The 142809-nt window shown below is 39.2% G+C and overlaps 13 protein-coding genes and 1 long non-coding RNA gene across 18 annotated transcripts in view; 4 read left to right on the top strand and 10 right to left on the bottom strand.

Annotated features, from left to right (window-relative positions):
• The window catches only part of LOC141641999 (26S proteasome regulatory subunit 7), a 4770-nt gene extending 889 nt beyond the window's left edge, over positions 1–3881 (bottom strand). Inside the window, exons 1-8 of the mRNA XM_074450656.1 lie at positions 3611–3881; positions 2600–2681; positions 1486–1577; positions 1317–1394; positions 1085–1146; positions 629–773; positions 207–425; positions 1–116 (exon numbers count right to left, since the gene is read on the bottom strand). The exon at positions 1–116 is cut by the window's left edge and continues 66 nt beyond it. Of these exons, the coding sequence (XP_074306757.1) occupies positions 1–116; positions 207–425; positions 629–773; positions 1085–1146; positions 1317–1394; positions 1486–1577; positions 2600–2681; positions 3611–3697 (881 nt within the window). The 5' untranslated portion in view covers positions 3698–3881. The remainder of the gene's footprint in view (positions 117–206; positions 426–628; positions 774–1084; positions 1147–1316; positions 1395–1485; positions 1578–2599; positions 2682–3610) is intronic.
• A 1401-nt stretch (positions 3882–5282) lies between these two features.
• Positions 5283–9914, bottom strand: LOC141641998 (uncharacterized). Its single transcript, XM_074450655.1, has 6 exons — positions 9430–9914; positions 9074–9180; positions 6606–6714; positions 6287–6448; positions 5888–6061; positions 5283–5527 (listed from the first exon to the last, which is right to left on the bottom strand). The coding sequence occupies exons 1-6, from the start codon at positions 9721–9723 to the stop codon at positions 5498–5500; spliced, it is 876 nt and encodes a 291-aa protein (XP_074306756.1). The 5' UTR covers positions 9724–9914; the 3' UTR covers positions 5283–5497.
• A 3129-nt stretch (positions 9915–13043) lies between these two features.
• LOC141641997 (protein STRICTOSIDINE SYNTHASE-LIKE 10-like) lies at positions 13044–23537 on the bottom strand. The gene is made up of 3 exons (XM_074450654.1): positions 23137–23537; positions 16576–16842; positions 13044–13676 (listed from the first exon to the last, which is right to left on the bottom strand). Exons 1-3 carry the CDS (start codon positions 23415–23417, stop codon positions 13097–13099), a joined length of 1128 nt encoding a protein of 375 aa, XP_074306755.1. The 5' UTR covers positions 23418–23537; the 3' UTR covers positions 13044–13096.
• Positions 23538–66492: 42955 nt separating this feature from the next.
• On the top strand, positions 66493–73404 carry LOC141641995 (uncharacterized). Of its 3 annotated transcripts, XM_074450652.1 has the most exons (9): positions 66559–66676; positions 67677–67786; positions 69047–69249; positions 69811–69916; positions 70823–71005; positions 71568–72044; positions 72244–72321; positions 72394–72476; positions 72963–73404. In XM_074450652.1, exons 3-8 carry the CDS (start codon positions 69226–69228, stop codon positions 72453–72455), a joined length of 930 nt encoding a protein of 309 aa, XP_074306753.1. In that variant the 5' UTR covers positions 66559–66676; positions 67677–67786; positions 69047–69225; the 3' UTR covers positions 72456–72476; positions 72963–73404. The 3 variants fall into 3 exon arrangements, with proteins under 3 accessions (XP_074306752.1, XP_074306753.1, XP_074306751.1); XM_074450651.1 differs by lacking the exon at positions 69047–69249 and having other exon boundaries at positions 66493–66676; XM_074450650.1 differs by lacking the exon at positions 66559–66676 and having other exon boundaries at positions 67675–67786; positions 69047–69217.
• A 302-nt stretch (positions 73405–73706) lies between these two features.
• LOC141641994 (cystathionine beta-lyase, chloroplastic) lies at positions 73707–78801 on the bottom strand. 2 transcript variants are annotated; one of them, XM_074450648.1, is made up of 13 exons: positions 78499–78801; positions 78104–78263; positions 77674–77786; positions 77149–77219; positions 76933–77024; positions 76526–76613; positions 76327–76438; positions 75618–75714; positions 75431–75512; positions 74611–74728; positions 74378–74485; positions 74153–74255; positions 73707–74025 (listed from the first exon to the last, which is right to left on the bottom strand). In XM_074450648.1, exons 1-13 carry the CDS (start codon positions 78565–78567, stop codon positions 73850–73852), a joined length of 1389 nt encoding a protein of 462 aa, XP_074306749.1. In that variant the 5' UTR covers positions 78568–78801; the 3' UTR covers positions 73707–73849. The 2 variants fall into 2 exon arrangements, with proteins under 2 accessions (XP_074306749.1, XP_074306750.1); XM_074450649.1 differs by having other exon boundaries at positions 78164–78263; positions 78499–78777.
• An 862-nt stretch (positions 78802–79663) lies between these two features.
• On the bottom strand, positions 79664–88469 carry LOC141641992 (condensin-1 complex subunit CAP-D2). 2 transcript variants are annotated; one of them, XM_074450645.1, is made up of 18 exons: positions 88063–88469; positions 87615–87967; positions 86174–86334; positions 84859–86089; positions 84580–84771; positions 83781–84440; positions 83455–83631; positions 83092–83159; positions 82763–82985; positions 82569–82668; positions 82343–82458; positions 82178–82235; positions 81776–81927; positions 81479–81680; positions 80549–80779; positions 80379–80471; positions 80205–80301; positions 79664–79971 (listed from the first exon to the last, which is right to left on the bottom strand). In XM_074450645.1, the coding sequence occupies exons 1-18, from the start codon at positions 88208–88210 to the stop codon at positions 79968–79970; spliced, it is 4266 nt and encodes a 1421-aa protein (XP_074306746.1). In that variant the 5' UTR covers positions 88211–88469; the 3' UTR covers positions 79664–79967. The 2 variants fall into 2 exon arrangements, with proteins under 2 accessions (XP_074306746.1, XP_074306747.1); XM_074450646.1 differs by lacking the exon at positions 80379–80471 and having other exon boundaries at positions 88063–88398.
• A 2946-nt stretch (positions 88470–91415) lies between these two features.
• On the top strand, positions 91416–93514 carry LOC141641990 (uncharacterized). Its single transcript, XM_074450643.1, has one exon. The coding sequence runs from the start codon at positions 91696–91698 to the stop codon at positions 93256–93258; it is 1563 nt and encodes a 520-aa protein (XP_074306744.1). The 5' UTR covers positions 91416–91695; the 3' UTR covers positions 93259–93514.
• A 1694-nt stretch (positions 93515–95208) lies between these two features.
• LOC141641991 (mitochondrial fission 1 protein A-like) lies at positions 95209–97257 on the bottom strand. The gene is made up of 5 exons (XM_074450644.1): positions 97061–97257; positions 96412–96553; positions 95943–96067; positions 95652–95715; positions 95209–95545 (listed from the first exon to the last, which is right to left on the bottom strand). Exons 1-5 carry the CDS (start codon positions 97151–97153, stop codon positions 95460–95462), a joined length of 510 nt encoding a protein of 169 aa, XP_074306745.1. The 5' UTR covers positions 97154–97257; the 3' UTR covers positions 95209–95459.
• Positions 97258–110162: 12905 nt separating this feature from the next.
• LOC141641989 (uncharacterized) lies at positions 110163–112029 on the bottom strand. Its single transcript, XM_074450642.1, has 2 exons — positions 111663–112029; positions 110163–110940 (listed from the first exon to the last, which is right to left on the bottom strand). Exons 1-2 carry the CDS (start codon positions 111810–111812, stop codon positions 110281–110283), a joined length of 810 nt encoding a protein of 269 aa, XP_074306743.1. The 5' UTR covers positions 111813–112029; the 3' UTR covers positions 110163–110280.
• Positions 112030–113303: 1274 nt separating this feature from the next.
• On the top strand, positions 113304–116866 carry LOC141641996 (pyrroline-5-carboxylate reductase-like). The gene is made up of 7 exons (XM_074450653.1): positions 113304–113701; positions 114275–114323; positions 114512–114603; positions 114887–114959; positions 115634–115754; positions 115905–116010; positions 116300–116866. The coding sequence occupies exons 1-7, from the start codon at positions 113501–113503 to the stop codon at positions 116486–116488; spliced, it is 831 nt and encodes a 276-aa protein (XP_074306754.1). The 5' UTR covers positions 113304–113500; the 3' UTR covers positions 116489–116866.
• Positions 116867–117033: 167 nt separating this feature from the next.
• On the bottom strand, positions 117034–119065 carry LOC141641993 (lycopene beta cyclase, chloroplastic/chromoplastic). Its single transcript, XM_074450647.1, has 2 exons — positions 118892–119065; positions 117034–118777 (listed from the first exon to the last, which is right to left on the bottom strand). The coding sequence occupies exon 2, from the start codon at positions 118708–118710 to the stop codon at positions 117190–117192; it is 1521 nt and encodes a 506-aa protein (XP_074306748.1). The 5' UTR covers positions 118711–118777; positions 118892–119065; the 3' UTR covers positions 117034–117189.
• Positions 119066–124525: 5460 nt separating this feature from the next.
• Positions 124526–126819, top strand: LOC141641988 (uncharacterized). The gene is made up of 3 exons (XM_074450641.1): positions 124526–124933; positions 125893–126157; positions 126322–126819. Exons 1-3 carry the CDS (start codon positions 124660–124662, stop codon positions 126554–126556), a joined length of 774 nt encoding a protein of 257 aa, XP_074306742.1. The 5' UTR covers positions 124526–124659; the 3' UTR covers positions 126557–126819.
• A 651-nt stretch (positions 126820–127470) lies between these two features.
• Positions 127471–128593, bottom strand: LOC141641987 (uncharacterized). The gene is made up of 3 exons (XR_012543148.1): positions 128351–128593; positions 128116–128212; positions 127471–127762 (listed from the first exon to the last, which is right to left on the bottom strand). It is a non-coding gene; the product is annotated as an uncharacterized LOC141641987 (long non-coding RNA).
• Positions 128594–130458: 1865 nt separating this feature from the next.
• LOC141627015 (putative FBD-associated F-box protein At5g53635) lies at positions 130459–131694 on the bottom strand. The gene has a single exon (XM_074440536.1). It carries the CDS (start codon positions 131692–131694, stop codon positions 130459–130461), a length of 1236 nt encoding a protein of 411 aa, XP_074296637.1.
• Between the last annotated feature and the right edge of the window lie 11115 nt (positions 131695–142809).

Genomic DNA, 142809 nt, shown 5'->3' with positions numbered 1-142809 from the left:
TCGAGCATAGTACGTTGCACCTCATTGTCTCCACCCACACCATCATCGAAACGAGCACCTCCAATTGCATCAACTTCATCAAAGAAAACAATGCATGCTTTTTTTGACCTTGCCATCTACAAACAACAGAAATATTATTTCAAAATGACAAAAATAAAAGAACAAAAGAAGTAAAAATAATACAAAAAATCCAACTAAAAGCTTACCTGAAATAATTCGCGAACCATTCGAGCACCCTCTCCAACATACTTCTGAACTAGCTCACTTCCAATGACACGAATAAAGCAAGCATCGGTTCGGTTGGCAACAGCTCTGGCCAACAGAGTTTTACCTGTTCCTGGTGGGCCATAGCATAATACACCCTTTGGAGGATCGATACCAAGCTTCACAAATTTTTCTGGGTGTAACATGGGCAATTCAACAACCTGCAACATTGATGAAATTAGATATCGTGAAGATTCTGGCCCCCACTTTCAAGATAAATCCTTTAAAAGCATTTTTTTTTTCTGTGAAATGAGCCAAAGAGACAGTACAACTAAAGGCTAAGACCTTGGTTAGGGGCTACTTTTACTGAGCGAGTAAAAACAAGATAAGAAGCACACATTTGAAAAGAATCAAGGACACTCACCTCCCGCATCTTTTCAATCTGTTCTTTGCACCCACCAACGTCATTATATGTGACATCGGGTTTCTCCTCCACTGTCATCATTGTCACACTCGGATCAATTTTGGGAGGTAAGGGTATCTGAATCTGGTACTTGGTTCGATCAACCCTGTAAAATAGAAGCACAATATTAGAAAACAAAGGAACTGAGATGTCGAGGAATAAAGAGTCAGGAGGAGACTGCCATACTTAAAACGTTTGATAGAAGGTTATATTAGCAGAAAGAATTAGACATGTACGGTGAATAGATAAAAATAAGCTGTTTCACACCAGTTAATAAGTGATAAAATCACTCATGGAGCACTGTTACTTCATTCAAATTACGAGAACCATTATAGTTTTTGAAACATCTAGATTAGTAGGTTATGCGTACATATTCAACAAATGTAATTAATAGCAGTCATGAAGCAAGCAACATACCCAATACGCATTCCTTCTTCAATATCTGTTGGAGAAACTTTATCACCCAGCCCAACTACAAACTGAAAAGGCGGAACAAAATGAAAGTTGAGTTCATTGTAGTGATGAATGACATATATCAATATTTAATAAAAACATATATTCCTGCGATGAGGCGGACCGTAGCTGGAAACACATAAATTGAGAAATAACAAATCATTCATTGACATTCTTGACAGGGAAAGTCAAATACCTTCGCAATCTGCTTAACATTAATCATATACTTAGCATCCTCTGTGTTCGGGTTGATAATCTTGGTGCATCTTGCAACCTGAAATCAGTTGGCAACAATCATCTACAGCTTCAGAAATAATTTGAGGGGATTAGACAAGAGGCAAAGAAAAACATCACTTAAAGCAAACCTGCAGTGGTTGTTCCTCCTGCATCATCTGCTTGTCAGCAACAAGATCCCATTGACTAGGAGGTGCTAATCCAGTGTCAGACTCCTTGACACCTAAAAAATAAAAACACTATTTCAAATCAAACTAGAAAAGATAAATGAACATCAAATCACCAGAGCCAGAAATACAGACACAGATGGTATCAAATTCCTGCTCTCAATGGGAGCTAATCAAACAATCTGGAATTTCTGGACAATTTAACGCTAGGGCTTTGAAGTTCAGAATTTTAGATATAAGGCCCCGTTTCATGTTGAGCTTTCGGGTCAGGATAGAAGATAAAATAATCATGAATGCTATTCCAACCAGGTTTTCAAAAAGAGTAACCCTTTTGTTTTAATACGCAATGAGGAGAGGGGAGATGCAGGGATGGAAGAGGGAGAAACTGATAAAGAGGGAGAAACTGATAAAGAGGGAAGAAGAGGAAAGAGAAAGGGAGGGGGAATATACCAACGTCGGATAATTTGCCTAACAAAAGTGAAACTGGATCCCTCTAGGTCCCTCCCCTTCATTTCAACTTGCTAACCAAAAAAGAAAATATATTCATCTCATCCTACCCCACCGCTCCCCTCCCTTTAACACCAAAAATCTCCTTCCAAACGAAGCGTTAGGTCACAGGATCTTGCACATCTTACACCCAACAGGACAAAATCTCCTCATACAGCTCTGGCTTGCTCTTCTCCTAAACATTAAAATAGAAATAAGGTGCTAAGGAATCTATATAAGATGCTCAACCATCTCATGCTTTCATCTACCATATAGTTTGACTAAGATATCTCCTTTTGCTAAGTCTGGATGATGCCATACAGCTCATGTTTAGCTGATGGCGTTTTATTACAGAGACATCACTAACACTAGTAAATATTCTGCATACGTAAGTTAAACCGATAAGCAAAAAGAGTAAACCATATTCAGCCGAATGAATACATTTCATGGGAAGTCAATATAATTCAAAGATATATGTTTAATTAGCAATCTAACATTGCTGAGAGGCATAGCTTATTTTTTCGTAGATATTTCAGTGACAAAGATTCACAAAGATTTCTCATGTGAATTAATATAGTTAAAGCACACATACCACGCAAGTCATTTACTTTCTTGGACAATTCCTTGAGTTCCTTTTCCACTTGTTTGATAACAGAAGAGTAAGGTCCTAGTCCCTGCAAAAAGGGCCAGATAAAGATTCAGATATTAACAAAACCACATGTAGAGTAAGGTTGAACCCAATACCACGACTGATTCACCACACCTAAGATAGACTAGGGACACGGGTGATGGGGCCACAAATGGACAAATAGTTTCAACTTTCAAACATTCAACAACAAAACCAACTCAACAATTTTGTGCCTTAAACCTAAGGGTATTTGACCAACGAGAAACGTACACAATCAGCAACAATAATTTTTGTAACTTGAAAGATTAAAATGTACTTCCATCGTTCTATCCAATTAACTACATTTTCCATTTCAACTTACGTCACCGATTGTGCCATACATTAGTTTACAGAATCCCTCTGTCCGAATCATTTTGTTTACCTCATGATTAAAATATCCCTCACAATGAATATGAAAGGTAAACAAATGACTGAAACGGCAAGAGTAGTTTCCAACACCACCAAGTGTCAACAGTCACAAACTCACAATCATTCTTTAAAACAACCCTATTATTCCTCGAACCAAATCACACAGATCTCAAATATCAATTGCCACAAGCAATCCAATGCTAGAAGTCTAAAACCCTAGTCGGTTCAATATTCTGGATCAAAAACTCAAAAAGGTCCCATCTTTTCAATCCATAAGAGCGAAGAATTCAAACTAGAACAATCAATGAACTACATTAAAATTCCAATTAGCATTAAATCCCATCCAATCAAAATTCTAACCAAATCATCATCGATATCTAGCTACAGTATATAACCCTAATTTATCAAATTCGCCGCAAAAATTAATCGAAACAGCAAAAAGGAGACATCTTTACACTCAAAACAACAACGATAAATCAATCACAAACAAATTAATTAGATACAGAAGTAATCAGGGATGAAAAGCATCAATCTTTACAATTAAGGACAGAAAGAATTGTAGCTTACATAGGTTTTCATAACAGCGATGTCGTCTTCATCGAGAGGAGGAGGATTCTTCTCGTTCTTGAGTTCATGTTCGTCGTATTCCCCCATTCTTGTCGAAGATTGTAGCTTTCTCTCTCTAGAGTTTTGGATTCTCTCACTAGAAAGCTATACCAAAAGTTTCTTGAGCAACAAGTGTGTCTTTGGGACTTGGTTACTCGGTTTTTATTTTATTTTTTTTGGTCAAGAGGGTTACTCGGTTTTTATAGAAAGGTAATCCTCCCGTTTCCTTTAACAACAAAACTCCGAAAAGACGGTCTCTCTCATATGATTAGGGATGTTAATGGATCGGGTTCGGGTCGGGCGAAGTCTCATCCGTCATCCATCCGTCCTTTTAAAATCTCATCCAACCCGTCCGTCATCCGTGAAACCTATCATCCGTCATCCATCCATCAATCATCCATGGATGAAACGGGTGGATCGGGTGATAAACCTATCATCTGTGTATTTATATATTTCAAGTTAAAAAAAATGATGATTTTTTTTCTCTACAAAAATAAAGTTAGATAATTAGTTAGTTGAACTTTTTAGTGGGTAGGTTCACAAAAATATCTATATTGAGAGTAGACAAATATGAAAATTTAAATATTTTATATCTTAATAATGTGTTATATGTAAAAAAAATTAAATAAAAAGTAATAAAATCGGGTGATGGATGAATGGCGGGTGGATGGCGGGTGGAATTTCTTCATCCAACCCATCCGTCATCCATCATCCGTTTCATCCGTCATCCATCCAACATCCATTTAAGTCGGGTTTTCATCCATCTTTTAGGATCGGGTGGATCGGGTTTTGATGGATGCGGGTGAAATTGACATCCCTACATATGATGGGGTGAGGGATCCATTGAATTCTTCTGTTCCTTTAAATATACAAAGATTGATTGTCAAAAAAAAAAAAAAAAAAAAATATATATACAAAGATTAGGGAAAAACACACGATCCTAAATATGATTAAATTTAAAATAGAAATAAAAAAACCTACTTGAATTGACTAAAAGAAAATAGGGAAGTTTCCCTAAAAATAAAAAAAAATAAGGAAGTTTATTAAGAATAGAAAAGAGTATGACTTATGAGTAGAGTCGCAAATTGATGTAGAACGTTTTTTTAAGGGCAACATCGTAATTAGATTATTTATTTTTATTTTTTTATAAAACGGGTAAATACGTCTTTGTTTTAGTAAGGGCGTTAGTAACTTTAAATTAAGCTCATTCAGCGTCACTATCGTATCCATTTCAAATTCTCAGGTACACCACCGTTGTTAGCTAATATACACTTACTTTTAATAATGTTAACAAAGATGCAAAAAACAAGCGACTTTTTAACCGAAATTTGATTACAAAAGTTACAAAACATCCCATTAAAAGCAAATCTTAATTCAAATCGAAAATATTTAGAAAAGTTACACAGTGAATCGGTAGTGATGGTCGGTCAAACCAATATGAAAGTCACATGGCTGAAAATGGTTTGCTTGTATTAGCTAACTATAGCTCCTGTTGTAATCAAGAATCAAACCCACATCGTAGTAAAGGACGAGAGTTTGTAAATTATCATCGATAGTTGAGAGTTGAGGCGTATCATTCTTTCTCAGTTACTCTTCTTTTTCCGTTAATATGAGATGTCAGAATGACATGAAGTGCGGAACAACAATAAGACTATATCTTCAAAACGCCATAAACATCGATAAGAGCATTAAGCAACACTTGATAGTCTTAACACTCGTTACATACAAGCCAAACTAGCCTCGCTTTAACAGCTTATTTATAACGGAAGGCCTTCTACACTCTTGCTACAAGAAACAGTAACAAAATATGTACAACCTCAGATATCCCCTGGAATATGATCTTACAATCTAGACATGGACGCCGATTCTTTGTGCAACCTGAAATTATATGCAGTAAAACCAACGTCAGTAAACACTTCACAATTCATTCTACTACAGTGTCGCATGTTACATGAAATATGAACCCTGTCTTGAATGCAAAAGGCAATCATGGTATATTACTATCGCGCACAGAATTTTTACTAGCTGTTTTATTCATGTTCTATGCTCCGTACTGTACAGAGGTAAAACACTCACAAAAACCTGCAGCAATTGGCAGTGACCTAATTTGTCCCGCTAACTTTTCCAAAAGAATTACAGAGTACAAAGAAAAGTGATTAATGCACAATTTGAAAACATCGTGTGGATCAACTGACAATGTGTAAATGCTAGAAGGAGATCAAGTGAAATTGTGAATACCTCCTTAAAAGAGTGCACATCGCTACCCCAAAGCCAAGCATCACAACCTGCATCTCTTGCACCCCATATGTCATTTCTACGATCATCCCCAACGTGAACAGCATCTTCTGGTTTTACCTCCAAAAGATCACATGCCTTCAGAAATATTGTTGGGTTTGGCTTCTCTGCAGCAACCTGTTCAATTTTTATAACACAATAACGTTTCAGTAAGTCTTGCATGAGACGATCTCACTGTGAGACTAACTAAAAGCCTCACTAACATTTCACAGTTCATGTTAATTATATGAGTATCTAGGTTGGTCTCGCTATGATACCGCCTTTTACAGAAATTTGCGATAATGCTATTAAAGAGTCAATTACAATAACATAAGCGGAAATTAGAGTAATCAGAAATCTTACTTCAGCTGAGACAGCCAAAGCATCAAACCAGTGCTCACAGTTCAGAGCCTTAAGTAGAGGTCTTAATCGAGTATCAAAGTTGGAGACTACAGCGACCTTTACACCAGCGTTTCTCAGAGCCTGAAAGACTTTCTCTGCATTTGGATCACAAAGCTCCCAGGCCTTTTAATAGAAACAACGGCATCACATCAGTACAGACTTTTAGTGAAAGAAAGAACAATTTAATACAGATTTTCACTGAAAGAACGAACAATTCAGTAGTACATAATTAAAGTGAATGAAAGAACAATATCAAAACTCGTTAAGGGCATTTGCTCACCTTGTCAGTAATGTAGTAGTTGTATAGCTCTTCGAAGTACTGAGCATCTGCGCAACCCGTTGAAGAAGAAACAATGTACTGCCAGAAAGGTCTACCATCATCAACGTATCTGCATACAAAAGATTCACCATTTTTAATCCTCGTGCCCAAATGGAAATCACTGGAATCCATATCTTATAAATGAATAATCCTTCCATCTCATTAAGATTGTCCATGTTGGCCACATGATGTAAACTTTGACGGATACTGTCCCATTTATCGATTCATATGATACGGAGTAATATGAAAATAGTTTTGATAAATCAAACGTGACAAACTGACAAAGGTTAGACAGCATCTCGACATATATTAGGACAATTAATGGTCAATGTTGCCAGCGGTTGACCATCGAAGTCAAAAGAAGACAGAACAATTAGAATGGACTATGGAGATGGTACAATTTATAGTCTGAAACGTCTTCTCGACATCAATTGTCAATTGAGCACTCTGTCGATTTTTCATTCAACCTCATTCATCAACTAAGATTAGTCTGATCAGGGGAAGGATATTTTTACTTGAAATGTATGAGTTAAAAGGCTAAGACAGTAATCCAAATTATGTACGGGAATAAAGCAAAAGACTTGAGCATCTTCTGTTCACCCTAACAAGGCAAATGAGGCTCACTTGCTTGGATGGTAAGAAAGTTCCTATTTTATCTCGATATGCTTCGTCATTCAACTACCAGAAGTGTTAAATTGTAATGATAACTAAAAGTCTGAAATTGGAATCAATTCTACTGAGGCTTTCCTCAAAGTATAAGGTCTTTAATCATATGCAGGTCCTTCTCTTCTTTTGTGTAATAAAGAAGAGATTCAATTCAATAATAAAAGACCACCACAAATTTCGATGACCCACTTGAGTAAAACAGATTACGACATGTCGATTGTCATCCACAATTCCACATAGGACCTCACAAGTTAGTGGTGACTGACTTTAGAAGTTCAATAGGGTCACCGAAAATTTAGATTTTGAGTAGAGGGAAATTGAGAGACGTTAGTCGACAACCACATCTTACGAGTCCCACACAGCCCCACCCTGCCTTAAAGTCTCAAATTTTCTTGTGACTGATAACTTATCACTCTTCATAAGATCATATCTATGGTCACCATATCAAATGCATACACTGTTTAAATTGAATCGGCCTCCACAGATGTTTAATTTGGGGCCGACTATCATGACTAAGATAAGTGGCAAATCGTAAACTCTTAGATTTGGCATATCGACTTAAACTTCATATTTTTGGCAAAATGGAGAATCATAGCAACAACAACAACAAAGCCTTATTATTCTCCACAGATGTTTAACTTGGGGTCGACTATTCATGCCTAAGATCAGTAGCGAATCGCAAACTCTTAGACAAGACTTACCAGATAACTGACCAAATCATACCTAAAAACTTTTTGATACAATCACATGTATCTTGCAACAAAGCTTTCAAAAGACGGATCAAAATAAAGTAGATGCCCATTAGCGAAAAGTAACTATAATAATAATCTAATCTAACGGCGATAGCTAATAATAGAGCAAATGGAAAACTCACACTAATGCACATGGGTAAACAATATTAAACTAACACTAGTTACACTGCCATTGGCACTACGCCGCGAATCTTGCAGAAGATTAATTGTGTAAGTACTCGTATTAGCTCAATTATCATACCATTTAGCATCATACATATTTTAATTAAAATCTTGATAATGACTAATGAAGTGGCATAATCATCTCAATAAAGTAAATCAGTAAACTAATAAGTTAAACAATCATTATTGTGTTTACATAGTGGATTTAATCTTATCTAATTCGGCATTTAACAGCGACATAAAACATTAGAAACAAAAACCATCTTTAAATTGACAAGGTAACAAAAAAAAATAGAATATGGACCACATTCAACGAAAAAATCGATTATCCACAATAAATTGAATAAGTACATGAAACTCAGAGCCGTCAAGAATTTGTGCATGAATTGGAGAGGCTCGCTTTCAAAAGACCAATTCAGGCTCCATATAATAGAACAACTTAATTTTTTTTAGTAGAAGTTAGAAAAAGTGGATCAATACATTACCTTAAATAATATTAAGGCATAAATATAATAATACAAATAATAAATTAAATAACAATAATTAATATAATTACTCAAATATTAAAACTCATTAAATAATTCTTAAATCACTAAAATATTTCCCAACAGTAGATGGTACTCGAATGTGGACATATCAGTTATAGGCTTATAGCTAGCAAATTACACTCTAAAAAGTTTGTGGTATGATGTCGGGCTCCGAGAACCTTTTGAACTTGCTATTAAACGACCCTAATAAAACTATAGACATTTACCAGTTGTCACCAATTCTTATTGTCAGAGCTCTAACATTATGTTAATACGAGTATGAGACAGTCTGTCACGAGATTAAAAGACGGGTATAAAATACCTGAGACGGGACCTTCCCCAAGGTTGTTCATAAGCCCATCTATATCTGTGTAATATCTCGTCTTCTGAATACTTTACACCATATTTCTCACCAATTTGTCTATATATCTGCACCCAATTACCCAAACAAACATTATATTGTACTCTACATTATTAAATTAACAATTTCGCAATACTAACAATTTAATCAATGTTCGCCCCTAAACGAAATTCTTATGCTAATCACGGTCCCATGTGTTATGAGACCGTGATTGTTATGCTAACTACCGTTCACAATATATATCGTGCACGGTAGTTAGCATAACGGGCAGAATGAAACACGTCTGCCCAAAAAAAAAAGGTTATTAGGTGACGAACCTGAGCCATGGGTTGGGCAGGGACAACAAGAGTACCAACGGCATCAACAAAAAGCGCTTTGTGCGTAATGGTTCCGCCATAGAGCGACTTTCGGTAATCCTGGTAGTCTTTAAGCCATAACCCGACGTCCGATTCGGGCGAGACTAACGCAGTGGCGGAGGCGGAATACGGGCGGGTACGGGTAGAGGAGAAACGGGTCAAGTAGGAAGTGGGGTTGGGTGTGGGGGTGATCATAGTAGTCATGTTGGTTAGTATTTTGGAAATTAAGGTTTTTTTGTTGATGAGAGTTGCCATTTTAATTAATTTATTTAATTAAATTGGATTGGAGAAGGTGAGAATATTTGGTGTATTTTGATTTTGATTTATTTTGATTATTGAGGGAATTAGTGAGGTATTTGTAGGGAAATGATGGAAGGAGGGGTTGGGATTGTTTTGAGGAAGAAGTTGAGGTGTGATTTAAGAGTGGCAAGTTCTGAAATTTAGAGGAATGTAAATGTGATTGTTTGGATAAATATCAATTTATTACACGTGGCGTTTCACTAATTTGTTTTTGGTACAATCTCGTAATTCAAGGGTTTCAGATTCAAATCTAACTAAAGACGATTTATTGGGGTTATTTATGCTTTTAGACCTGGTAAATGGGTCCAACCTGGTCAGGTTAGTTTCGTGTTAGCAATATTTTGAGTCGGGTCAATTTCACGATAACAATAGTTTGAGTCCGATCTTTTCGGGTTTCGGTCATTATTTTAAGGTCAAGTAATACCAAGTTATATAATCAACTTACAACAATAAATATCTGAGTCGGGTTTGGGTAATTTTCGGATCAACTAATATCAAGTTTTTATGTGTGGAGATGATAATAAACTTGCAACAATAAATATCTGGGTCGGATTTGGGTCATTTTCGTTTCAACTAATATCAAGTTATATATGAATGATAATCAACTTGCAACAATAAATATTTAGGAAGGTGTGAGTCATTTTCAGGTCAACAAATATCAAGTTATATATGGATGATAATCAACTTGCAAAAATAAATATTTGGGTCGGGTCAATTTGGGTTGAGTCAAACTCGTGTCTTGAGTTTGGGTATCAGGTCGGATACGGGTCAAGTTATTCAGATCGGATTAATTTTACCAGGTTTACTTGATGGCTGAAGTTATGCCTTCTAAACTTAGTATACTTAGCATCTAGGTAGCACGGTCCATAATTTCGGGCATTCCGGGTCAAACCGGTCCAGAAAATACCGGTCCCGGACCGGACCGGACCAGAAACCGGAATCTTGGAAAATGGTGGACCGGACCGGAATTTTTAATTCCGGTTCCGCTCCACTCGATTCCGGTCCGGACCGGATTATGCCCACCCCTAAGCACGGACACTCCTCCTTACCAGTCGTCTCGTGTCCGACATGGCACTCGTCAAGCACACGCGGACACGCCTAAATGACTCGAATACTTATAAACGAGGAATAAGACGTCGAAAGACTGATTAGAAGATGGATTTGAGTGAGAAATGAGAATAAGTTATAGTCAAAGTCAAATTTACCTTCAATTATTTAAATTTAATATCAAATACATTTACAAAAATAAAATGGTAAGTTAATTGTAAGTTGTAACTATAAAATATATATGTATTTTATTAAATTTAAATAACATGTCTCGTATCCTAAATTTCATGAGATACCGTATCACGTGTCCGTGTTAGTGCTACCTAGCTTGGCATGGGGGGGAATGTGTATTACTTGTTGATAGACGATGAGACGTATTCATAGTCATATTAGCTTATTGTTATGTAAAAATAAAAACTATTTTTTCGATTTATTTTCTATTTTGATCAATTTAGTTGATTTCTTCCCATATGCATTAGTTACGTTTATGAAAATATCTATTTGCATCTATTTGTTAATTAAGAACTCAAACTATTACAGTCTTGGGTAGGGTTGTTTTCATCCATGTTCCATCTACATCATTTTATTATTGCTCCAAATTAATTATGTGTAAGATTGTAAGAGTATAATGTGCATATATATTATGTGTAAGATTATAGTGTATTGTGTGTGCATATATACATAAGATTTTATTAAAATCATCATAATCGATGTTTAAAGATTATAGTTGTTACGAGTATGAATTATGATCGATTGTGTGTATATACTCCATATCTTAGTCAAAGTCATTGCGTAAATCATTATGCATACGTTAGACTACCCAATGATTATATATTTTTATATTCGAGTTAATTAGTATTAAGCATATCAATATTGATTCATTGAACTAATCATGAACACAAATATGTACTCTGGCAGTCTTGGCTTACTACGTTTCATTAAATAAATCATACTTACAAGGGTGTCTAAACACATTTATTATATTAAATCATTTCAGGTGTCAATCTACAACTTTACTACTAACTTAGTTTAATATGTAGACCATATATGTTGACCAATTGGTCTCCCTTGTGACGGGTTACCATTTATGCCGGATATTTTGTGAGTTAAAATGGTAACAAAATGGGTTAGTGGAGAAAGGGGACCACATGAATAGTGTTGCAGAGAGAGAAAAAGTAGGTACTTTGTGAGGTAAAATGGTATCCGTCACTCAAGAGTGACGGATATATGCCGTCACAAACAAGAATTTGTGTATGTTGACATTGGTATTATTGTACTGACCTCATATTTTGTGGTTCCAGCGAGTCGAAACTAGTGTATATTTGACTCGATCTGAATTTGTTTGGTATTTGGATGTGTTCTGTAACAGGTTAGACAAAGTCGATGCTAGTATCATCATGAACGTAAATTTCCTTGCGTAGTTGTTACATAATTTAAGTGATGAAGTTGTGATAAAAGCACTTGTAAAATTAAAGGTTAAAGAAAAAAGTAAATTGATGATTGGTGATATAGTACGTTGTATAAATTACAAGGACAAACTTCACTAGTCGGCCATACTACTGCCAGAAGTTTCAAGTACTTAACTCCGGACCCGTTTGTGAATAAAAGCTTTACTTTTTTTTTTTTATTGTGGCTCATATTAGCCCGTTAAAGACTTGTGGTACAAAAGCAATTGGTCGACCAATTATTTGCATTATTAGTTCACTATAGTGTAAATGTGAAATTTAAAAGTTGTTCTTAAGATAATTGATTTGAATGTTTGATCGTTTGAATGTCTATTTTGACTAAGCATTATAAATTTAACTAACGATCGCAAGCGACAGATCTTGATAATAAATAAGATGGCTTAAGATTTGAACATCTATTTTATGAGTGGAATTCTGAAACTTAACCATCAAATTGAGACAGTCGAATGACAATTTATTTAGACTTTGATGTTTCTGGCTTAATTTAGTTCAATTCAGTTTAATTCAGCTTAATTATTCAACTCGGCTATCGGTTTAACCCAACTCTATTCAGTTTAGTTTCTTTCATTCAGCCAAAAAGAACAAATAGGTTCTTATTAAAATACATTTAAATTTGTCATAAGGAACCAGGGCCGCTCAAATCGTAACTATAATCCTTCATAGGTAATATACTCCCACTCTTTATGAATATTGTTTCTACTTACTTGAGAAATCAAATAATGTCAACTTTAATAAACATCTACTATCGAAACACATTAGGTATACTTGTGTAGTAAAAAAGTTTAAAAAAAAAAAAAGTTCCTCAAAGTTGTGAATCATACATAATTCATAGTCTTGTACAAACTTGCAAAGGGCAAAATAACAGACCCAAACCACAAATTCCCATCTTTCTCCAACACTTCACTAACAAACTTCAATTTACCACTTTTATCCTCCAAAACTTTAACAATTTTACCCTCTTCATCCAATTTTACAGCTAAACCTACTGATTTTAACCTAGCAAAAACTGAAGCCAATTTTACACCATTAAATGGAAGATTAACTATGGTATTTCCAACCCAAGGAAACGAAAGAGCCCACTTCAAAAATTTCTCTCGTTTCGAATAAATTCCAACCCAATACTCTCCTTTAGAGTTCATCTTTATGTTGTCTGGAAACCCTGGGAGTTCACTAAACACTTCTGTTTCTCCGGCTTTCGACGAAGTTTCTAACCAATATCTTAGGATTTTGCATGTTGTAGTTTCCGCTAGTAGAAGGAAATCTTTGTTTTTGCTTAAGGTTACTCCATTTGGGAATGATAGGTTATTAAGAAGGTTCGTTGCTTGTTTTGTTTGAGGATTGTATTGAAGTAGCCTTCCTGATTTGTCATTGCTTAGGATTACTGACATGTAGTTCCTGCATGACAAGAATAATTAATGTGAGTTTGTATTAGTATTTGATAAGAATTCAAGGTGAAGTTGCGAATATTTAACCCCTTATATATTCTGTCGGTTCAGAACTTCAGATAGTTTAGTTTTATTTTAAAAGAGGTGAAGGGCTCGAATGTAAGCCATCTTTTAATTTTCAGATAGGAAGACTCCACATTAGTAACATTGGTCTATAATGAAAAATGTTACTCCCTCCGTCCCATTTATTTCTTTACTTTTTCAAAAAAAAATTATGAGGGCTTTAATTAAAGGTAAACAAATGATTGGAACGGAGAGTATTAAGAATCGTGTCAATGACAATTAATTCAGGGATTAAGAGTAGTGAAACTAGGATACTATCAAAGAAAAATTGCTACTTGATCATGTAACTTACCTGAATTGCTTCAATGGACTAATAATTCAAAATACAAAGTATTTTTTATTGATCATATTCTAAAGTTATGGACTAGTAAATTTTTTGAGACAATTGTAAATGAACTTGCTCATGTTAGTTAGTGCAGTATATATATAGTTTGTCTACTTCAAAGGCTTATTTCTTCTTACATTATTAAGTCAGTTAGTCTTGTTGAAAACGGGTCGGAGGAAGTGACGGATAATACCACTCACAAAACGGATAGGGGGACAAGGTGGAGACACCCCATGTGCTTCCCTCTCTCCTCTATTTGGGTCATTTGTGAGAGAAAATGGTATCCGTCACTCCAAAGTGACGGATACGTGCCGTCTTCAATGTGATTTTGTCTTATTAAGTAGGTAAAACAATAATGGAAGAATATAAATTCTTATTTAAGACGGTTGTTAGCGGGAATCACATCTACAGTGACCTATGATCCTGATTAGTAATGAGCATTAGTTAGTGCTAGAGTTATGTTATGAGATCATTTCACACTTAGGACGACCTTAAAAGTTAAGAGATATATATTCCTTCTCATTCATCAAATTCTTTACGCTTTCTATTTTGGTATGTTTTGTCTATATGACTATATGTAATATGTATTGTTAAGATAACATAATGTACCCTTAAAAGTCACGTGTATGCGAGATCCTAAAATTCCACACCAAGTAAAGGAATCTAGTGAATGAAAGTGAGTATTCATGGAAGAAATGAGAAATGATAATATAATCAAAGGATAAGGACAATCTCTCTCTAACTTTCTTCTCTCTGTAACTTTCCCCAAAAAAACCCTAAATCGTTTTCTTGTTTGCGCCGCCGCCTCCCCGACCACACACCGCCCTCCCGTCTCCCCCTTCTAATCGCCGGAGATGAGGCCGTCTCAAGGCCCATCTCCGGCGATTGAACGCATCTCGTCGCTGTTTCCTTCCCTTCTGTTTAGACCTCGACTTTCGTCCTCTTGACGCCGTTCCGTTCTGATTGGACCGTCCGATGGTCGTTGGCTGTCTACCTGGTTTGTTCTCCTGTCTTTTCCGCCCCTACGATCCTCTTGAAAGCCTCACATGCAACCCAGGGACGGCTCCTCTTCCCCTCGCCCCTTCCCCCGTCCCTAGCAGAAATCAACTTTTGGTTTGGTGTTTTGTCGAGTGGTTGGCTCTTCTTGTAGGTTTCTGCGTTTTTTGAGTGTTGCGTTTTGGGTCGTTTCGGTGCTCCACCTTCCCTTTCCCTTCCGGATGGTCCAGGTCCGTGTTGTGTTGGTCCCTTGTCCGGGTGGTGTTCGTGTTAGTTGCAGTGTCCTTTATGGTTGATCTAGTTGCATGTAGGCCAATGGTCTTGGGGAGTTTTGTGTGGTGTCGGGTCTTGTTTTTTCTGGTGTATTTTGGTGACAGTTTGATCGATTTTGTCGGATTGGGGTTCGGTTAGTCCGTTGGGTTCGTCTCTGTCTTCGGTCTGTGGTCTTGGGTGGGGTTGGTTGGTTTGTGATGGGTGTGGTATGATGGTGTGGGGCTGATGGTTTTTTGGGGCAGTGTTGTTGGTTCGGATCGGATGCGGTGGGTTTCTTTTTCATGTTGAAGTCGTGTTTGTGGAGTTGTTTTGTTTTGTTGTTCCTGTTAATAAACACCTGGAGGTTTGGGGTGTCCTGTCTCCTTCCCCACTGGTTAGTTTCTACGACTAGTGTATTGTATCGGGTCTGTGTTGAGCCTAGATCTATGCGGTCTCCAGAGATGTTTTTGGTTAGAGGGATGTCCAAGTGGTATGTTCATGTTGTACCCACCTTTCTACTCGATTTTCTTGGAAACGAGGTTCTTGTCAGCGGGGGTTGTGTTCCAAAGTGTAGGAGATTACTCTCCTTTGGAGTCAGATTTCACTGGTCTGTGTTCCGTCTTTTCTTTCTACGTCCCTGTGGCGTAAGTGCACTTTGTTCTCTCACGTTGGGTCAAGGGTCTCGTGGTTTTCAAGATAACGTGTATCATAGTGAAGGAGATGAATCTCCAAGACGCTTTATTGAGTCTTGTCGTAGGTATTTCTCTGAAGCTGTATTGATTAAGCCGAGTAAGGATAGATTTATGGGGATTCGTTGGTTCTCAGAGGAAGATTATCATAGCCAAGGAGATGAATCTCCGAGACTCTTTTTTGGGCCTTGTTGCAGGTATTTCTCCGAAGCTTCATCAATCAAGACTAACAAAGATGGGTGTTTTCCTATGGCCAGCGCTACTCGTCCATTAAAGATTGTTGTGTATGTTGAGATTGAAGTTCATGTTCCGACATCCGTCGTACGCCATCAACACGTTATAGATAGCCGATGCAATTACCTTGTTGTTTTAGTTTATGTTATTAGTAGTACTTTGGGGTTTTATGTTGTAGTTATAGGTATGGCATAGTGGGCTGTACCACTAGAATGTAAAACACTTTTTTTACTGCCGTCCAAAAAAAAAAAAAAAAAAAAAGATATGTAATGGGCCGTGTATGGGCCTACCTTCTTGGATACCGAGTGCTACTAGAAGTGAAGTAGACGACCCCACTATGCTGATCAATATTCAGCCCATTAGTGAACCCAAGAGGAATTCCATCAACTTCTGTTACAACTTGACGGGCCAGTCCACCATCTTGGCCCACGACAAGCAGGCCCATATAAGAATCAGCTATGTAGAGTTCCCCTGTTTTTTCACTAAAACATAGCCCTAATGGCCTTCCACATTTATGCTCTTTTTCTTCATGATTTTGATCCTTTCCACATTCTTCCCTGCCAAAAACCCGACAACAACGCTTAATCATCGTGTTCTCGTTAGTCTTGTATAAAACCGTTGCATTCATAAGATACAATCACAAAAGATGAAGTATAAATAAAATGAAATGAGACTCTTGTATATATGCATGAAACCGTTTTATCTGAGACTGTTATATGCATGCAACCGTTTATGCATGAAACCGTTTTATCTGAGACTGTTATATGCATGCAACCGTTTCTGTTTCGTGTAAAAGTTGTTAACATTTTATTTTAAAACATTTTTTTTTCGCTATAGGCGCAGAGGTCGTTGTTTTGATCATTAAGAAATTTGTTGTTTTTTCTAAGTTCACATGTATGATGTATGGAACATACATGCATAGTGAACCAAATTAGTTGAACATTACAATCATGCAATTTCAATGAAATTAGACATCTGTTTCTATTAGTAAATATCCTTTAGATATTTGGTGTATCTTTTGTTTATTATGTACACATTATAGTAGTTAGCTTTTCCTTATTTGTAGCCTAGAATATATTAGTGGTTACCATAATATTAGGGATGTATCTTGTGTATCTTGTGTATATAAGAAGATTAATGAGAATCATCCCAGGGAAGGGGATTTCATCACTTACAAGATGGCGTTAAAGTATCCTACGCGTCTTGGGTGAACCTTTTTACTCTTCACGCTCGTGGATATAAGGTTTTACACCACATTGACGACACGCCCGCCCCTGCTAAAACCGATCCATTATATGACGCGTGGTATGAAATCGATGCCCACGTCCTACAATGGATCTACGGCACCATGTCCGACGAACTGTTGCCGCGTGTTCTTGAACCCGACTCTACTGCTCAAGCGGCATGGAATCGCGTCAAAAACATCTTTCTCAATAACAAGGGTGTTCGTGCCGCTAGTCTCGAGAATGAATTTCATACTCTCCAACTCGGAAAATTCCCGTCTTTTGATGCCTATTGTCAGCGACTTCGAGAGTTATCTGGCCAATTGAAAGACGTTGGAGCGGCTATTACTGATCAACGCCTGGTTCTCCAACTTGTGCGTGGCCTACCCAAAGAATATGATACGGTGGCGGCCTATATCAATCAGACGCTTCCGAACTTTGAAACAGCCCGTAGCATGATCGAATTGGAGAATCACCGACAGTCCAGCCGAGAGGAGGCCACGGCTCTCCTTACTCCATCTGCTCCCCCCACCGACAATGATACCCCTCCGTCATCTCGCCAAAACAAACGCAACACCGGCGGTAAGCGAGGTAACAACAAGGGTAACTACAACGGTGGTGGCTCTCGAAATCAGTCCAAAAATCAATCTCCTACTGCAACAGGAATTAATCCAAACCAGTGGGGTCCTATGCCAGGGTGGCCTGCACCATGGACGCCGCCTCCCTGCCCATACCCTACTTATCCCGGTTGGACCACCCCGTGGCAGCCGTGGCCTGCCCATATGTCGTCCTCCTCTGCTTCTCGCTCTGCCTCTGGTCGTGGTAATTCTCGACAGTCAGCACCGAACTTTGGTCAAGCTCATGTAGCAACCAATGACGGTCAACCACAGATGCAGCCCACCGACCTAGCCCAGGCTTTTGCCGCACTCCAGCTACAGCCGTTCAATCAAGGGCAATTTTATATGGATACAGGAGCCTCTTCGCACTTAAGTGCCGATGCAGGTATTTTTAATTCCCCTGTTAATTCTAGTTCGATACAATCTATTTACGTTGGTAATGGTGCTAGCATTCCCGTTCTTGGGTCCGGAACTACCTCTCTAGCAACCCCAAATAGAACCCTTCACCTACGTAATGTGTTATATACCCCAAAAATAATTAAGAATCTTATTTCGGTTCGACAATTTACCACCGATAACAATGTTTCAGTCGAATTTGACCCGTGTGGTTTTTCTGTGAAGGATTTAGCGACTGGGAATCTGATTCTGAGGAGCAATAGTGATGGTGATCTCTATCCCGTGTCAGCTGAGTCCAACACGACGCCTTCCACGTCCCACCAGAATTTTTTAGTCTCTTCTTTTGATGTCTGGCATTCCCGTCTAGGTCATCCGGGTGCTAATATTTTGAGTTTTCTTAGGTCAAATTCACGTATTGATTGTAGCAACAAATCCGATTCATCTTTATGTCATTCTTGTCAAATAAGCAAACATAAGCGTCTGCCATTTAATGATTCATCTTCGTCTACGCTTGCACCTTTTGACATAGTTCATAGCGATTTGTGGACATCACCTATTCCGAGTAAAGCCGGTTATAAATATTACCTCATTTTAATTGACAATTTTACTCAATTCGTGTGGGTATATCCGCTTAAATTCAAATCCGAAACCTTCACTAAATTTCTTAATTTTCAAAAATATGTCCTCACACAATTTCATCGAAATATCAAGGCTTTCCAATGCGATTTAGGTCGAGAATTCGATAATCATGAGCTTCGAAATAATGCTACTAAAAATGGCCTCACATTCCGGTTTTCGTGTCCCCAAACTTCTTCCCAAAATGGTAAGGCCGAGCGAATGATCCGTCGCATTAATGAAATTCTACTCGCTTTACTTCAGCACTCCTCCACGCCCTCTGATTTTTGGGTTGATGCACTTCACACGGCCGTACACCTACATAACATTTTACCCACAAAAATCCTCCACTTTCACTCACCAACTTCCGCTCTTTTCCACAAACAACCGTCCTATTCCCACCTCCGTGTGTTCGGGTGTGCGTGTTATCCAAACTTGTCATCCAAACGACCCCATAAACTTGCACCTCGTTCCACCAAATGTGTCTTCCTCGGTTATCCGCAAGAATTCCGAGGGTACAAGTGTTTTGATCTTAGCAGTGGCAAGCTCATCATCTCGCGTCACGTCACCTTCGACGAATCAGATTTCCCATTTGCTTACTCCTCATCACCGGGCTCTCCTACCCCTCGTTCAACCACCTCTGGTAGCCTCTCTCCTGCCCTCCTTGACGCCCTGACCCAGCCACCTTCACCACCTGACCCTACCCTCCCTAACTCCCCACGCAACCCGACTACACCTATCAACCCCTCCCCTGCCTCCCCTGCCTCCCCTAACCCCACTGCTACCCAGCCGCCACATACGCCCTCCCCTATCCCCACTCCCACACCTGAAACAGCATACACAACGCCTCCCCCACCACCCCCTCCTCCCCCACCACGTACCCATAACATGAATACCCGAGCCATGCACGGGATCTTCAAACCCCGTGTCCCCATTGACCTCATTGCCACCGTACCCCCTACCATTTCTCCTCTTCCCAAATCACCCAAACTCGCCCTTCAGGACCCAAACTGGCATGCTGCCATGACCGATGAGTATCGAGCTTTAATTGACAATAAAACTTGGGAATTGGTACCACGCCCACACACAGCTAAGGTTATTCGTTGTCTTTGGCTTTTTCGTCATAAATATAAATCTGACGGAACTTTGCAGCGCTACAAGGCACGCCTTGTGGTCAATGGAAAATGTCAACAGGTCGGTATTGACTGCGATGAAACTTTCAGTCCGGTGGTCAAACCCACCACTATTCGAACAGTGCTCAGTCTCGCCACATCTCGTTCATGGCCTATTCATCAACTGGACGTTAAGAACGCATTTTTACACGGTGATCTTGTTGAAACAGTTTATATGCATCAACCTCCTGGGTTTGTCGATCCCTCTGCTCCACATCATGTATGTCGCCTCCGAAAATCTTTATATGGCCTAAAACAAGCCCCTCGGGCTTGGTATCATCGATTTGCGACCTTTATTCAATCTCGGGGATTCAAAAGTAGTGTCTGTGATCAATCGTTATTTATTTATCGGGATGGTGTTCACATGGCTTACTTGCTTTTATATGTCGACGACATCATTCTTACCGCCTCAAGCACTACCCTACTTCGACAAATTATCACCGCACTCTCCTCTGAATTTGCCATGACGGACCTTGGGAAGCTTCACCATTTCCTCGGGATACAGGTAACTCGCTCTCACACGGGTTTATTTCTCTCGCAAACTCAATATGCTCGTGACATTCTTCACCGTGCTTCCATGGCCAATTGTAATCCCGTCTCAACACCTGTTGAACCTGGTTCCAAACTCTCATCTACGGCTGGTCCACTTATAGCCGACTCCTCGTTGTATCGTACTCTCGCCGGAGCTCTCCAATATCTCACCATTACGCGACCCGATATCACTTATGCTGTCCAACAGGTTTGTTTGTTTATGCACGCACCCCGTGAACCGCATTTCCAATTTCTGAAGCGTATTTTACGGTACATTAAGGGCACTCTAACCCACGGTTTGACAATCTCCCGTTCCGCCACTCATAATCTCACTGCTTATTCAGATGCTGATTGGGCGGGGTGTCCTGACTCACGACGATCCACTTCCGGCTATTGTGTTTTCCTTGGTGATAACTTAGTGTCTTGGTCGTCTAAACGCCAACCCACTATTTCAAAGTCTAGCACGGAAGCTGAGTATCGGGGTGTAGCTAATGCGGTAGCCGAAACAAGCTGGCTTCGAAATTTACTTTTTGAACTTCACGTCCCTATTTCACGAGCCAGCCTTATTTATTGCGATAATGTGTCCACTGTGTATCTTTCCGGCAATCCCGTACAACATCAACGGACCAAACATATAGAAATTGATATTCATTTTGTTCGCGAGAAAGTCCGTCTTGGTCTCGTTAAGGTCTTGCATGTTCCGTCTGAACACCAATACGCGGACATTTTTACTAAAGGTCTTCCCAGATATTTGTTCAATCGTTTTCGAGACAGTCTGAGCGTTCGTCCTACTCCCGTTCCGACTGCGGGGGTGTATTAGTAAATATCCTTTAGATATTTGGTGTATCTTTTGTTTATTATGTACACATTATAGTAGTTAGCTTTTCCTTATTTGTAGCCTAGAATATATTAGTGGTTACCATAATATTAGGGATGTATCTTGTGTATCTTGTGTATATAAGAAGATTAATGAGAATCATCCCAGGGAAGGGGATTTCATCACTTACAGTTTCTTCTCTTTAGTCACTTAATTTAGCTGATAATATTGATGACGTTTCTAGTAGTCTACATTTCACACGTCTTAAATTCATAGAAACAAACTAACTACTCCGTACTTTAGAAAGCCGTGTATCGAATATACTTTCTCTCATCCAAATCAAAGGTAACACTTGCTTTTTGGCACTATTTATGATCGTAGAGAATCTTTGATGTTATTCTTAATCTATAAGACAAAATATAGTCATATGGGATCTTGTTTGATTTATCGTCATTAATGTTATAAGAATATCAAATATTTACAATTTCTAATAATGTGTAACTAAAGATGTTCACGTTGCAAAACGTGCCTCGGTAAGTGTGATAAAGCAAGTGTTACATTTGGTTTGGATGGGAGGAAGTATTTCAAACTTAAATCGAGTTAGATAAATAAATGTCAAAAGCAAAATGTGTGAGGAGTAATAAAAAGTGTATTTATCAATGTAAATGAGTGCAACCTAACCGTTTTCAGTTGGTCTTGCTTCAGACAGGTTATTTTGGTCTCAAGCAATAAGACGGAATTTTGTAATCATTTTATAGTCAAAAGTGATCACTATTGAAACAGGTTACTATAAGCTGTAACACTGGTTGTACCATTGTGTTTACATTTAACCATAAAATGGTCACATATTCTCTAAAGCTTCAAACGAGAAGTGGTCATTTGAAACAAGAATTTGCGAACCGTTTTAAGTTTAAATCGGAATTGAAGTACAAAACAAATATGACCATATTAAAAGAGACTAATTGATGATTATTAGTTGGTAGGGACCTAATAAGGTCCTTAGGGTTGCCACTCATAGTAGATTAGTAGCAATATATAGTCTCCTAAAATCTACCAACTTCGCCACATGATAATATTTTGTCTTCACCTACCACAACTAGACATATTTTACGTTTCTTTTAGGAAAAAATCTTGCCCGATGAATTTTTAATTATTCCCTTTTTATTGGTGTTAGCAATTTGTAATTTCAATAAAGTTTAAGTCTTCAAATTCATTAGTAATTTAGAATTATAATCAAGAACATACCTTGTATCCCCGTTACGAACAAATGTCAGCTAACTTAATCGATACAAAATGCCACAATGGTATATGCAACATGAATATAACCCTAGGTTCATTTTATGCAATTTAACAAGGGGAAACAAAGCGAATCTTAATAACGTGCATGACAAACAACCAAAAAATTTCAATAATTGATTTAAATAATGAAATTAATCGTAATATAGAATGATTGCAAAAGAAAGGTAAAATAATAGTGCACCTATTAGGAGACGTGAAGGCAAAGTCGACCCAACGCCGTTGATGAGGAACCCACTTGATAATCCGGCCGTCCGATACACCGGCATACGGTCCGTCTCCCTTAGGATCGAACGTGAGACTTTCCGGACCAAAAGCATCATCAATTGGAATAACTTCTAGTAATTCTGAAAATTTATTTGTATTATTTTGTTGGTGCGACAATTTATTTGGAAAATATTTTATGATAAAGAGGGCAAAAATGAGGATAAGTGTACAAGATGTTATAAGCCTTATTGAAAGCATTATTTTTTAGCAATTAGCGTCGTCTTGTAGTGTATGTTGATTGCATGTATGAGTTGTGTTTGTAAATGAATGGTTGAAACTTTGAAGGAGTAAAATTATAAAGGTTGAGGATGTGGGGTGTTAGGGGTGCACGTTTTATTTGGTTGATAGCGATTATTGTCAAGGGTTTATTTATTTATATAAAGAGTCCAATACTAATCAAATTTGAGTTTAGTGGTCAAGGTTGATAGAGGTTCTGTCACAAATACTATTATACCTCCAGTAATAAGTATTGTATAATTACTATACATTTATTCGAGCATATGTGTAATTTTTCCGAGCTTTTTTAAAATTTATTTCTTTTATGTTTAAGTGTGTGAATTTAAAAACTTTAACAGTGTAGTTCGAATTCTTTAAAACAAAACTCGAAAACTCTAGTGCAGAACTCGAGTTCTACACCATACAACTGGTGGTATAGTCTATTAATTCATTTAATTGAGGTACTGTAAATACTAGATAATAGGTTTGGAGTTCAAATTTGTAGGCTATTTGTGTTGCATTGTCTTGTGATGGGTCTTTTTGTCAAAAAAAATAAAAAATTATGAGTCAATTTGTACGACCGACGACCTTATGATAGATCGACTTACATATTCGATATGTACTGTTATGTCTCATTTGAACTTATATTAATGGATGATAGTTTAAAAGATTAAAGGATGGGATAGAAGATGAGATGGACATAAATCGGAATATACGAAGTAATAATGTATTCTTATCTTATACTCCGTATTACGGTATTAGTGAAATAAAAATTAAAAGTAGTTATCTCAAATAACATAACAGCATAAAAATAAAATGTTTAGTTAAGACTCCCATCATTGTCTTTACTTGAACCAAAGTCCGATCCTTATAGAAATGCGCAACAATTTGCAAAGAAAATAAACAATGGACAATGAACAAAATAATCGTAGATTTATTTGATACTTATTTCAAAGTCATAAAATTGTTTAAGGAGTCATAATTATATCTATAAATATTATTAAAAGGGTAAACCTTAAAAGACACGTAGACAATGTCACCTCGCATTACTAAATGCCACCTTGCATAACCAAAATTCCACGTCATCAATTATAGAAAGCCACATCATTATTCTTATTTAAAAAGAAAAAAAATTGAACCATTAAATGCAAATAGCATAACAAACATTAACTTTGGCTTTTATAATTTTTAGATAAATTAACAACCATTAAAAATAAATTCATACTAAATTTAAAATTTTTACGTTTATTGTTAGAATATTTTAAGCAACAAATAAATATCACATAATTATAATTTTACACCATTTATAAAATAATAAATAATTTCTAAATATTAAGAGCAAATAGTAACATACTTAACATTAAACATTAATATTTTAATTTTTAAAACTAGATTAGGTTAAATGAAAAATTAAAAATTTACATCACTCTAATTTTAAACTATTTATATGTGCAACTCCCTCTTAAATCTTAATGAAATAAATTTACTCAGTTTTGTTAAATTTGATAAATAAATAAATCTATAAATATAATTTATAAATAAAGGCAAGGCAAAATATCCACCTCTTTTAGTTTCGTAAGATAACTCCCTAAACAATTCTCATGTAGTGTGAATTTTGTAAAAAAAAAAAAAAAAATAGAAAAAAAAACTTTTACATTGCTTTTTATTACTCTATATTTATGTCTATAATAAATATGCTAATAATGAAAACGAATACTCAAAAGTCATGAAAACTTTCTACATATTTATGTATATATTAACTTTGATAATAATAATAAAAAAAGTCTAAAAGTCATAACATGCATCCTCATTTGGCTATATAAATGTTTTATGGAAGGCACATTTGTGAGCCAAAGTTGAAATCAAAATTTTTTTTTACTCCTATTGTCAAAAGAATTGTATGTATGTGTCAATAATTTTTTTTTATCATTGTATCAACATCAAGGGAAGTGTATTAAGGTTTTTAAATTAATAATTTATTTATTTATTTTTAAGTTCGATTGGTTTGAAGTAATCTTCACATTTTTAACCTTAATGTGTGTGTGTGTGTGTGTGTGTGTGTGTGTGTGTGTGTGTGTGTGTGTGTGTGTGTGTGTGTGTGTGTGTGTGTGTGTGTGTGTGTGTGTGTGTGTGTGTGTGTGTGTGTGTGTGTGTGTGTGTGTGTGTGTGTGTGTGTGTGTGTGTGTGTGTGTGTGTGTGTGTGTGTAATTTTGTTTTCATTTAGAGACTATCGAGATTGTGGAGTTGAACTATTCAAAGGTAATATACTTATATCTTTATAATTCAATACCTATTTCTCACCTTATTTAAGAGAAAACTTAAATTAATAACGATAAGGTTAATATTACATAAATCAAATTCCGCCATTTATTTGTTATTAATCACTAAGTGGATTTTTTTTTTGTATGGATAGTTAATTGGAGAAAGAGGACTATATGAAGAAGAATGGTAAGAGAAAACTTCAATTAATAACCATAAGGTTAATATTATATAAATTAAATTCCACCATTTTATTTGTTATTAATCACTAAATGGATTTTTTTTGTATGGATAGTTAATTGGAGAAAGAAGACTATATGAAGAAGAGTGGTAAGAGAAAACTTAAATTAATAACGATAAGGTTAATATTACTTAAATCAAATTCCAACATTTTATTTGTTATAAATCACTCAATGAATTTTTTTTTTTATGGATAGTTAATTGGAGAAAGAAGACTATATAAAGAAGAGAACTATTATAATTGCTTAAACAAATACTCCCCCCCATTACTCTCAATACTATGTTATAAACTAACTAGAAGATTGACAACATGAATGTGAATGAGTAATTGTTTTTAGGTTCATAATTTTTATTTTTTTTAATTTCAGAAATTTTCATCTATATGTTTATTTGGGTATGTGTTATTTTTTTATTCATCATTTTTTCTTTGAAAAATAGCTCTCATAGAATGAAATTGGAGTAACGAGGATCTCAATCTTATTAACAAGTTGGACAAAAAAATCTCTTTTGGTATTGATAATAGCTAACTGTAAATTATTGTCTAATACTTATGCATACATGTCATATAATCTTGTGTGTATGTCTTATAACGCAAATGAGATTGCAATGAGATTTGTAGTAGCTACCATTTAACTCATTTTATCTTTTATGCAAAATTTTAAAATTTAGGATTTTTGATAAATTGATATAAACGATATATATATATATATATATATATATATATATATATATATATATATATATATATATATATATATATAGAAGTAGGATCATATGAGTTTGGTTTTTTTGGTGAGTTACCCCTCTGAATCTAGACCATTGATCTTGATGGGGCATATTCTGCACCGCTGACCAAGTCAACACACTGAGCAAGGTCAAAGATATCCACAGCAAGTCAACGACTTAGATAGCCTAGCCGATGCATCCCATCGGCTCGCCACCGGGTCTCGGCGTGACAACCGCGCCCGGGACACACATCCGCGTACTCATATCCAAGACCCCTCGGCGGCGAGTCAACATTGTCCGCCGGCCTGCCATAGGTCCCTCGGCCGAGGGGTAGATCAGTCTTTCCACCTGCTAGCCACTTGGCCACTTGGCCACTACGTGACAAAAGGTGAAAGTCTATAAATACTCCTCAACCTTCATTGAGGAAAGGATCTCACAATTATAACCTAAATACACTATTCATCTGGTAATATCTCCCTTATCTCTCTACAATACGCATCTAGCCAAGTAACACAGCTTAATCCTTTAAGTTTACTGACTTGAGCGTCGGAGTGAGTACGCTTGGCACACAGCCAAGCCCTCAGTTCGTTCATTGTTGCAGGAGAGGCCGAGTGGGACGATAGGAGCAAGAAGGATTCAGCTCAAGACATTATTCTACGAGCCACGGGTGGTAACTAATCACTGCTCTGGAATTATACCCGGAACAATTGGCGCCGTCTGTGGGGAAGACACTAGAAGCTAGTCACATTCATTCCCAAACAAAAACAAAACTCAAAACAAAAACCCACCCAAAAAGCCGAGAAAATGTCGAAACAGCAAGACGCAGTCGTGACCGACGAAACCGCGTTCTACCAAGATGACGCTTTCAACAACTCCGGAGTCATGCAGCCCTCCACCGGCGGAGTAATCCAACCGGAGTTCGGGATGCCAATAATACCCGACGCGCCGGTGCCAACCAACCAGGTCACCATCATGGGGCATGTGGTTGACGTAGCAAAGCTAAAAATGCTCCCGGACCTAATCAAAGAACACGCCCGCTCACATGTCACACCGACAAGAGCGGCGGAAACCGTCCGGGGATAACGGGGCCCAAAACGTGACTCGAGAAATCGAACGGAGCACTAGGAGAAGTTGACCCAGTCAAGACGCCGGGGGAGCCCAAAGTGGGCGCGGTAGACCTAAGTCCTTCCCGCACTCACGGAAGGACAGCGTCCCCGCCACACGAACGAGGCATACCCCAAAGGAGCCAGAGGAGTCCGACTCAGCAGAGTTGGAGAAGGAGTCATAGTCGAAGAAGGAGCCCCTCCCGCTACGAGGGGAGAAGCCAGGATAGGGATGCGAGGAGCCGATCGCCACGTGTCATTCAACACGTGGTCAGGCAACCCCTCAACGCCTACGTCCTAGAAGTCCCGGTGCCAAACAAGCTAAAACTGCCACCCCTATCATACAAGGGGGATAGCGATCCGGCCGACCACGCTGAGGCTTTCGAGTCTTACATGTCGGTATGGGAGCAGCCCGACGAGGTCCAGTGCCGAATTTTCCCAACAACTCGCATGGGATGGCTCGAGCTGGTACAAAGGGCTTCCCGATGGCTCGGTGTACTACTACGCCGACCTGAAGGGCGCTTTCCTAACCCAAAGACTCGCAATAAGAGAAGGGCCGTAGAGACCTCCGACCTCCTAACTATCGCAGGCGGGGGGGCGAGTCTCTCCGAAGCTACGTGAAGAGGTTTGATGGAAAGGTCCAGCAGATTCGAGAAATTAATCCCGAGTGGCAGCCTTCGCGCGATGAAGGGCCTCCCGAGGGGAGCCTTAAAAACGAGCTCATCAAGAGCGGAGGCTTAGGCTGGGACGCCGCCGGGGCCGGCCGACCAGGCCATCAAGGTAGAAGACTATCACAAGACTGGGTAGATCCCGCCAAGCCGAGCACTCGAAAAAGAGGAGTCACCATCGGGACGGCCCCCAGACGAAGAACGCCGCGACAACAACGGTTCGCGGTCCGATGGAAAACGCCGTGAGAATAATAGATCACGGTCGGACAGATCCGACCGGAGGCAAGACTCGGTGGGCGCCGGGTGGAATTCGGGAACGTACCACCAGAGGCGGTATAGTGAAAAAACCCCCCTCGTCGTATCGCCGCCGAGGTCTTCGCCCGAGCAAAACGAGGGCGAAGTGGGAGAGACCCCCAAGCCAAAAAGTGACGGTGACACGAGCCGATCGTGAGTACCACGGCCACACCGGCCATTTAACCAACGACTGTCGCCATCTGAAGAATGCCATAGAGGAACTGATCCGGAAGGGAAGCCTCGGCAAGTACGTCGCAAAAGGCCAAAAGACTGACGCCGGCAGTTCAGATAAAAAGTCCGTTTTCGAACGGATAGGAGTGATTCACGTTGTCATCGGGGGCAACGAGAACGGAGGGTCCGCTCATGGGCACAAACGACACCTAAACGAGCTATATCAGGCCATCAACTTTGTGCCCAACTCAGGGATCCCCTCCGCAAGCATCCCCGACATGACTATTGGAAGAAAGGACTACGAAGGGGTCATCGCCCCTCACAGCGACCCGCTCGTAGTCAATTTAGACATATCCAACCACCTGGTCAAGAGGTGCCTGATTGACACAGGCGCATACACGAACATCATGTTTAGAGAATGCTTCCTCGGCCTCGGCCTGAAGATCAAAGACTTAAGCCCTCGCACCAACCCGCTATACTGACTTTTTCGGGGCCGGCCCGGTACCACCGGGGTCAATTAGGCTCCCGGTGAGATTCGGCGAAAAGACGTCAGCCAAGAACGTCCTAGCCGAGTTTGTGGTCATCGACGGCTCGTCCGCATACAACGTCCTCATAGGCCGGGTCACCCTAAGCGAGGCCGACGCAGTGATGTCCATCCGGGCCCTAACACTGATGTACGTCTCGGACCGGGGGGAAGCGCATAAGCTCGTCTCCAAAGACGAGAAGGATGAGGTGATCAACGTCCGATATAGCTGCCCGAGGATGCAACATGCGGTCCCTCAAAGAGGCGAGAAAGTCCGAAAAAGGGAAGAGTCCGTCCTTGCGCAGCAGAGGGCGACCAAATGGATACAACTAGGGGCCGACCGAGGAAGTGTGCTCGTAATGAGCCGATAGGGCATCGGTAATCTCGCAAGAATTTATGTAGCCGCGGAGGTGTCCAAAATATCTGTGGACACCCCAACGCATGTTTTCACCTAATGAGAAACCGTCAAGCCTTCGATCAAAGCAAAATTTTCCCATCGATTTATCTATCAAGAAACCGACGCCGCTCACACCGTCATACCGACAAGAGCGGCAGTCGTTGCGAAGAAATACAGCGCCGTCGCAGTCACCCCAAGTAGTAGACGCCACGGCAGTCACCCCAAGAGGTAGACTCCGTCGCAGTCACTCCAAGTGGTAGACGCCACGTAACACGCTATCAAGAAACCGACGCCGCTCACACTGTCATACCGACAAGAGCGGCATCGTTGCGAAGAAATACAGCGCCATTGTCGCATCACCCCAAGTAGTAGACGCCACGGCAGTCACCCCAAGAGGTAGACGTCGTCGCAGTCACTCCAAGTGGTAGACGCCACGTAACACGCTATCAAGAAACCGACGCGCTCACACCTTTGTCATACCGACAAGAGCGGCATCGTTGCGAAGAAATATAGCCTGTCGCAGTCACCCCAAGTAGTAGACGCCACGGCAGTCACCCCAAGAGGTAGACGCGTCGCAGCTCACTCCAAGTGGTAGACGCCACGTAACACGCTATCAAGAAACCGACGCCGCTCACACCGTCATACCGACAAGAGCGGCGATCGTTGCGAAGAAATCTGGGCATTGTCGCAGTCACCCCAAGTAGTAGACGCCACGTTATCACCCCAAGAGGTAGACGCCGTCGCAGATCACTCCAAGTGGTAGACGCCACGTAACACGCTATCAAGAAACCGACGCCGCTCACACTTTGTCATACCGACAAGAGCGGCAGTCTGCTCAAGAAAATACTGCGCCGTCGCAGTCACCCCAAGTAGTAGACGCCACGGCAGTCACCCCAAGAGGTAGACGCCGTCGCAGTCACTCCAAGTGGTAGACGCCACGTAACACGCTATCAAGAAACCGACGCCGGCTCACACTGTCATACCGACAAGAGCGGCAGTCGTTGCGAAGAAATACAGCGCCGTCGCAGTCACCCCAAGTAGTAGACGCCACGGCAGTCACCCCAAGAGGTAGACGCCGTCGCAGTCACTCCAAGTGGTAGACGCCACGTAACACGCTATCAAGAAACCGACGCCGGCTCACACTGTCATACCGACAAGAGCGGCAGTCGTTGCGAAGAAATACAGCGCCGTCGCAGTCACCCCAAGTAGTAGACGCCACGGCAGTCACCCCAAGAGGTAGACGCCGTCGCAGTCACTCCAAGTGGTAGACGCCACGTAACACGCTATTAAGAACCAACGCCGGCTTCCCCGGTCAATCCAACAAGAGCCATCGCACATTACACTCGCAAAAACATTCACAGTGTCTTGGAAGCGTTGAAACACAGTTGAGATACGCACTCAAAAACGGCCCCGGCCAAGCCGAGGCGAAAACAAAAAAGGGCGCTCAATTAAGAATACAGGAAGACAACTCTGACAGAGATGAGATAAAGACCACGGCCAGGCCGCAGTCCAGCAGCTTCGCAGCTTCGGTCGCCGCAGCCTCGGCCTTAGCTCTCTCAGCAAGGACCCCCTTTTCGGCGTCCTCCCGGAGCTTTCGCTCAGCCAAGAGCGCCTTCTCAGCATCTCCCCTGAGCTTCTGCTCATTAAGGAGACTCAGCTTCGCCGACGTAGCCACCTGCTTAGTGGCATTACACTCGGAAACAGCTCGAGCAATGACCCTCTCCTGCTCCTTGAGGCGAGCCCCGGTAGCCACGTTCCACCTCGCCAGCTCCCTAATCAGCTTCGTGCCTTCCTCTATAAGCTGGGAGACGGAAGCCTTCTGGGGGGGAGGAACGGCGGTGGTACTTTGGCCACCAGCCTGCGGCTGGGAGAAGGAAACCTTCTGGGATGAAGAATTGACGGTGGCGCCCTGATCGCGAGCCTGCGCAGAGAAGCCCACCGCCTGCCGCCCAACGTGAGCGATGGCCGACTGCGGCTGATCTGCAAAAATTCAATTAAAGCATCAGTATCAACTGACTTATCAGGAACACCTAATGGCACGGCTAAGTTTAAGCCACAGGATAGACGGATACCATGTCTGGCCTTCTTGGCCGGAGAAGGCACTTCCTTGCCAGCAGCAGAAGCCGTCCTTTTCCTCCTACAGATAAGGGGAGATCCCCTCGCATCGAGTCCCCCTCATCAGGAATATCAACAATCTCCACCTTCTTAGGGGAGAGGACGGGAGTTGAAACCGGTTTCGACGCCGTTTTCCGCGTCCGACACACTACGCCGCTAACCACCCGGGCCTGCGCCTCCTCCTTGCTCAAGCCCTTGCCATTGTTCCATAAGGTCATTCGGCGACGCCCCTGCGATCATGGGCGAGCCTTGGGATGCAAGTTAGCAACGGTTTTGTCTTTATGCAGCCCCATTCTCCGAAGAAGATCCTCAGATAGGTCCGGTCCAAAGTGGTCTGCAAAAGAAACAAAGAATCAAGAAGAGGAAATAAATCGAAACCCGAGAAAAAAGGAGCATTGAGAGCGGTGACGGGCCTCACACCGACCCCACTCACCCGCGCCAGGGGGCCGGTATGAGGCCGACATAGCAAAGCGGCTCATCACGAAGAATGATCTGCGTCGGGGAATCCATCTTCTCGGCACCCCACTCTTGTCCACCTCGAAGAGCCTCATCGCCAACCTCTCATCCTCCTTCGGATGGACCCCGCTGGCATCCATTTTCGATGTTTCCGGGTGACCCATCCGTCATGCTCCGCCCTAGTCTCACACCGCAAATTAACTGGTCTTTGGAAAGGAGGGGGCGGATAGTCGTCCAAGCACCTTAACGTACACCCACCGACCCCGCCGGTCCTTGCAAGAAGAGAGCTTGTCAACAGAGACGTAACCTTGCTCCGTTTGCACGCTGTACCATCCGACACGGCCAGAGATTGATGGTTTCAGATAATGAAGTCGACGGAATAAATTCACCGTCGGAGCCTCTCCCTTGAAGAGACAAAGCCAGACGAAACCGATTATGGTTCTCATGGCCAACGGGTGCAGTTGGGCAACGGCAACGTTCATAGCCTTAATTATGGCCATAACATACCCGTTCAGAGGAAACCGGAGACCATACTCCAAATGCCGCATGTACACACCGGTGTGGCCTGGCGGAGGACAACAGACGGACTGACCCTCCCCAGGGATGACAATTTCGTATCCACTACCGAAGAAAAAATGGCCCTCGAAAAGTTTCTCACCAGAACAACTGGCAAGCTTATGGGACCAAACACGGTCAAGGCGAACCTTACAGGCATCACCGTGATCCATGACGTACTGCCTCTCATTAGGACGAGGCCTTTCCTCCTCCTCACCAAAATCATCACCAAAATCACCACAAGAATCTTCATCCTCCCATTCCTCCAGAATCTGAGGATCAACCTCTGGAGAAGGAGACCTAGGACCCTCCAACACAGGCCCACTAGGTCCAGCATCGGCAGAAGACATGTTCACAACAAATTACTAGCAAAGAAAAGAAAAATTCGTTTGTTTACCTTCAAAGGAAAAAGTGCTAGCCGGATCAAAAACTCAAGATTGGAAAAAAAGAAGCCCTTCAGTTTAGCAAGACGAAAATTTTGAAGAAAATTTGAGAAAATGAAATTAGTGACCAAAATCACGGAAAAACTGCCCTATTTATAGGAAAAAAGCCCACAATGAAGGGCCAATCAGAGCACAGCCCATGAAGCAACAGCCAATCAACGAGCAAACACGTGTCGAGCATGCAACAACGGAATATCAATCGTCGCAACAGTTAAACGTCAATCAATGCAACAGTGACCAAGCGTCTTCAACACGCCCGTTCACATCCCTTCAACTATTCATTTTCCTCAACAAATTCCTAGGTATCCGGTCTCCGCGGCCACCCGATCAACCAAGCTAGGAAGCACGGCCGGGGCAATCAAAATCAACGGCACTCTCGGCCTTGGTCACGGCCAGCGTCATATTCTTTTCCACATCGAGTGCCCTTTACGCATCCATGTGGAGGGGGGATATGGTATACGGCACGGCCTAGGATATGGTATACGGCACGGCCTAGCAAGAGCCACGCCGATGCACAAGAATTACTTGTGCAGAATACATGCTCAACGTACATCGGAGCCCATACCACGGCATAGACTACGCTGGGGGCAAATTGATGGGGCATATTCTGCACCGCTGACCAAGTCAACACACTGAGCAAGGTCAAAGATATCCACAAAGAAGTCAACGACTTAGATAGCCTAGCCGATGCATCCCATCGGCTCGCCACCGGGTCTCGGCGTGACAACCCGCCGGCCCGGGACACACATCCGCGTACTCATATCCAAGACCCCTCGGCGGCGAGTCAACATTGTCCGCCGGCCTGCCATAGGTCCCTCGGCCGAGGGGTAGATCAGTCTTTCCACCTGCTAGCCACTTGGCCACTTGGCCACTACGTGACAAAAGGTGAAAGTCTATAAATACTCCTCAACCTTCATTGAGGAAAGGATCTCACAATTATAACCTAAATACACTATTCATCTGGTAATATCTCCCTTATCTCTCTACAATACGCATCTAGCCAAGTAACACAGCTTAATCCTTTAAGTTTACTGACTTGAGCGTCGGAGTGAGTACGCTTGGCACACAGCCAAGCCCTCAGTTCGTTCATTGTTGCAGGAGAGGCCGAGTGGGACGATAGGAGCAAGAAGGATTCAGCTCAAGACATTATTCTACGAGCCACGGGTGGTAACTAATCACTGCTCTGGAATTATACCCGGAACAGATCTAATCTAAGATGGATGGCTAAGATTAAATCTTACTCAACCTATAAAAACCCACTTTTCTCTCAATCTCCCTCATTATTAGAAAAAATCACTCTCTCTCCTCTTTTTCCTCCCTAAAAAGCCAGAAATAAAAAAAAAAAAAAAAAAAAAAAAAGAACGACGACATGTTCAACTGTGTCAAATTCAATCTTCATCAAATTTCTTCAAATTGCAGGCTACAAACTCAATCTTCATCCTCAATCTTCATGATCCTCGTTCAAATTTGTCATCAATTAAGGAGATTCGTTGTCGCTTTCGCTTCATCTTAGTATTTCTCTTCAATTTTACTATATGTAAGTACTAATTTTGTTTTCTAGATCTGATTGGTGCGTTTTCATTATCGTTCTTATCTAATATCCTTTTCATTTTTGTTGATTCGTTGTATGTCCGTCTGCACTTATGTTTTGTTGTTAAATTGCTTGTTTTCTCATTATTTTCTCAATAATATATAGGGTTTTGAGTTTAATATGAGAATTCTAAACGATCTTGTGCATTTTCATGTTGTTTGTAAGTTGTTTCATAAGTTTTTTCTTATTCAGTTGTGTTATTTTGTATCTTTAATAATTTTTAGGGTTTTTGATTTAGATGTGTTACCACCACGAACTTTGTCTGCTGGTGTTAGTTATTGTATTGCTTTAACCGAATTATTGTATTATTCAAACTCAGTTATTGTATTTTTGGTACATTATTATTTCTCTGAAATAACCAGTTATTGTATTGTGTTGTTTCAGTTATTTCAATGCATTAGTTGGATTATTGTATTTCATTTTGCTTAGTTACTTCATTCTGACAAAATATGATTTTATTTCTCTAAAAGATCCAATTATTTTAGAGTGTTTTTATGGTTATTTCAATACTTATGGGTCGTTATTGTATTTCGATTTGCATAGTAATTTTCAACTTACGTCCTTCTTTGTTTTTATTTCTTTCAAATGAGCTTTCACTTTTTGCTAGTTCAACCCTCATCACTAGACATGGTTCTCATTGGGATGAATGGGGAAAAGACACCATCAAGACAACTTCTTGTTAATGTTTAACTTCAGGGATGAAGTATGAGACAAAGTACACAAGTTCAACACGTAAGTTGAGTTTTTTTGGTACATTATTATTTCTCTGAAATAACCAGTTATTGTATTGTGTTGTTTGATTATTTCAATGCATTAGTTGGATTATTGTATTTCATTTTGCTTAGTTACTTCATTCTGACAAAATATGCTTTTATTTCTCTAAAAGATCCAATTATTTTAGACTGTTTTTATGGTTATTTCAATACTTATGGGTCGTTATTGTATTTCGATTTGCATAGTAATTTTCAACTCACGCCGTTCTTTGTTTTTATTTCTTTCAATGAGCTTTCACTTTTGCTAGTTCAACCCTCATCGCCTAGACATGGTTCTCATTGGGATGAATGGGGAAAAGACACCATCAAGACAACTTCTTGTTAATGTTTAACTTCAGGGATGAAGTATGAGACAAAGTACACAAGTTCAATCATGGCCGATTATTGTAAAGTTCAATCACAGTTATTGTAAAGTTCAGTCACGGTTATTGTAATAATTTACGGAAATTATTATACGACGCTGATGTAATTACTCTATTTTTATGCTGTAAAAAAGTGTTGCTTATGTCAAATTCAGATTGCAATTCATCTTCTTCCGCTTTTTATCATCCAGCTTCTTATTCATCTTCCTCGCCTTCTTCTTCTAAAGCACGCTCAACAAATCGGGAATGGCTATATTAACTCGACGATACAATAACGGTGTTTTAATAATACAATAACTGGGTTAAAGTAATACAATAATTGAGATGTAATGTTACAACAATCGTATATGAATGTTTGAATATTTTTGAGTTTTACAATAACACAATTTATTCATTATAATAATTGAGTTTCTACATTACAATAACTATAATTACCGATTTATACAAAGACAATATCTCGAGTTTCTACATTACAATAATTACATATATCGTAGTTTTACATTACAATAACTGAGTTTGTACATTACAATAACCGAGTTTGTACATTACAATAACTGAGGTTCTGAATTTGAATAACTATTAAATAACCACGTTTCTTCATTACAATAACGGAGTTTCTAAACAACTGGGTTAACTATTAAATGACCAAATATATACATCGATTATTCCACTGAACGTCTGTCCGTGTTCAACGTGATTTAACCTGTAAATCACCAAAAATAATGAATTATTTCATTGAATATATTTTATACATCCAAGAAGTAACTCGACGATACAATAACTGTGTTTTAATAATACAATAACTGGGTTAAAGTAATACAATAATTGAGATGTAATGTTACAACAACTGCATATGAATGTTTGAATATTTTTGAGTTTTACAATAACACAATTTATTCATTACAATAATTGAGTTTCTACATTACAATAACTATAATTACCAGATTTATACAAAGATAATATCTCGAGTTTCTACATTACAATAATTACATATATCGAGTTTTACATTACAATAATCGAGTTTGTACATTACAATAACCGAGTTTGTACATTACAATAATCGAGGTTCGAATTTGAATAACTATTAAATAACCACGTTTCTTCATTACAATAACGGAGTTTCTAAACAACTGGGTTAACTATTAAATGACCAAATATATACATCGATTATTCCATCGAACGCCTGTCGTGTTCAACGTGATTTAACCGTAAATCACCAAAAATAATGAATTATTTCATTGAATATATTTTATACATCCAAGAAGTAACTCGACGATACAATAACTGTGTTTTAATAATACAATAACTGGGTTAAAGTAATACAATAATTGAGATGTAATGTTACAACAACTGCATATGAATGTTTGAATATTTTTGAGTTTTACAATTGATGGGGCATATTCTGCACCGCTGACCAAGTCAACACACTGAGCAAGGTCAAAGATATCCACAGCAAGTCAACGACTTAGATAGCCTAGCCGATGCATCCCATCGCTCGCCTGCCCGGGTCTCGGCGTGACAACCTGCCAGCCGGGACACACATCCGCGTACTCATATCCAAGACCCCTCGGCGGCGAGTCAACATTGTCCGCCGGCCTGCCATAGGTCCCTCGGCCGAGGGGTAGATCAGTCTTTCCACCTGCTAAGCCACTTGGCCACTTGGCCACTACGTGACAAAAGGTGAAAGTCTATAAATACTCCTCAACCTTCATTGAGGAAAGGATCTCACAATTATAACCTAAATACACTATTCATCTGGTAATATCTCCCTTATCTCTCTACAATATATACCTAGCCAAGTTACACAGCTTGATCCTTTAAGTTTACTGACTTGAGCGTCGGAGTGAGTACGCTTGGCACACAGCCAAGCCCTCAGTTCGTTCATTGTTGCAGGGAAGGCCGCGAGGGACGATAGAAGCAAGAAGGATTCAACTCAAGACATCATACTACAAGCCACGGGTGGTGACTAATCACTGCTCTGGAATTATACCCGGAACAATTGGCGCCGTCTGTGGGGAAAAGACACTAGAAGCTAGTCACATTCATTCCCAAAACAAAAAAAAAAAAACACAAAAACCCACCCAAAAAGCTAAGAAAATGTCGAAACAAAGAAGAGGTGTTCAGAATCGACGAGCCCCTCCACCCGGATGATACCTTCAACAATTCTCGAGTCGAGCAGCCCCTCCACGGCGGAGTAATCCAACCGGAGTTCGGGATGCCGATAATACCAGATACGCCGCTGCCAGCCAACCAGGTCACCATCATGGGACATGTGGTTGACATAGCAAAACTGAAAATGGTCCTGGACCTAATTAGCAATGCGTCTGCTCACACTGTCACACCGACAAGAGCGGCGGAAACCACCCAGGAAACCAGGGCCCAAAACGTGACTCCGAGAAATCTGAACGGAGCACTAGGAGAAGTTGACCCAGTCAAGACGCCGGGGGAGCCCAAAGTGGGCGCGGTGGACCTAAGTCCTTCCCGCACTCGCGGAAGGACAGCGTCCCCGCCACACGAACGAGGCATACCCCAAAGGAGCCAGAGGAGTCCGACTCAGCAGAGTTGGAGAAGGAGTCATAGTCGAAGAAGGAGCCCCTCCCGCTACGAGGGGAGAAGCCAGGATAGGGATGCGAGGAGCCGATCGCCACGTGTCATTCAACACGTGGTCAGGCAACCCCTCAACGCCTACGTCCTAGAAGTCCCGGTGCCAAACAAGCTAAAAGCGCCACCCCTATCATACAAGGGGGATAGCGATCCACCGACCACGCCGAGGCTTTCGAGTCTTACATGTCGGTATGGGAGCGCCTGCCCGACGAGGTCCGGTGCCGAATTTTCCCAACAACTCGCATGGGATGGCTCGAGCCGGTACAAAGGGCTTCCCGATGGCTCGGTGTACTACTACGCCGACCTAAAGGGCGCTTTCCTAACCCAAGACTCCGCAATAAGAGAAGGGCCGTAGAGACCTCCGACCTCCTAACTATCAGACAGGAGGGGGGCGAGTCTCTCCGAAGCTACGTGAAGAGGTTTGATGGAAAGGTCCAGCAGATTCGAGAAATTAATCCCGAGCTGGCGGCCTTCGCGCTGATGAAGGGCCTCCCGAGGGGAGCCTTAAAGAACGAGCTCATCAAGAGCGGAGGCCTAGGCTGGGACGCCGCCAGAAGCGGCCGACCAGGCCATCAAGGTAGAAGACTATCACAAGACTCCGGGTAGATCCCTGGCCAAGCCGAGCACTCGAAAAGAGGAGTCACCGGCAGATGCCCAGACGAAGAACGCCGCGACAACAACGGTTCGCGGTCCGACGGAAAACGCCGTGAGAATAACAGATCACGGTCGGACAGATCCGACCGGAGGCAAGACTCGGTGGGCGCCGGGTGGAATTCGGGAACGTACCACCAGAGGCGGTATAGTGAAAAAACCCCCCTCGTCGTATCGCCCGCCGAGGTCTTCGCCCGAGCAAAAACGAGGGCCGAAGTGGGAGAGACCCCCAAGCCAAAAAGTGACGGTGACACGAGCCAAGATCGTGAGTACCACGGCCACACCGGCCATTTAACCAACGACCGCCGCCATCCGAAGAATGCCATAGAGGAACCGATCCGGAAGGAAGCCTCGGCAAGTACGTCGCAAAAGGCCGAAGACCGACGCGGCGATTCAGATAAAAAGTCCGTTTTCGAACGGATAGAGTGATTCACGTTGTCATCGGGGCAACGAGAACGGAGGGTCCGCTCATGGGCACAAACGACACCTAAACGAGCTATATCAGGCCATCAACTTTGTGCCCAACTCAGGGATCCCCTCCGCAAGCATCCCCGACATGACTATTGGAAGAAAGGACTACGAATGGGTCATCGCCCCTCACAGCGACCCGCTCGTAGTCAATTTAGACATATCCAACCACTTGGTCAAGAGGTGCCACGATTGACACAGCGCATACACGAACATCATGTTTAGAGAATGCTTCCTCGGCCTCGGCTTTGAAGATCAAAGACTTAAGCCCCCGCACCAACCCGCTATACTGACTTTTCGGGGCGGCCTGGTACCACCGGGGTCAATTAGGCTCCCGGTGAGATTCGGCGAAAAGACGTCGCCCAAGAACGCCCTAGCCGAGTTTGTGGTCATCGACGGCTCGTCCGCGCATAACAACGTCCTCATAGGCCGGGTCACCTAAGCGAGGCCGACGCAGTGATGTCCATCGGGCCCTAACACCGATGTACGTCTCGGACGGGGAAGCGCATAAGCTCGTCTCCAAAGACGAGAAGGATGAGGTGATCAACGTCCAGATAGCTGCCCGAGGATGCAACATGCAGTCCCTCAAAGAGGCGAGAAAGTCCGAAAAAGGGAAGAGTCCGTCCTGCAGCAGAGGACGACCAAATGGATACAACTAGGGGCCGACCGAGGAAGTGCGCCTGTAATGAGCCAGTAGGGCATCGGTAATCTCGTAAGAATTTATGTAGCCGCGGAGGTGTCCAAATATCTGTGGACACCCAAACGCATGTTTTCACCTAATGAGAAACCATCAAGCCTTCGATCAAAGCGAAATTTTCCCATCGATTATCTATCAAGATACCGACGCCGCTCACATCGTCATACCGACAAGAGCGGCATCGTTGCGAAGACATTAGCGCCGTCGCAGATCACCCCAAGTAGTAGACGCCACTAGCAGTCACCCCAAGAGGTAGACTCCGTCGCAGTCACTCCAAGTGGTAGACGCCACGTAACACGCTATCAAGATACCGACGCCGGCTCACACTGTCATACCGACAAGAGCGGCAGTCGTTGCGAAGAAATACAGCGCCGTCGCAGTCACCCCAAGTAGTAGACGCCACGGCAGCCACCCCAAGAGGTAGACTCCGTCGCAGCCTACCCAAGTGGTAGACGCCACGTAACACGCTATCAAGATACCGACGCCGGCTCACACTGTCATACCGACAAGAGCTAAATCGTTGCGAAGACATTAGCGCGTCGCAATCACCCCAAGTAGTAGACGCCACTAATCACCCCAAGAGGTAGACTCGTCGCAGTCACCCAAGTGGTAGACGCCACGTAACACGCTATCAAGATACCGACGCCGACTCACACTGTCATACCGACAAGAGCGGCAGTCGTTGCGAAGACATTAGCGCCGTCGCAGTCACCCCAAGTAGTAGACGCCACTAGCCACCCCAAGAGGTAGACTCCGTCGCAGCTCACCCAAGTGGTAGACGCCACGTAACACGCTATCAAGATACCGACGCCGCCACACGTCATACCGACAAGAGCGGGGCCGTTGCGAAGACATTAGCGCCGTCGCATCACCCCAAGTAGTAGACGCCACTAGCAGTCACCCCAAGAGGTAGACTCGTCGCGCATCACTCCAAGTGGTAGACGCCACGTAACACGCTATCAAGATACCGACGCCGGCTCACACTGTCATACCGACAAGAGCGGCAGTCATTGCGAAGACATTAGCGCCGTCGCAGTCACCCCAAGTAGTAGACGCCACGGCAGTCACCCCAAGAGGTAGACTCCGTCGCAGTCACTCCGAGTGGTAGACGCCACGTAACACGCTATCAAAATACCAACGCCGGCTTCCCCGGTCAATCCAACAAGAGCCATCGCACATTACACTCGCAAAAACATTCAAAGTGTCGTGGAAGCGTTGAAACACAGTTGAGATACGTATTAAAACGGCCCCGCAAAGCCGAGGCGAAAACAAGAAGGGCGCTCAATTAAGAATACAGAAGACAACTCGATAGAGATGAGATGAAGACCACGGCCAAGGCCGCGCAGCGAAAGAAACGAATTATTTATTAGAAGATAAGTTACAAGATTTACAAGTGAGAAGAATACAGACGACGGTCGTCCCCGCGGGGATAATACGAGACACAACCTACTAAAAGTTGTACAAAAAGCAAAGGCTACAGTTATACCAAAAGATAGCGGGAAGGAAGAGCTGAGTAATTGGCCCACGGACAAATTGAAATCGATCACCAGTAAACTTGTTCTCATCAAGCAAAGACATGTTAGTGAGGAGCTAAAACAGATCTCTGTGAACTTGCTCTCTTAGGCCTCGCACGCCGCCGCCATCGCATCGGCGCCGCATCTTCCCAAGAGGGCAACCCAAAGCAGCTTTCTCTAGCCTCGGCCTTGGCCTCGGCATCCTCACCGCCCTCATCCTTTCGGCCTCCTCCTTAGCCACTCTAGCCCTCTCAAGAAGAGCCGCTTTCTCCGCGGCCGCCTCCCTCTCCATCTTCGCTTCGCCGCCTCTTTGGCCGCCTCCACGCGGCTTTCTCCTTAGCCGCGACTCGTCATCAAGCAAAGACGTCGAACCCGTCCCACGGGAAGGAGCCATCAAGAGGGAAAAGCTCCCCGATAACTTCCCTGGCAAAGCATCTTGGCCAAGTCCGGAACTCGGCGCACGTTTGGGGAGCATGACGGTTTGGAGCATATCGACGTCCGCCTCCTTTTGCTTGATGATGGCCTCTTTGCCACGAATCGCTCACTGGGCCTTAAACATGCCCCCGTATTGATCCTTCGCTGGAGACAGAGGTCAAGCACGCTTCGAGCAAGGCTACATTCCTCAAAGCAGCCTTCGCAGCCTTCGGTTGCCGCAGCCTCGGCCTTAGCTCTCTCAAAGAAGGACCTCCTTTTCGGCGTCCTCCGGAGCTTTCGCTCAGCCAAGAGCGCCTTCTCAAAGCATCTCCCGAGCTTCGCTCATTATGGAGACTCGCCGCCGACGCAGCCACCGCTTAGTGGCATTACACTCGGAAACAGCTCGAGCAATGACCCTCTCCCGCTCCGAGGCGAGCCCCGTAGCCACGTTCCACCTCGCCAGCCTCCCTAATCGCCTTTGTGCCTTCCTCTATAAGTGGGAGACGGAAGCCTTCTGCGGGGGGGGAGGAACGGCAGTGGTATTTTTGGCCACCGACTGGGCCGGGAGAAGGAAACCTTCTCGGGATGAAGAAGTGACGGTGGCGCCCGATCGCGAGCTCGCGCAGAGAAGCCCACCGCCCGCCGCCCAACGTGAGCGATGGCCGATGCGGCCGATCTCGCAAAAATTCAATTAAAGCATCGTATCAACCGACTTATCAGAACACCTAATGGCACGGCTAAGTTTAAACCACGGGATAGACGGATACCATGTCCGGCCTTCTTGGCCGGAGAAGGCACTTCCTTGCCGGCCAGCAGGCCGTCCTTTTCCTCCTACGAGATAAGGGGAGATCCCTCCGCATCGAGTCCCCCTCATCGGGAATATCAACAATCTCCACCTTCTTAGGGGAGAGGACGGGAGTTGAAACCGGTTTCGACGCCGTCTTCCGCGTCCGACGCACTACGCCGTAATCACCCGGCCTCGCGCCTCCTCCTTGCTCAAGCCCTTCACCGCTGTTCCATGAGGTCATTCGGCGACGTCCTGCGATAATGGGCCAGAGCCTTGGGATGCAAGTTAGCAACGGTTTTGTCTTTATGCAGCCCCATTCTCCGAAGAAGATCCTCAGATAGGTCCGGTCCGAAGTGGTCTACAAAAGAAACAAAGAATCAAGAAGAGGAAATAAATCGAAGCCCGAGAAAACAGGAGCATTGAGAGCGGTGACAGGCCTCACACCGACCCCACTCACCCTGCGCCAGGGCCGGTATGAGGCCGACGTAGCAAAGTGGCTCATCCCGGAGAATGATCGCGTCGGGGGAATCCATCTTTTCGGCACCCCACTCTTGTCCACCTCGAAGAGCCTCATCGCCAACCTCTCATCCTCCTTCGATGGACCCCGCTGGCATCCATTTTCGATGTTTCCGGGTGACCCATCCGTCATGCTCCGCCCTAGTCTCACACCGCAAGTTAACCGGTCTTTGGAAGGAGCGGGGCAGCGGATAGTCGTCCGGTACCTTAACGTACACCCACCGACCCCGCCATTCCTTGCTAGAAGAGAGCTTGTCAACAGAGACGTAACCTTGCTCCGTTTGCACGCTGTACCACCCGACACGGCCAGAGATTGATGGTTTCAGATAATGAAGTCGACGGAATAAATTCACCGTCGGAGCCTCTCCCTTGAAGAGACAAAGCCAGACGAAACCGATTATGGTTCTCATGGCCAACGGGTGCAGTTGGGCAACGGCAACGTTCATAGCCTTAATTATGGCCATAACATACCCATTCAGAGGAAACCGGAGACCATACTCCAAATGCCGCATGTACAAACCGGTGTGGCCTGGCGGAGGACAACAGACGGACTGACCCTCCCCAGGGATGACAATTTCGTATCCACTACCGAAGAAAAAATGGCCCTCGAAAAGTTTCTCACCAGAACAACTGGCAAGCTTATGGGACCAAACACGGTCAAGGCGAACCTTACAGGCATCACCGTGATCCATGACGTACTGCCTCTCATTAGGACGAGGCCTTTCCTCCTCCTCACCAAAATCATCACCAAAATCACCGCAAGAATCTTCATCCTCCCATTCCTCCGAATCCGAGGATCAACCTCCGGAGAAGGAGACCTAGGACCCTCCGACACAGGCCCACTAGGTCCAGCATCGGCAGAAGACATGTTCACAACAAATTACTAGCAAAGAAAAGAAAAATTCGTTTGTTTACCTTCAAAGGAAAAAGTGCTAGCCGGATCAAAAACTCTGAAGATTGGAAGAAAAAAGAAGCCCTTCAGTTTAGCAAGACGAAAATTTTGAAGAAAATTTGAGAAAATGAAATTAGTGACCAAAATCACGGAAAAACTGCCCTATTTATAGGGAAAAAGCCCATAATAAAGGGCCAATCGAGCACGACCCATGAAGCAACGGCCAATCAACGAGCAAACACGTGTCGAGCATGCAACCACGGAATGTCAATCGTCGCAACAGTTAAACGTCAATCAATGCAAATGGTGACCAAGCGTCTTCAACACGCCCGTTCACATCCCTTCAACTATTCATCTTCCTCAACAAATTCCTAGGTATCGGTCTCCGCCGCCACCGATCAACCAAGCCAGGAAGCACGGCCGGGGCAATCAAAATCAACCAAGCACTCTCGGCCTTGGTCACGGCCAGCGTCATATTCTTTTCCACATCGAGTGCCCTTTACGCATCCATGTGGAGGGGGGATATGGTATACGGCACGGCCTAGCAAGAGCCACGCCGATGCACAAGAAGAAGCCGATGTAGAAAATTTCTAGAAATTACTTGTGCAGAATACATGCTCAACGTACATCGGAGCCCATACCACGGCATAGACTACGCTGGGGGCAAATTGATGGGGCATATTCTGCACCGCTGACCAAGTCAACACACTGAGCAAGGTCAAAGATATCCACAAGAAGTCAACGACTTAGATAGCCTAGCCGATGCATCCCATCGGCTCGCCACCGGGTCTCGGCGTGACAACCTCGCGCCCGGGACACACATCCGCGTACTCATATCCAAGACCCCTCGGCGGCGAGTCAACATTGTCCGCCGGCCTGCCATAGGTCCCTCGGCCGAGGGGTAGATCAGTCTTTCCACCTGCTAAGCCACTTGGCCACTTGGCCACTACGTGACAAAAGGTGAAAGTCTATAAATACTCCTCAACCTTCATTGAGGAAAGGATCTCACAATTATAACCTAAATACACTATTCATCTGGTAATATCTCCCTTATCTCTCTACAATATATACCTAGCCAAGTTACACAGCTTGATCCTTTAAGTTTACTGACTTGAGCGTCGGAGTGAGTACGCTTGGCACACAGCCAAGCCCTCAGTTCGTTCATTGTTGCAGGGAAGGCCGCGAGGGACGATAGAAGCAAGAAGGATTCAACTCAAGACATCATACTACAAGCCACGGGTGGTGACTAATCACTGCTCTGGAATTATACCCGGAACAACAATAACACAATTTATTCATTACAATAATTGAGTTTCTACATTACAATAACTATAATTACCAGATTTATACAGTACAATATCTGAGTTTCTACATTACAATAATTACATATATCGAGTTTTACATTACAATAAATCGAGTTTGTACATTACAATAACCGAGTTTGTACATTACAATAACTGAGGTTCTGAATTTGAATAACTATTAAATAACCACGTTTCTTCATTACAATAACGGAGTTTCTAAAGTCAACTAGACATTTTAACAAACAGTTGATGTGCTAATCTAGATTACAAACAATTTTCCAGGATTATGATAATAAATCATCAATCAAATGTCAACGGTAGGATAAACAAGCATACTAACGGAGTAAAATCAGAACACATAAGTTATTCTATTACATTGCGTCAGTTATTCTATTACATTGCGTCAGTTATTCTATTGAACACCAGTTATATTTGCTCATCATGATTCAAATTGCTGCAAATCACAAAAAATATCGAAATCTTTTCAAAAGTTGTTGTAAATGAACAAATTTTCTATTAAATTTGTTGTTTCCTAATGTTATTAGTCACAAAATTTAAAAAATTATGCTTACCTTCTTTTCATAGTCTTACATTAGGGTTTCTCCATATTTGGGGCTAAATTTGACGGATATTGCTTGATGCAATCGAATTAATCGTAAGATAATCGATTTAATTTTATGCTTTTCGTTTTGAATTATTCCAATTTTGTGAAGAATTAGTTGAATTGTGACATGAATTTGAAGAATATAGAAAATTGTGGAGAAGAATGAAGAACACAGTGAACAAAAAAAAAGAAATAAACGCACAGGAGGATTGATTTTAGGAGAGAGAAAGATAGAATTATTTTATGAGTGTTTGTGTGGGTTAATCTCAGCCCTTGATCTTGTTAAATCCAATGGTATATAAATGCGGGGGTAACTCACGAAAAGTGGCAAACTCACCGGATCTTGCCTATATATATATATATATATATATATATATATATATATATATATATATAGGAATGAGATCATGTGAGGATACACTATCTTTTTGAGGATTGAGGATTGTGTTACAATATCAGAGTTTCTTCAATACAATATCACAGGTTATTCGATAAAATATCACACAAAAAAACACCTGTCCAAAAAAAAAAAAAAATTTTCAAAAAAAAAAAAAATTTTTTGACAAAGGTCTGATTTTTCGTGATATTTTATTGAAGAACTTGTGATATTGTATTCACAAATCCTCAATCCTCAAATATTTAGGAGTTCTCACCGGATCTTGACTCTATATATATATATATATATATATATATATATAGTAATAAGATCATCTAAGTCTACCTCTTACATTTGAGTCCATAAGTTCCCTTTAGAGCCATTGGATGAGGAAGATGGAGGGTTGAGATTGAAAGCAAAAAAGGAGGGATTAAAGCTCATTAAACCCACTCTCTCACTACCTATACTAATTAATCACTAACTCTTCCTAATTAACTACTAATTTAATATATATACTTTTCCAAAACACCACTTCTCTCTCATATCTCATAATTTCACCCATTTTTTATCTCTCAAAAACCTCTCCTCTCTAAAAAACCAAACAAATTCAAAAACAAAAAAATCCCAAAATTCCCCCCCTTTTTCTCCCACCCCGCTGCCACTGTGCCACCCCACCACCACCACCCCACGCACCACCTACGCCCACCCACCACCACCCGCATCTCACCTCCACTGCCGTCCGACCCCGACACCTTATCTCCCACCACCACAACCCACCACAACCCACCACCTTACGACATCAACAACAACAACACCACTGCCTCACGTCACCCCTACACTTACCGACCATCACGACAACCCAACAACCACCATCGTCGATCTCACTCCCGCGCCCTCAACCACCTTCCTTTTTCTCGGCCACCAACCCAGAACCGCACCTCCCACCAACAGCCTCCTCCACCTCCCGCCAACAGCTTCCCCCAATACCGCAACCACCACCAACAACAAGCATTAAACACCTCCCCTGCCGACAACCACACCTCCCCTGCCGACACCACCGTACCTCAGCCGTCCTCTTCTCCTTCATTTTTTTTTTCCTTTTTTCTTGGTTTGTTCTCAGTTTTTAGATCCACTTTTTTTTCAATTTTTTTTTCTTGCTGTGTGTGTGTCGTCCTCTTCTCCTTTTCTCCCTCATTTTTTTTTTCCTTTTTTGTTGGTTTGTTCTCAGTTTTGTATTTCTTGGTTTCTTGGTTTGTTCTCCCTCGTGTGTCGTCAAATTTTGTATTTTTTCTTTTTTTTTTTTCTTTTTTTTGTGTATTTATTCCACATTAGTCTTGTTGTACCAAATCTTGTCTTTTTTCTTTTTTTTTTTCTTTTTTTTGTGTATTTACTCCACATTAGTCTTGTTGTACATATTTCTTTCAAATTTCCTTTATATTTTTTCCTAGATCTTATTTATATTTTGTGAGATCTCATTTTTTAACTCTTTTCACTAAATTTTTTAGTCTTGTAACTTTTTTCCGGCTAGAATAACATTTTTTTCGGCTAAAATTACACTTTTTGTTGTTAGAATTACACTTTTTTCTGTTAGAATTACACTTTTTTTTTCTGTTAAAATTACACTTTTCTTCATTAAAATTACACTTTGTTCTGTTAAAATTATACCTTTTTCTGTTAAAATCACACTTTCCTCCATTAAAATTACACTTTTGTATGTTAAAATTATACTTTTTTTTGCTAGAATAACACTTTTTTCGGCTAAAATTACACTTTTTGTTGTTAGAATTACACTTTTTTCTGTTAAAATTACACTTTTTTTTGCTAGAATAACACTTTTTTCGGCTAAAATTACACTTTTTGTTGTTAGAATTACACTTTTTTCTGTTAAAATTACACTTTTTTTTGCTAGAATAACACTTTTTTCGGCTAAAATTACACTTTTTGTTGTTAGAATTACACTTTTTTCTGATACAATTTCACTTTTTTTGCTAGAATAACACTTTTTTCGGCTAAAATTACACTTTTTGTTGTTAGAATTACACTTTTTTTTGCTAAAATTACACTTTTTTTTGCTAGAATAACACTTTTTTCAGCTAAAATTACACTTTTTGTTGCTAGAATTACACTTTTTTTTGCTAGAATTACACTTTTTTCGGCTAAACTTATTTTTTGTTGTTGTTAGAATTACACTTTTTGTTGTTAGAATTACACTATTTTCTGTTAGAATTACACTTACCTCTATTGGACTAATGTTACACTCTCAATGGACTTGGTCATATTCTCATATTCTCATTGGACTAATGTTACATTCTCAATGGACTTAAATTACATTCTCAAAGTGGACCGAAATTATACTTCTCTCGGACTAAAATTACACTTTTCTCGGACTAAAATTACATTCTCTTTGACTAAAAATAACAATCTCATTGGACTGAAATTACACTTAACTGGACTAAAATAACACTTTTTGTCATTAAAATAACACTCGTAAAATGCTAAATTACAATAACTTGTGATAAAATGACAAAAATTCAAAATATTATTCGTTAAAATCACTCGAAAAAAATTGAAGTTAAACGCTAAATTCTCGAAAATATTTCTTAAAATTACACTTTTTGCTGTTAGAATTACACTCGCAAAATCCTAAAATGTCGAAAACTTGTCTCGAAAAAAAAAAAAAAAAAAAAAAAACAAACGAAAACTTGTCTCAAAAAAAAAAAAAAAAAAAAAAAAAACGAAACAGGAAAAATGTTAACAAAATTTTCATAAACTTTGAAATATAAGACAAAATATGGTGTTAATTGTGAATGATAATGAATTAGTGAATGTATTATTAAAACTAGAGAGAGAAGTGAACTAATTAGTGTTAAGTGTGTTTTTTTGCTTTCAATCTCAACCTTCCACCATGCATGATCCAAGGGTTGTGGGAGGGACTTATGGACTCAAAAAAAAAGGGACTTAGAAGAACTTGACACTATATATATATATATATATATATATATATATAGATTTAGGATCCGGTGAGAACGATCACTCGGTGAGAACGGTGAGAACGCACTATATACATTAGAATATATATATATATACACAAAAACACTTTTTTTTTTTTTTTTTTTTTTTTTACCAAATCTCAGATACACTTTTGACTATCGTAGATACACTTTTTACGAGAATTTCTAGATACACTTTTTAATAACCTAGATACATTTTTTTTTTTTTTAATAAATCTCAGATACACTTTTGACTTATCGTAGATACAATTTTTACCCGAATTTCTAGATACACCTTTTAATAACCTAGATACACTTTTTTTTTTACCAAATCTCAGATACACTTTTAACTATCGTAGATACACTTTTTACCAAATTTTTATATACACTTTTTAATAACCCAGATACACTTTTTTTTTTTTTTTAACAAATCTCAGATACGCTTTTGACTATCGTAGATACACTTTTACCAGAATTCTATACACTTTTTAATAACGTAGATACACTTTTTTTTTGTTTTATCAAATCTCTAATACATTTTTAACTATCATAGATACATTTTTTAATAACGTAAATAAGTACCCTAAAGACGGCTCGAAACAAAACGTAAATAAGCGGTAGTGGCCTAGAGATTAGTACTTTCAGTACCCATTTTTGTGAGATTGCTTTGTTTTATTAGACACCTACACAGTATAACTTTAGTGAATATATAATTCAGCACACCCCTACCATTTGACCAGCTCGCTCGGTTAACTGTTTGCACACAAACTTTCAACTGTTTGCACACAAACTTTCATTTGTACAATGGTGCTCTTCAAGTAAGACAAAGTCAGGTAATTAAAATACTGTTCAAGTAAGACAAACTTTCATTTGCACATCCCGTTGACTACGATTTCCGGCAAATACCGACGCAACTTCAGTACAATCATTCGTAATTGAACCAAGCTCGCAAAATCAACCCATCAATCGAATTGAGACATAAATGGCTCGACTCCCAACTCAGTCTCAGCCATCCATGGTCGTCGTCGTCATCTCGGTGGTCTGAGAAATAGGCGACGGCTGCAGTAGACTAAGTGGAACTCGAAATCAGAGGAAGAAAATTGAGATCTGGACTCGCAAATTAGTAATGTTGAATATTTGTGGTGTTCAAAGATGTCGCCGGCGGGATGTTGACTGTGGTTCACTTGCCTTGATGGTGGTTGATGTCGACGGCGACGACAGGTGCTGGGTGGTGATGGGGAATATGACAGGTGCTTGGGGTTTGAGGAGGGAGGGAAATTTGCGACGGTTTGTCGGTGTAGTTGGTGGTCGTCGCCGGCGACGACTCTAGGTGAATAGGTGGCGACGGCTGATGAGTGTGATGGAGGAATTTGAGGGGTGGTTAGGATTTGAGGGGAGAGATGATTTGGGAGAAATGAATTTTGGCTGTGAGGGAATATGGCGCGTGTTAGTTTATAAGTCTCGTTCTCACCGTTCTCACCGAGAAATGCTCTCACCTAGGATCTCGCCTATATATATATATATATATATATATATATATATATATATATATATATATATATATTAAGATTAACATTTATTAAACTTCATAATTATGCTACTATTAGAAAATATGATTTATGAGAATTAAAAGATTAATAAGATAAAAATTCCTGTAATTCTATATCTTCTTAACTCATTACATTTCGAGATTTATTATTCTCAAAAAAAAGAAGAAGAAAAAAGATCAATAATTTAATATTATGGATTAATTTACTCTTTCGTCTTCACGTACTAACTTTATTGGCCTAAATGACAAAGGGACATTCAAGGTTTCACATAGAAAATTTAGTACATAGCCTATACAATCTAATTAAAAGTTAATCTTAAGCAATTATGATGAATTATTGGATTTATTAAAGGTAATTTTTTTAAAAAAAAAACCACATGTTATTAGTATATTAATCAAAATAAATAATTAAAGTACAATATATAGTTTTGAAAATGAACCAAAGTTGTCAAAGAAATAAGACATTAACCGACTAACTTTTATGTATTGCAAGACTATATTTTTTTAATGGATCAACTAATTACTCAGACAAGTATAAATAAAAAGATAAAAATAATAAAATTAAAACAGATAAACCCGTGAATTTCACGGGTCACAAACCTAGTTGTAACCTAAAATGAACTATTCAGTGGAAGAAAATATGACACAAAAATGAAATTGACCGTGCAAATTTTGTGGAAGAGTCAATTTCTAACGTCGAAATCAGTCCACTACCCATCATTAGGCGAAAGGCGATCCATCCATAGTTCCATACAAGCATTAGCTTAAAATTTGCTATCACATATCAATAAATCAATACTATATATTAAATCCAGAAACCAATGGATTTCAATGTAATTAAAGAAAGTTATACAAATTAATTATACTATATAGTTTTAAATCACTAGCACCGTGTGATGGACCCGATTAAGGGATCTCAATGCAAATATTATATAGTTTGGGTTAAAATTAAATTATATAGAAGCTTGATAATTTTCCTAAACATTTGTAAGAGGCTAAAACATTGTCAATTTCCTTAAAATAAAATAATTAATTAAGATGGTCAATTTCCTTAAAATAAAATAATTAATTAAGATGGTCAATTTCAAGGAGACTAAAAGAAAGAAGATACTTGGTAATTTTCCTAAATATTTATAGAAGACTAGAAGATGGTCAATTTCCTTAAAATAAAATAATTAATTAGTATAAACATGCACACTTATGGTAATAATTATTATCATCATAAAATTATATATTAAATTTAAAATATACACAATTTTATTAAACTTTATAGTTTATTAGATGTATAGATATATTAATTATTTAACATACAAAAATATAGTATAAGTATGTTATAAATAATTCAAGTTAGATTCCATAATATATAACATTGCATACTTTTGATTTGATTTAATGCATATATGTAATATATTTATATAAATATATAATCCTCTTAAAATTGTATGCCTAGGTAGTAAAAGTAATTTCGTCGGTAAAGAAAAGAATTGTAGTACCATTGAATATAGTTATATGATAGTAATCACTCATTTGAATAGTAAAAGTAATAATATTATCACCGAGATTAGTGAAAGTGGTAGAAACAATAATGGGAGTAGTGAAATAATCAATATTAATGCGGTAATAGTGAAAATAACAATAATTACGGCGGGAATAGTGAAATTATCAATATTAATGCGGCAGTAGTGACAGTAACAATAATTACGGCTGGAGTAGTGAAAGTAACAATGATTATGGGCAAGTAGTGAAATGTTATTACTATTGTTTCATTAATAAGAGTAAAATATTAATAGTGGGAGTAGTGAATTTGTCTCAAAATTTATATCATCGTAATTTAGGATATGTCATAGAAAAATAAATTAATGATAAATTGATGGGTTATGCAACTTTAAGTAATTTTATTTAATGAAAAAAATAATAATGGTAAGTAAATGTAGCCCGGGCGAAGCCGGGCACCAATACTAGTATTATTAAAAGGGTAAACCTTAAAAGCCACGTAGACAATGCGACCTCATATTACTAAATGTCACCTTGCATTACCAAAATTCCACGTCACCAATCCTCCATGTAGTATGACGTGTTTAATTAAGAAGATAATTCATGTTCGTATAATGATCCATTTAAAACGATACACAAATTAAAATATATTTACATAAAAAATAAATTAGCATAACAAACATTAAATTTTGGCCTTTTTTAATTTCTAGATAAATTAAAAAATAATTAAGAATCAAAATTCATAATAAATTTTAAATTTCTACGTTACTCTTAGAATATTTTAATAACAAATAAATATCACATAATTCTAATTGGTTAAACAAAAAATTATTTCAATAAACTACCATTTTTAAATATTGCAATAAAAATAATCATAATAAAGAATTTGTAAATATTAAGGGTAAATAATAACATACTTAACATTAAACATTGACATTTTAATTTTTAAAACTATAATTGGTTAAACGAAAAATAAAAATATTAGTTGCAAACACAAAAAAAAAACAAATTAATACAAACTCTTTATTTTCCTCTCATAAATTTGTATCAGTCTACCTATTCAGTTAATTTTTATTTATTTTATTTAATAAATGGTCTTTTGGTTTTTCCTCACAATTATTATACTTTGTATTTATTTCACCATAATTATTTTATCTTCCCCTTAGTTCACAAAACATTCTTCTTCTCTCAAATAAATTCTTGAAATTAATTAGATAAATTTTCTTACATAAATATTACAACAATACTCTTTTTTATTTTATCCAAAAAGTTGGTAGGTAATGTATGCATATATAACCAATTGAATTATTTAAATTTTTTATTCTTATTATGTTTTGAATTAATTAAGAGTTAGAATCATATTTAAATATTATTTTTGTGTAATTTTTCTATTAGTTAATAATAATTCAATTATATTAATTACTTGATTATCTAACTAAAAGTAATCTCTAAATACCATGTGTTACATATAAAATAGAAACAAAATAACAAATATTAGTTACAAACACAAAAAATAAATTAATACAAACTCTTTATTTTCCTCTCATAAATTTGGTATCAATCTACCTACTCATTTAATTTTTATTTTTTCTATTTAATAGATGGTCTTTTGGTTCTTTCAAATAAATTCTTGAAATTAATTACAAAAATTTTCTTATATAAATATTTCAATAATCCTATTTTTCATTTTCATCCAAAAAGTTGGTGGGTAAAGTATGCATATATAACCAATTGAATTATTTAACTTTTTTATTCTTATTATGTTTTGAATTACTTAAGAGTTAGAATCATATTTAATTATTATTGCTGTGTTTGTATTAAAATTGCAGGGGGATGATATACTCACATATAAAAAACATTACATGAAATCTGGAAATAATGGTTATGTAACTTCTTTGCAATTATCTTTTGTCTTGAATATATTTTTCATTTTTATTGAGTTTTCCTTTCTTTTTTTTATTATTATTATGGTGTATGCGCATTTGCGCAATATCAAATTTTATTATGAATATCTAATTATTGGTGACATGTTACATTATACATTTCAACCCTTGGAATATTAATTGACAAATTTAATAAATTGTACTAAACTATCTTACATCCTTTCGTGCACTTGATTAGTTTTCCGTGTACTCTTCAACTTGTTTTGTCAATCAGGTTATAAATAAAATATCTTAGTACACAAACAAATTATAAATCAAATGTCTTAATGGAAGTGTTGAAGTTATATGCTCTAAGTATATAAATTGGATCTTTTAATGTGTAACAAGGTGAATATTTTGCATGATTTTTGATTGGAATCCGATGATCATTCTCTAATCCATTGTTTCAACTTTAAATGTTTTCAAGACTTTAAATCATTTTTTGTTTTCCATCAAATATTTTCTTCTAGCACTCCCAATATTTCTTCGAGAAATGTTTTTTTTTAATGATTTTTATATATTTTTCTTTTCTCATAATCAATTGTTACGAATATTTGTTAATTATCACCTCACTTCTCTTTTTTGTCTATTTTTATATTATCACTCTTTTTTCTTTAATTTCTACTTTGGGACGTGCTTTTTACCAAATGCTTCTTCTAACTTTTTTAAAAATTACAAAATAAATGTCATCTTCTAACTCTTAATTAATTCAAAACATAATAAGAATAAAAAATTTAAATAATTCAATTGGTTATATATGCATACTTTACCTACCAACTTTTTGGATAAAAATAAAAAAGAGGATTGTTGTAATATTTATGTAAGAAAATTTATATAATTAATTATCTAATTAATTTCAAGAATTTATTTGAGAGAAGAAGAATGTTTTGTGAACTAAGGGGGAGATAAAAAAAAATATGGTGAAATAAATACAAAGTATGATAATTGTGAGGAAAAACCGAAACACCATTTATTAAATAAAATAAATAAAAATTAAATGAATAGGTAGATTGATACAAATTTATGAGACGAAAATAAAGAGTTTGTATTAATTTGTTTTTTGTGTTTGCAACTAATATTTTTTATTTTGTTTGTATTTTATAAGTATGTAACACATGGTATTTAGAGATTACTTTTAGTTAGATAATTAAGTAATTAATATAATTGAATTATTATTAACCAATAGAAAAATTACATGTGGATTAAAATTAAATGCTTTAAGTAGGCTTTTAACTATATTGTATAGATTGTGCATCCTTATTTCTTTGTAATTCATTGGGATAGGCGTTAAAGCTTCTCACATAAAAATTCACCAACAACAAAAGATATAGAGATGACTCTAATTGACAAGAGATATAGAAATGAAATTAGAATGATGTAATTGTTGAACAGATACATTTTCTCGTGTATTCTCCAAAAAATTGCTCATTATTTTAAAAAATATTGAATGCGTATTTATTCTAAAATTTTATTTGTATAAGTCATATGTCAGCAACTCCTTGCTAATAATTTAAGTATATCACTTAGGTCTTTCTTTATAAAAAAATCATTTCAATAATATTTTTTCCAATACGTTGGAAATCAATTAATTTACATGGACGATGTTGCAAGACCGACAAATCGACAAGAATTATAAATGTATTATTTGCTGAAAAAAGTTTAATAAACTCCTTTGCATTTAAGAAAATAAGCTTGTAATTTTAGCCTAATTAGTAAGATAAACATAAGTTGTATTTTAACAGAACGCTTTCTACGCATTATTCATAACGTCTCTAATTGACTAAAGACAATATGTAAAACTCAGTTATAAAATATCATTATTTTCCATTCATTTATATATTTTACATGTTTACTTTATTTTACATTTTTTTTTCATTAGAATATGTTAAGTAATAAGGAATAGAATTAGATGTTCAAGTGTCCAACCTTTTGTTTCTTTGCCAATAAAAATGGGACCAAGGTTCTTAGAACGCACTAAAACAACATTAAAAACAATATATCAAGTACTGGAATACCAAAAGCCATCAATGTTGAGTGAACTGAATAACCATTGTGACAAAGTCAAACGCCCTCGAAATTCAGATTTAATCTAAACACCGTAAAAAAAAGCAGGGAACATAAATAGAAAGGGGACCGACAGTGATTAACACAATAAGACAACAATCGGTAAAAAGACAAAGACAATGAGGGCTATAGCAAAATAAGAGTAGTTTGCAAACTTAATATTCCACTGTTTGAATGTAATTTTACGTTTTTCCATAATTTGTGTTGACTTTTGCTTCTAGGCTTTGAGAATAAGTTGTTTAAAGTGCTATGATGAAACACAAGACAATACAATTTCTCATTTAATCTATATGCAATGCCAGCCTTCAAAATTAGAGAGGGACATTCATATGTTCTTTAAAATGAGGGATTCATGGGTTTTGGTGTAATTTTTCAATAAAGAGTTTGTGATTTCCAACAAGTTCCAACTATTCTAATATAATAAATTCTCAAACCCCCTTAGATATAATATATCTCATCCTCAGGACCTGTGACAGGACCGTCTTTATTGTCTTGCTTTGGTATCCTACCAACATATCTCCAAGATAATAAGCAAGAAGACAAACAAGCCGAATAACGCATTCATGAACGATACCGCAAAAATAAAAGAACAAAAACAATCAAACCCGTGATTTTCACGGGTTACAAAACTAGTTCAAATACAAATGTCAAGCATCAATCTTTGTTGACAAACTCATAAAAAATGGTACTCAATTACACATGGCCTGATTTTAAATTCCTTTAACATTAAAATTCCCCTTATAACTTCCTATAAAAAAAAAGGATTTACATATAGAAGTATATCACATATGAGTTATGACTCTATTAGTGCATATACTATGATACACCAGCCAATACACGCAAAAAAGCGAATCGTGTGATTTTGAGCAACCAACCATTTTGTCAAATCATGAGAATCTTCAGTCTACTGAAATTTTTAGTGACAACTAAATAACCAAAGAGTACTCTCCCTCTGTACTAGTCATTTGTTAATTTGTTTACTCTTTTATATTAGGAATACTTACACAGGTGATTAATAAGTAATTTGATTTTACATATGCATTATTGACCACTTGTAATGCATTAACAAGCACTACAAATAGTTAGAGGTGATTAATAAGTAATTTGATTCTACACATGCAGTATTGACCACTTGTCATGCATTAACAAGCATTACAAATAGTTAGGGATGACAATTGTGGTCCAAACCGAAACCGAAGGAGAAAATTCGATCCAAACCCAACTTTTTAAATCCATCTATATATATACATAAAAGAGAGTTTTTTCGAGCGATCTAAGAGCGTCCACATCATCAAAAAATAATTTTGGAAAGTATCAAAAATTAGGTGGGAAATATTTTAATTACTATAATATATATTTCCTATAATTTTCCTATTTTATAATAGAATTGTCCCACATCGAAAGATTAGCATACGATGACTGATCCTATGATTATAAATAGGAGAAATTCTTGGAATTTATGTATCAACCCAAAATCTTTTGAGTCTCTACTCTTTAGAGTTTGTATTAATAGGAGTAAGTCTCCTGAGAGACGGTCTCTCCTCTCTCAAGTTTTAGTGAAAAAATAGAGTGGAGAGCTTTTAATTATTTCCTATATTAAATAATAAAAATTAATACACCAAACAAATAAAACGTAAATACAATTGTAACTTTGTAAGAAGATGAAGAAAATTGTATGAGGTATTGTCACACGAGTCATGGATAAATAAAACGTAAATACAGTTATAAATAAAACGTAAATAAAATTGTAAATAAAACGTACTCGGTAGTTAAGTTTGGAGTATATGGTTCATGCTCTTTGAATAAGAAGAGTCATGGAGCTATAAGTTTAACGTCGTCATAAAATAAGTAGTGATGGACGAGTTACTTCTTGGTTTGTAAATAAGTGATCATCACATATGCGAAAGAGATAGCGTTCATCACATATGCGAAAGAGATAGCGTACTTTTTAGTATGTTATTTGTCTTACAAAGAAAAAAAATGTAGGTATAGTAAATAACTATATACTACATATAAATACTAGAATTGTCCCACATTGAAATATTACTATAAAGGTGGGGTGATGGTATGAGTCTATGACTATAAATAGGAGTTATCATTGGAACTTATGAATCAACCCAAAATCTTTTGAATCTCTCAACTATTGTATAATTAGATTAGATTCATGGTAAAAATTATGTGAAATCTACAAGTTTTTATAATAAAGTATACAATCTCTCGAGTATTGTATAATTAAATAGGAGTTAATTATGTGAAATCTATACTCTAATAGTTAAGAGATTATATACTTTATTTTTCACATTCAAAAATATTATTTATGATATTTTCCTAAATTAATTTTTAGGAAACTCCACCTTGATAATCATCTGATGTGGGACAATTCGACTATTTATATATAGTATATTCACCACACTTACATTATTTTTCAAGGTGAGATAAATAACATACTTAGGAAAACATCATATATATAAAAGTATAGAAAAATCGTACGAACATAGTATAGTATTTTCTCATTATTAATTGGGTTGGATGTCAAACTAGGTGCGAAAAAAGATTGTGTACTTCTTACAATGTTATTTGTCCCACATCGGAAAATCAGAATAAGGTGGGGAGAACTTATGATTATAAATAGGTGTCATCTTTGGAACTATTTTTGAGTCTTTTAATTACTGTCTTATTAGAGTTTCTATTATCTCCTTAATAACAAAATTTATTTATTTATTAATTATTTTTCTCGCATAATCAATAAACAGTAGGTGTCTATGTATTTATCATTTGTTTTTTTTTTTGAAAGAGATATTTTAATCATATGTAAACAAATGATTAGATCTAAACATTAAAATTTTAAAATATTTTTTTCATTATAACCAAGTTAATTACCCCGTTGCAACGCACGGGCATTCAACCTAGTAACCGACTATTTAAAAACTCATATCCAAATCCACTATTGGAGAACCCAAACCATACCCAAACCCGATCCAATCAAATATTTTTCAAAGTTTAGGCTTTACTAAGCTCGAAATTTCAAAATTTTCATATCAGATTAATTTTGAGAGTTGATTTTCGCAATACGAATTTTACTCAATGTAGTACACTTTGACCATTCTACCCCTCGCATTTCTCCCACCCACCAAATTTCTTTCCCTCTCAATCTTTTCTATCCTTCCCTCCGTTCCACACTTCCACTATCTTTGACAACTTTGTCTCCGAAATCAGTCCCGGTCCAAAATACGCAATCACACGCGTGCCATGTCACCGCACCAACATAGGGAGCGTACTGTGAGGTCGTGACGGAATTTTGGTTCATGATTTAAGTGGTGTTTTCGATGTATTGTCTGAACCCTAAAGATAATAAAATTAAGAAGTTAATGCGTATGAAAATGAAATTGGATTTTATGCTTTTGTTAAGCAAATAAATTATGCAGCATATTGATTCATGCTCTCGTAAAACAATTGGATTATGCGGCATATTGGTGCAGTGAGTTTAAGAATGTTATTATCAATTATATTGATTCAGGATTTCAATAATAGCGGTTATGGGGTCAATTGTCGATATGATTTCAGAGTATATTGCTAAGGAATGTTCGGCGGAGGGGGCGTGGCTGGCCAGTCCTGATTAGAAAGTGATTCGACGGTGGGAGTGTACGGTGGTGGTGGTTTGAATTGGGTGGGTGGATGTTGAGTGATGTAGTACGTGTACTGCAAATCCTTTGTCTTGTCTATTTTTTCAATTAGGGGTAGATAAATGGAAAGTAATAGCCAAAAAGTACTGTAATGAGTAAAATTTGTACTGCGAAAATAAACTACGTTAATTTTTTTTATGTAAATCAAGTTTCGAATTGGATTTTGGATTATATGGTAGATCGGGTATAGATATGAAGTGGGTATGGATTTGAAAAAAGTATAATGGATCGGGTATGAATTTTAAGATTTTGGATATGGATCGAGTTTGGATATGGTGATCCAATAAGTAAGTGGATCGGGTTTGGATCTTGCAAAACCCGATCCAACCCGACCTATTGCCATCTCTACAAATAGTCTCTTACTCGTTCCTTGATTTTTGTGTCAGAAGTTAAGGTAAACAAATAATCGGGATGGAGGAAATAAAATTTTAGAGCAAATGACAACAACTAGCATGTTGTTTTCCCTCACCAAAACACATGAATTAATTACAAATCACATGAATTGCAGAAATAGTTCGTTATTTGATTATTCAAAATCACTTAAAAATCAAAATTGATAACATTAAAATTCTAATTTCTCTACGGTAAGTTTAATAAGTTGCTTACATAGGCTTCCTTAGCCAAGCGAGACTTCCGAACCAAACGATCACTAAGTGCACACCAATGTGCGTTTCCTACACAAATTTTATTCTCTTGAGTACCCAAATTTTATTCTCCCATTTTTGGGATTGTCCTTTTATAGATTAGATAGATATATATCTATTAAAACATGATACAATGTATTTTGATAAATAACAAGTAACATATTATCACATATAGTATATAAAATTTCTTTCTAAGTTTAATGTTTATAAGTTGTTATATACATTATTGTTTAGTATAGATGATAAGTAAAATCGTGTTACTTTGTGCTTAAAAGATGTAACAAAATAAGAATATTCTATAATATCTCTAAGCAAATGAAAAAATATTATCCCTTTTTAAATAATATAAAATTATATATTTATCATATAAAATGGAACAATATGGCATAATTATAGATATTATGTATGGCATAATGAAGTCTAATTATAGGGTAATTCATTTAGGCGGGGAAATATTGGACACCTCTTAGAATAAGAAGAGTTCTTACTCAAATGATAGTCCTTTGACAACTTGAGTAACTAAAAGTCACCTTCGTTCTATTATTTAACTAGATTTCATGCCCGTGCGTTGCACGGTATGTAAAAATGTCCTATTTTAATATGAAGCTATTTATTTTAATGTGTCAAGTTGTTTTAGTACCATCAAATACCTGATTTGTAAAATTACATTTTAATTGAAATAAACAATTTTTTGATGAACATTCATTAATTTGCCTTCAATACTATTGGAGGGAGCTTTTCAATCTTGCCGTACTCGTACCGTGTTGTCATTAGTTCATTCTTGTCTAGAGTTGTCCTACGAAGGAAAGAGTTGCGGTAGAGTTAGGATTAGGATTGTTTAATATTGTTTTAACTATACATAAACTTTATCTATATTTGTATTTTTGATTAATTATTATTGAAACAACTCCTTTTTAATCTATAAATTTTATCATTTTAATTTCTCTTTTATGTATTTATTTATTTTGAAGTTTTCTACAAAAGTGTGAATTTCTTATTATACTTTGACGAATTAATGTCGAAATTGTGAAATATGTGTTTGGATATGTGTTAAATTTTTAAGTGTTCTATAAAAGTGTGAATTACTTAATTATTATACTTATAATGACGTATTAATGTCAAAATTGTGAAATATAACATAAATATTAATACACATATTGTTCACTGCGTAAGAGTACAACTCATGGTGTCTTAAAGTAGGATCGAGAAACACTGTTATTATTCTCAGCAACAAGATTAAACCCATTCTAAAGTGCATAGTACAGCGGAGTACAATGGTGCAGCTCGCAGGCTTGACGAGACCATATTTGTCCTAGTAGGACGCATTCATTTGTTTCATAAGCCCTGCTTCCCCATCCCCTGCCCATTTATGAACTATTTTGAAACCATTGCCATCGATCTTGTTCAACCAATCGCCACATTTCTCGAACAACAACCTCAATACAACCTCTGTTTTTCACAGCCATCAGCAAGTAAGACAAAGCAGAGGAAAACATGAAAAATACATTTTCCTTTGGAAACTTATTTTATCTGATGAAATTGCCCAATATTTAGACATTCGCTCAGTTTTATCCTTCTATCTATTCCTAAATTACCCACTTCATCCTTTTACCCCAATTTTCCCCCAAATTTGACCTAAATTACTTTTGATTGTATCTATCTAAATTGAAGAGTGCTTGTTAATCCTGATCACTAACACTATTGATAGCTGTAGGTTTTCTACTATACTATCTGTTATAACTTGCAAATCAATTGACTTAAATTTTATATTCCAATCAGTTTAATTATGTGTTGACCCTAATTTCTAGGTTTTAACTTTAATTTATGGGTTCTAATTGATTAGGGGTTCGACATTTGCAATATTTGTACGTCTCTCAATTTTTTATTTATCTTTAATTAAGATACTTATCACAAAAAATATAAAAGTAAACAAATGATCGATACGAAAAGAGTGAGCATTGAGAATTAAGATTTCAGTTTCATTCATGATTTAGAATGTGTCATGAGTCAATATAAAATTACCTTGAAAGAAATTTATAGAAGCTCGTAATAACGCTTTCAATCGAGCAGTCCACTTCTCTGCACCAATATAATATAAGTAGTTCATCATTTTTTTTTTGGAAAATAAAGTTGTTGACGAAAGATAAATTTATACATAAAACCCATAAATACTACATTGTTATACAAACATGATATCACAATAAACTTATTTAACATGCTAAAATATATACTCCAATATATACATATAACTATTTCATGAAGATTGAAGAACATATTGCACATGTATGCAAACAATAAACTATGCAAGACTCCCTGGAGGAGTTAATTAGAGAAAGAAAAGCAACAAAACTTAATTAATAATAATAACATGCGAAGTTGAGTCCCTATCCTCCATGATGAAGTTGAGTAGTATCTTAAGGTGGTTCCATAACGTTACCTGCCAACATATGAATACTCATTAGAAAAAATCGAATACAAATTATATTGCAAAATTAGATCTAAGAATAAGCAAAATAAGGAGAACTAAATCATCATAAAACAGAAAAAAAAAATGCATCATGAGCGTAACAATGCATGCAATTAAAATATGACATCCATAAGGAAAAAAAAATACGGAGTAGACAAATATAGAATTCAACAATGTGACGTTAGATTTTTGAGGGCACCAAGTGTATAAATAATGGATGGTTGTTTGGTTTAGATTTAGTTGTATATATACTTTTCTTTAATTGAGTATTCATCCTATTAAAACTCAATTATAATGATATTATTTTGCATCTATCTTTTTTAATGTTTTAGATTTAATTTTGCATTATCTTCTATTAAAAAACGATTTTAATATAGTTTAGTGTTTTGTAAAAACTGGAGACTACCACGTGTTTTGAAAAAAGCTTCTTTTATATATATATATTGATATATTGATGATTACATTTTTCATTCTTTATAAGCGATATTTTACTCCAATGCAAACAAATAATCGTGACGAATGTCGATTCTTTCCCTCAAATATGGAAAATCTTACCAAAGATTTAGCTAATGGGCCATGATGACCATACAAAAGTAGTCATGTCCAAACAAAATACAACAAAATCCAGCCCAAATTCTCTTAACCATTGGGCCCCACTCCCACGCTAACAAAAGAAAGTGGAATCACCTCACGTCCTCACCTCACCCCAGTCCTTCATGAAAAGATAAGCCTTTTGTAGTCTTAACAAACAAGAATAATTCCCAAAACCAACAAAATTACAAGCCACCAAAAAAAAGTAAAAATAAAACCGATCTAAAATCATTCTTTAATACTAAAAATACTCCGTAATCGTTTAACCGTCACAAATATCAGTCTTAAACCGTAAAACCGGCCAAATATTCGTTAATATTCTCTCTTATCCTCAATTTTCTTCTCTATTTCTTAAAACGGATTATTTAGATTTTCTTCACTATTTCCTTTTCTGGAATATTTGTTTGGTCCAAATTCATGTGCATGTGGGATAATGTGTTTTGTGTGATCCGAATTCATTTCCTTATTTCTTGTGCAAAAAGGAAAAAAAAAAGAAATAGAGGATAAGAGGGAATACTAAATACTCCATACTCATTTAACCGTCACAAATATCTGTCTTAACTCTTAAGCACTAAAATCGGCCAAATAAACACAAAAAATACTTCCTCCGTTCAACTCCACTCTACCACTTTACTTTTTCACGTTCACCAACGCGTATTTTATGCAGTAAATATCGTTAGCTACGTATTTGCAAAAATTATAAAAGTTAAATATTTTTAATGTACTCGTAAAGACGAATCAAACAAGATGTCACATGAATATATTTTCACTTATGTATTGAGAGAAAATCAAGATTGAACATACACTTGTGAATAGTATAGAAAATGAAAATAGGTAGAGTGGAGTTGAACGGAGGAGGTAGACAATAAGCAGAATCTTGAGGAATGAGAAACTTTTTTTTGCAGTCAACCTATATGAAGTAAATATTTGATACAGTACATCAGTACGTTTTAATCCGGATTCGTTAATATCGACGACGTTTTAGTAAACGTCGACGACGTTTTTCATAAAAAAGACGCTCACTGCCCCTCATCTCTCACTAGCCATTCTCCCTATTCTCTCTATTCTCTCTACTCAACCTCCAACTTCCACCAACACTCAACACCACCACCACACTGCCACCACAACCACACCGCCACCACACTGCTGCCACCACCACGCCGACCTTGCCGCTCCACCGCCACCACACCGCCGCCTTCCCACGTTGCCAAGTAAGTGTGTTTTTTTTTTTTTTTTTTTGTTAAATTAGTTTAGAAATTGAAACTAATTGAATTAAACTATGAAATTAAATAGTTTTATTTCCTTTATTGTTATTGTTGATTGATTAAATTGATTGGATTTTGTTTTAGAATTGAATTAGTTAGTAAATTAGGTTATGTGTTAGCTTTTTATTTAAATTAATTGAATTAGTGTAGAATTTGTTAGTTTTTCGATTAAAATTCATGTTAATTAGTTGTTATTATGTAAATTTTGGTATTGTTATATGTTGTTTGCGAAATATAGTTGATTGGGATTGATTTTTGAGTCGAAATTTGTTGTTGTTAATTGGATTGGGAGTGAATTTGTACGGTTTTTTAGGCGAAACCGCTGCCAAACGTTGGAAATGGTTGTTGGTAGTGGGTGTAACGTTGGAATGCAACGTTCATCCGTGGTGAACGTGGGAATTGGTTGTTTGGCCACGGAGAATTTTTTTTTTTTTTTTTTTTTTTTTTTTTTTTTTTTTTTTTTTAAAAAAAAAAAAAAAAAAAAAAATTCTCCGTGACAAACGGGATTCCAACGCGTTTGGACCACGCTAACGCGTTGGTTTCCCACGTTTTGGACCGCAAACGTTGATTTCCAACGTTTGGTCCATGGTTGAACGTTAGATCTCAAAGTTTGGTCCATGGTTCAATCTTGGGGTAAAAATTTGATTTACGCAAACAATTAACAATATGTTATTTACAAAATTAATGTCATGAACTAATTAGGCTGACATATTGTTAATTGTTGTTGTTGTTTTTTGTTTTTAATTTAGTTGAGTTTGAGAGAAATTTTTTTAGAGAGAGAAAGTCAAAAGGGCAGTCATCGTCTTTTTTATGAAAAACGTCGTCGATATTTACTAAAACGTCGTCGATATATATGATTTTTTGAGTAATTATTGCAACCGTCTCAAATAAGAATTCAGAAAATAGAAGCGGAAAAAGGAAAAAAAAAAAAAAAAAAAAAAGGTAGCAATCATTCTCTGTATTATCTCTCTAGAAAATATTCTTTCTCTCTCTAAAGTAGCCATCAAATCTGTCTTCGTCTCTTTCCTCCGCCATACTTGTAATCAACGCTACCTTTGTCCTCTCTCAGGTTTTCACTCTCTCTTCACTCTCCATATTTCTTTGGTTTACTTTAGTAGCCATCAAATTCGTGATTATTGATTATGTTTTTGTTGATATGATTTCTTGTTGTTGTGATTATTATCAGATTATGTGATTTCGTTAGTTTATGATCTCGATTTCAGAAGTTCATGTTGTTTTGTGTTGTGATTCGTCAATTTGATCGATTTTAATTGTGCGAATTGTGGTTCATGAGGTTTTTGTTTATGTGATTCATGTTTTTGAGGTTTGAAGTTCGAATTATTTGGTTGATTAGTTAATTAGAGAGGTTTTTTAATTGTTTAGTTAATTAGAGAGGTTTTTTTAATTGTTTAGAGAGGTTTTTTAATTGTTTTTGATAGAGTAATTAAGGAGATGTACTGATTTTCGACGCGATCTCGAATATAAGCTGGAATGTTTGGGGCAATACATGATTTCGTTGAGCAGTCTGAAAAAATTATCTCACACGTAAAAGTAACATATTCGAAGGTTAAGAAAGACTGTTTTGGTTGATGAGGAAGTTGTTGCTAAAGATTTGATCTTGTAGTTGTTTTCGAGTCGGTTATGTCGGTTTGTTTTTTTTGTTCGTGATTAGAGGACATCTTTTTAGTCGAAAGTCTAAAGTTTTCTTTAATGATAGTGAATGTGATTTCGAATCTAATGTCAACGTTTGCTGAACGCTGTCGTTGGAATTTATTTGTGTGTGGTGGAATCCGGTAAGGTTATAGATTGGCTTAAGCTCCAGGGTGACTAATATTTTAATATTAAGATGCATTTCCTCTGTCTCATCCATTTTTTATGTCTCAAGATTGGCCTGAGAAAGGCTAGCGTAAAGAGATGGATGAGACAGAAGGAGTACCTGATAAGAAGGTTGTAACGTATTTCAGCATATTTCTCGTGTCGGTTTACAGTTTTTGAGGACTCTCTTCTACGGAGTTTTAATTATCGACGTATTTTTTTTGTGGACGTTTTTTTTATCATGTTATATACAGGGTATTAGCTCCAATATTGAAATTGTTGTAAGGCTGTAATCAGGGATTGGCCAACCTCAAGTATGTCGGAAGGAGAGGTTAGACACCTCTCTGGCGAACATCTTCAAGTGGTGAGTTACTTTTGATTTTTGTAATTCTTGTTATTTCATTCAATATTGTTTGTGCTTTAGAAAGTAATTGCTCTTCTGGTCTTTTGTCTCACCATTAATCCGAGATTTTCAACTATTAATACGTTTAGTTAGAAGTTCTCAATAGTCCACCTTATTTGTAGAAACTACATCAGATTTATGCCATTCCTTTTAGTGAATCACGAGTAATATTAAATAATTTAGGTCACCAAGTTACTGGATTCGCTCTGCCTCTAGGATAGAGTAAGTTAGTTCGCCATGCCATGTCCTGGTGTTTGCCTAAAATCTGCTATATCAAGACATTACATTAAGAGTGTAACCTCTCAAATATTGAATGCAACATATTTATAAAGTATTGAATGCTATTACCTGATTGTATAATCACACTCATTAACTGTTAAGAAATTGGACTCTTCACTACCCTACCATTTTAAAGCGACATTACCACCCTTTCCAACACCTATTTCATTTTGAATACTTCCTCCTTCCATCCTCTTTGAGGTCTCCCCTTTAACAATGTCTCAAAATGATTCCACTCTTATTTGTACCTTGCCATTGAGAAAAATAGATATTATCCATATACAAATTATTTTACGATAAGGTATTCCCCCATTCCACTTTTACTGTCCCCTTTCTATTTTAGGATGATTTAAGAAAAAGCTGTAGACTACCAACTATGCCCCTTGAATTAAAGGAGAATGTGGACAATGTAATTGGACTGGAGATGATAGTAGTTAGTTATTTAAGAGTAATATTGGGGGTTTACAATTTTTCCTTAACAAGTTTAGCAAGCGGACAATTTTTTGGAATGAGTTTAGAGGGAAAAGGGCACAATAAAAGTGGAATGGAAGGAGACTAGGAGAGTACTAACTTATTAAAGAATCTAGCTTAATACACATGCAAAACAGTTGTAGACTAAAATTGTACATTTCCACCATCTTTATATGGAGTATCTTTTTGGCTTTTCCCAAAAATGAAGATATCAAGGCTGAGGCCTGAGAGTGAAGAAGCAATCTAGGGGTGAGGTGTTAGATAATGATGATACATTATGTGCAGGGTAGATACCATTCTGGTTAATTTAATCAAATTTGCAGAGAAATTTATAAAGAGAAATTTGCTACAGTATAATTTTATTGCAGCTTGTCGATTCTCTGCACGTTTTGATTTCTGCTGTACCAGAATTTTGTGAAGAAATTACTGTCTATCGATAATTGGGTTCAACTATCTTATTAATGATGATAGGGTCATAGGGGATGGGTGATATTCTATTGAGCAGAAGAGAAACAGAGAGAGAATGGAAGAAGCGTTTGCCCCCAAGCTCATATGGCTGGTGGCCATAGGAGTTGGGGAAGTGCTGAGAAAGTAAAGGGGATGATGGATCTGATGAGGGTGGAAAAGGAGAGTAAATTGGAGGTAGACTCATGTGCAGGGTAGATACCATTCTGGTTAGTTTAATCAAATTTGCAGAGAAATTTATAAAGAGAAATTTGCTACAGTATAATTTTATTGCAGCTTGTCGATTCTCTGCACGTTTTTGATTTCTGCTGTACCAGAATTTTGTGAAGAAAATGCCAATAATGCATTACTGTCTATCGATAATTGGGTTCAACTATCTTATTAAGGTTGTAAACTTTTTTATTTAAGGGTCTTAAGAGTTGCACTGTCGCTGCCTTTGGCTGGGTATCAGATAAAAATCATAAAACAGGAGGTTTAAAAGCTGTATCAAATTATTGTGTGATTCTTGGGCTATGTATTGGACTATTGGGTCAAATTTAAGCTGTGAGATAAAAAATTACTTTAATCTCGATAAGCTGCCAACTTGAGTGAAACAGTTAGACAATGGAAAGTATTTTTATTCTGAGAGCTGGTTCTTTGTGCTACATGCTCATTAAGTTTGACATTTCTTTCCTTTTAAACACTTTTGGAAGATTTAAGTTCTGTGCTTAACTTTCACCCAATTTTAGAATCTCTCAATTGATTGAGTGTATTTTTATTTTCAATGCTAGGTACAAAATCTTATAGAGCGCTGCATTCAACTGCACATGAGCAAGATAGAAGCTGTTAGTGTGCTCTCAAGAAACGCAAATGTAGTGCCTGCCATTACTGAACTCGGTAAACCGTCCTACTCTAGATTTTCTTATGTGATTACCCTCTTCAATTCAGGTTCTACATAACAAGTTGTTTGGTTTTATTGTCTTGTTCATCATTGGTTTCTGCTGTTATGGGTCCTTACCTTGCTTAAGAGGTTCCCTTTGGTGTGCATTGTACCCAGATTTGCATTACTTACGAAAGTAGTTTGGTTTTGTGCTGATTGGTTTCGTATGTAGTCACTATTGTTCTAATAAGTGCACATCTAGCATAGTAGCTACGTGTAAGACTTATTCCTAAGGAGTAATTATTGATTGCTTTCCAAATGTTCATTGAGCCGTTTATTGGTTATTTCACTATGGTCTTAAAACTTCATATCTGTGAATCTGTGATAGCATGGTATTATATATTCGCTGTGGCACCGAGGTACGATTGAGTTGTCAAGGTTTTGAAGGTTGCCACATCTGCATTTTGAGGCCATATCGACCACATTTATAGCGCAATGACCAAGATTAGGTCGCAATGACCGATTCCAAGATCAAGTCTCAAACCAGAGTTTAATGGCGTGTAGCCCTGTAGGGGTTCGGATGTATGCAACATTTCCCTTTTGTTTTCAATGGAAAGGTTGTTTCCTGATGACTGAAACATGGCATTACCCACTGCCACTTCTGTACTTCACAATGTAATAAGCTCAAACATATTACGTAGCCATTTTGCTCGATTTCATCATACTGCTAAGTCAATGAGTAATAATTTTTGACTTCATCGCCTTTCTATAGCTGTAATGAGTCTGAATAGCTTCATACACGGATGTTAGGTTGAATAGTATTACTGCGTTATTTATGTCAAAATAATTGATGCATGAATGTATCTTGATGTCGGTGAGACTTTCATTTCAGATTTCTAAATTTTAATTCTATGATCTTGCAGTTTGGCAGCGGCTTGAAGAAGAAAATCGGGAATTTTTTCAGTTTTATTATATTCGATTGGCACTTAAAGAACAAATAAATCGTTTCAACGAACTGTTGAAGGAGCAGGCAAAGCTGATGGAGCGGATCCAGTCTACTGGAGTTTCTCCCGTGACAGTTTCAAATGGATCTCGCATGCCACAATGTAAGATTTATTCTAAGGGAATGTCACTATTAGTCCATTTCAAAATATGTTATTTGTGACATGGATTCTTAGCATTACCTATTGGCAAGTATTAACTGCTTTTACGTTATCACAAATTGGCAATTTTGGTGACTTGAAGTTGAAGGAACCGAATCCGTTTTGCTTGGTGAAATGTCTATCATATTATCTCTTCATGGTGACATGTCCATCATATTATCTCTTCATGGTGACATGTCCATCATATTATCTCTTGATGCTATACGCGTATTTCAAACCTGGGATCTGGTGTCTCAAGCTCAACCATCAAATTAAGTTAATTGTAAAATACATTCCTAGTAATAGCCAGTATGGTATAATTGGAGGGGGAAAGATAATTCAAACCTTTGACCAATCATCCAAGGACCTTTATATTCCCCATTATGCCAATTGCCAAGATCTCACTGGTATTAGTTCCATTGCTTGTGCTCATTGTTACTGTGATATAAACTTTTTATTTCTTGATGCCGCTTTACTTTGCTTCAGTCGAGCAGTAATTACCTATTAATGTGTGTCCTTGCAACAGTTCAACAGAGTGCTGGCCGCTATCCTATTGATCAGACGGGTGCATCATTACAGCCAGAGAACTTACAACCTGCGATTCCTCCCAGTCTACCAACATCATTTTCTAATGGCGTTTCGTCATTGCAAACCCACTCTGCTTATGATATGTCTAGCCAGTCCCGTAGAATAGATTTTCTCCCTGACACCCTTCATGGTCAAAGTTCTAATTCCATGAGATTGATGCAAGGATTGAATGGTGGGATCATCAAATCTGAAAGTGGTCATCCTTCGGACTCACGAATTATCTTTGATGCGGATACTAACATTGGGGAACCTCAAGGCCTTCTGGATGATGCATCTGTTGCATCTTTTAGTGGCATGGAGTCAAGCTCACAACCAATGCATGATACGCTCTTGGACATCAACGGCTCTTGTTCTTCATTTGGACAGTTACAAATTCCTAAGAACTTTAGTTTTCCGGAATTGTCAGCTTTTCCTCGTATGTTTTTTTTCTCTCTGACCACTTTTTTCCCTTTCTTTAATGATAATATGATCCTTTTGACACTATAGAGCTGGGCGGCTGTTGGCTCAATCGGCCCTATTTTTTCAAGTCATAGTTGAAGCCTCATGTATGTGCTTGGGACGATTTCAGACACACCGTCTCGTTTTTCTGAACTTATTTTTATTTGTATGAACAGATGTACTAGATAACTATCAAAATTCAGACTTCATAATAACAAATACGGACAACTTTCTTGATAGAGGTGAAACTCAAGGTGAGATGCTTCCCTTCCTTTCATGTTATGGAACTTCTTAAAAGGAGACTTGATGTTTGTTATGGGTAACAGATGAAAGCAAGGGAGCAATATCAGAAAGCTATAATACTTACGAAGATTTTGGAAGTGATTAAGTGGACAACTTTATTTTAGTGGTATGTTCCTCGCTAAAGGTTTACTGGACTTATCTTCCCTTAATTTTTTAAATATGATTTTACAATGATCATTCCCGCTTTAGACTTTAGTCTTCAGTCTCTCCACTTTCAGTCCCTTTCTCAGACTGGAAGCTAGTAGTGTGTTACTTAACTAACTCACACGATGCTGAGGATCTGCAAAAGTTGGCACAAAATACAACTTTATACCTTGTGGATATCTTCTCAGGATATGCTGCTCTTGAGCTGAGCTGAACCACAATTGCACACGACTTGCACGAATGTTATGAACCACTCATTGATCATGAACTTCGGCTCCAAGTCTGGGCTGAGGTGCATGTGTCATACATGTCTCTTACAAACAAATCATTAATAGGGAACTCTGAACACGATTCTCATGGACGCGTTCGACATTTTAATTTATTTAATTAACTAATCTGGTCAATAAAAAATATGAATGTTGATAATCGGTATTTCTTGTTTTGACAGGGTAGTACTGGTGGCTCAATCAACAACCATTAATCTGTACATAGTATTTTAGGGATGAGACTTTGGAGATTTTAATACTTTATTTGGCAGAAATACATAGATTGTGTGAAAATATCCATGTTGAAGCTGATGCTGCTTTAATGGAAAGGCCTTGTGCGGCAGTCTCAATAACGGAAATGGTCTTGTCGCTTTGGAGATGATGGTGAAAAATTTCGTTTAACCTTATTACTGATTACCATGCAGCAGTAGTGATTAGCGTCACGCTGCAATCTTCGACAGTGTATTGTAGGAAGCATATATGTGTTCGACATGTTCTGGTTCAATAACTGGTTCGAGTTTTGTTTTTTTTACCATTATAACATTGTTCTGTAATTACTTATTAATATACACCCAGTAATTTTGATGTATTAAATCTTTGTTTGATTTTGAGTTTTGATTGAAATTCGTCTCTTTTTTTTTTTTTTTGGGTGCAAAGAGGTTCTACAAGGAAAATTTAAAAGTTGATTTGAACCTGGGCTATGACTGAGTACCCGGCTTTACCAATTACGCTAGTAAGCATTTGCAATTCACATCATTTTGAACTGATGAATTACATACGTCTCAGCGTGCAGAAAAGACCCGAACCTTGTTTGGTCGCGAGCAAGGGAGGGAGAGAAACGGAATACAAATCTCTCACAAATTCTATCCTTTCCATCCAAACACACGACAGATACAGTAGCAAGCTGCAAACTCATAAAGCCGTGATGGTAGCAAACTCGAAGATAACTCAGGGGCTGATTTAATGCAAGAACGGTTTGGAAAATGCGAAAAATCTAAGAGACCGAGCAATCATTGCAAGGCTTACATAAAACGAAGATCCATAAAAATGTAAATAAAATGTAATTACATTATACAGGGCCTGTGCTAAGAGCACGATCCAAATCAGCAATTAAATCATTTACATCCTCAATGCCTACAGAAATGCGAACCAAATCTTCAGTCAAACCTCTGGCCTCCCTGTCTGCAGTCGGTATAGAAGCATGAGACATGAAGCATGGCATACTTATTAGTGACTTCACGCTCCCTGAAACCAATAAAGCATCGAGATTTAGTCCTAAAAAGCTGGCATTTCAATTTCACAAATACAGAACGGTTTTACAATAATTTACAGAAATGCTGGATTATTTGGCTGCGATAAGAGAAATTATTACCAAAACTGACGGTTATGCTGAAATATTTGGTTGTCTCCACAACATGTTTTGAAAGTGGGATGGAACCTGTCACAAAACTAAGCACAGATCCTGCACCTTTTGCCTGCAAAGAAGTAAACACAGACGCCAAGTGCGATAAGTTCTAGAACATGCAAAATCTTGTATCAGAGGAACTCAAAATATTATACAGACAGAGGTATTCAGAAGTGAGTGGGTTATAAGCACCTGAGAATAATGCAACGATCGTCCAGGATGGTCAGGAAGTCCAGCATAGTTAACCCTCTTAACTCGTGGATGTGAGGAGAGAAATTCAGCAATTTTCTGGGCATTATCCTATACAAAATACAAACAAAAGTACAAAGAGTATGCCTTTTAGGGTACATTCATTCATATTATATTCATCTACACATCAATGTCGCTCGCTCAGTATGTAAAAAACTAAAAAAAATTGTATGCACCTGTTGCTTTTCAACTCGGAGAACCATAGTCTTGATACCACGTAAACAAAGCCAACAGTCAAAAGGTGCCAACCCAGAGCCTTCAGCATTTTGTAGGAAATACAGTTCTTTTGCCAAACTGATCAATACAGCATAATAACAATCATTTTTTAACTCAAAACTATTAGAATACGAACATAAGCTCAGTAAGATGAAATATACGAACAAAATTAGATTTCCGTTTCCCGGGATTGCATGATTTTAGCATCTTTTTTGGATGAAAATATGGGATCGGGTGTGGACTGGAGTAATGTAACCCAGACTTGATTAGAGGTATCCGACATGGGTGTATACCCAAGACTTTGCTATTTAAGGAAAATCCTCATGTCCAGGTTAAGTGTCATACTCGTGTTCCGGTTAAAAGGGTCGGTGTAACATAATTAGGGAGAGGGATACTCTCCTGTGCATACCAAATGAAGTACCAAACAAAATCTTTCGACAACATATCTCTGAGAGACCTAAAGAGAGTACATTTTGGATCCCAGAAAATGGGTACATAAGCCTTCAAAAGATAATGAACGATAACAGAAATTTCAAAAATGTGCATGTATCGCAAACGATCTTAACCAGAAAGCCAAGCATTCCTGAACATAAAAGGACTAGAAGTACTAAGAAGCACAAGGGAGATCTATTTCCATCTTCCCCAACAGTGATTTCTGTATCGAGAGAAATCCCCCAAATTTAAAATTGCAAATAGAAGACGGTGAATCATAAATTCGAGAGTTGTAGTTAAAAAATAAAAGGGATCGGAATCAAAAGGGGGGAAAAGGCTCACTGCTACCTTTCTCCTTTCACAGCGAGAACACCAGCCATCAGATCACTATGCCCAGATATAAATTTAGTAGCAGAATGCATCACAATATCTGTCCACCATTCATGAAGTAAGAAAGAGCAAGAGCAAAAGCTCAATGAGTAACTGAAGAATATAGAATGAAAATTAATAAAAGCTACAGGTAATAAGCGGCTACCTGCACCAAGTTCTAGTGGTCGCGATAAAACTGGAGACATAATACTGTTGTCCACTAATACAAGAGCACCATGAGCATGAGCCATCTCCGAAATTTTCTGAAGTACCAATTAATCAAACTCAGATATTTAGCTATCACAATCAAGGTACCCAGGAAAAGCTAATTTCCTTTTATGAAGAACAAAATCTTATGTTCAATCATTAGTTATTTATTAATCTTCGTAGTATTACTTCGGAACCAACAGAAGAGCAACAAAGAGAGCATGACGTTTAGGGTAGAATTGGTTCTATGGTTTTCAAGCAGTAAGAGATAATTATGAAGGGTGCTCGTGACCCACTAGTAGACAATTTGATAGTCTCTAATTCCTTTCTCCTCCATTTTCATAGTTTCATGTAAGGCTATTTCATGCTCGAGGACTAAAATACAATAAGTAACACATATTGTCGATAACAGAAACAAATTATATCACTGACAAGAGCAAAGTAGAATAAAACATGTACGGTAGCAACTGATTACAAGGAAGTAGCAACTGATTTTCTGTATGAAAACATGCATCTAAATCAAGATAATGCCTTGACACCTTACCCAGATCCCTAAGCCATCTACTTCTTATCTAAGAAATAGAGTTGAATGTTGCTCAAAGAAGCGTCTTATCAATTACGAGGAAGTAGCAACTGATTTTCTGTACAGGGTGTGACACTTGACTTACACGAATATCACAGATCATTTGTCGAGGATTGGTAGGACTCTCTAGCCAAACAAGCTTTGTCCAAGGACTAATAGCAGCTGCAACTTCTTCCAAGTTAGTAGCGTCCACACGTCTACATAATTACCGACAATTGGATCAGTCAGATCAAATCAAGCCATAGCTGATACATGAGACTTGAGAGGAAAGCAAAAAAACTAACTTCACAACAACTCCTGTCTTTGGGAGAACGCGTGACAATAATCGATCAGATCCGCCATAGATATCATCTCCAGCAACAATTTCTTGGCCTAGAACACAGAAGAACGAAGCTAAGAACAGGACCGCATTACCACTACAAATAAAATTAAAACTATTATTCAAGACAAAATAGAGTAACTAGAGAACATGTATTCTCACAATGACCGCTAGATGCTACATACTGGTTCTTTAGAGCATCACAAATCGCCTAGTTAACTTAAGTAATTTACAAAGTACAATAATGGAACATTTAAGATTGTATTTTCATTCCTTTTTAACTATATATATGTATCACCTACTTGCACTTCAACATAGTGCGGTAAACTCATTAGTAAATTTGCATCATATGTTAATGACGGAAAAGAATACCAGTGCCGACCAGATGAGCAACAGCAGCAAGTGCCGCCATTCCACTAGTAAAGCATAATGCTCGGTCAGCCTTATCTAGTTGTGCCAGGAGCCTGCAACATAGAGAGTCTAATTGTCTTTAATGGCCTTTGATAGTGATAAAGATTACATCTTGTACACAAAACAAAAAGATAATAATAAACATGCTAGGAAAAGTAAAATAAGTAAATGAGTTACCTTTCCAGAACATCACGTGTAGGATTACCGCTCCTTGTATAATCATAAGGACCCATTTCTAGTGCTGATGGCTAGTTATGGGTAATTGAAGTTGATAAATACAAAATAGAAAACTGTTAGAGAAGGAAGAGGATCCATGAGCAAAAGAGATGTCTAACAGGGACTCTAATCTCAGTTATCCAACATCATAAGTGAAAAAATAGAAGATTGTTGATTTCAAGGGGCAACGGTATAAAAAAAGCATTGAATATGAAACTCCCAAAACCAAAAAAAAAGTGTCTAATATGAAAGGATTATAGCAATACAAAGACACCCATCTCCAACTCAAAATGGTATCCGTGATTCACAAACTGACATCAAAACTTGACTGAAGTAATGCTATGACAATGTGAAGAAAAACTATTCAGAACTTTAATTTTCGTAATAAGCGATAGAGACCTATTATGTTAAGGGTAAAGAAGAGGAAAGGATCAAAATGACCATGCTGTAAATAATGTAGTTGTAATGGCAACAATAAAAGCCTACCTGCTTAAATGTGGCTGTCTGATAAAGAGGTGTACTCATTGCACCAAAAGGATCAATGTTGCTTTCAAAATTCATCAACAATGTCGAAACACTTGGCTCTGTATTCTCCAATTCTAAATCATTTCCAAAAAATTCCCAGTAAATACTAAATCATACTCCGTACATTTAGCACAAGAAGCACAAACCTTCATACACAAATGGAACTCATAAACACAAAAGGATCAATAACCCAGAGAGAATTTCAGCTAGGCACGTCGAGGGAAGTCCAAATTTACACAGGGAAGTCCAAATTCACACAGGAAACCCATAAATTACTCCCTCTGTCCCAATCATTTGTTTACCTTTGATTAAAATACGTCTAACGAAGAATAGAAAAGGTAAATAAATGATTGAGACGGAAAAAGATATAAACTTTGACTAAAAAACACACCATTAAAACAATCAGCAACAGTATCCACCAATGCAGCAGCTTTTACATCCATTCCTTTACCTTTCTCACCTAAACAATTCACCTCAACTGCCCTTTTCTTATCAGCAAAAATTGGGGAATTGAAGCCTACTCTAGTGGGATAAATCCCAGATGAAAAACCCTGAAACAATAAAACAGCATCATATGAAAACTTCTGAAATGGCACAAATTCTTGGTTAAGACAGCACTCGCAAATGATTTAAATAAGGTAAAAATTAAGACCGTCTTAAGCAAGACCTACTGAATGGAATGAAGGGACCATACAATTCTACCCAAATTGGAGATGTAATGATTCAAAATGATCACTAATAAACTAATGAAACAAATAGGGGATAAAAAGACAGGTGAAAGCTTACATTTGAGGTAAAGTCAGAAGAGAGAGAAGGAAAGGAAGGTTTGAGAGATAGAGAAGCTGCCATTTTCATTAGGGTTTATGGTACAATTGATGATTGTGATGTCACAATTTTATGGGTATTAATCAAAGATCAAAACTTTTTTACTTTCAAAAGAAAAAGATGAAAACTTTGATGGGTAAAAGTATAAGCAAAGCATGTATGTGGAGGATAACAGATTCTGCAGATTTTCTGCGAATTAACAGCACCTTGACTGTAAAGTGTTGTTTAGAAAGATTCTGCAAAATTTAGTCTGCCTTGTGATGGGTTAGATTTAATGGTATGACAAAGGAATTTAGTACACTACTTTTTCACAAATTCTTGTTTGTGACGGACGCTATCCGTCACAAACTAGAGACGGGTACCATTTTACCTCATAATATACCCACTTTTTCTCTCTCTGCAACACTATTCATGTGGTCCCCTTTCTCCACTAACCCATTTTGTTACCATTTTATCTCACAAAATATCCGTCACAAATGGTAACCCGTCACAAGGGAGACCAATTGCTACTTTTTTTGGCCCTAAAGAGTGAGAAGTTTAAAGTGTCATGTATTAGGACTATATATGCTTTATGGTTCATTCTCTTTTTCTTTTGAGCAAGTCTCACCTAAGACGGTTACACGGACCATTTTTGTCTGAAATCATGACGGGGTTTTGAGACACTTTACAGCTAAATGTAATCACTTTTAGAAAAAGAAAAAAAAAAGTCACTATTGTCAAACCATAAGACGGGGTTTTGAGACACTTTACAGCGGTAAACAATAGCTTGACCATTATGGTCACATTTGACCATTGAATGATCTCAAAACATCATCTTATTATTTCAGACAAAAATGGCCCATATGAAACAAGAACAAGAATTTGCGTTTTTTTATTACAACATTTGATACTACAATCAAGTTTTCAGCTAAGTCATAATATCAAGATAATCTACTCTGTAATTGTCCAATAAAGGCCAGTAATGATCCACCTAAATAATCAAAAGAAATGCTACAAATGGCTACAAATGAAGCCGATTCTGAAATCTGGTTATTGTGGACAGGTTACGAAGAAGCTCTTCAACATCGGTTGTAACAAAAACTTATACAGGTCGTTGTATCGACATAAGTACACAACAATCAGCCTATTTCATGTTCTAATATTCATTTAACAATAAGATGTCCTAACAGAATCACTGTATGTTCATTGTTCATTACAACATTCTCCCAAAAACTAACTTGAACTTCAAAGTCAATCTTAGTTCTTAATTATGGAACATACTATGTACATTGCTGACTCAGGCCAGCAGGAAATCGTTAGCCTTGAGACGAGGCTATTCTACACTACAAGCAAAGCAGGTTACTACAAGTCTACAACAGACATGCTAACTAAGCTAGCTTCAGAGACGCGTCATTTCTTCCATACGGGTAGCTTGTAAATTACTCCTGGTGTTACCTGCAGCCAACATTAACTTTGTTCATGAGTCGAACTGCTAACCAAAATTTAAAGAGGGGGGAAGATAGTGTATTATCCAAACACACAACTTTCTAATTCACTCATTTGGAGGAATGCAATTGGACAAAACATTCAGAAATGCAACAAATAATCTGAAGCTTAAAAAGAGGCAATATTAGACAAAAGAGAGGTGAAAATTGAAACAGAAAAATCAAATGAAATGGAATGCTGACCTTCGTTTCGACCTTGTAATTCTAGTCGTGACAGATGCTGAGCTAACACCATTTTGATCTTTCCGTCTCAGTTTACTGGCTCTGGATTTTGACTTATCTGGACAAAACAAGGAAGTGTTAGCCATGCAAGGAGCGGTATGGTGATATGACTCGTAAGATTGTAGTACAAATTACCAGCTCTTGGGATAACTGCTGGTGACTGGACTTCTTCACCGCTAGGTCGCTCCTGTGTCACTTCACTTGATAAAGTGGAATGATCCGACTTATCTGGACAAAACAAGGAAGTGTTAGCCATGCAAGAAGCGGTATGGTGATAGAATTCATAAGATTGTAATACAAATTACCAGCTCTTGGGTTGACTGCTGGTGGCTGGACTTCATCACCACTAGCTCCCTCCTGTGTCACTTCACTTGATAAAGTGGAAGGATCCTCCGTCTCGTCACCACTAGCTCGCTCCTGTGTCTTTTCACTTGATAAGGTGGAATGATCCTCCGTCGCATCACCTTTTGATTCAGTAACATCTTTCACACAAGACTCTTGAGTAGAAAGATCGCTCGACTCGCCATCTATTTCGTCTAAAAGAAAAGATATGTTAGGAAATTTTCCAAATTACTAATACTATGAGCACCGAAGTATAGGGCATGCAGTGTGATTCACAGCAGAAAATTAAAGAACCGGATCCATATTTCGTTATGGTGTATACTCAGTAGTGAGGCAGGGTGGGAAGAAATCAGGGATAATGATGCAACAAATATGGTTCCAATACCCTTGAATCCTGTGCTCGTCAAATTAAGAGTACTTTACTTGAACTGATATTAGAGCATGGACAAGGAAATGACAGATTTAATAAATTCAGCACTGCCATGTACAAATATAATCATAGAATAACAAGCACATGCCATTGATCAAAACCTATGTTACTCCGACACTTCACTTAACTGCCGTGTCGAGTGTCAAACACGTGTCGGTGTCCGACACGACACGACACTTCGACACTTCAATTTAGACCACAAAACAGGAAAATTCACCCCAAATAGCCGTGTCCGACACGCCGACACGTGTCGGACACCGACACGTGTCGGCGTGTCTGAGTAACACAGATCAAAACAGCATAGCATGAATATGCAAAAGGCACATCCATCTTTGGGATGGAAATGGCGAATATTCTAACGAGGCTTATATGATCACAATAATATGAAAAGAGGTGTTGAAATTACAGAAAGGGATGTGCAAAAAAGCAGTGTAATGCAATGCTTACAGCTGCGAAAGAATACCTTCAGTTATTGAATCAACTGTTTTTTCTTTCTTATTCTTGTCAGCAACTAGAAATCCTTCTAAGCTGCCAATTTTGTTTCTGTGAGCTTGTGCATTTCTTGCTGTGACTTCCTGCTCCTTTTTCTCCAAGTGAAACTTGTTGAGTTTTTCCTCAAATTCTTCAATGGATGATTTCAGATCAGGCTTTGCAAACTTCTTAGCCTGATTTAAGTCCATTTAATGTCATATGCATCAAGAATACAGAAAATAGTTGAATAAAAAATCCAGCACACAAGCATTTGACACACTAGCTGTACCTTGTTTATTATATTTCTGAAATGGTCCATCACAGAATCCTCACATAAGGCATGTTCATAAGCTTTAAATGACTCTATAAGCTTTTTCATTCCTTTATCAGTGAAGGCCAACTGAGAAAGGCAATATGCGAGACATTCCCACTGACTGCAATCTGCAGCAAAAGTGTTCCATCATGAAAACCATGGCAAGCGGTAAAGGAGAACTACGATTATAAACTAATCTCAATCGGACAGAATTCACATATAATGATCAACTACATGGTGAACCTTTCAAAGAAAATTGTGACTGTTAAAATGCTGTTTTAAAGTAACAAAAAGATTAAGTGCAACAAATCAGAATCTATTTAATACAGAATGCAAGACAAAGAGACCGGAATTTAAGGATATCTAAGTGTAACATACCAGTGACCCCATTGAACCGGTTGCAAAGCTTTTCAACTAAGCCTTCCATTTGCTTATCCTAACAAAGATTGGAAAGAGAGCATCAAATATGTGTATCATACATATACTGATTCACAAGATGCAGACAAAAAAATGTAACAGCCAAATTAAAGGGAAAGGTTGTACCTTCTTAATGGAACCAATCAAGAATTGCATAATGTTGCAGAATGAGTCCTTGCCCAAGTTCTGACTGGAAAGCTTGCCAAGAATATCAGGAAGTAGATTGTATATAGGATTTGATCCTGAAAAAATTGCAAAAACCATCTTTTAGTTCAAGTAATACCTTTTCCTATTCAGCTTCTACATAAACCCAAGGAATTGCTTGATTTTATCAACAAGAATCATAAATTACCCTTCTTAGATAACTCGGTAAAGAAGAGTTTTGCTAGGTTTGCGATTCTTTCATCTTCATCCTCTATTCTTGCAGCCATTTCGTTTATGTGACCCTTGACCTGTTTCACAGATGACCCATCAGAGTATCAGACATTTGCGTTAGCCTTTGAGATATGAATACAAACTAAGTAGTTTATTATTTATAGTCCATACCTTCATCATGTCATTCAATATCAGATGAGAAAGCACCAAAACAGCATTTTTTCTCACGGATGCTGAAGGATCGTGCAATCTAGCATACATATTCTCTGTCCAAGGTTCCACCAAATTGGGAAAGCGAACTGCCAGATCTCCAAGAGCAATTGTGCAATTTGATCGAACAGTTTCTGATGATGCACTCTCCACAACTGTAAAGAGTAGCTGGAGATTGGCTTCACTGTTTACGCCAAACAAATCGAAGTTTCAGTGAAGTTGTCTATTGCATAGTAAACAAACAACGACATAAAGCATATGCACACTGCACTCATGCACCCAGTTCTTACCAAAAAGCCGCATCAACAATCATAAAACGACATAAAGCAAGCATAGCTGCTGCCTGTAGTTCCGGATTCTACAAAAACGAGAAACTAAAAACATCAGCAAGAAGATTTTGAATTGATAGAAAGCTACACTACCCTCTTTATTAGAGGGAAACGAGATAATAATGTGTTTATCAATTTGACACAATTTTAATATAACAAAAAACCTTGACATGGAGACGTAACATTCTGCCAACCTAATGTTTAAACAAAAGAACATCACTTGCAAATATTGTTGTCCACTCTTTCCCTTACTTTATCATGGTCTTAAATTATAGTAGCAACTACATAATAGAAAGTTAGAAACTACAGAGAAATCGGACTTGCCTTTTGCATCAAACTAAAGTTTCTACAAATCTTTGAGAGAAAAGGTGCACAATATCCAAGCAAGTTCTTTTCGTGTGAACCACCAGATAATATCTCCTTCTCTGCCCTGTCTGCTAGTGAATCAAGTATTGCATCTTCTGAGGCAGCAACACCTAGTTCAGCATTTATACCACCATCCTGTAAATTAGCATTGGTCAACTGTAAATTAGCAATGATAAACAGAAGACTTGAAGAATTAGAAGTATATATTTACTCAAACAATGTTATTCATAAAACACATTCCAAGGCACTAAGTATCTTACAAATCCACAATGTCTAAACCTCACCTTTTCTGCATTAAGTGTTGAACCAGTACCATCAACAACGGTAGAGTCAGATTCCTGTCTATCCTTCTTTGCCTTCTGCTTCTGAATCTTTCTAACACAAGATTCAATATATACTAACTGATGCATGGCAACATGGCTTATAAGGAAGAGATATCTCCCTAGTTTTCCAACTTGAACAGTAGTGGGACCCTGACCAGTTCCATCGTCCATTTCATGCTCTAAATCGCCGGATTCACTACGATGGAAAACAGAACTTTGATATTTCTTTACTATCCTGGCAGCAAAACTTTCTGGCGCTGGATGAAGAGTATAGATAGCACCTACTGCTTTATCCGCAGCAGTATACCAGATGATATCCGGCAACCAAGAACCAGCAATTAGACTCTCTAGCGTACTGAAAATACGGCTCCCATTGCTAGCTAGAAGCTTTTTCCTATCTTCTTCAGATAACCTCTGAAGAGCAACACATGCTGTCCTTGCCAGAAGAGGGTCTACTTTGGCCCATCGACCAAACCCAATATCAATTATGTCCTGTAGATGAGAGCTCAGAATTCCACTTGATGACTTCGCCGCCATACAAAGAACAGCTAAGGCGCCACGGCACTGCTCTGCTGTTGTTTTTGGGACGTTAAAGCAAAAAAAGTCCCACAAAGCTGAAATCTGAAAGTAAACATGTACATGGGATTTTGATTAGAATCCGAACATGTGGATCAGCCCCGTAGTTGTGAGCATGATGGTAAGGTTCTAATTTAACATCATTTTGTGTAACAAATTATTCAAAGATAAACAGAAAAAGTACCATTCCAGAAGATATATCCCCTTTGAACACTAAGGCAGCAATTACAGATTCCAGGGCTGCAAGATCTCCGATGTTTGAATCTATGGCAAGTGTCAACAGATTTTTAGCAGTTTCCAGTGAGTTTCTGGTAATGTATATTGTAATGAAAGCATTCTCTACAGCTTCATAGATGGACTTATCCTGAGAAAATACCTGAAAAACAGAAAAACAACAATTGGATTGCTTAAACTATGAGCTAAGACATGTTGTATTACTATGTGGTATAATATAAAAACGTACTAGCGGCAGCATTTTACGTAGACAGGATTCTGATCCATCAATCTGAAACTGTCTGCACCTCATAAGTAACAGTATCGTGTTTTCCACATCTGCAGCTGAAGACGAAGCCATTAGTTGAACCAGGGTCGGCATGGTACCTGATATGCACTTGGAAAAGGTCAAGCCAGCTTCAAGAGAAGCAACTAGAGCCCTGGTTTGCTCCAGATTGCCAACATCTGGAACAGAATCATCCTTATCTTTCTCAACCTGAGACAAGTAGCTATCAGTTAAGCTATTAGGCTGGTCTTCAGCTCTGACTTCAGAAATTGCTTGATCAATTTCCCCATCCCCATCAGAGGTTTGATTCTCAGAATTTATCTGATCAATTTCCCCGTCTACATTAGAAGTGCCATTCTCAGGATTTAAATGATCAACTTCCCCATTTTCTGCTTGTACTTCTGGCTGAAAAGAGTTCAACTTCTTCTTGTACTGGTCCAGTGTTGCTTCAAAAGATGCTACCCGTAGTTGAGGCCCAAAAGGATTATGCTGCAACATTACAATAAGCAGATTTAAAGCAGCTTTTCTGACAATAGTAGCCTTGTCTTCCAACCTCCCAGCAGCAACTGCTGCCAATTCATTCCACAGACCAATTGAAACTAAATGCTCTTCACACAGCTCAGACCACACCTGAAGCACCTTACTTCTTGTATAAGCAGACACGTCACGACAACGCTCCATCAATATTTCCAGCATAGCCTGCTTTGTTCTCAACCGAGAAGACTTTGAGCTCCCGTCAACATTTTCGTCTTTAAATGCCTTAGAAACCAATTTCCCTAGCACTGCCACAAGTGAGTTCCTAATCTTGTAAGATTCCCCGCCAAAATGTGGGACTAGAACGCCAATATTGGTTGATACTAACTTAGGCAACCTCTCAGAGAGCTCGACTAGAAAGCGCCCTATGTTTTCAGCACCTGCAGTGTCCTTGGTGTAGTCCTTTGGATTCGTTCTTCCAATCTCTCTTATAAGCGATATTGCTAAGCTACCATCAGCAAATTTCTTCTCAGCCCCAGCCACTGCATCAGCCATCGAAGTGACAACAAAATCATACTTGTGGAGCATATGCATGATTGAGGCAGATGATTGTGCTAAGTAGTGATACTTGGTAGCACAAGTCCCAATAATGCGACATAAAGCATCCTTTGCATCAGAATCTTTCAATACTGCGGCATTCTCAAACAACAGAAATGCATTCCTAAACATGAGAAATTAGATAGTGTCATAGAGATGCTAAGATAGAACTGCAAAATGAAATTATTTACTGTCATAAATAACTCACTTGGTAAGGAAAGACAAGTAATTCTCATCCGGATCTGAGGATCCAAATAGCAATGACAGGTTGATCTCTAGTGAATTCGCAATCAAATTCAGGATCCGACCTCGTTGTCCTTCCCAATTCCATGCATTTACCGTTATTTTCTTGCGACTGTTAGCTGCCGGCTAAGTCACACGAGAACATTGAAATCATTCATCACGAAATGCAAAGGCCGCATTACCATGACCATAAACTACAAAATACATATTCCTAGATTCAAGGGCATAGTAATCTATTCTAAATATTGTAGGCACATTTCCCAAGTAATTGCTTCTAGCTAGTATCCTAAGCTCTAGCCACAGGCCAAATGACTTCTTATGGTCCAATTGAATAGGCCTAAGTGCCTAACTACTATGAATCCAATTGTAATTTCTAAAACTGACCATAACCTACATGTTAACTAGGAGCCATAATTCTTGTACAATAGAAAACACTCACAATTCAAGAGCTTGATTCCAGCATACAAAATTACAAACACAAACTATCGCATATGCCAAAAGCATCGATGTGCATTACAAAAGTCACCACTACTCGGAAATTACACCCATTTAAAGCTTCAAAGTTTGCCCTATTAGAATGAACCATAGCACACACAAGATGGTATAAAATATGAGACTCAGTTGGTCAAATTTATAAAATCTAACAATTCATGTGCTTAGTTCCTGGATTGCAACTTGTGACCGACTAAAACTCTGAATTTCCTAGAAAAAAAAGTTCTATGTAGACCATAAAAAAAGAGCCACAACTTTTGCAGCATATCTAAGATTACAACTCAATTTCAACATGAATGAGGAAGATTTGCAAAGAATCTAGCTAAAGGTACATAATACGCTAACTACACGATAAGAATACTAAGTTTCGAAATGATTTGGGTTTGCCACCATGAATCATACTTGTGTTATCAACCATCAATGGAGAAAACCTGATAGACAACTAAATATATACTCCCTCCTATTCCGAATAAGTGTCTCATTTGGACATTGGCACGAAAATTAAGGAATATAGTTAAAATAATGAAAATTATTGTATAGGGGTAATAATAAATGAGTTAAATAATAAAAAGTATTGAATATGATGGGTTATGAGTGGTTGGGGTGGTAAATAAAGAAAAGAGCTAAGGATAGGAAAGTAAAAAACCATGTCTAAATATGGCAAATGGGACAGTTATGTGAATAGACGGAAATGGCAAATGGGACAGTTATTTAGAATAGGAGGGAGTATGAGATAGCAATTTCAAACATTTAAAGCTCATATTTTGCATCACTACGTCAACAGGCTAGATTTTGATATAGTAAAATTCTTAAAAGAATCTAGATTTTTACATAGACTACTAAAATCAGCATTTTGCAAGTTAAATAAACGTGTAAAGCTTAAAATCTTAACAAACATCGAAAAAGGAGCTTACTTTAGCAGCATTGCTGGAACTATTACTGGATTCCTCCGTGAGCACGACATGAATGAGGAAAAACGAATAGATTTTAAAAGCATTACGATGCGAAGCCACCCGTTCAAGCACCGCAGAATTATGATTACCATCACCGTCACCATCATCATCATCATGAGGAGAATGTGACGAACGAGAGAGCGAATCAACATTCGGAAGAAGAACACTGAAATTCGATCGCAGACTTTCGACAAGATTAAACTTACAGGCCGGGGTAAGAGAAGAAAAACACTTGACTAAAGAATAAACTCGATCGAAAACCTCTTGTTCTTCGATGCAGAACAATTCCTTATCAGATAAATCGAACGACACACCTGAAAATTAGCCGAATTGGCGAAAATTGAGTTGACAAACGCGAAATTAGGGTTTCGAAATTGGGGATTGGGGGAGGAGGAGGGAGATTTATTACCTTTAACGAATTCTTCGAGATCGGAAGGGCGGAGGGAGGAGACGGCGGAAGGATGCAGAACGGTGAGACGGTTATCGGTGTCGTTATCGTTATCGATATTTTGTTCGAGAGAGGAGAAGGTTGGAGGGAAGACGAACTGAGGTGCCATTTTTTGCAGTATGTTGTTCAGAGAGAGAGAGAGAAATGATTTAGCCGTTCAAAGTGTGGAGTTCAATTGATTTGTGTGAATTTGAAATTTGGGGGAGTGAGATTAGGCGGGAATTTAACGGATCTTTTTGTCCGATTTGGGGTTTGGGCTTTTGGGAGGATCCGGTATCGGAATCGATATCTTCGGATTGGAGGAATGGTAATGAGTCGGGTTTATAACGGATAAATGTTTGCCTCTAATTCGTTCAGTATTTTGTATTATTTAAAGTTCATTCTACATTTGTTATTCGCGACCACTATAAAAGAAATGGTTCAAGACACTTCAGCAAAAAAGAAAGCAACACACATTTCAAAAAGAGCAATCATTATGTTACTTTGTATCCCTATAAATAAGCGTATTCTTTATTATACGCAGTATACTCCATCCGATTCTTAAAAATGTCCGGTTACTTTCAGGGACGATTCTAGTGGGGGTTCGTGGGGTGCAATTGAACCCCCGTTAGTTTAGAACTTGTAAAATATAGTGCAGTATGTTTCAGAATTTATCTCTTGGTTCAGTGGTAGAGATGATGCGATTAGTGTGTTTACACCCTGGAGATGAGAGCATCCACATTGAAGAGGATGGTGCATCATCTTAGCACCTTCTCTCATCTAAGAGAATGTCCTCTTCAATGTGAGATCAATTTAGACATCCTCTTTGAAAGAGGAAGAGGAAGACTTCCACTATTTTCAGAGGAAGTACAACCTAGGCCCTTGTGCCAATTAGTCATGCATTTCCACCATGTGGCATATAATTTGTTTCTTTTTTATTTTTTGGTCATTAAAAATTTAAGAGAGGATAAATAAGAGGATCCTCTTTGATGTGGGAAAAAAATAGAATAAAACTTAGGAGGAGGATGGAGATAGTGGGAAATGAGGTGTCAAAAATATAGAAAGAAAGAGAAAAAATAAGAGGAAGATGACATACTCTTCAATGTGTATGCTCTGAGGAGTTTGAACTTCCATGCTATCATATTTTTTTATCCACTGTCCTTTTTTGCTCGAGTTGTCATCTCATTTCTCCCTCTTTTCCCTATCTTTCATTTTTGTATGTTGCATATTTGCATCTCGTATTGCGTACTTTCTTTTGTGATTATTTTATTATCGCAACCGATCGTTCGTTTATTAAATATTCATTTTTGGGTTTTTGTACATATAATTTATTGGTCATTTACACTGAATTTTTCTCTAGAAAAAATATCAAGTACAATAAAATATTAGTATATGTTTTTTCGAACCCACATTCCCGAGATCCTAGAAACGCCCCTGGTTACTGTATGCACAAATGCACAAGGATAAACGTTGTCATTGGTTTACGGCATCAGTTTTTTAATACGAAAGATATTCAAGAGCAGCTAGAGTGAACTTACGAGTGAAATTTAGTAATGCGATTCTATTTAGTGATTAGAGTGATTTCCTAATGCGCTTTAACAAGTTTTCAATGTAGTCTCAAAACATTTATACTGAAGTTTGCAAGTTTTCAATTAACTTTCTTTGTAATTTAAATTATTAAATACATTGAATTTCAATATTTGTCACTGATCTTATTTAGATTAAATCACACCTCTATAAGTGTCTTTAAACCAATGACAACGTTCCTCCTTCCCAGTAAATATATCTTAAAATTGTTTTAGTGTAAAACAATTTTAAAAAACATATTTATTGCACTAACGTTGCTCCTCGTGGCGAGATATTTGTGATTTTGTGGTATTTATTTTTTCCTTACAAGCAATCTTACTGAATAAGAAGTTGTAAAATCAAAAAATGTCATTTATTTTAATGTATGTTTTCAACAGATTATCAACCAGGAAATGCTATAATAAAATGATGGAAAACCGACTAAGATGGTTTGGCCATGTGAGAAGGAGACCTATGGACACACCAGTTAGGAGGCTGGAGACTTGGAGAACAGAAAAGGTCCCTAGAGGTAGAGGAAGACTGAGACATACATGGTTGAGAGTGATAGAGCATGATATGAGAGTTTTGGGGCTTGAGGAGAGTATGGGTGACGGAGAGGGCACAATGGAGGGAAATGATACATGTGGATTTTTAGTATTTGATGTTTTTGACATATTTAGTGTTTTTTTTATTTAATTTCAAGAAATTAAATTATTTATTCTTCTCTTCTTTATTGCACTTTTTTACCAACCACTTTCTTATAGATTTTACTTGGTTCATTCCGGATAATTCTATTTCCGTTTTTAAAAATCGTTCTAATCTTTTCTCTCGATTTAAATTTTAAGTTTTTATAAAAGAAATCCGGAATTCAAGTTTAAAACCCCTAAGTTTACCTTGACTTTCCATTACATTTTCGTTCTTCCCTTTTGTTTTTCATCTTTTCTTTTTATTCGCATTTTGAGGCGTGCGTTCACCCATGGATGGTTCGAAAGGATGATTCATGTCAGCCGACCCCAAATCATTTTGGGATTAAGGCTCTTATGCTGTTGTTGTTGTAAAGGCTATAATAAAATACAGCAAACTCTTACTTATTACAGTCAGAAGCTATAGTGACACTTACAATTGATTTAAATAATGTTAGATGAAAACGAAAGGAGATTGTGACTTTTAATACGTCACAAGTTTGTTACTTCACTTACTTGTAACCGTTTCAAGTAAAACTTGCAAAAACAATGCACCATGTTGGGACCGCCGCCTCCACCACTTCGCACATTAGTATGGTACTGCCCGCTTTGGCCATGCCCGCTCAATTTTGTATTTAGCCTCCTTCTCAAAAGGCGCCGCGCTAATGTAGTGGTGAGTCTCTTATAAATTAGGTCTGACTCGTATTCTTTTTTCCAATGTAGGACTTCAGTTGCTACCTCCAACAATCCATCCTACACCGCCGTTATCACCCAACGAGACTCGTCATCTGATCACCACATTATCAGGAAGACTTTTGAAACAAGGCATCCACAAATCTACAATCGCGAGGACACACCGAAGGCGCTCATCCACATTAGCAAAGGCGGTCCACTATCTTTTAGGCTCCATCACACACTGGAACTAGACACCCAGTCAAACCGTCGCTTTGATACACTTGTTGAAACTGCTAACTCCATAATTCCACCACATTAAAATAATATTGTCCGCCTTGGGTTTTTACCGCACACATTTGTTTTCGGGACCATATTAAATTCCCACGCCAAAATTTCAAAAACTCCAAAGAAAACACACCATAATTACCCTTAGATTCTGTCTAATCAAAAGTTTCCGTTGAAATCAAGCATACAAAACCCCAACTTACACAAATTAATTTCACCTCTCCATAATCACATTTCCTTCACACTTGACATTCATTACTTCATTAAATTCCCCTCTCACTTTCACCATCTTCATCCTCTCGTTCTTCACCCATTCACAAAGTTCCACCATTTTCAATCCAAAAACATAAAAAAGATCAAAACTTTGCATAAAAAATCCCAACTTTTTTACAGTTTTGAAATTTCAATGGGGTGTTCAGCATCACGATTAGATACCCTAATTGCAAAAGCCATTGAAGATCCTTTATCAACAACAATGGTGCCAAAGACTCGATCTTTATCATCTGCATTAGTTCATCATCCTGCTACTAAAAAGGGTGATACTCATCATCTTGTATGTTTAACTTCTACTACTTATGGTTCTCTTCTTAATGTTGATAATATTAGTAATAATAATAGCAATAATAGTAATAATAATGAGTGTTCTTTAGTTGAAGATGATGATTGTTTAGATAAAGCATCACCTGATTCTGTGATTAATGCTTGGGAATTAATGGAAGGGTTAGAAGATGAAGAAATTGAAGTTAAAGTTCATAAATTTGATTATGGTAATGATTTCATGCCAAAGAATTTATCTTTATGTGATTTTAATGATGCCCATGAATTGCCCGTTTCGAAATTTGGGTTAAATTTGGTTGATTCTGGTAGTGATTTTGATGATTCCCATAAATTTCCGGCTTCGAAATCAGGCAAGAATTTTGTTGATTCTGATGGTGAGTTTAAGGCCCAGTCTTCAAATTTATGTGATTTTAATGGTGAAGAAAAAGTCCCATCTTCGAAATTCGGCATGGGTTTGGTTGGTTGTGGAGAGGATTATATGGTGAAGAGATCAGATGGATGTAGTTTTGAAGATGCCCAAAAATCGCCTTCTTCGAAATTGGGGTTAAACTTGGTTGATTGTAGTAGTGATTTTAAGTTCATGTCTTCAAATTCATGTTATTTTAAAGATGAACAGAAAACACCTCCTTACAGTTTGGGTTTCCATTTGTCTGATTCTTCCATGAAATTGAATGATTCATATGTTTTTGTTGAAATACCGAGTGAAATAGTTGAGGAGAATATGGGTTTTGCACTGAGTCCTAGTACTAAGCCTCTATGGGAACATTTATCAGAGGAGTCTCTTCTTGCTAAGATGGACCCTTATGTGAGCAATGCTTATGAAAGTGCATTGTCACCTGAAAAATTGCGGTATGATGTCGAATCTAGAAATGGGAGTTCTACAACAGGTTCTAGCCCATGGAATTTTAAGAGTAGCTATATGTATTCGAACTCTCCAATGAGGTCGAAATTTCTGCCTAGTGATGATAAAATTGTGTTGTACTTCACTACTTTGAGGGGAATTAGAAAAACCTATGAAGATTGTTCCACTGTTCGAGCAATACTTGGGGGTTTTCGAGTGGTGGTAGACGAGAGGGATATCTCGATGGATTCAAGTTATAGGCAGGAATTACAAAGTAAACTTGTCGGAAAGGCTATGAGCTTGCCACAACTATTTATCAGAGGGAAGCATATAGGGGGTGCTGATGATGTCAAGTTACTGCATGAAACTGGGGAATTGGAGAGTATTCTAGAAGGTTGTCCGACAAAGGATAACGAGTCCGTATGTGAGAGTTGTGGTGATGCGAGGTTTGTTCCTTGTTCGAACTGTTATGGCAGCCGGAAGGTATATCATGAAGAGGAGGGACGGACAAGGAAATGCCCCAAATGCAATGAGAATGGATTACTTCGCTGCCCGGCTTGTTGCTCGTGAATGGTGATGCATCATCGAAATTCAGTAACAATTTCTTCCTATATCCGAATGCTAAGGTCTTAATTACATTATCTGTTCTTACCTACCTGCCATCTCTTTTGTACTATTAGAATTAGATGCATAAATTATATGGTTCATTAACTCTTTGAACTAATGAATGAACTTATAAAACTTGCATTTCTTTGTTAGTATCTGATTAGTAAAAGCCTGTAAAAAAACGTTTACCGGATTTAGTAAAATTATGAGCATCTTATATTAGAATCAAAATCTTTGGTAAATCCCGGTATCTCATATGAGTAGCTGTATTTCTGAACGTTTACCAAAGTCGCGTACTGGTTTTCTAATTTCGTGGTAGATGTGAGATTAACATTATTAATATGCCTAATTTTCTCAGATTAGCATTAAATATATTAATGCTGTGATGTTTACTGCATGATTTGGCTGTCCCATTTGATGTATAAGCATACCATCATGTAACCATCAGTCCTATCTGCTAGGGTGTTTTTTTTCCTCTGAATTAACTCTCAACAATAATTTCGAGAAGTCGACTTTTTTGCCAGCTTTGTCTTTACATTTTTGCATTATTTTGCGTTTTATTTCTCCCATTCGTTTTTCCCCATTCCCCTTCGGTTATTTAGGGATGTGATATTGCCACGGTCATCTGTAATCTACCACAAGAGTTCATGCATAAGTTTTATTAGGATTAATGACGCGCTAACATATTTTTGATGGAATAAGCTGAACCGTTCTTTTGGGATTGTTGTCGTTATCTTAACATTTTTACCGAGTTGTTCTTGTGAAATTTGATCATTATTATCTAGGTGAGCATATATGAGTTCCTACCCTTTGGTGCATGCCTGCATGACAGCACAGCCCTTTCCATAGACAGCGAGGTTTAAAGCCATGGTTTTGACTGATGAACCATTAATTTTGGCTTATGGCTGGTTAGCCGAAAGCCTTATAGGAGTATTAAGAAGGCGAGTCATGAATAGTTTAAAGTACGCCTTCTATCGTCTAAATCACCTGAGTGCAATCCTGCATAAGTTTGAAAGGCTAGCAATCCTTCGTCCTCCTCCTCCTATGTTACTCCAAGTTTCTAACACGGTTGCAAGTGTCGAACAAGATGCGGTAGTTTGGAAGGGAAACAGAGTTGCTCCATCTGCATCATCCTTGATGTGATATCATGTGCATGGGGTAGTTGGTAGTTGAGATTGTCTTGTCATATTTAGAATGTGATGGAGATACATGAGTTAGCTAGTGTGATTTAGCTTTAATTAGCCTCACTTGTGATCTTGAATGCACATGTTTGACAAGTCGTGGGTCTCAAAGGACACTAAATGATAGGGGTATAATCTTTAATACTCTCTCCGTCCCCGTCAATTATTGTCCTATTCTATTTTGAGATGTCTCAGTCAATTGTTGTCCTTTCTATTTTAGGATTGCATTTGATGAGCAATTTGATCCTTCACACTCAATTTGGTCCACTTGTCAACTTATAATTGCCCCCATCCTCTTTCCTTGGTTTTTGTGCCAAAACCAAAGGACAACAATTGACCAGGACGGAGGAAGTATGGTCTCAACTCTCTAAGGTAATCTGTCAATTCCATTCCAAACCTAAAAAAAGGTTAGGGCATGTGGCCTCGTATGCCTTGACTTGAGTAGGGAACTAACAGCCAGTACAGTTGCAGTTGCATCTTTTATTTTTATTTTTATATTTTCTCATCCGAAATCACCCGATCCACCTGAATCACTTGCGGATGACGGATCGGTTGGATTCGGGTGGAGGGTTAATCGGGTGACGGGTGAGTCCGGTGGAGTCGGGTGGGGCTCCACCCTATCGGAAACCGACCTGTTGACATCCCTATATCTCCAACCAAAATCAATTCATCATATATGCACACTTACAACACAACGAGCACTGTGAGCACTGAGCAGCACCATTACAAAACCTGGTTAGTAATTTCAACGAGTATATAAATGTTTATTGTATGTAATATATGTAGCCAACAAAAACTTACTGTTGCCAAACAGCATTACAGGATAGATGACCAATTTACATCAAGTCACCTATGCGACAATGACCGCAAAGCTAATATAGCAATCAATTGCCTCGACAAACAAATATGATAGATGACCAATTCCGCTAAAATCTACTAGTCAAAACATTTAAGTTGTATTATATGACAAAAATGATGCTTCATTCAGTTATTACGAGCCACAGCTGCAGCGATTCCTCCAACTAAAAGTCCCAATGCAGTAGCTGTAATGCCGATTCCAATGACGCCATCTGCATTCAGGAATTTGAGTTTTAGACAGCAGCCTCCTAGCAGTTAGTATGATAAAATGTTTTTGGAGTTTTGAAACGACATAATTGACGTTTATATATTTCTTACCTTTGGCAATGCGATCTTCCACATTTTTCTTCAGGGTTAGAGCTTGTCGCCAGTCTGGTGCAATCTAAGAAAAGCAACCCAGAAAAAAGTTTTGTAAGATTACATGATTTTGCAAAGTTTTAGTGTTGCACCGTTATTAAACCATTGATATTCGATTTATGAAAGCCCTCGGAGTAGAAATCAAAGGATTTACTGCATCCGAAACTGAGAACCACAGATCACGAGATATAATCGGGATATGGTGAAACAACACTTTTGTATCATACATAGATCACAGAGTCAGGAATCTACCTCCAGACATTGTTCTACCAGTAGCCTACTCCTTGCGTAATCACCGCTCCTAAAATATCCCACAGCAAGCAGATAAATCTTCTCTCTTCTTTGCACAGAGCTACTTGTAGTATTGGCAAGTGATACTGTCTTATAAAAACATAGTAAATAAATGTCACAACTGACAATGTTTATGGATGAACCAAAAGCTTTGCGGGATGGGCATGTCAATGTATGCAGTTTTACCCATGTGGTAACTCGACAATGTTTATGGATGAACCAAAATGAATGTGTGTCGAATGTTGCATGCGATAACTGCTACATCACAAACGAGTAAATGACCAATGAAAGGAAGATTGAACATAAGCTGATAAGCAAATGTCTGTCTATCAGCATTTTACTTATTTCTCTTAGATGGAAAGTGGCAGCAATAGTTCCGTATAAAAAATGAAAATTGCGTCAAGAAATGCAGCAAAGACAATTGACGTACCTTCAACCATAGCTATCCCGCGCTGCACATCCTGGTTACGCTTAGAATGGACGAGGGCCCATGATAGTCTTGTGAGACAGTCACCTTTTTCTTCTTCTGAAACATCATTTGCAGCTGCAGCAGCCACCTCTTCTTCAATGCTCTGCCAAGTTTCAATAATTTCACAGATTTTCTAAGCTATTTTTACTTTCCTCTTTCGATCAGCTAGAAGAGAGCTTGGATTTCCCAGCACCAAGGAAAAACACGTACATATACAATGCCACATACAGCAAGATTCGATAATTCATCAAATTCGACTGATGTTTTTCTTAATTGTGCACCGCGTTTAAGTTAAAAAGTCCGCATAAAAATCAATGCCATGACCTTATTGATTAATGATTATCTCCATTAATTTGGTCCGTATACTATTATTCCACAATTCAAACGAAATTCGGCATTATATCAGCTAAGCAACATTCATCAGCCTCAAATACTGGCATTAAAACCAAACACTGTTATGCACATATATCCAATTCACAATCATCGTGACCGCGAAATTATCAAAAATGAAAATCAACAAATTGTTAAGCGAAACGACAACATAGAGCTTGGAAGAATGCGGGAAAGTAAGGAAAATTTAAATATAGAGAGGGTGAGATAGAAAGCATACGGCGATGACACTGGGCTCGCACCAAGGGATTTGATCGCCGCCAGCGAAGAAATTGCCGATCGTGTCGAAGAATTGGCCTATCTTAGCTTCCATTATTTGTGCCCTAATTTAAAGAAAATTGGGAAATTGTTGGTGATGAACTATTACGATTTCAAAGGTAGAAGAAATGGGAGGGAGCTCGTTGGTTTATATAGGTTTTGGTGGTTTGGACTAATTGCATATATTTACAAATTTGGTATCTTCCATATTTGGTATTAAGTTAGGCATTCAAGACCAAATTATGCACAATCCAATGTAATTAATGCATATATTTACAAATTCTTTCCATATTTAGTTCCTTAAATACAACCCAATGGGTTGTATATATCAAAACCCTTCTTTATATTACGGGGTATTTTTTTTAGTAAGGGGATCCATCTCGTCTTCTCGACGAGATTTAAACTCGGGTCATAAGTAGTTGAGTATCATCTCCCATTATTTTGTCGGTTGAACTAATTAATATCTGTGTTTTTAGTACTCCCTATATCTTGGTGAATAGTTTACACTTATTTTATTTTACATGTTTTTATTTTGTGAAGGAAAATAAAGCAAATGTAAACTATTGACTGGAAGAGAGGAATCGGAGTATCATTTAATGAATATAGATGTGTTCCGGGTGTAATTACGGAGCAGTGTTGTTACCACGTGAGCTAACTGAATGATGACTTTGCTTGACTCTTCCTTTCGGCCTCTCCTGAAACAATGAACAAACTGAGGGCTCGGCTTGGCACCGAGCGTACTCACTCCGACGCTCAAGTCAGTAAACTTAAAGGGATTAAGTTGTGTGTAACTTGGCAAAGTATGTTGTAGAGATATAAATGAGTTTATACCAGATTATGAGTGGTTTAGGTTATATTTCAGATCCTTTTCTCGTTGAGAGAAGTGGAGTATTTATAGACTTTCACCTTTTGTCACGTAGTGGCCAAGTGGCCAAGTGGCTAGCAGGTGGAAAGACCGTTCTACCCTCGGCCGATGGACCCATGGCAGGCCGGCCGAGGGGTCTTGGATATGAGTACGCGGATATGTATCCCGGCTGGCTAGTTGTCCTAGCCGGGACCCAAGTGACAGGTCGATGGGCCGCATCGGCTAGGCTGTCCAATACGTCGACTTGCTGTCTTTTATCTTTGACCTTACTCAAGATGTTGACTCGGTCAGCGGGTGCAGAATATGCCCCATCAATTTGCCCCCAGCGTAGTCTATGCCGTGGTATGGGCTCCGATGTGTGTTGAGCGTATATTCTGCGCATGTTGAATTGTTCCGTCGGCTTCTTCTTCCTCGGTTTGGTTCTGCTTAGGCCGTATCATATCCCCCCTCCACATGGATGTGTAATGGACATCAGATGTGGAAAAGAAAATAGTGCTGGCTGAGACCGAGGTTGTGAGTGCCGTGTGCTTTTGATTGCCCCCAGCCGGTGCTGCCAAGCTTGGTTGAGTCAGCGGGCCGTTTTGGCAAGTAGATACCAAGGAGCGCGTTTGAAGAAGATACGTCGATTGGCATTCTGTCAAGGAGCGTGTTGAAGAAGCTTTGTAACTGTTTGTCGATTGACATTCCCTTGCTGCATGCTTGACACGTGGCTCGGCGTTGATTGGTTGACGCTTCATGGGCTTTGCCCTGATTGGTCCGTTTCACGGGCTTTGCTCTATAAATAGAGCAGTTAGCCAGGGATTTTGGTTACCAAAATTTCATTTTCTCAAAAAATTTCTTCGTTCTAGCCTTCTCTTTCGCAGAGTTCCTTTTTTTCTTTCTAATTTCTCGAAGCGTTACTCGGTGTAACATTTTCTTCCAAGGTAATCAAACAAATTCTTCGACCCTTTTTTCTTGTCAATTTTTTGTTGTCATGTCTTCTGCTGATGCCGGACCTAGCAACCCTGCGCCAGGGGGCTCCCCGTCGCGTCTTGATGAAGAGGAGGCGCTGGCCGCCATCCCGATAAGGTCCGGGGGCCCTAGGTCTCCTTCTCCTGAGATTGACGATCAGTATTTGGAGGATTTCTCGGATGATGATGATGATGTTGACGATGATGGTGATGATGTTGAAAGGACTCATCCTAATGAGGGGAGGCCGCATCTCTTGGACCACGGCGACGCCTGTAAGATCGGCCCTGATCGTGCTTGGACCAACAAGTTTGCCAGTTGTTCTGGTTCTGAATTTTTCGAACATCATTTCTCCTTTGGCAGGGAGTATAGGATTGTTATTCCTGAGGAAGGTTAGGCGGTCTGCTGCCCTCCCAAGGGCTGTATCGGCGTATACATCAGACACCTGGAGTATGGGCTCCGGTTTCCTCTGAATGAATACGTCATGGCCATAATTAAAGCCATGAACGTCGCCGTGGCCCAACTACATCCGTTGGCCATTAGGACCATAGTTGGGTTTGTGTGGCTCTGTCTTTTCAAGGGGGAGGCCCCAACGGTTAACTTATTCCGCCGGCTTCATCACCTTCGGCCGTCAGCCCCCGGTCGCGTTGGGTGGTACAGCGTGCAGACGGAGCCGGGTTACGTCTCCGTATCCAAACTTACATCTTGTAAGGACTGGAAGGCGCGGTGGGTGTACGTTGAGGTTCCGAAGGATTATCCACTGCCCCGGTCCTTCCAGCATCGCGTCAATTTGCGGTGTGAGAGTCGGGGGGAGCGTGATAAATATGTCTGCCGGAGTAAGCTGAAGATGGATGCCTCTATGGTCCATCTCAGTGAGGACGATAAACGGGCAATGAAGCTGTTTGAGGCAGAGAAGAATGGGATGCCGAAGGGATGGATGCCCCCGACGCAGATCATTCTTCAGGATGAGCCGCTCTGCCATGTCGGCCTCATACCGGCCCTCGAACAGGGTGAGTGGGGTCGGCGTGAGGCCCATCTCTGCTTTTAATGTTTCTGTTTTTGAACTTTGATTTATTTCTTCTACTTAACTCTTGCTTCGTTTCCTTTGCAGACCGTTTTGGCCCGGATTTGTCTGAGGATATCCTGAAGAGAATGGGACTTGCCAAGGACAAGAAAGTTGTTGATATGCATCCTAAGGCTCAGACCCGTGATCGCAGACCGGCGCCAAATGACCTCATGGATCAGCAGTTGAAGGCCCTAGATGTCACAGCGGCCCAGGCGAAGGTTGCTGGTAACGTGCCGCGCCGGACGCGAAAAACGTCTTCGGCGGCGACGGCGTCGACTTCAGTTCAACCTCCAATCCCTGCAGTCCAAAAGGAGACGGTGGTGGTCGTCGATATTACTGATGAGGAGGCCACCGTTGCAGAGGAATCTCCTCTTTTTCGTAAGAGGAAAGAGACTGCTTCTGCCGCTGCCGCTGCTACTGCTGCCGAGGCCGGCAAAGAAATGGGGTCAGCCGACCCTCTGTCTAAGAGGCCCAGGACTGGTACGGATCTAACATGTGGCTCAGACTTAGCTGGTTCATTAGGCATTCCTGATGATAGGCTCTCTGACGTGTCAATGACTGTTGACATGGACGCTCTGTTTAAATTTTTTTGTAGATCAACCGCCGCCGTCGATCAGTCCTACTGAACGGCTTATTGAGAAGCGACCTGCGCAGGCGGGTGATAAAGATGCCGCCGTCGTCTCCGCCTCCCCGAAGCCTTCCCCCGCCCAGATTAGGAAGATGCTGGCGAAGTGGGCTGACGTGGCCGGTGCTCATATTATGGAGCAAGAAAGGGTCATGGTCGAAGCTGCCCCACAACTTGAGCGGCTCAAGCTTGAGCTCGCTGCTGCGAAGGAGGAAGCTGAGAGGGCCAAGGTCGATGCTGAAAAGGCGGTCCTTGCTGAGCAAAAACTTAGGGAGGACGCTGAAAAGGCGGTCCTCGCTGAGAGAGCTAAGGTTGAGGCCGCGGATGCTGGTGCCGCTAAGCTGCTGGAGGAGCGTGACAATCTCCAGGCTGCCGTCGACTTCACTGCCAAGAAGAGGGAGGAATGGAAGTCCCTGTATGTGGCCCAGTCGAAGTCACACAGGAACACAAAGGCAATCCTCGACCAGAGGGAGGAGGACATCGAGACGCTTCAAAGCGTCGTCCTCCCTAAAATGTGCGCCCAATACCGGGACCTGGCCGAAGAAGCTGCCAGGGAAGTGATCGGGGAGCTCTTTCCTGAAGGCTCCTTCCCGTGGCAAAAATTTGACGAGCTGTTTGATGATAAGCTCGATGCTAAGGCGAAGGCTGCGGAGGAGAAGGCTGCGGAGGAGGCCAAGGTGAAGAAGGAGAAAGAGGAGGGCGCGGAGAAGGCGGCCCATGCCGAAGAGGTGAAGGCGGCTAGGGAGGAAGCCGAGAGGTCAAAGGCGGCTGAGGCTGAAGCTGCCAAGTCGGCTTCTGGGTCGCCCACTGAAGACGATGCTGCTGATGTCGCCGGTGGCGAGCAGCAACAGGCATAGGGAGACGGGCGGTCGTTACCAGATTCACCTAAGCATCTCGGATAGCCACTGTTCGGGGCCAATTATTAAGCCTTTCCTCCCTGCCATCTTTTGGCACTTCATGTCTTATGTCTGTACCCTTTTGCTGTTCCTTCTTTTGTAAACCTTGGTAGGTAGAGTTTGGGCTACCCCTTGTGGGGACGGCCGTCGTCTTCTTTCTTGCACTACCTGTAAACATTTTAATAAGAGTTTGTTTGTTTTGCCTCCGGCTTGGCCGAGGTCTTTATCTCATTTTTATCTGAGTTGTCTTCTTGCGTTATTAGTTGAGACTTTCGGCTTGGCCGAGGCAATTAGAATGCGTATCTCAACTGTACTTAACGTCTTTTTTAAACATGTTGGCATGTTGGTCGCTTCCTCCTACGCGCACGGTCTTAGCCGAGGCGGTCAGATTTGCCATCCCAACCACCGTTGTGAACATGTTACGTATCAGCCGTTGTGTCCCCGTCATTCTTCGGGGTAACGACCGAGGTGTTCGTATCTGTAGACGTGTTGATCGCTTCCTCTTTCGCTCTCGGTCTGGCCGAGGCGTCCGATTTGCGTTTCAACAGTGCTTATACGTTCCTAAGCAAGCTGGTCGTTGTGGCGAGTAACAACTTGCTGTTGGCAAGTCGTGTTTCCTAATAAGGATGGACTGCACGGTTTTGTGCATGTTGGCATGTTGGTCGCTTCCTCTTACGCGCACGGTCTTAGCCGAGGCGGTCAGATTTGATATCCCAACCACCGTTGTGAACATGTCTGTTTTGACTGCCCGGCTTAATTTGCGGCGTCTACTCTGGCATGACTATGGAGGGGACGAGTATTTTGATGGAAAACTTGGATCACTTTTTATAAGGAATAATCATGCGTTGGGGTGCCCACAATGGTTTTGGACACCTCCACCGCCATACAAAGTATTTCCTTAGAAACTCCGTGTTCCAATGGTACCCTCCATGTCTCTTGTGCTCCCCCCTGGTCCGAGATGTTCATTAGAGTCAGGGGCCGGATGGGCGTTACTGGATTACTCCCATCCGTTGAAAAACGGATTTTCTATCCGTCCCGTCGGAGCTTTGCCTGGGTCTCCAGCTACATACTTGCTGAGGCTCCCCTTTCGGATTAGCTCCTCGATGACGTTCTTCAGATGCCGACAGTCGCCGGTCTTATGGCCGGGCTGGCCGTGGTAATCGCAAAATTGGCTTGTGTCGCCTTCCGCTTTTGTCCTGGGGGGTCTTGCCCACTTCTGCCCTTCATTTTTGCTCAGGGCGAAGACCTCGGCCGCTGATTTAACCAGGGGGGTGAGATCGTTTGTACCGCCTCGCGGTGTATGGTCCCGAACTCCCCGCGCCCGCCGAGTTCTCGCTTTCTATTATCTTTCTCGGCCGTGACCTATTATTGTCACGACGTCCTTCATCTCTCGTTATCTCGCGATGCTCCTCTCGGGTGGCCGGCTTACGTGTCCTACCCAGGTCTTATGGTAATCTTCCACCTTTACGGTTTGGTCGGCCATCCTTCTGGCGGAGTCCAGGTTGAGATCCACGCACTTGATCAGCTCATTTTTGAGCTCGCCTTTCGGGAGGCCCTTCCTCAGTGCGAAGGCCGCTAGTTCGGTGTTCAGCTCACGGATCTGCTGAGATTTTGCGTCGAACCTCTTCACATAGCTTCGTAGAGACTCGTCCTCCCCCTGTCGGATAGTGAGGAGATCCGAGGTCTCCACGGCCCTCCTCTTGTTGCAGGCGTACTGGGCTACGAAGTTATCCCTTAGGTCGGCGTAGCAGTATACCGAACCATTAGGCAGCCCCTTGTACCAACTCTGGGCCATCTCATGCAGGGTTGTCGGGAAGACTCGGCACCATACCTCATCAGGCTGCTCCCACACCGACATGTAAGACTCGAAAGCCTCGGCATGGTCGGTGGGGTCGCTATCCCCTTTGTATGATATGGCCGGCAACTTCAGTTTAGTTGGCACCGGGACGTCGAGGACATAGGCGCTGAGGGGCTGTCTGACCACGTGTCGAATGACACGTGGCGACCGGCTCCTCACAGCCCTAGTCCGGCTCCTCTCCCCGTGGCGGGAAGGGCTTCTTGCTCCCCGACTTTGGAAAGTCGGGCTTCTCTCTTCAGTTCTTCGGGGGTGGCCTCGATGGTGCCACGGCGACACTGTCCTCCCGCGTATGTTGGAAGGACTTTGGTCGGACACTGACAACACGGGCACCGCTGGCGTTTTAGTACGCCCAACCTCTTGCAACGCTCCGGCTAGGTTGTTCGGAGTCACCTTGGGGACCTTTGGGTGCGCTGCTGTAACCGTCGTTACGACGGGCGTTAGCGGCGTGCTATCCATCAGGTCCAGGAATAGCTTCAGTTTCGCTGCATCGACCACATGTCCCAGGACAGTGACTTGGCCGGCAAGCAGCGGTGTTTCTGGGAGTATCGGCATCCCGTACGCCGGTTGAATTACTCGGCCGGTGGGGGACTGCCCGATCCCCGCATTAGGGACTGCATCGTCTTGGTAGAATTCGGTTTCGTCACTCACAATCATTTCTGGCTGTTTTGACATCTTCGTAGCTTTTTGGGTGGGTTTTGTTTTGTGTTTTTAAGGGATTTGACTAACTTTTAGTATCTCCCCCACAGACGGCGCCAATTGTTCCGGGTGTAATTACGGAGCAGTGTTGTTACCACGTGAGCTAACTGAATGATGACTTTGCTTGACTTTTCCTTTCGGCCTCTCCTGAAACAATGAACAAACTGAGGGCTCGGCTTGGCACCGAGCGTACTCACTCTGACGCTCAAGTCAGTAAACTTAAAGGGATTAAGTTGTGTGTAACTTGGCAAAGTATGTTGTAGAGAGATAAATGAGTTTATACCAGATTATGAGTGGTTTAGGTTATATTTCAGATCCTTTTCTCGTTGAGAGAAGTGGAGTATTTATAGACTTTCACCTTTTGTCACGTAGTGGCCAAGTGGCCAAATGGCTAGCAGGTGGAAAGACCGTTCTACCCTCGGCCGATGGACCCATGGCAGGCCGGCCGAGGGGTCTTGGATATGAGTACGCGGATATGTATCCCGGCTGGCTAGTTGTCCTAGCCGGGACCCAAGTGACAGGCCGATGGGCCGCATCGGCTAGGCTGTCCAATACGTTGACTTGCTGTCTTTTATCTTTGACCTTACTCAAGATGTTGACTCGGTCAGCGGGTGCAGAATATGCCCCATCAAGATGTACTTGCAAATTACAAAATGTAACTATCTTAACGATAATATCACACCAATGTCTTGAGATATATGATACGTTATCATATAACATTGATTCGGATTGAAAATTGCATCGAGAACTATAGCAAATGAGTGAAATACTCTTAAGAGCTAAAGTTTATCAAAGTAATACTCCATCCATTTTTCTGTTTTCTGCCCATTTCATTAAAATACTCGACAATGTTGTCAATAATCAAACTATATATTTAATCTCTTTTAAGGTAATGAAACTTCAAGTTTTTTCAACATATTCAAGAACTTAAAGAATTTCTTCTCCTCGTTCATTACTTTAACTTTATTAGAAAAAGGGAGTAAAGGGATATAAGCCTTGTTAGAAGATGAGGCTTGCTCGTTCAGTTTCCCTTTTAAGGTAATGAAACTTCAACGGTGTCAATATTCTAACTCTTTGGTTTCCTTGTCTTTTTCCTTCTTGTCAACTTTCTCCATTACAATTTCTTCTTAACACAAAGTGTTCATCACCCTTAGGTTAATCGTTCACTTTCCCTTTCTTGAAGGCCAGGTTTCACCCCTACTTGCTGATGAAGGAGGTGGACTCTCAATCCCTCCCCTCATCGCATCTCTCTTCCTCTTTGGATATGGTCGTAGTCCTTATATGAGTCTTCCAACTCTTTTTCACTCCTTAAGACGATCACATGAGCTTGTTGATGATGTGGAGGTCCATCCTTAAGGTACTGGAAGAGAATGTGGCTCTTTTGGGGGATTAAAAGTCCATTGATTGGCCATATAAGAGTCAAACGTCCTTTGGTGAGCTTGGAAATTGGTGAGATCGGATCTAAGAGTTGTTCCACTTCTTTGGACCGCCTTATTCTCCATGTTTTTCAAGATTTTCTCAATGGAAGAGTTTCGGTTTGGTGGTTCAATGAAGGGAGGAGGTTGATTTTGGTGTTATTGAACTTGGTAGTTTTGTTGAGGTTGGAAATTTTGGTTGCTTGGTGGATTCTGATTGTTGTTTCTTTGGTCCCTTTGATGGGATGAGACATAAGATTGGTTGCCTTGTTGTGAAAATCTTCAAAAATCAGAACTTTGGCCTTGATTTTGGTTGTATGACCTTGAATGATCGGGCTTGGTAGGTAGGTATTATGGAGCTTGGTATTTCGGGTTCAAAGGTTGGCCCTCATACGAAAGTCTTGGATCTTGGTTTGGGAAAGCACGATAGAAGGTTTCTTGGCGTTAGTAAGAGTATCTTGGTTGTAGGCCTTGTAAATCATAACACTCTTGTGGGTATAGATCATCTTGTCGAAAAGATGGGCACATGTCATATGTAAGGCCAACACCACCACAAGTGTCACAAAATGGTTGTTGAGGGTAGTTCCTTGGTGGAGACTTTGGTTCTTGGACATAGTAAATCCTAAAATGACTTGGCCTCTCCTCTTGGACTTGGTTAACTTACCCTTGCTTCTTGTCCAAACCCAAGCTATCAAACTTCTTAGACAATTCATCTAACTTGAGTTTTTATTTGTCTCCATGTCTAGCCTAGAAGGCCCTTCTCCTTTGTGGTCACCTTCTGTTCCTCCATAACTAGTTCTCCATTTCGGAAATATTTTGAATCATCTCCGTGATCTCTGCGTTGTTCATTTTGTCAAAATTTTCACTGGAAGCCACCACTATCATGTCCCTAAACCTTTGCTTGAAAGTTTTCAGTGGTCATCCATTTGGGAATGCCATGATGTGGACAAGAAGTAGGTCTCTAAATCGCTCCAAAGTTTCACTTAAGGTTTCAAGATCCTTTTGCTTGGAAGTTTGAATTTCATGCAGATGGTGGTGCCACTAAGTATGGTGAACAGATGGTGGTGTAATGAGGGTGGATGGGTGGTTGATTACCTTTGTTGATTAGCTTTTGTTGCTCCAATGGTGAAAAGGAAATATTTCAATGGCGGAAAATCAGGAAAAAAAATTAGGAGTTAAAAGCAGGTTAATCTAAGAAGGAAATTGTGAGTTTAAAGTTCCATGTCATCATCTAATCACCGCCATGTATTTTAGTATTGCCAAATACGCAGCTATGTCAGCATTTAACGGACCAACTTGACGGAATTTGACGAAACAAAAACTTAGGGCTACGCTTTGTCGTTTTAACAAAAGTTAGGGGTACCACTGATATTTTAAAAAGAGGGGGTATCATGTAGAAAATGAAAAAACAGAAGGGTATTATATAAAAAAAACCCTTCAATTTGTATACTTTATTTTTTTATCTTATGAATTAAGAACAAATAATAAAGTATATTGATTAAACTAGATGAAAATCGAGAAAATAATAAAGATACGTAAACAATGAACACACGCGATTTTTAACGTGGGTCGGCTCAATTGAAAAGCCTGCGTCCACCCCTTTTTATTAATTATTTATTATGAGCGCCTAATCGGTCTAGCATACAATAAATAACTAAGCCTCACGACTAGCCCTAATCGTGTTATTGAGAGATGTTAAGCTCTTGGTGGAAAGGGATGTTAAGCCCTCGTGGTGTAGGATGCATGTTAAGTGTTAACCCTACGGTGTGGTGAGATGTTAAGCTTGTGTGAAGAAGGATGTTAAAGCCTTTGGTGTGAGAGATGTAAAGCTCTCGGTGCGTAAGATGTTAAGCTCAGAAGTTTTCAATTCTAAAATACAATCGACTCTAAAAATTAAATACAATTCAATTGTCTAGAGAGGATTGATTAAAACTATACACTTTTGAAAATAGAACTTTAACATGAAAAGCATACGTTTTAAAGACACGACTTTCGAAAATATTTTGCAATAAAAAATGTTAAGAACACGAGTAAATATGCAGCACTTTTGCAAAAATTAGATTTAATCAATTGGAAAGTCTTTTCTAATCATAAAATGTCTAGTTGTATATAAAGAGAAACACAATTAGGGCAAAACACTCTAGATCTCTTGACCTAGGGTTTACACGCCTTAAAGGAGCCTTGCTACACACTCCACAATTAGGTTTTCGATCCTAAAATAATAAAAGATAATCTTTTTTAAATATTTCGGCCAAAAAAAGGAAAAAAAGATAATAATTGTTTGATATTTTATGAAAGTAGAGATATCAAACATATTTTGGCTATAAATAAGATAAAAAAAAACAATATATTTTTTAAGTTTTGTAAGGATATAAATATCTCAAAAGATAAAGAATCATAATTGAGAAAGGAAACTAACTATTCCATCTCTTAATAAAAGATATCCTATATTAGGTAAAACAAGATAATAAGAAATCGTTTCCTAAAACATGTACAAGCTAGATTTTCAAATCTAATTAAAATTTGAATTTATAAAACAAGATATTATAGTTTTTGAATATATATTTCCGAAAAAGCTACGGTTACACTCGGTGTATATAATCTTCTATACACTACGAGTGAAGTAATGACATGTGGCAATAGTGAGATATAAAATAGAATATCTTCTTACATGAATTTTATTATATATGGAATGTAAAAATTTGAAGATAAATTTTAACATTTAAATATTTTATCTTTTAATATCATCGAAAATATGAATTTAAGTCCCTTCTACAAAATTATTTAGAAATTTAGTACTGTAATATTTACTCCTAATAATTTCCTTTTGTTACTCACATTAAAACTTAATATGTTTTATCTTTATTATTACTCAGTTCACCCAAAGTCCCAAACCACTTCTCCTTCCAACACCATAGACTCTCCGTTAGGCATCATGCACCGACGACCATCACGCTGACCTTAACTCCCATAACGTCCTCGTATTTGCCGCCTTATCTATTTTGATAACGTCGACGACGAAGGCGCAACCGTTCCACCATCACCAAACAAACCATGGTCACCCATTAGTCCATTACTCTTCTTCCTTTTTTATATATATATTTCAATTTAAATGCTTGAATCTACCAATTAATGAGAAAAATCAGAAAAATAACATTATAACTACCTTCCTGAAGGGAGGGAGGGGATGACTGACATTGGAGCAATGGTGGTGATGGGACATGGCAAAGGACGTGCGGTAGTAAACGTACTATGTGCCTTGTGTATTGAAATTTACAAACTTTTTTTGAGAAAATTAAAAATAAACGACTAACACAAATAAGTAGCACTTAGAAAGTTTTTTTCTAAAATTAAAAGTATCCAAAATTATTATTGTAGAATATATTTTACAAGATATGTTAAAGATTATGTTAGTATAAGATAGTATATTTTTTATTTGGTAAGTATAATAGATTCTGTGACATGTCAAAATATTATTAGTGGTGTACAGAAGATTCCGTACACCAAGTGTAACTGTAGTTTCGTTCAAGAATAAAAGCTAAAAGATTTTAGAAAGTATAAAGAAGTTTCAGAACAAAGTAGATTTGAGGTGGCTGTAACCTCAGCTAAGGTGACATTCACCTTACTGTTATTTAGACTTTGTCCATAGGTTTAAAATCGCTCTTTACAAATAAAGTCCTAATATTCGATCTTGGACTTCGTGACGACTCCTTAAGTCTTCCTTTGACTTTGATCGATCGTCACCTTTATGCTTCCTTTGATTCCGAGCTTTGATACCTAAACGGTATACAATACAAAACATACCAAGCTCATAAAAGTATAAATAAAACTTTAAACAATAACTTAGAAATAAAACATACTTGACAATCTTCAAAACATATCAAGACCTAGAGTCAAAAGCAGCCGAGATACTATCTGGGCCCCACTCCTTTTGCAATAGTAAAACTAATTCTAATAAAGATATGAGCAGCACTGCTCGCCCCGACATCCTGCTATCACATGTCATCATCATCATCATCAATTATACCCTCCAATTTCCATCATTTTATCGTGATGTCTCTTCATGACATATCTTCTTATCCATTACATAAGACTGATGATAGGCTTATATCTTGCCTCATTTAAGGCATCATTGAATGACGTACACATGTTATTCAACAACATGATGGACTTGTTGGTTGTTGAGAATGCATGCCTTGACCAGTGCTTGGATCGTATTGCAGCTAGGTATGCATGTGCAGCAGAATTCATCAGAAACTTTATTCCTTCCATCTTCCTTTTAAATTCAACATATGAAGTAGTCTGTGCTGCCTTCCAGAGTGCTTCCTTGTACAATCCACTAGGCCATTGAAGCTTAAAATTAGTCCATATGCCTTGCACAATACCTTATTTCTACCTTTGAATAATGACTCAACTGAAAGCCTCCAATAACCCTTGTCCGACAATGAATAGTACCAGTTCCCATTAATACAAAATAGTATAGGATATATAACAGGCTCAAATACATAGATAATTACTTCCTTCGTCCCGGTCAATTGTAGACCAAATTGTGTGTGAATGATCAAATTGCTCATAAAATTCATTCTTTAAATAAAAAGGACAACAATTGACCGAGATACCCCAATGTAAAATAGGATAACAAATGACCGAGAGAGAGGGAATACTATAATAAATGACTGCTAGAATTTAAAATTTGTCAAAGCTAGTTATCATTCTCATTATCCTGTGATGCAAACTCATATCTTTATTTTCTTAAGGAGATCGAATGCAATACAAATGAGAAATCGACAATATGCATTATACAATCATGTTCTTAATTAGTGCTAGTACAATTCCCAACTTTGCCAATCCTCAAATAAATAGGAAACGTAACTAACTTTTCATGACTACCCTCATCACCACTATTCCAAGCATGCTCAAACTTCTCCAACACCTCATTTGTTAACAACTCTACTCCTTTCTCCTTAGCGGTGTTATACGCAGACCAAGACCTAAGGTACGTCACAAAATCATCCAAGCACATCATCTTTTGAGACTCGAACTCAAACGGTCCAGTATGATCCAATCCCTCCACTGGCTCGAATGGGAAATAAACGTCCATAAATTTATTGTCCACGATTTTACGTTCCGCTTCCCAATACGGGTTTGAGTCGATTTTATAAAACGGATTGAAAACCGAGTCCACATTGTCATTAACACAAGGAGTGGTGTAGCACCATGCCGCGATAACACCATTGGGCTTCTTTAGGACGTACTTGACATTATCGTAGAATTTTGGTAGGTCGAACCAATGTAATGCTTGGGCTAATGTTACCAAGTCCACGGTTGATTGTGGCCCAATATTTTGTTGGATTTGGTCAATTGACATAATTGGTGGAGTTTGATTGTATTTGACATTTGGGAGTTTAGGTGCGTAGGCTAGTTGTTTTTGGCTCGTGTCTGTGCCTATCACATTCTTGAAAAGCTCCGCTAGCTGTAATTAACCAAGCAACGATAATTTAACAATTAGTCGTTGTTATAAAATAGTTGTATGAAACCATGAATGTTAACATGCAAATGTTAACTAATTTAGTTTGTAAAATCATGAGAGGTTGTACTCAACTACTACTCATGATCTAAGTTGTAATAAAAAAAAAGTTACCTATATTATGGTGTAATCAAATAAGTTTTAAATTAAGTGGCTATTGTGTTGCGCTAGAGGTGGCTATGTGACGTGTCGAAGACAAACCTTGATTGAAGCGGTTCGGCAAAAGAGAGGTAGGGGGGTGTTTAGTAAACACATTTTGTCCGATTTTTAGCATATTTAAGGGTTTTAGTATGTTTGACCAATCAATATGCTAATTTTAGTGTTTGATAAGCAGCATATTAAAATAACATATTTGGTGTCAATATGCCGGTTTATAATATGCGACATTGGTTAGCATATTGTAAAATAGTAAATTTTACTTCATTTTACAAAAGAAACTAACAATTTACTAATCGTAATCTGCCAATTACCAAATATTCAAATTAATTCTGCTAATTGTAATATGCTAATCAAAACTTCTGATATTTATGATCTGCTTATACTGAAATTAATTTGTTGTTTACCAAATAAGGCTGTATATCAAAGGTAGTCTCTAAAAAAATATGATCAAAACATGACAAATATGAAATGAACAATATACAAGGTGATGGACGGGAAGAAAGACTTACGGGAGGAATGGCTTGGCCGCTGCCGGTACCGACGTCCCAAACAAGGTCACGGACGGGAGTTTTAGAAGCAATAAATTGGAAAAGGTCAAGAGGGTAAGTTGGTCTTGTTTTAGCGTAGACTTGTGCTTGCTTAATAAATAATTGTGCCATTTTCGTTTCAATTTGAAGCTTTATATGTTTGCTAATGGCATGCTAAGCTAGTAGTTTTATAATGAATCAAAATGATCACGATTCAATGTATCATCATGCCGTGTAAAGATAGGAGAGGAGAAATAAGATACGATAATGATTTGTTTGATGGCTTCAGCCTTCATGCGATAGAAGAAAAGTCAATTGGTCAACTTTGCTAGGCATTTTCCAAAAGGAATGGTGTACAATTTTCAATGTTGTAGACCATTTGATGTCATGCATGATGATCCTATCTTCACGCACTTCAATTCACCCCCATTTACTTGGAACCTATGCCTATGCGGTGTCCAGCAAGTCTCCCTGTGACGGTCACGGATATGCTTGTCACAATCGAGAATTTTGTATTATGGCAGTCGTACACAAATGTTATTTGGGCTCAGATTTGAACCCCTGCACAATTATATATTTTGCTCGAAATGGTGGAGTCTAATGGTTTAAATTTGGGTGAAATTTCCAAAAGACTCGGGTTCAACCTTCTCAAGCACAATCTTATGGATGTTTATGGCTTGAGTCGATGCATTCTAGATTTCGAGTCTGTCACTTTCAAGTGGATTACTTGATATACGTGATTTGTAGGCTATTACGTATACCCAAAAAGATCCCCTTGTTATAAAAAAAAAACATGAGCCAAATTCGAATTCCGTAGTTATAAAAATAAACAATTTTGCAATATACTCATATAAAATCGCCTTATTTGAGGATCTGTGACTAGGGGCAAATGGGCAATGGTTGAATTGGAGTGGACCCTATGATATAGGTTCAACTTGTAGGCCCAATTCAAGTGGGTTTGGATGTGCGTGATGATTGATGAGTCAATCCTTAGACCTGGTAAAATAACCTGTCTGCGAAAGATCGTCGACACATTACTAATTACGTCGATAATTTGTAATGACTTTCCTAATCTACCCCTCACTCTAAAGCTCCCATATATTAACATTTTTTTCAAGTACGACATTTCCGTCACCTCTTCAATTCCGTTGGCAAATTCAAGAAATCGACGACAAGTAATCTAAACTAGTTTAATTTTTAAAAAATTTGTAATTAGTTAGTAGATTTAGGTAGTTTAGAATAGAATCGTTATTGTTAGAACGGATTAGCGATTATCGATTACCGCACCAAAAATTAATTTAAGTCAGAAAATGTTTTTTTTATACAAAAAAAAAAAAAAAAATCCCGACGAAAAACATTTTCGTCCAGGCCAAGGTCCGGACAAAGAAATTTTTCGTCCAGATCTGGGTCCAGACAAAAATATTTTTCATCTGGATGAACCGTACTCGACTCGAAATAGGACAAACCGATTAAAGTGGCTAAACTGAAATGAACTGATCGAAATCGAACTAAAATCAAAACTAAGGTTAATTTAATTTAAATTAAACTAATTTAACCCGAATCGGCGAATGATACATTTGAGAGGCCTAGGTATTATATAACCCAAATCAATGTGATGTGAGTATGTGACCAAAGAGTTTGGGTCATGTGTCTCATGCATGAGTCATGACTCAGGTCCGTCAACTTAGAATCCACCTGGTGTGAGGAGATTAGTTGAGTATTTGTTGGGGGTTGAGTCCTATATTCTTGCAACACCTACCAATTCAAAACACAAAAAAACACTTGTAAAACTTGCAACGAACGAGAAAGAGACAGTAAAAATGGCGACAGCAGCAGTAATTCCGGCGGACACATTCAAGTTAGGTTTCATCGGCGCAGGTAAAATGGCGGAAAGCATTGCTCGAGGTGTTGTTACTTCCGGCATATTACCCGCTTCCAGGATTCGAACCGCTCACCTCGGCTCTCAACGTCGTGATGCCTTTCACTCTTTCGGCGTCACCGTCTTCGATAACAACTCTCAGGTTTCCCTCATATATACACTTTTTACTGCTTCACTTATTTTGTTGATTTGATCAATTTTTGTCCTATTAATCTCAATTTGAATCACTAGTACCCAATTTAGAGGATTTCTCATGTTATATACATCCGTCTCAATCATTTGTTTACCTTTTATATTCTTTGTGATGGAGACGGAGGAAGTATATTCGTCTGATCGCTACTTTATGCAGTTTGTAATCTTGACGTTTGATTAAAATACTCTCCGCAGAAAAAATTACAAAAGCGTAAAGAACCTAATGAATTGGAGAGAGTAGTAATTTAGAGAAAGTGTGATGATTTTTAACTAAAAAGTAGTAATTTACAAAAGCGTAAAGAACCTAATGAATTGGAAGTATATTCGCCTGATGTTGCGAATGCGTGACCGTCATCGTTTGCCACGTTCAATGTAATTCACTGACTAATGTAGCTTCGTCACTGAATTTATCAGGAAAAGTAGTTTCTTGATGTGTCACAGATGATTATTTGAAGTTGGATTACCTGGTTATTGTGATTTTAATGGAGTAGATGTGTCATGTGTGTTCGTGTTTTCCTTGCAGGTTGTTGAAGATTGTGATGTGGTTGTGCTCTCTGTAAAGCCCCAAGTTGGTACTGCTACATTCTGTTACTCGCGTATATTCTTTAGTGCTTTGATTGTAGCTATTCTATTGCCTATTGCTCATTTGACCTTTTGAATTTACGCTTGTAGCAAAGTTATTTTCTTGCAACTTTGATTGGATGATGTTATATGATATTCTCATGATTGAAGCTTTGTGTCTGGTTATGTTTGAATGCAGTTAAAGATGTCGTATTAAAGTTGAGGCCACAGCTTTCTCAGAAGCAACTGTTGGTCTCAGTTGTTGCCGGAACTAAGTTGAAAGATTTACAGGTTTGTGCAAGATTTTGTGATGTTTGAACTAATTTGCTGTCAAATGCTTCAACTTTGATGTATTTATAAATAAGTCGAAACATGCAGCATTTCGTGTGGATAAGAAGTGGTCATTTTATCATTACTTGAGTTGTTTTGTTTTGTGTTGTGCAAGAAGCTAATTTAGCTACCACTGACCTTGTAGAATTACCGTTCTTTATAGTGTTGTTTTTATGGCCTATGTTTTATTGTTGCCAAGAGTGTCGACACTTGTTTACCAGTTTGCTGTTGGATATTTTGGCAGGAGTGGGCTGGACATAGTCGTTTTGCACGGGTGATGCCTAACACTCCCGCTGCTGTTGGAATGGCTGCTTCAGGTTTTCATCCATCGTTTAATATAGATCATTTCTCCAAGTTAAATGTGATGAACATTAAAACTTACTCCCTCCGTCCCCGTCATTTGTTTGCCTTTGATTAAAATATCCCTCATAAAGAATAAAAAAGGCAAACAAAAGATCACAAATTGGAACAAAGGGAGTACTGAAGTAGAACACTTCATACTGAACTACTGAAGCTGTTAGTACTATCTTCTTGACATTTAATATTTTGTACAGAATAAAACTTTACTTTTCTCCTTTTGAAGTTGACAGATTTGGTGTCAATTATTATACTCTTCGATAACTGTGTATATTACTGATACTTTGGGACCAAAAAAAATTGCGTTTACGCTTAGAAATCCTGATCTTCTCATAGAAAACACGAAATCAACTATACCTAAAGTTGTTCAATACATCAAAGGAGAAGCTGCTGCTTTGAAACTTTCTCTTCCATTAGAACATCACTCATCACTGTTCTTTTTATTGCTAGTCTAAATTTAGTTATTTTATTTCTGCTCTTTTTATGCTTCTGCCACCTAGGGCAGCAAAATTGATAATCTTTTTTTCATTGTATCATGAAGTAGCCTCGGTCTTTAAATTGCCATTATACACTAGAAAATTAAAAAAGCATCTATATTCTTTTTGTAATTTTGGCAAATATTGCAATGTGTTAGTGATAACCTTGGGAGGAGCAGCGACTGAAGAAGATGGTGAATTAATCGCAAAATTATTTGGCGCAATTGGAAAGGTTTGGAGAGCTGATGAAAAGTTGTTTGATGCTATAACTGGTCTTAGGTTTGTTGATTCCTAAAAAACTTCTATAATCTGATTAATATTCTTTGGCAATGCCTCATTGATGTTGTATCATGATACTGCACCGGTGTGCATGTTAATACGATCTCTGACCAATGAATTTCATTAAATGGCACTTCTTGTGATGTGTAGTGGAAGTGGGCCAGCATATATATTTTTGGCGATTGAAGCCTTGGCTGATGGAGGAGTTGCTGCTGGTCTGCCACGAGATCTGGCCAAGGGCTTAGCTGCTCAAACTGTAAGTCCTACTTAATCTTTCATGCTGTGCCTTGCGTAGTTAAAGTCGTGTACTTCTCTATTCGAGGTTGTTTTGTGTATTTAAACCTTTGATCAAGCTATGGTTTTCGCGGGGGGGATTCAATTCGGAATGTTCAAGGCTTCAAGCTATGACCTAAATGAGCCTTGAGTACATATTAGCGAAATTCTTAAGGATTTTGAAAATCGAGTCCTTAAAACACTGAAAGCTAATATTCAGAACAGAAATGCGACTTATGTGAAGTTAATAGATTTCTAATGATTTGATGCAGGTTCTAGGAGCTGCATCCATGGCGGTTAATAGTGGAAAACATCCAGCTCAGCTTAAAGATGATGTTGCATCACCAGGAGGGACAACAATTGCCGGCATTCATGAGTTGGAGAAAGGTGGATTTCGAGGTACTATAATGAATGCTGTAGTGGCAGCTGCAAAGCGTGGTCGAGAACTTTCCCAAAGCTAATTCTTACAAGGATGCATCTGGCAATGCTATCCGAGAGCCCCTAAACTTCGAGAAATGATGTAGAGGTCAGGAGTTAGGAGTTAGATTGATGCAAGTCTACATGACAGAAGTGCGACTATGCTTTTGGCGATATGACCTGAACGTCGTACAAAGCCTGTTCAAGAGTACCAGATTGTCTTGGTTTCCTCTTAAAATGGTTTTGTAATGTCATTCCGCTCTTTTGGGGAATGACGAACAACTTTGTTCAGGTTGTTAATTGACATACTCGTAATAAGTTTCAAATTTGAGAACTACCCACTCGGTAAATTCTATTTATGGATTTACTAGGGTAATGTTTTGATTCCGCTAATACAGAAAAGCGAAACATTCTAAACTTCATATATTGTGCATCCATTGTCGAGCTGACTAACACTTCTTTTACGGGTCTGAAACTAGTTGGGTGATGAACGAGCTCCACAGCTCATGAATCATGATCAATAAATTCATCAGAAGATTAGCCGTTAAAGAAGTGTTAATCAAAGAAATAAGAAAATATGCCAAAGAAATAAGAAAATATGCTTGAAATTGCATTATAAAAGGAATACATGTATAAAGAAGGGTATACACCAGGTGATTGCACTTCAGCTAATTCATGATTTGTACAAGTTCAAGCACACGATCTAGATAACGGATCACGGATGCACCAATGCATCAAAAACATATCAATCTCTATCTTTAACCAAGTTGTTGATCATATTTATCAATGGAAGAGTTCCCTTTGCCATAATTTCTAGCCTAGAAGAGTTGGAGGCATGACCAAAAAGAGAGAGTCCGAAAACTAATAGCTCGGGAAGGAATAGCCGAGAAGACAAGAATCCATGCCAATAACGCGGCTCCAAGTCAAAAAATGCATCGAAAAACTTTCTTGTACCTGGTAAATCGAGTTTGAGTAATATATCCATACCAAAGCAGAAGAACTCCCTTTGTCTTCTCCTCTCTATTGGCCATAAATCTTTCCAAACTCCCGCTGATAATTCACTTCCAGAATGACTGCCTTCTGAACCAAGGTACTGAACAATAGATTTGGCAACAAGTGGGGCCGCTGCAAGGGTTCTCGCCACCATATAGCCAGTTGATGGGTGCACCATTCCAGCCGTGCCACCAATCCCGACAACTCTTTGTGGGATCACGGGAAGGGGACCACCCATCGGGATCACACAACGTTCATCCTCTTCGATACTCTTAACCCTTATACCGAGGTGCCTCAGTCGAGCCTCCATTCTTTGCTGAATGTCATCAATTGGTACCCCAGGCCGAGCAACCAACGAAGTTTCCTCTAGGAATATCTTATCCTTAGAAAAAGGCATAGCATACAAGAAAGTCGGGATCTTGCTGTTTTTCTCCTTTAATTCCGGGTTGTTATCCAAATGTGAATCTCTCCAATCCATGAATACCATCTTATCAACATCAAATGGATGCTCCTCAACTTCAGCCACAATACCATACGCTACTTGATACCCGGGATTGTAAGGTTTATCGTACTGTACAAGACATCGTGAAAACCCGGTTGCATCTAACACCACAGTAGCTTGAATGGTAACTCCATCATTGCAAATCAAAAGAGATTTCGTTTCTTCATGAACAACCTTAATAACTTTAGCTTGATGAAATTTAACCCCATTGGATATACATTTTTGCATCATTTTCGACTTCAATTGCTTTCTATTAACCCTACCATACGGCCTACCCAGATCCTTCTTCAACTTCTCATCGATATACACAACAGCCCCCGACCAAGTCGTGTCAAGACAGTCAAGCAAATCCATTGCCTCAAATTCATCCACCCAAACACCATAGTTATTAGGCCAGATCAATTTTGGAGACGGGTCAATCGAGCAAACAGATAGCCCCGCCGCAGAAACTTGCTGTGCAACAGCAAGCCCTGCAGGGCCTCCTCCCACAATAGCTAAGTCCAACACTTTACCCTTTGATGCATCATATAATGGCAGCTCAAAATCAAGATTTTCTTTCTTAATTTCAGGAACAAGCTCCAAAAGAGTACTGTTACTACTACTACTACTACTGGCCTTAACACAACCATTTCTTAACCATTTTTTTGAAGATTCAGTAAAATAGTGCTGCTTTAGAACCCTAGGATGGTTAAAATGAGGTAATTTCTCAGAAAAACCATGTACAGGTGTCCAAAATTCAATCTTGTTATGAATTTTAAGCAAAGTACCCATTGATTTACCAAAATTAACAACTGGGTATTCTCCAATTGCAGGAAATTAAAGTGGGATACTCTAAATACTGCATAAAATCAACAAACAGGCATATGAACAAGCATCATCACACAGGTATAATATAATAACTGATATAGAAAGAAGTTGGAAATGAAAGGTGAAATTTTGGAAGAAATTTTACCAAGAATTCATCTTTATAATCTGGAAATGGATGGAGATAAAGGGGTTTCCACTTTCCACCATGAGAAGGCAAAGCAGAAGAGGAAATTAAATGAGGGAGGTGAAGTGTGCACCTTATGTGGCCCTCTCAACAAAGCACTACCAGACTAGAGCGTGGAATGTGGATATCCTGTTTTTCTCAAAGGCTGAAATCAAAGGAGTATTAAGAGAAGGAAAATTGTTTTGTGGGGCTAATTTTATACATTAGCCTAAGTTCTAACCAAACTTAATTGGATTTGAGTGGACTTGTATAAATGTATAGTTTGAGACGGGACAAATCACTAGGATTTTAATTTTTAATGCTAGTAACATAGGATGTGGATCTAAATGGGTGCTACAATTGATGAGATTGACCTATTGTTTTAACAGCAAGTCTTATTGAAGACGGATATATTCGTCATAAGTTGAAGACGGGTCAAATAATACCTAAATGGGTAGATAAGGTTGTAACACCCCCATACTCCAAGTGCCTTACCAGGACCACTCAGGTATAAGGATACTACCATCTCGGTTGCCCGAGGCAATGAATATCATAAGACAATAAAGAAACGTATTTTAAAAGTAATTATAGTTTAAGTGATTACATGTTCAAAACCAAAACTGATAAAAGGAAATACAAGTTCTCAAAACTATCTACTATCAAAATACTATCAAGCGTCAGACACAGCGGAAGACTTCTAAACTGCAAGGTGGTGACTCATCCCGGCCTATCCCGTATGCATCGTCTCATACCGCTTTCAATAATCGCCACCACCCCGAATGGATCACCACGTTTTTAAAACATTTAAACGGCCAAGATTAATCACACAATTTATATGATCCAACAACACAACAAACAACATAGCTCAAACAATCACACACACAATCACACCCACTCCAATCAATCTCCGTCACCGATCGTCCACCTGGACTGGAACCCGCCACCGATGGGGACCGCACTGCCGTTCCCACCTAAGCCCCGCTCATCATACCGAGCGATAACCCCGTCCCATTAATGTGCACATCCCCTCCGTGGCGGGTTCCACGAAGGGCGAAACTAGGGCGTGAAGTCACTCCCGCAAGTGACCCCACTCACCCGAGAACGCATCTCGAGAACCATCAACAAGCAATCACAACCACAAACACAACACAATCATCATATCAAACAACTAACTACAAAGACATCACCAATATCCCATTATGGGACTAATACCGAGTAGAAATCCTACCCGGAAAGCATAATTATCGACGGTCTCTACAAATTTTGTATCAAAAAGGCTCTTCTACAAAACCTCCTCCTATCATACAAACATACAAACACTACCGAATCACAATCTACACAAAAACCCTCAAATCCCTAAATTAGGGTTTAACCAAATTAAAGGAAAGACAATAAAAAGGGTACATAGATCTTACCCTCGACGCAAGGAACTCAACGGTATAAACAACGACAAGAATCGACCGTCGAACTCCAGAATTGCTAAGAATGCGATTAAGAAGATGAACTTGTTTGCTTTCTCTCTTAAAAAGAAATTTAGGTTTTGTAAAAGTGATTTAGAGTAATGACGACGAAGCTTAAATACCTTAATCGCATAATTAACAAAACCCGAGAAAACTCCCCGTAAAACCGGACACTCGATCGAGTACCCAAGGTACTCGATCGAGTACCCCCCTACTCGATCGGTACTCGATCGAGTGCCCCAGCTACTCGATCGAGTACCCAACAGGTCAGAAACTATTTTATTTCGCAACTTACCCTTACTCGACAGAGTAAGGCCTACTCGATAGAGTAGCCCAAAACTTATAAATACGGAGTATTACAGTCTTCCCTCCTTAAAAGGAACTTCGTCCCCGAAGTTCAACCCATACTCTAAAAACAAACATACTAACTCGATCAAGACACAACAACGTGACTAAGAACTCAAAACGAAACTCCAACCCAAACATGAACTCGTAATGCCAACTCCACTAACTATTCCTACCTCCACAACATGGCTCACGATATCGTATCTACCACATATATATATCTCATACGACACTAACTCCATACATAACCAACTACATAAACATCAAACGGAATGTTACAAAGGCAAAAGCAGAATGCTAGTCCCTAGGCATTTTATTTTTGTCTTATCTACCCATTTGAGTATTATTAACCCGTCTTCAGCTTGTGACGGATATGCCCGTCTTCAATGAGAATTTGTGTTGTTTTAAAAACAAAATTATTTGTTAACCCCGTAAAAATTTACGAATCCGTTGATTTATATACATGGATAATTATAAATTTGTTATTTTATACTATTTGTAACACCCTCATACACCAAGTGCCTTACCAGGACCACTTAAAGCATGAGAATGCTACCATCTCGGTTACCCGAGCCAATGTATATCAAATAGACAATAAAGAAACGTACTTAAATAAATAAGTTTAACGTGTTACAAGTCCCAAAATCCAAAACTGGTAAAATGAATTCAACTGTTCCTCAAAACTATCAAACCAACTAAAGTAAAAGAAGGTCATGACACAGCGGAAGACTCTAGTGACTCATGTGATGACTCCATCCCAGCTATCCCTCGTGCCAGCCAACTCATACCTGCTCAATAACTGCTCACCATCTCCGAATGGATCACCACAGTTTTTAAAACAATTAAACGGAGTTAGTACTGATTACACAAAACAATACAGCTGAAGCAATATACAATCCAAGCTAATCAACCAATCTCCACCACAACTCCACACACCTAACTACACATTAAAGTGTGTAGTCCTACCTGAATACTCATCGCAACAAGTATTCCACATCGCCAGTGGGGGACCACAGCCGTTCCCACCTAAGCCCCGCTCATCTCATCCGAGCGATAACCCAAGTTCCTAAATGTGCACATCGCTTCTGTAGCGGGTTCCACAGAAGGCGAATCAAGGGCGTGAAGCCACTCCCGCAAGTGACTCCACTCAGCCGAGGACGCACCTCACAAACCACAAACAATTATACAACAACCACATTACACAACCAACAATCACTAATTCCAAATCCAATATAATATAAATCAACAACAACGATCAATCACCAACAATGCCATGTAAACAATACTGAGTAGGGAAACCCTACCTGGAATAGCAATCACAAGACCGTCACAGCAGCTAATCAGTAATGTTCCTCAACGAATCCTCCTCCTATAACACATATTCATACAATCATCACCCAAACAACGCAATACACCTAAAACCCCCAAATCTACCGAATTAGGGTTTTAACCAAACTCAATGAAACATAATAAAAATTATACAAGAAGCTTACCCTTGACACGACGATCTCAACGGCGTAAAGAACAAGACAATCCGACGATCCTAGCCTTGTGATTTGTTAACAACGCGAAAAATGAAGACAACGTAACTCTTTTTCTCACTTGAAAGGTTTTAGAAAAGTGTAAAGATGATTAAGAAGAATGATGAAAACCTTTTATATTAATCACGCGTCATTAACGAATCCCGGCTAAAATAACCCGTAAGACTCACTTACTCGGTCGAGTGACCCTTACTCGATCAAGTGTCACACGTACTCGATCGAGTACCCAACAGGCAGACTACTGTTTTGCGTAAAAACACACTTACTCGGCAGAGTAAGCCCACTCGATAGAGTACCCATAGACATAGAAAACCGTAGTATTACACTACTGAATCCAAGATAGATGGTAAGTGGGCCAATCTAAATAGGTGGCGCGATGTGGGCCTTGAGTTGGTGATGGCTTTGGAGGTAGGGTTAAGTTGTCGTGGTACCAATCGTCAAAATATACTAGTATTGGTGCCCAGCTTCGCCCGGGCTACCTCTACTTACCATTAAATTTTTTTTTCATTAAACAAAATTACTTAAAGTTGCATAACCCATAAATTTATCATTAATATATTTTTCTATAACATATCCTAAAATTACGATTAAATAAATTTTGAGACAAAGTCACTACTCCCGCTATTAATATTTTACTCTTATTAATGAAACAATAGTAATAACATTTCACTACTTGTCCGTAATCATTGTTACTTTCACTACTCCCGCCGTAATTATTGTTACTATCACTACTGCCGCGTTAATATTGATAATTTCACTACTCCCGCCGTAATTATTGTTACTTTCACTATTGCCGCATTAATATTGATTATTTCACTACTCCCGTTGTTGTTTCTATCACTTTCACTAATCTCGCTGATAATATTGTTACTTTTACTATTCAAATGAGTGATTACTATCATATAACTATATCTAATGTTACTACAATTCTTTTCTTTACTGACGAAATTACTTTTACTACTTGGGCATGCAATTTTAAGAGGATTATATATTTATAAATATATTACATATATGCATTAAATCAAATCGAAAGAATTATGTAATCAATTAATTATTTTAGTCTTCTTGAAATTGACCATCTTAATTAATTATTTTATTTTAAGGAAATTGACCATATTTTAGTCTCTTACAAATATTTAGGAAAATTACCAAGCTTCTATATAATTTAATTTTAACCCAAACTATATAATATTTGCATTGAGATCCCTTAATCGGGTCCATCACACGGTGCTAGTGATTTAAAACTATATAGTATAATAATTTGTATGACTTTCTTTAATTACATTAAAGTCCATTGGTTTCTGGATTTAATATATAGTATTGATTGATTGATTGATTGATTGATTGATTGATTGATGTATAAATCAATCTTATTATAGAATTAGTAAAAAATAAATTTTCTATTGTGTATCCGTGTGTTTTTCCAGATTATAACATACCTTCGTTTAAAAAAAATACACTAATATTTCCCAAAGTCAATAATGATTAGTTCCGAAAATATGTAAAAAATAAAATAAGGCATTTATAGATGTCAAACCTTCCCTCTCTGCCCCTCATATTTTTCTAAATAGTCACATGGACATATGGTATTACACTGACTTGAGTGTCGAAGGCTCTGCCTAGAGACATTGTCTGCCTCCCTGGCCCGGAATTCACCTTGCAGAACCATCGCCAGGCTATGATTACTGATCGAGATGGTAATCTAACGTTTGTTTTAACCTCAAAATAGGTACCCCGTTTCACATCCAAAACAATTATAAGAAAGACATAAAAAATGCGGAGCATAGAATAAGAGAATTGATATCTCAATAATTTAATTTAATTTAATAAAATCCCGTCACACTTTTTTTGGTTACCCAAGGGAACACCCGGATACCCTGCAAACCCGGTGACCAGGTAAGTCATCAAGGTTGCCCTTGATAGCAGGTGGATACCGCGTGTAGGGAGTCGAACCCGAGACCTCTCAATTCGTTGCCATTTTGCAACGCTTTGAGGCACTCCCACGCTCCACTACACTCAAGCCACTTTGGTATCACACCACCTTGTAGGACCATCGCCAGCCTATGACTACTTATCGAGATGGTAATTTAACATTTGTTTTAACCTCAAAATAGATACCTCGTTTCACATCCGAAACAATTATAAAAAAGACATAAAATTCGGAGTAAAGAGAATTGATATCTAAATAATTTAATTTAATTTAATAAAAAACCATCTCACATTTTTTTTCTTGGAGATTTAAAGCTAATTTAGCACAAAATCAATAAAGTCAACATCCCCACACAAGATAAGATCTACTCGAGTCGTAGTGTCAATATGTTTACCAAGCTTTAGTAGTACCAACCAACAAGTGAGAGACACAAAAACGAGAAAGCTTCAAATTGTTGGTCAAAAATTATCATCAATGGCGACCTCAAACAATTCAACATCAAATGACGACGATTTTTCAGTATTTGTGCTAGCATCTGATTTAGGAGTGGATGCTCGACCTTTCTTAAACCCTAATAATCACAATCATGATGTTAATGTTGATGAAGATCATGATATTTGGCAAGATTGTCCTTCTTACTTCGCTGATGAAGATTTCTCTGACCTTGATACTCGCGATTTCTTCCGTCTTCAGGGTTCTGATAAGTCTGGTTTTCCCATCTTTCGCATCGTCGGCAAATTCTTTCCTGGTAATTTTTTTAATTTTGTTTTTTTAGGGTTTTTGATTCTGGGTTTTGATTGTTTTAATGTGTTAGGAGTTGGGTATTTATGGATTTTGAATTATTATTATTACAAGGTTTTTGATATTGTGACTTTACTCCCCCGCCCCGATCATTTGTTTACCTTTGATTAAAATACGGCACAACGAATAAAAAAAAGGTTTAATTATTGATTGATTGACTGATTGGGATCTGTTACTGATGCCTAAGTACTACGTTGATTCATGTTGCTCCACTCAAAACCTTTGGAATTAGAATTGCACCTGCTTATATGATTAGACAAGCTGACTAGCTATTTCAGAAGCTTGTTAGTTGTTAGATATGGTGATTATGTATCGAATAAAGGTGCTTTCTTGGGGATTTTCTTGAACGATAATCGCTAGTATAGGAGGGAGTTTTACTTTTTGTAGCATAATTGATGGTGTGGTGAATTGCTCTATTGCGAGTGATTGCCGTAGATTTAACTGTTGAGGATGTGGAATTAAAGGATACATTTTTGTTTTTACTTTGTCTAATTTATGAGAGTTTGTTGTTGGTTGCGACTTGCTAGAAGTTTAGGATGACGATTGGAAACAAAGATTTACAGAAGCTCCTATATGTAGTACAAGTATCAAATTAGCGAATTGAGTAGTGTTTACTATAGTGACAGTAGAACATAAGATTTGGAGAAAACTAAATAGGTAATCGTGGGGGTTGTTATAACGGAATGACAGTATTATTGGAGTAATTTGGCTTCTCAATGTCTGTTTCCCCGTAACATCTGGAAAGAGGAGGAAGAAACAAAACATGAAGTTTTTGCTATTACAGTTAATTTCTAGAAACTCTGACCTGCGGTTGTGTTAGTTTATTTCAAGCAGTCGTGTAGTTTTGGTTTTGTAGCCTTAACTGCTAGTGATGACTATTAAGTTCTAATGTCCAAAATATTTCAGCCACTATTATCAGTGCCGAGCGCCTGAAGAAGTATGTTTTCTATAAAATATATACGGAGTTGCCAGAGGGTCCATTTTCCATTCTTTATATGCATACGACTGTGCAAAAGGATGATAATTCGCCAGGCATGACTATTCTGCGATGGATTTATGAAGATCTCCCTGCTGATATCAAAGACAGGCTTCAAGTCGTCTATTTTCTCCACCCCGGGCTTCGGTCGAGGCTTGCTTTTGCAACGCTTGGGCGGTTTTTCTTGAGCGGGAAGTAAGTTTCTGTCTATGCTATACTAAGTTCATTTTCTAAAACTTAAGACAAGTTTTACTTGCATGGAAATTAAATGGGATGGAGGGTGTATCTTTTTGCATCATGGGTTATTTGTGGAATGAATGGGAAAACGTCCGGTTGTTAACGCACTTGTTATGACGCAGCTTGTATTGGAAAATCAAGTATGTGAGCCGTCTTCAATACCTTTGGGATGATGTAAAGAAAGGGGAGGTCGAGATCCCGGAGTTTGTGAAAAATCATGACAATATACTCGAGAACAGGCCGCTAACTGATTATGGCATTGAACCCGATCCTATGCATTTAGCTGAAATCCCTTCTGCGACCAATTCGTTTGGGAGGTACACAGAAAGGTGGGCATCTCGGGAATTCATGTCTTAATTCTCTCTCGTTGGCACGATTTCAGAACAAATTCCTGTCTTGAAATGTAAGATGTAAAATGTAATATGTAGGCTACTATAACTACACTCGCTACTCGTGGTGTGTTTGGCTCAGCTGACCCGACTTGGGTCAGTTTTGCCATCGGTTTGAAGGCTGTTATAGTGCTCTATTATGTTAGTCTGTCTATTCAGGAGGAATCTGTTTTAATTTTGAAATTTGAATCTCTGGAATTGGACAATTCAGGGTTTTGAAGCCTTCAGAAAGCAGTGTCCCTTGAAACTTGCAGGACTCTATACTGTATTCTGTTGGCGCAAAGACCCCCTCCATTTACTCCAAAGAAATCAAATGGATGATCCATTTCTCATCAACGGTCCATATTATCATTCAATAAGGATTGTTGATGAGAAAAATAGTTCATTCAATGGACATGGAGAGATCATTTGAGAGAGTTGGGGGTGCTTTACTCTCTTACACCAGTAACTCGAAATTGAATAGCACAATAGCATGAATCATAACCGTGTGTCGAGCGAGTTTGTGTTAGATGACAATAATTATGTTCCATCAACCACCCCAATTTCGATTGGATATGTACTTATGGAGTAGTAGTAGTTAACCAACTACCTAATTAAATTAACAATGGCTGATGCTGATATTCTATGAATTTGCTTTTGTTTTGTGGTTGCATTGTTAAAACTTTGGGACATTATCACTATCATAGGTCCCATACTAGCACACTTATATCCACATATGAATATATCTTTGAATGCTTGTGTCTGTTTGCATCAGCATCACCACATGACCGGAAGTCTAGAACTCTCGAATACGAACAATGTATAGAAGTGTATGGAAGGCTCCAAGTTCGGTAATGTTGTCCTTATCGAAAACATAATAAGAATTGACTGAGAAGGAACAAAAAAAGAAATTGCGTTGAGAATTTCATGGAATTTATTTGAAAATTCACAACACTAACAATGGAAATCTCATTAACTCGAAATAAGAGAGAAGTGTCTCACACCGAACAATTACATGATATAAATAGATACAGAATAGTTTCTATTTATATATTAGATATATATAAATAAATCACCAATAATGCTTCACAAGATTAATAAAAAAGAGGATGATCAATAGGGGCATGAAGGCAATGTATGATGTGTCTAGCAGCAGCACTCTTCACAGACAAAACAGCAACATAATCCAGCTAGGCTGCAATTTTTGTCAACATCCAAACAATAAAACGTAAATAAAATCACAATTACATTAAAAGAGTAATTATTGTGTATACTCGAACAATTTTACAGGATTAGTACTAATTAACGTCGACACCATAATATTAAGATTGCGCATATCCTTTTTCTAAATCGCCGTAAACTTTTAATCTGATTTAAGATACTGGGGTAATATCGTTGTTGTTAGAACTTACAAGTACCAAACAACATACTTGATGTCACATTTATACAGAGTATCATACAAATTAGTACAACATGAGAATTTAGTTAAAGAAATTGCAAAACTGTAAGTTGGAAGTATATATTCAAAGTTGAGATGATGAAACATACCATCCTTCAATGAAACCTTTCTCACCCTTTTGCTTGGTGCGAAACCCACCCTTCTTCTTCTTCATCTTTCCCTCAGGTGAACCCAAAGTTGGGTAACCTATTCCATCACCAAACCAAAGTTGATTATAATCAATATAAAGCTCAAAACTTATATCATAAAGCATCCATCAATTAAAAGCGACAACCGAGGTACTTAGTACAATAATAGGTCTCGGCCTCTCGACCGAAGGCGTACCTGCAGGAGGGACGTTGTCCATAGATTGTTGTTGTTGTTGTTGTGGTTGCTGGGTATTATCAGTCTTGGCCATGTTTCCAAAGTGTTTTTTGTTTGTGGTTAAAAGTAGCTGTCTTGTTTCTTACAGGCTTAATTATATGAAATACTTGTGTATGGAGAAGAATATCACGGTGTTGTGTTGTGTTGTGCTTATATAGGAAAATTGACTGGTGTGATTGCTGAAGCTTCCGGGACTTAGCCTCCACTTTTTTAATCCGCGTTTTTTCTAAATATATTAATTCTATTGCGTCGTATAAACACGGCTTCTATCTTGTTGGTTCTTTGTCAATTTCGGATAAGTCTATTCTTGGCTACTTATTCACGTTTTATCCATTTTCATATTATCATTCTCACAAATCCTAGATGTCAATTAGCTTAATTAGTAAAGTCATGAAATATGGTAATCATGATCTGAGTTCAAACCTCGTCAACATCAAAATCGCCCTTATAACTTCGTTTACACGAAAAAAAAATATATAACCTGTAAAATTGGGACAAGTACTTTACAAGACACGTTAGTATATGAATATTTTACGGGTTATGATTTGTGAATTATTAGTATGAACATGTGAATTGAAACCAAAAGAATAAAAGTTGGGGTAGTTCAAAGGGATCATTCAACTTTCCGATTTTAAAGTTAAAATTGAGGAACTAAAGTACTCCGCATATACAACGATTATAAAAGCATTCCTACATCATTTCTCGACTTTATTGTTGGTGTCAAATTTATGGTATTCCCTACAACTATTCTAGTAAAAGAAGATGCCTTTCCTTTTAGTGGACGAGAACTTGATCAAAGTTAGGAGAACATTTATGTTGGAGAATATATTCGTCATCGATAAAGAAAAAGAAAAAAAAAATGAATTGTTAACCTGTCGATGTCTAGAAAACAAATGGTACGTGATGAAGCTGCCAAATTTGCCAAGAAATTAGTAATAATGCGCGTTCAAACCACCTTTTGAACTAATTTGACATTTTTTTGTGCACATGTGGTGTCAATTCAATGGCTGCCTAGCCATCAAACTACGTATGTCCCATGGAATACATGTTATCCATCAAATTCTAGTCATTAAGATAAACTACCTAACATATGTATCACAACGAGTACTCCGTAATTCTATATCTATCAAAATGTTTTTTTTTTAAAGGACAACCGTTAAGATAACTAGAGTGTGTGTTGACGGTGATCTTAAAAAATATTGCTGACTATACATACATGATACATGACACCGTTTTTCTTTAATAGGAAATGACGTCCATGTTCTCTTCACCTTTGTAACTTTGTCGTAAAAGGGTTTTATTTCAGCACGTCATAAAAGGGCTGGTTTGATACGATTTTCATATTTAATCTGTTGGAAAAACATATTAAAACCAGAGGTGTAACTACCTTACAAGGAATGGGTTCTCGAGACCCTACATGTTTGGAAAGTCTTTATGCCAGCATGCATACAGTTGTATTGATTTTTATTGCGTAAGACCCCTCTATTTATACGGGTGTACGTTATATAACTATGTTGATCAAATTTTCTGACTACGGCACTGATTAAAACATAGGCAAAATAGTGCTCATCAAAGCAAATAGATATAAAATCAAAAAAAAAAAAAAAAAAAAAATCAGTCAAATCCAATTGAAGGGAAAATTTTATAAGCTAAAAGCGACATAGATGGGGATAAAAAAACTTTTGCATAGGCAATCATAATAATAATTAAAATAATGAAATTGTGGTGGTTGCATGAAGCATTGTATGCCTTGCTGGTTGAGGTCTTTAGAAATTGGAAGCAAATAATTGGGTCTAAGTTATTGATGATGTAATTATGTGACGGGTGAACTTGACTGAGGCCGTATTATTATCGTAAAACAATATTAATGTACCAATCATCCAAAGATACAACTAGTATTGATACAAACTTGGATGACGATATTCACGACCTTTGTCACCAAATCCACATTAATTAAGCTACGCAACTAAATAATTGTAACAGAAGGAGTACTTATTAATAACAAGGGAGTACTTACTAATATTGTAACGTACAGTTCTATGGTAAACCAAACGATCTCTTAATTCTCCTCAATCTAGCTTATATCCAGCTACGAATTCGATTTGACAACGTGAAGTATTTTCTGCACACGTAAGTAAAGTTGTGCAAAAGATAGGTTTACCCAAGGAATAGTCGCTACCAAGACCGTCATATCCAATGATGACCAACTTCTCCAAAACCGGGGCACTTCTTAATAACCATGTCATAAAATTCAACGTTTGTCGATCAAATCGAACACCACCCGTACTCAACTCTATTTGTTTCACATGCTCAATTAGCACAAATGGACCCTTTGTATCCCAAACAAACTTGTCTAAGATACAAAAATCAAACTCAATAACCTCTAAATTCGGACAATAATGCGGCATTATTTTTTGTTCAAATATTATTGACTCGAGAATTTCATAGGAATTCACAAATAATGTAAGATGTGTCAAATTAGGGAAGATAGTCTTTGTAGGACTATTGAAGAACTTCGTCGTTGCACCATCTTGGAGTTCAAGCGACTCGAGTTTGGAAATCGAATTGAACATCCGCACTGATAATAACGAAGAATTAGCATCAAAGGACAAGTGCTTCAATATCGGAGCATCAATGATAACTTCAATGTCGTTAAGATTCAACGACTCATCGAAAATTATAGACAATTCATTCAAATTCTTACTCGATATTGACATTGGACCGTTTTTACCCTTTGGCTTAACAGTAAGGCGTAAGTAGAAGTCTATAAGTGAAGGGCAACTACTTAATATCCGTCCCAAAAATTCGTAATTAACCGAACCAGTAAGATGAAGTTCCTTGAGGTTTGGAAGAATAATTGGATGAGAAACAAACTGATCACACTCGGTCATACACAATGACAACTCAAGTGATATTAATGAATGAATTTGGAAAACACTAGGCGGGCAAAATCGGTCACTAGAGGGATAATCATTAGCCATTCGAATCTTAAGGTCTCGGGTGTTACAAGCACGTAGTTGACGAGCCCATGAGTCTAAGATAGATCTTATACATGGTTGGTCTTCATAGAGGGATACGTCTAGATAAATACTAAAGGTGTTGATAGAGGGTGTGGTGAATATGGTGAAGAGGTTATCAAGGATGTTCCAAAACTCGGAACATGTATATGTAACAGGTTTGTAAACATAGACGCTGAAGGTAGTGACGGAAATCGTAACGGTAGAATATTGAGGAAAGTTTAGGTTAGATATAATCTTGGCGATAATGTCGTCCGGAAGCCAGCTCCATCTATTTTGTTGTACCATTATTGCTTTGAGTTTAGGGTTTTTTCGCCTTTGTTGAATTTGTGATATACATATGTCCAAACAATTTTATTTTATAGAAAACTTTATGAGTGCAAAATAATAATAATAATAATAATAATAATAATAATAATAATAATAATAATAATAATAATAATAATAATAATAATAATAATAATAATCTTTTCCATAATGGTAAATATCCGATATGACAAAAAGATATTTTGAAGTTCGTTAAATAATATTTTCAGGGGAGTAATATTTAGAAACGTCTTCAGCTTGTGACGGATAGTGCCCGTCTTCAATGAGATTTTGGGTTTAGTTATAGAGGCCTACAGTAATCAATCATGTTCTCCGCCCATGGCCCATAGGTTTCTTTTACAATAAGAAATTTACGCGATAGGATTTTCTTCGACAACTTCTTGATATATATGGAGTATATGATAATTCCTTCGAATATAAATAGAGCGGGTACAGTTAGGGATGGTTCATATGACAACAATACAATCCTAGGTATTGGGAAGTCGTAAACTAATTTAACACCAGCGGATTCTCTATCCCATTTATAACAATTATTGCGGCTGTTCCGGGTGTAATTCCGAAGCAGTTATTTGTTACCACTCGTGGCTTGTAGAATGACGTCTTTGGTTGAATCCTTCTTTCGGCCTCTCCTGAAACAATGAACGAACTGAGGGCTCGGCTTTGGCCGAGCGTACTCACTCCGACGCTCAAGTCAGTGAACTTAAAGAGATAAGTTGTGTGTTACTTGGCGACGTATATATTGTAGAGAGATAAGGAAGATATTACTAGATTATGAGGTGTTTAGGTTAGATTGTGGATCCTTTCCTCAATGAGAGTTGAGGAGTATTTATAGACTTTCACCTTTTGTCACGTAGTGGCCAAGTGGCCAAGTGTCTAGCAGGTGGAAAGACTGATGTACCCTCGGCCGAGGGACCCATGGCAGGCCGGCGGGCCCTGTTGACTCCATGCCGAGGGGTCTTGGATATGAGTACGCGGATATGTGCCCCGGCTGGCTAGTTGTCCCAGTAGAGGCACAAGAGACAGCCGCTTGTCGGCTTGCGTTAGGTTAATTTGTCTAAGTCGTTGACTTTGTGGATATCTTTGACCTTGCTCAATATGTTGACTCGGTCGGCGGGTGCGAGAATATGCCCCATCAATTTGCCCCAGCCGTAGTCTATGCCGTGGTATGGACCTTCGATGAGTGTTGAGCGTATTCTGCGCAAGTTGAAATTTTCTGCCCCGGCTTCTTCTACCTCGGCTTGGTTCTGCTTAGGCCGTATCATATCCCCCCTCCACATGGATGTGTAATGGACATCAGATGTGGAAAAGAAAGTGGCGCTGGCCGAGACCAAGGTTGTGAGTGCAGTGTGCTTTTGATTTCCCCCAGCCGGTGCTGCCAAGCTTGGTTGAATCAACGGGCCGTTTGGCAAGCAGATACCAAGGGGCGTTTTTGAAGAAGATACGTCGATTGGCATTCTGTTAAGGAGCGTGTTGAAGAAGTTTTGTAACTGTTTGTCGATTGACATTCCATGGCTGCATGCTTGACATGTGTCTCGTTGTTGATTGGTTGACGCTTCATGGGCTTTGCCCTGATTGGTCTGTCTTCGTGGGCTTTGCTCTATAAATAGAGCAGTATGCCCCTTAATTTTCGCACAAAGTTCAACTTCTCAAAAAAATTTTCTTTCTTAGATTTTCAAGGGTTTCTTTCTCTTCTAATCTTCAGAATCGTTACTTCGGCGTAGCACTTTTTCTTCAAGGTAAACAAACAAATTTTCCAACTTTTAATTGTTAAGTTTTTTGTTGTGAACATGTCTTCTGCTGATGCCGGACCTAGTAACTTTGCGCCGGGGGGTTCCCCGTCGTGCCTTGATGAGGAGGAGGCACTGGCCGCCATCCCGATAAGGTCTGGGGGCCCTAGGTCTCCTTCTCCTGAAGTTGATCCAAAAGCTCTGGAGGATTGGGAGGATGATGATGATGATGTTGATGATGACGGTGATGATGTTGAAAGGACTGGTCCTAATGAGGAGAGGCCGTACATCATTGATCACGGCAACGCCTGTAAGGTCTGCCCTGACCGTGCTTGGACCCACAAGTTTGCCGGTTGTTCGGTTCGACTTTTCGAACGTCACTTCTCCTTCGGTAGGGAGTATAGTATTGTTATTCCTGGGGAAGGTCAGGCGGTCTGTTGCCATCCTCCGGGCTGTATCGGCGTGTACATCAGACACCTGGAGTATGGGCTCCGGTTTCCTCTGAATGAACACGTTATGGCCATAATTAAAGCCATGAACGTCGTCGTGGCCCAACTGCACCCGTTGGCCATTAGGACTATAGTCGGCTTTGTGTGGCTCTGCCTTTTCAAGGGAGAGGTCCCAACGGTTAACTTATTCCGCCGGTTTCATCACCTTCGGCCGTCAGCCCCTGGTCGCGTTGGATGGTACAGCGTGCAGACGGAGCCGGGTTACGTCTCCGTTGATAAGCTTTCTTCTTGCAAGGACTGTAAGTCGCGGTGGGTGTACGTTGAGGTTCCGGAGGATTATCCACTGCCCCGGTCCTTCCAGCACCAAGTCAATTTGCGGTGCGAGAGTAAGGTGGAGCATGACAAATGGGTCTCCCGGAGTAAGCTTAAGATGGACGCCAGCAGGGTCTCTCTTAATGCGGATGAGAAGCGGGCGATAAGGCTGTTTGAGGCTGAGAAGAATGGTATGCCGAAGGGATGGATGCCCCCGACGCAGATCATTCTTCAGGATGAGCTGCTCTGCCACGTCGGCCTCATACCGGCCCTCGAACGGGGTGAGTGGGGTCGGTGTGAGGTCCATCTCTGCTTTTAATGTTTCTGTTATTTGAATTTTGATTTATTTCTTCTACTTAACCCTTGCTTCGTTTCCTTTGCGGACAATTTCGGCCCGGATCTGTCTGAAGATATCCTTGGGAGAATGGGACTTGCCAAGGACAAGACAGTTGTTAATTTGCATCCTAAGGCCAAGACCCGTGATCGCAGACCGCCGCCAAATGATCTCATGGATCAGCAGCTGAAGGCCCTAGATGTGAAGGCGGCCCGGGCGAAGGTTCTTTGGTAACATGCCGCGCCGAACGCGGAAAACAAAGTCTTCGGCGGCGACGGCGTGGACATCAGTTCCACCTCCCATCCCTTCAGTCCAGAAAGAGACGGTGGAGGTCGTTGATATTACCGCCGAGGAGGTGGTCACCTTGGCAGTGGAATCTCCTCTCTTCCGCAAGAGGAAAGAGCCTACTACTGCTGCTGATGCTTCTGCTTCTACTGCTGCTACTGCTGCCGAGGCCGGCAAAGAAATGCGTCCTCCGGCCAAGAAGGCCAAGCCTAGTACAGATCTATCCTGTGGCTCAGACTTAGCCGGTTCATTAGGCGTTCCTGATGACAGGCTCTCTGGTATGTCCATGAATGTTGACATGGATGCTTTGGTTGAATTTTTGTAGATCCACCGCCGCCGTCTACCTGACACACTATTGAACGGCGTGCTGAGAAGCAAACTGCGCAGGCAAGTGGTCAAGATGCCACCGTCGTCTCCTCCTTCCCGAAGCCTACCCCCGTCCAGATTAGGTCGGAGGGCCTGAGTTTGGCCAGGATGCTGTCGAAGTGGGATGATGTGGCCGGTGCTCTTATTGTGGAGCAAGAAAAGGCCATGGCTGAAGCTGCCCCACAGCTCGAGCGGTTCAGGCTTGAACTCACTGCTGCGGAGAAGGAAGCTGAGAGGGCCAAGGCTGAGGCTGAAGAGGCGGTCCGTGCTGAGAGAAAACTTAGGGAGGACGCTTGTAACACCCCGGTTTATAAAAGAAATCTTCGTCAAGACATTCCCCAATAAAACGGACTGTTACCATCTCGGTTTCCCGAGGTAGTGAATAACAAATTAAACTCCAAGGCAATTTATATAATATTTTAACTTAATTATTACAAATCCTCTTTTCAACTCAAATTACAAGAACTGACATAAATAAAAGTGAAGGTCTTGTAGATGATGATCTAGCTACTAAGTCGTCTGATCCAGTGTCTCACGCCCATCCAGCTCCCGTTCTATCTCTTAAACCTGTCAAGTCTGCTCCCCATAAAACGGTTCATCACAGATGTTCACGAATACACAGGGTCAACCACGAGGTTGAGTAGGGAAAACAATAAACAATAAAATATGATATGCATGATACTCCGTCACCTCCATCTCCATCTCAACTCATCACACACATCTCATACCCCGGAACGCCCAGCCATACCGATCCCCGGTAGACTATATATCGACCGAAGCCTATCTGCCAGCTCGCAGCTGAGGACACCAGGGCAAGTCCTGCAGAACCCGCCTGGGCCTTATCACAACATCATCATCACCACACCGCATCACCACAACATCCTCCATCTCCAATGCATATGAATGCTCAAAAGAAATTAATGCAACACAATATATATATATATATATATAAATCACTGAACTGATAAATCATGAAATCATGCCGATTACCCGATGTTGTGATATCATACTCAATATAACCAATTCAGTCAATCACCTTCCCGTACATGAAACATAACGTAAATCAACGACCACGAGTCAAGTCAACACAATTCAACAACGATAATAGGACAAGTGTATTTCCCTACCTCAAGTGCCAGCAATTCCAATTAAGTAGTTAAGCAGTCCAGAAAGTAAAGCAATGCATTTGATTATCGATCCTTCACGAATCCGTCACCTAAAACAATTATGATATTTATAATTACTAACTACTAAATATAGAAATCTCCCAAAGTGGAAACTTTCCCGATATAGTAACTTTTCTCTTTTAACAAACCCGACTCAAAACCCGACTTGAATTATTAAATGTCTCGGGAATAATTTATTTAAATGACCCGGAATTTAAATTAAATAACTAAGTATACGACCAATTAACGAATTATAACGATTTAAACTATGAAAACCCGTTTCAAAACTAAAATAACCCGTCCACAACCACCGTCCCTTCACACTCACTCACGCACTCCCACGCGCCACCTCACCACCGCGACAACCACCTGACCAAACCCCCACTCTGCCCCAGCCACCAACGGCCACCCCCACTGGGGTCGACTGCCGCCGGCGAGTCAAACCCAGGCCGTCAACTGGCCTGGTTCCCACCGTGCCTCACCCAAACGCCTCTGTTTCTCCTCTCACCACCACCGCAACCATCACTAAACTCCTGTCAAACCACCACGGCTATGCTCGCCGTCAGCCCACGAACCCAGACACAGTGGCACCACCGTCTCGACCTCCCCCTAGTCCACGGTGGCGCCACCCCAAACCTAGTCATTCTAAACCCGTCTGAAAACCCGTGTGTAAACCCGTTTGCCACCCCCTGTCAATGCCGCCTTTAACCGTCACCAACACCACCTATAACCACCCTAACCACCACCACTACACTCGTCACTTGCCCCACTACCCATATACCCCATCCACAACCACCATAAACACCCCTATCAGACACGAAACAACCACCCAAAACCCCGACATAAACAATGAAAACAGAGAAGGGTTGCTCTTACCTTTTCCCTGCCGCCATAACAGCCACCACGGTCGTCTATGGTCGTCGCCAATCACTCCTAGCTCATCCTTGTTGTGCCGTCAACCACCCACGGCCACTCTCTCTCTCTCTCTATGCGGATTCGATGATGATTGGTGTTGATGAAGGAGGGAGGCGGGTTGAGAGAGATGGAAAGGAGGGAGGCGGCTGGGTAGTTACTATTAGGGTTAGGGTAATTGGGCTGGACAGTTAATGGGCCAGCTCAATGGGTAAGCTCACATTTCGAATTCCATATAAACCCGTCACCATTAACTTATATCGATACAACGCGGTTAATTAAAATAATTTACGTAATTATCGACTCACCAATTAACCCGATATAATTAGTAATATAAATTGTATAATACTTAATATATAATAATATCCATTTAATTTATTATGTATAAAAAAATACGGGGTATTACAACGCTGAAAAGGCAGCCCTCGCTGAGAGAGCCAAGGCTGAGGCTGCGGAGGCTGATGCCGCTAAGCTGCTGGAGGGGCGTGACCACCTTCAGAAAGTCGCCGACTTTAATGCTAAGAAGAGGGACGAATGGATGGCCATGTTTCAGGCCCAGGGGAAGGTGGTTCGGAATAAGGATGCTATCATCGCCCAGAGGGAGGAGGACATTGAGACGCTCCAAACCGTTATCCTCCCTAACATGTGCGCCCAATACCGGGACCTGGCCGAAGAAGCCGCCAGGGAAGTGATTGGGGAGCTCTTTCCTCTTGATGGCTCCTTTCCGTGGCAAAAATTTGACGAGCTGCTTGATGACAAGCTCGAAGCTAAGGAGAAGGCCGCGGAGGCGAAGGCCGCTGAGGAGGCGAGGGTGAAGAAGGAGGAAGAGGAGGCCGCGGAGAAGGCGGCCCTTGCTGAGAAGGCTAAGGCGGCCAAGGAGGAAGCTGAGAGAATGAGAGCAGCTGAGGCTGCTGAGGCTGAAGCTGCCAAGACAGCTTCTGGGTCGCCTACCAAAGACGATGCTGCTAACGTCGCTGATGGCAAGCAGCAACAGGCATAGGGAGACGGGCGGTCGTCACCAGGTTCACCCGGCATCTCGGATAGTTTCAGCTGTTCGGGGGCCAACTATTAAGCCTTTCCTCCCTGCCATCTATTGGCGTTTCAAATGATATGTCTGTAACCTTTTGTTCTTCTTTTCCTTGTATTTTGTAAAACTTTGGTAGGTTGTGTTTTGGCTTATCTCTATAGGGACGGCCGTCGTCTGTATTCTCCTTGTAATCATTTTCAGTAAAGTTTGATCACAATCCTTCACTTGTCTTCTTACGTTATTAATTGAGCACTTTTTCGTTTTTACCTTCGGCCTGGCCGAGGCAGTTAGAATGCGTATCTCAACTGTGTTTAACGTTTTTTAAACATGTTGGCATGTTGGTCGCTTCCTCTTTCACTCTCGGTCTGGCCGAGGCGTCCGATTTGCGTTTTCCAACCGCCGCTGTGAACATGTTAGCGTATCTGTAGACATATTGATCGCTTCCTCTGCCAGGCCTTCGGTTGGCCGAGGCGGCTAGAATTGCGTCTCAACTGTACTTATACGTTCCTAAGGCATGTTGGTCGCTTTCGTGAGTATCAACTGCGCTGGTAGTGACTGCCGTGACGTCTACTTCTTGGGGTGACTGCCCGGCTTAGGCCGTGGCATCTACCTCGATGTGACTACGGAGGGGATAAATACTTTGATGGAAAACTTGGATGATTCTTCATTAGATATAAACACGCGTCGGGGTGCCAACAATTGTTTTGGACACCTCCGCCGCTATACAAAGTATTTCCTGAGATTGTCAGTGTTCCAATGGCTCATCAAAGGCACACCCTCCATGTCTGTCAGCCGGTATGTACCCGGCCTCATTTCTTCAACCACCTTGTAGGGACCCACCCAGTTAGCCGTCAATTTACCATGAATGTTCCCTTTGTTGGTGGCGGTCGACTTTCTTAGGACTAGATCTCCTACTTTTAAGTCCCTTTTGTGGACTCTTCGGTTGTAGGCTCTTCTCATTCGGTTTTGGTATCTTCGCCAAGTTGAGGCGTCTTTGTATCTCGGCTTTCTTCGACCAGGTCTAGGGAGGCTTTCAGACCTTCCTCATTTTCAACCGGGTTAAAGGTGGCCGTTTTGAATGTCGGCACGCCGCTTCATTAGCGGGGATCGCCGGATCCGTAGACTAAGTGGAATGGACTGTACCCCGTTGCTTCTTTCTCCGTGGTCCGGAGGGACCACAGGACGCCGGGTAGTTCATCGGCCCATCTTCCCTTTAGGTCTTCAACTGTCTTCTTCAAACCGTTGAGGATTGTTTTATTGGCTGCCTCCGCCTGTCCGTTGCTCTGTGGGTGGCAGACGGAGGAGTATGCAAATTTGATACCAAGTTCCTCCAACCAGTTCATTATTGTGTCACTCCAAAACTCTCGGCCGTGGTCAAATACCATGACTTGGGGTAACCCAAAACGAGTTATGACATTTTCCCAGATTACCTTTCTTACGGCCGCCGTGGTCTTGGCAGGTACCGCTACAGCTTCAACCCATTTGGTGAAGTAGTCAACGGCGACAATCAAGTACTTTCTTCCTCCGGATGCCGTTGGAAATGGCCCTAGTAGATCCATCCCCCACCGTGCAAAAGGAAGGGGACTAAGTACCACTGCGCAGTCTCGGGAAGGTGCATGTATCACCGGAGCATGCATTTGTGATTGTTGCACTTTTTGGTTTTGGCTCTGGAATCCTCAAGCATGGTGGGCCAGAAGTAGCCGGCTCGGAGAGCTTTGTGGGCTAGTGTTCTTGCCCCATGTGATGACCCAGATGCCTTCGTGAATTTCATCACAAGATTAGCTCCGCGTCTACCGGGCCGACACATTTCAAGAGTGGCCTTATTACGGACCTCCTATATAATTCTCCTTCAAACACCAAGTACCTTGCTGCGATCCTCTTTATCTTCTGTGAGAGACTGCGGTCCTCCGGTAATTCATTCATCAGTTTGTATTTCATTATCGGAGTCATCCACGTCGTCTCAGCCTCTATGTCGCCTACCATGCCGACGGTCTCGTAATGCTTTTGGCATTCGACGTCTACCAAAGACCGTTCGATCGACATTCTTGATGGTTGAACGGCAAGCTTTGAGAGAGCGTCGGCTCGGTTGTTCTCGACACAGGGAATGCATTGTATCGAAAAGATTTCAACTTTGAAGTGTCGCTTTTACCCTTTCCGGGTATCTTACCATCCCGTCGTCTCGAGTCTCGTACTCTCCTCTAATTTGATTAGCCACTAAAAGTGAATCTGTTTTCAAAATGATGTGTTCCCCGGCAGACTCTAGCTAGCTCGACCCGGTTATCACCGCCTCGTATTGATTCGTTGTTTGAGGCCGAGAAGGTAAATTTCAAGGCTTACTCAAACTCGTCCCCGTTTGGGCTGATGATAAGTATGCCGGCTCTGAGCTGTTTCGCCGTGGAGGACCCGTCGGTGTATACTTCCCATACTCCGGGGTTTTGCTCTTCTTGATATGTGCACTCGGCCAGAAATCTGCGAGTGCTGTCCCTTTATCGAGGGCCTCGGCTTGTATTGAATGCCGGCCGGATAGCTCTCTTGCCCATTTGATGAGCTGCCGGATTGCTCAAATTTTTCCAATGCTTTCTCCAATGGTTGGTCGGTTAAGACCATCACGGGATGTGCGTCGAAGTAAGGCTTGATTTCTTTGTGGCAACGACGACAACAAAGGCCGCTTTTTCAATCGGTGGGTAATTTCTTTCGGCGGGCAACAATGTATGGCTGACAAAGTAGATTGGGTGTTCTTTGTTTGTCTTCTTCTCTCGATGATCACGGCCGACCGTGGCCGAGGTAATCGCTATGTATAGATATAGCGTCTCCCCAAAGATCGGCCCGGACGGGGTTGGGAGAGTTTGAAGATGAGCTTTCGATTGTTTGAAAGCGTGCTCTCTGTTCCTCCCCAGTGAAGTCCTTATTTCCCTTCAACACTTTGAAGAATGGGGTGCTCTTGTCGGTTGACCGAGAGATAAAACGGGCTAGAGCCGCCATCCTTCCGGTCAACATCATAACCTCTTTTCGATTCCTCGGCTCCAGCAGTCCAGATTGCTTGGACTTTTTCGGATTGGCATCAATTCCCCCGGCGCCGACAAGCACGCCGAGGAACTTACTGATCGGACACCGAAGTTGCATTTCATTGGGTTAAGTTTCATCTTGTATTTCCTTAGTGAATAAAATGTCTCGTGTAAATCGGCTAAGTGCTCGCTGTCAGACTTGCTTTTTACAATAGCATCGTCGACGTAAGCCTCAATGTTTCGCCCTTTTTTTATTTTGGAACACTTTGTCCACCAGTCTTGTGTAAGTTGCGTCGGCGTTCTTCAAACCGAACGGCATCATTTTATACATGTATGTGCCGTTACCGGTGATGAATGCGCATTTAGGCATGTCTTCTTCGGCCATGAATACCTGATGATACCCCGAGAAGGCGTCCAGCAGCTCAAGATAGTGTAGCTGCCGTGGCGTCGATTAAACTATCTATTCGAGGCAAGGGATAGCAATCTTTGGGGCACGCTTTATTAAGATTGGTAAAATCTACACACATCCTCCACGCCCCCGATAATTTCTTCACCATTACAACATTAGCTAACCACTCAGGATAAGTACAAGGCATGATAAAGCCCGCCGCTAGTAATTTATCTACCTCGGCTTTGATGGCCTCATCTTTCTCGGCCTAGGAGTTCCTCATCTTCTGCTTGACAGGGCGAGCGGTGGAGAGTACGTTCAGCTTGTGAACAATTACCTCCCGGCTCACGCCTGGCATCTCGGCTGCTGAGTAAGCGAAGACGTCTTTGTTCTTCCTCAGTATGTCTAGGAGGGCGGCCCTGAATTTTGGCTCCAGGTTGACACCGACAGTTACGGTGCGCCCTGGGTCAATTTCCACTTCTTCGGTCTCCGCTCCTTCGACCATGCCGACAGTGGCATCCATGAGGTCGCCCTCCTGTTGTAAGTATGGGCTTTTCCCCTTCTCTGACTTCTTCGCCACTTTGAGGGATTGCATGTTGCACCCTCTGGCAGATATCTGGATGTTGACTACTTCGTCTTTTTCGTCCTTTGAAACGAGCTTATGCGCTTCCCCCCGGTCCGAGACATACATCAGTGTCAGGGCCCAGATGGACATTACTGCATCGGCCTCGCTCAGAGTGACTCGGCCTATGAGAACGTTGTAGGCGGACGAGCCGTCAATGACCACGAACTCAGATAGGACATTCTTAGCCGCATTCCCCTCGCCGAACATCACCGTGAGTCGATTGACCCGGGGTACCAGGCCGGCCCCGGAAAAATCAGTACAATGGATTGGTGCGGGGGCTCAAGTCCTCAATCTTCAGACCGAGATTGAGAAAGCACTCCCTGAACATAATGTTCGTGTAGGCGCCTGTGTCAATCAGGCACCTCTTGACCAGGTGGTTGGCTATGTCCAAGTGGACTACAAGTGGGTCGTTGTGCGGGGCGATGACTCCCTCGTAGTCCTTCTTCCCAATAGTCATATCGGGGATGTTGGAAACGGGGA

The sequence above is a fragment of the Silene latifolia genome, chromosome 2 (genome assembly GCF_048544455.1).
Source record: "Silene latifolia isolate original U9 population chromosome 2, ASM4854445v1, whole genome shotgun sequence".
Taxonomy (NCBI): Eukaryota; Viridiplantae; Streptophyta; class Magnoliopsida; order Caryophyllales; family Caryophyllaceae; genus Silene; species Silene latifolia.
This window is presented reverse-complemented; position numbering and strand designations above follow the sequence as displayed.

Coding starts and splice junctions, on each gene's coding strand:
- LOC141641994 (XM_074450648.1), bottom strand. CDS start 78,567: ATGAAAATGGCAGCTTCTCTATCTCTCAAACCTTCCTTTCCTTCTCTC. Junction 77,220..77,673: donor AGACAGCCACATTTAAGCAG/GTAGGCTTTTAT, acceptor ACCCATAACTAG/CCATCAGCACTAGAAATGGG. Junction 74,256..74,377: donor GATCGTTGCATTATTCTCAG/GTGCTTATAACC, acceptor ACTTCTTTGCAG/GCAAAAGGTGCAGGATCTGT.
- LOC141641992 (XM_074450645.1), bottom strand. CDS start 88,210: ATGGCACCTCAGTTCGTCTTCCCTCCAACCTTCTCCTCTCTCGAACAA. Junction 83,632..83,780: donor CAACACTTAATGCAGAAAAG/GTGAGGTTTAGA, acceptor GCTAATTTACAG/GATGGTGGTATAAATGCTGA. Junction 82,669..82,762: donor TATTGAATGACATGATGAAG/GTATGGACTATA, acceptor TCTGTGAAACAG/GTCAAGGGTCACATAAACGA.
- LOC141641990 (XM_074450643.1), top strand. CDS start 91,696: ATGGGGTGTTCAGCATCACGATTAGATACCCTAATTGCAAAAGCCATT.
- LOC141641993 (XM_074450647.1), bottom strand. CDS start 118,710: ATGGGTACTTTGCTTAAAATTCATAACAAGATTGAATTTTGGACACCT.
- LOC141641995 (XM_074450650.1), top strand. CDS start 69,128: ATGGCTGGTGGCCATAGGAGTTGGGGAAGTGCTGAGAAAGTAAAGGGG. Junction 72,045..72,243: donor GGAATTGTCAGCTTTTCCTC/GTATGTTTTTTT, acceptor TTGTATGAACAG/ATGTACTAGATAACTATCAA. Junction 72,322..72,393: donor TGATAGAGGTGAAACTCAAG/GTGAGATGCTTC, acceptor TATGGGTAACAG/ATGAAAGCAAGGGAGCAATA.
- LOC141641998 (XM_074450655.1), bottom strand. CDS start 9,723: ATGGCAACTCTCATCAACAAAAAAACCTTAATTTCCAAAATACTAACC. Junction 9,181..9,429: donor CTGCCCAACCCATGGCTCAG/GTTCGTCACCTA, acceptor AATTGGGTGCAG/ATATATAGACAAATTGGTGA. Junction 6,715..9,073: donor TGGGGAAGGTCCCGTCTCAG/GTATTTTATACC, acceptor TTTTGTATGCAG/ATACGTTGATGATGGTAGAC.
- LOC141641989 (XM_074450642.1), bottom strand. CDS start 111,812: ATGGCACAATTATTTATTAAGCAAGCACAAGTCTACGCTAAAACAAGA. Junction 110,941..111,662: donor GCGGCCAAGCCATTCCTCCC/GTAAGTCTTTCT, acceptor GGTTAATTACAG/CTAGCGGAGCTTTTCAAGAA.
- LOC141627015 (XM_074440536.1), bottom strand. CDS start 131,694: ATGGTACAACAAAATAGATGGAGCTGGCTTCCGGACGACATTATCGCC.
- LOC141641997 (XM_074450654.1), bottom strand. CDS start 23,417: ATGCTTTCAATAAGGCTTATAACATCTTGTACACTTATCCTCATTTTT. Junction 16,843..23,136: donor GCCTTCACGTCTCCTAATAG/GTGCACTATTAT, acceptor GGTTTTTGGCAG/GGAAGAATGTGGAAAGGATC. Junction 13,677..16,575: donor AGCACTCGGTATCCAAGAAG/GTAGGCCCATAC, acceptor CTTGTCATGCAG/GAACTACATGTCAGTAATCC.
- LOC141641996 (XM_074450653.1), top strand. CDS start 113,501: ATGGCGACAGCAGCAGTAATTCCGGCGGACACATTCAAGTTAGGTTTC. Junction 114,960..115,633: donor TGTTGGAATGGCTGCTTCAG/GTTTTCATCCAT, acceptor GCAATGTGTTAG/TGATAACCTTGGGAGGAGCA. Junction 115,755..115,904: donor GATGCTATAACTGGTCTTAG/GTTTGTTGATTC, acceptor TGTGATGTGTAG/TGGAAGTGGGCCAGCATATA.
- LOC141641988 (XM_074450641.1), top strand. CDS start 124,660: ATGGCGACCTCAAACAATTCAACATCAAATGACGACGATTTTTCAGTA. Junction 124,934..125,892: donor CGTCGGCAAATTCTTTCCTG/GTAATTTTTTTA, acceptor AAAATATTTCAG/CCACTATTATCAGTGCCGAG. Junction 126,158..126,321: donor CGGTTTTTCTTGAGCGGGAA/GTAAGTTTCTGT, acceptor GTTATGACGCAG/CTTGTATTGGAAAATCAAGT.
- LOC141641991 (XM_074450644.1), bottom strand. CDS start 97,153: ATGGAAGCTAAGATAGGCCAATTCTTCGACACGATCGGCAATTTCTTC. Junction 96,554..97,060: donor GCGAGCCCAGTGTCATCGCC/GTATGCTTTCTA, acceptor GAAACTTGGCAG/AGCATTGAAGAAGAGGTGGC. Junction 95,546..95,651: donor GGAAGATCGCATTGCCAAAG/GTAAGAAATATA, acceptor TCCTGAATGCAG/ATGGCGTCATTGGAATCGGC.